A 144,179-nucleotide genomic window follows, 5' to 3' on the forward strand; every position below is an offset into this window, starting at 1 on the left:
GAAAAGTTGTTTTATGCTCCATAAACAGGTTTCAGGAAAGTGATAAACTTAAGGTTCACCAACAGTTTTAGGATCTACCTATTAAGATATTATATTTATTGCAAGTTAAATTTAAAATTAATATATTGTGGGGTGCTTGGGTGGTGATCAAATATGCTAGCTCACCACCGCTGGGATCCAAGGTTTAAATCCCCAGCTGTGCTATCAGCCAGTAGGACGTGTACATACAGGCATGGTTGGCTATGTCTGCAAATGAGGAGAGGCACTGATTCCTGGGAAACTGGACCCACCAAGATCCCGATCAGGATAAAGCGATAAATGAATGAATGAATATTGCACTCGTAGCCCACTACTGCTGAGATCCAGAGCCTGAGGCCACACGATGGATTGGCATCCTGTCCAGGGTGTGTTATTGCGCTGTAGCCAGTGATTATGGAAAAGCTGCACCTACCACATCCTGACCGTTCCTACCACATTCTTACTCCATTATTCTGTCTGTCTGTCTATCTATCTATCTCTGTCTGTCTATCTATCTATCTATCTATCTATCTATCTATCTATCTATCTATCTATCTATCTATCTATCTATCTATCTATCTATCTATCTATATCTGTCCGTCTGTCCATCTATCTATCTATCTATCTATCTATCTATCTATCTATCTATCTATCTATCTATCTATCTATCTATCTATATCTGTCCGTCTGTCCATCTATCTATCTATCTATCTATCTATCTATCTATCTATCTATCTATCTATCTATCTATCTATCTATCTATCTATCTATCTATCTATATCTGTCTGTCTGTCTGTCCTCTATCTATATATCTGTCTGTCTGTCTGTCTGTCTATCTGTAAATATATTACTGATATTATTTATAATATTGTGACACATATGAATATAAATGAGGACGCCATTAAAAATCCTGATTAATAATCCTACAATTCAAAATTTATTAGCTTTATTTTTCCATCTTAAAAGCTTTCGGTAAACTCAGTATGGATGAAAAAACAAAGATCAAACCCAGGACCCACAGTGCTGTGTGGCACCTTCTCTGCCAGCTTATTCAACACTTTGCCCTTTGCACAAATTAAAATCACCATGCAAAACAAAAGAGGAGAACAGTCTTTTGCATAGAATTTAAAGGTGGTGTAGCAAGTAGCTTAAAGTGCATCTGAAGTGCTTATTTAAACCATTAAACACGCCAAAGAAAAAATGTAGCACATTTTGTAAAACGTTTTTTCATTTATTTCAGATACAAAGTTATTCAATGTAAATTTTACCCTTGTAAAAATGTAAGTGCCCCCTGTGTTTCTTTAAAACACTTTACTTTATTACTACTTTATTACTTTAATTTGGTAAAAAGAATGTGTATTTAATAGAATACAGCAAAGCTTGGTTTTAGCTGAACTATAGAATATAAATCTCACCTACCGTAAGATAAATAAATAAATAAATAAAATCCTGATTTAAACTCGTTTCTATTATTCTGCCAGTGTGTCTGATGGACTAAAGTTCATCCACAGTGATGCTGAGGATTAATGTTAAAATAGAAAAGGGTTTTATTATTATTATTAGTAGTAGTAGTAGTAGTAGTAGTAGTAGTAGGATTGTTGTTGTTGATGTTATATTATTATTCCTACTGGCAGTATTATTATTATTATTATTATTATTATTAATATAAATGTTATAGTTTTATGTTATATTAGTGTTATTATTATAATTGTTAATATAAATAGTAGTATTGTTGTTGATATTATTATTATTATTATTATTATTAATAATATATATGTTATTGTTGTTATTTTATAAGTGTTATTAATATTATTATTAGAAGTAGTAGTGTTGTTGATGTTATATTATTATTATTATTATATTATTATTATTTTTAGAAGTAGTAGTATTGTTGATGTTATATTAATATCATTGTTATTATTATTATTAATATATATGTTATTGTTTTATGTTATAAGTGTTATTATCATTATTATTATTATTGTTATTATTATTATTATTATTATTGTTATTATTATTGTTATTATTATTATTATTATTATTATTATTGTTGTTGTTATTAATATTGTTATTATTATAATTGTTGTTAATTATTATTATTATTATTGTTGTTATTATTATTATTATTATTATTGTTATTATTATTATTGTTGTTGTTGTTATTATTATTATTATTGTTGTTGTTATTGTTATTATTATTATTATTATTGGTTATGTTGTTGTGTAGTTATGTAGTTAGCTTTCTTTATCGCTCACGTTGCATTCTACTACTACTTAGTCTGTATCATACATGGTAAATGCTACATATTGTTTACCCTAAATACACCCCGCTATGGGGATGCAGTTGTTAGTGCAGCTGCAGTTGGTCACTTTCACCAGTAGAGAGAGCCAAATAATTACATGGAGTTAGTAAACTTGGTAAAGTTAGTAAATGGAGCCTAAACGACAATTTTCCAGGTGAAAAAATGTATACAAGGACTACAGGTGAGTGGTTTACTATAGAGGAAATGTCGGCCTGATCTTTTACGGCCGTATTTAGCAGTAGTATTGCTGTTGTTGATGTTATATTATTATTATTATTATTATTATTATTATTATTATATTATTATTATTATTATTATTATTATGTTATATTATTATTATTATTATTATTATTAGAAGTAGTTGTTGTTGATGTTATATTGCTAGCAGTAAAGGTACTAGACTAGTAATTGAAAGGTCGCTGGTTCAAAACTCCACCACTGCCAGGTTGTCACTGTTGGGCCCTTGAGCAAGGCCCTTAACCCTCAATTGCTTAGACAATATACTGTCTGTGTCATACATGTTAAATGCGACATCATTTGTTTACAATAAATACACCCCGCTATGGGGATGCAGTTGTTAGTGCAGTTGCAGTTGGTCACTTTCACCAATAGAGGGAGCCAAATAATTACATGGAGTTGGTAACGTTAGTAAATTAATAAATGCAGCAAATGATAAATTCAAGTTCACAGTGCCTATCACAACTTTACGACAAGGGAGTCGAGTCAAACATATGAACTTTTTTAGCAAGACAAAGCAAAGCCACATTCTGCATGTGTTATAACAACATGGCTTTGCAGTAAGAGTAGAGGGGCTAGACTGGCCAGCCAGCAGTTCGAGTCTCCTATTGAAAATCAGTGTTGAAAAGCAGTATAAAAAACGCTCTAGACATCCCTTATGTCTTAGTATTAAACTAAACTTGTTACTGCGAGTATTTGATCATTGCCAGTGTAAGTGCAGTTGCAGTTAGTCACTTTTACCAGTAGAGGGAGTTAAATGGCTGCTTTTAATCTGAACGAGCCTTTCAACGCTGTAACTGGATTATGCTGTTAAATCTATTTGGGGAAAGCTCTTTCCTGTTTAGGCGTGAGTATGTAAATGGATTACAGTGTGAGTGTTATTGCTCTGCTCATTTACTTTATCTTATTTTGGCTGCATTCTGGAGTGACATTATAATTAATTGTTTTTTTTGTCTAGTTATTTTGACTGTAAGTGTTTGTAAAGCATTTAAAATATAATCTTAATTATTCTGTGAAAACTGAAATTCAGTGAAGCGCTGTCACAGTAATAAGGGGGCGGCACGGTAGCTTGGTGGGTAGCACTGTCGCCTCACAGCAAGAAGGTCCTGGGTTCGATCCCCAGGTGGGTCGGTCCGGGTCCTTTCTGTGTGGAGTTTGCATGTTCTCCCCGTGTCTGCGTGGGTTTCCTCTGGGAGCTCCGGTTTCCTTCCACAATCCAAAGACATGCAAGTGAGGTGAATTGGAGACATTAAATTGTCCATGACTGTGTTTGATATAACCTTGTGAACTGATGAATCTTGTGTAATGAGTAACTACCGTTCTGTCATGAATGGAACCAAAGTGTAAAACATGACGTTAAAATCCTAATAAACAAGCAAAGAAACAAACAGCAATAAGGACCTGAGTTCAATTTCCCAGCCAGACGACCAGGGCTCTTTCTGTGTGGAGTTTGCATGTTCTCTCTGTGTCTGCTTGCGTTTCCAACAAGTGCTCTGGTTTTCTACCATAAGTCCAAAAAGAACAAAGACATGAAGTCAGACTAACAAGAGATACTAAAAACGCACGCGTGTTTGTATCTTGTGATGGACTGACCTGCCATTCACCCAATGAATTAGGGACCCTGTGACCCCAGTGAACACTGTGACCATGACCAGGTACAGTTTTTTCCCCCTAAAAATGTGCACCTACAAAACTTTTTATTTTAATGCTCATCCATATTGTTTCTTTTACTAAACTGATCCAAAACAACAGAAAATTGTTTTAATTTTATCTTATATAGAATAGAACGCCTTTATTTGTCATATATACTGTACGTATACAGACAGTGGCTGCATGGCAAAACTGGGATTCAAACTCTCAACCCTTCAGTTGATAGCCCAAAGCTCTACTTACTAGGCTACACCCAAACCTGTAGCTGATATAACCACATGGGTGAGGGATTACTTTGGCAAATTTTTGTCCAAAGACGAAAAGAACCATCCAGACTGTTATCAGCAACAAGTCCAAAAGCCAGGGTCTGTCATGGTATGGGGGTGTGTCAGTACCAGGGTCTGTCATGGTATGGGGGTGTGTCAGTACCAGGGTCTGTCATGGTATGGGGCGTGTCAGTGCCCTTGGTGAAGGTCATTTACACTCTGTGGTACAGCATTAATGCAGAAAAGTACATTGAGATCTTAGAGCAACATGTGCTGCCTTCAAGACGTCGTCTTTTCCAGGGACGTCCAGCATTTTTCAACAAGACGATGCAAATCCACCTGCTGCACACATTACAAAGGCGTGTCTGCGGAAGAAGAGAGTACGGGTACTGGACTGGCCTGCCTGCAGCCCTGACCGGTCCCCAATAGAGAACGTGTGGAGGATTTTGAAAGGAAAAAAGTGACAACGACGAGCCCGTACTGTTACACATCTTAAGACGTGTTTGCAGGAAGAACAAGAAAAAAAAAAAAAGCTGAAACACTAAATCACTTGGTCTCCTCGGTGCCAAAACCTTTTTTAAGTGGTGAAAAGGAACGGCAACATTACAAAGTGGTAAATGCTTTACTGTCCCAACCTTTTTTGGAATGTGTTGCAGGTCTGAAATGCAGGAATGTACTGTATGTTTATTAATAAATGAAATGAAGTTGAGTAGATAAAACATGAAATATCTCAGGTTCATCCTGTCTGACATCAAATAAAAGTCAAAGTAAATGTAAGAAACTCTGTGTTTTTATTATTTGCATTTTCCATACTGTCCCAACTTTTTCTGATTTGGGGTTGTATAATTTTTACTACTTTATGTTATATATTAATATATCATATTATTGTATTTATTTTCATATTTATTTCATTTTAATGGATTTAATGGTCAAAAACTAAATGCAGTAAATGAATTCAGCTTTTTGTCGTGATCGCCTCCCAGCGGTGCAATGCAGAGAGTTAACTGTCCATATTCATTATCTGGAATCGCAGACTCGACTCTTTGCTGAACGTCACCTTGCATTAGAGTACAGGGAGTCGACTCTTTAGTTTTAGTGCTTTGGAGAATCGACTCCAAGGAATCGAGTTCAGGTCTGCGGCATGATATCAGAACTGGGGGGCGGAGGAGTCGAAACTCGGTGAGAAATAAATAACTTTCATCCACGTTCACGGGTAAGAGCTGTTTCGTTCATGTACCGGAGCGGTTCGTTCTGTGACCCTGTCTGAGTTCTAATACAGCTCATTCACTCGGTCACTCGGACGGTACCGGTGCTTCTGTGTCCTTATTGCGCGCCGGCCGGGTTGCGCTCTCTTACGCACTGATGGCCAGTTCGGATGCGGACCTGCTTCTCCATCCGCAACATCCACTGACTGACACCGCGTCGGAACCAGCATTACGCGAGGCTCAGAGATGGATAGAGGTAGGTGTTGTTTCTGAACATCCGAGTCATCCTGATGTGTTTGTTTACAGCCTGCAGCGGGGTGCACGATACGGTCAAATGTTTATATCGCAATACTGCATGCACCACGGTCTTTGGTTTTGCAGTGGTTCTGTGCATCTGTTTTCTGGATCACAAGTATCTTATAAACCTGGCTGGCAGCTCACTCAGGTTCTCAGTCACGTTTAAGTGGCCGCGTTTCTCCACATGGGGCGCACTTAGTGTGACCACAAGTACTTTAGTAGTTAGACAGACATAACATTATGAGCACTGACAGGTGAAGCGAATAACACTGATGATCTCTTTATCACGGCACCTGTTATTGGGGGGGGGGATATATTACACAGCAAGTGAACATTTTATCCTCAAAGTTGATGTTAGAAGCAGGAAAAATGGGCGAGCGTGAGGATTTGAGCGAGTTTGACTTATAAGTACCAAATTGTGATGGCTAGACGACTGGGTCAGAGCATCTCCAAAACTGCAGCTCTTGTGGGGTGTTACCGGTCTGCAGTGGTCAGTATCTATCAAAAGTGGTCCAAGGTAGGAACAGTGGTAAGCCTGCATCAGGGTCATGGGCGGCCAAGGCTCACTGATGCACGTGGGGAGCGAAGGCTGGCCCGTGTGGTCCGATCCAACAGACGAGCTACTGTAGCTCAAACTGCTGAAGAAGTTAATCCTGGTTCTGATAGAGAGGTGTCAGAATACACAGAGCATCACAGTTTGTTGCGTATGGGGCTGCATAGCCGCAGACCAGTCAGGTTGCCCATGCTGACCCCTGTCCACCATCGAAAGTGCCAACAATGGGCACCTCGCAACTTACAGGAGTTATGAGGATGCCCAGCTGGTCGATAGCATTGCCAAGGATTTGAACCCTGGATCCCAGCAGTAGTGGGCTAATCTAATTTGATGTGTAAAATGATCCAAATGATCTGCAGCTCTTTATGTACTGCTAACTGTGCTCATACTTTGATAGTGTGTGTGACAGGTTCTGTTTATTTAATCATGTGACTGTTTGCTAATATCCACCACTGTCTTGTACAGTACTAGCCTGGGGAACAACATAGCATTGTAAGAGCGAATTCATCATGCTCATGCAAAGCAATTATATTTGCTCATGGTGATCCTGGCATGGAGCTGCTAGGGACTGTGCAGTTCTGGTTGGTACAGTTTTGGGAGGAGCTGTACCTCTTGTACCTCTCTGTTTGTTCATCGTCTAAACGTGTATAAACAGAAACCACAGCCATGATCACAGGTCACTTCTGCAGTCATTTCTCTTTTATTAAGTTAATTGTAGTAATTCTCAATAAGAGATTAAACACAGTTCAGTTAGTTAAAGGCTTCAAATTAAACAGCTTTTGATGCCAGATCTCTGTGTGCCCCAGAACTATTCCATGATTAAAAAAGCCCTGCTTGTGTAAAAAAGAAGCTTTTCCTGTGATTAGCATGAACTTCTGATGTGGTTTATACCACGTGACCATCATCCTCTGCCCAAGTGCAAAAAATATACACCGATCAGGCGTAACATTAAAACCACCTTCTGGTTTCTACACTCACTGTCCATTTTATCAGCTCCACTTACCATATAGAAGCACTTTGTAGTTCTACTATTACTGACTGTAGTCCATCTGTTTCTCTGCATGCTTTGTTAGTCCCCTTTCATGCTGTTCTTCAATGGCCAGGACCCCCACAGGACCACCACAGAGCGGGTATTATTTAGGTGGTGGATCATTCTCAGCACTGCAGTGACACTGACATGGTGACACTGATCAGTGTGTATGTACATGGATACAATAATAAACTAAGTGTACAAGTGTGTAGAGTGAACCAGGTCTTTTCTGTGTGGAGTTTGCATGTTCTTCCTGGTTTCCTTCCACAGCCAAAATACATGCAGTCAATGTAATTGGAGTTACAATATTGTCCTGAGTGTGAATGAGTGTTTGTGTGTGTTTGCACTGTGATGAACTGGCGACCTGCCTGGTGTGTTTCCCACCTTTCATCCTGTGAATTGGACCCACCGTGACCCTGAATAGGACAAATCGGTGGTAAAACAGACGATGAATGAAATAAAGTGTTAACTTTGTGGATTTGTACATTTTGTGTAAGGCAGAATGAGGATGTTTTGGGGCCCCTCATGATACGGGCTGTGTGACAGTATCTACGTTATTGTTTCCTCCGAACATGTTGAGGGTATGGAGCTTTTAGTTGGAATCAGTCATCACTTACCCAGAGTCTTTGCTAACATGAAAGAGCTCTGCAGTAGATGATCAGATAAAGAACGACTGCATTTTATTATTTAGGTCCCTGTATGACTAAACGTGTACGGTATTCCACAGAGAGATAATGAGCCGTGTGATTTGTATAGAACAGTATGAAGGTTTTGATATTGTTTTGAGCATCAGTGGTGGATATGAATGGATGTTTGAATGGATGTTTACTCTTGTGGGCATGAGGGTCTGTTTGGACTTGCGTTAAAAACCGGAGCCAACACAGTGTCTGTTCTTGTCTTGGTAACCAGCCATACGTGAATGTGCATGTGTGTGTGTGTGTGTGTGTGTGTGTGTGTGTGTGTGTGTGTGTGTTTCTTTATCTTAATGGCATTACTTTGCATTTTTAGATATTACACCAGACTTACTTCTGGATTCCTGAATTTTTTTGCTGTCGTCTCTCATGAGCAAGGTGATTCCTTCACCAGAACTGCCGCTCACTGGATGTTTTTTTGTTTGTTTGTTTGTTTGTTTAACACACCATTTTTTTTTTTTTTTTTTTTTTTTTTTTTTCTCTATTTTTCCCACTTTTTCCCCCCAATTTTTCTCCCCCTAATCTAGTCGTGTCCAATTCCCCTGATTGCGTCCTCTGTACTGATTCGACCCTTCACCGCTGACTGAGGACGCCTCTCAACTGACATACGCCCCCTCCGGCACGAACAGTCAGTACAGACTGCATTTTTCACCTGCACGAGTCGAGTTCATACATTTGACGGGCACTGTGTGCGGAGGACCACACCCCCATCAGCATTATTCCTCAGCCCTGTGCAGGCGCCATCAGTCAGCCAGCAGGGGCCACAGTCCTTAAAAAAAAAGAGGCGTGCCATGAAAACAAACATGGATTTTGAGGAGTGTCTCAACTGTGATCATCGGCTGCGTCCGAAATCGCTACTTTCATACTGAACAGCTGGCAGTAGCGGATAGTGTGTTAGTGTATAATCTACTGCTTGGGCAGTTATTTTTGTGTAGGCAAACACAGCACACTTGCGTACTGAAAGAGCTTCTGTACCGACCAAGCAGTGTGCACTGCCTGTAATGTAGTACATAGTGTTGAACTATGCGATTTAGGACACAGCCATCGTTTTGTGGTAGTCATGGAACGTAACAGCGCGAAGGCACGTTCGGCTTCATGCGACGCTCGCGAACTTAGTTTTGCAGGAAGTATGCAGAGGCCTTTAGTCAGGTTATTCGAACACACTACTTAGACAGAGATTACATCGGGTTTCGCTTACTAAGCTAACACAGTTAGCATCATGACATTCAAACCAATGGGATGAGGTGGCACAATGCGATAGCATGTCAACTAAGGTCTCCCTCCATGTAGCGGAAACGGTTAAACTGTCCCTGACGAGCGCAAACTTGCAAATAAAAACACTTGTACACGTTTATACCAATTACAAACCACTCATTCACTCACTCACTGTCTTAACCGCTTATCCAATTAGGGGAGGTCGTGGGGAGGTGGGAGGGGTCTGGGACTGGAGCCTATCCCAGCTTTTTCAATGGGCGCAAGGCACACAGTAACACCCTGGACGGGGCGCCAGTCCATCGCAGGGCAGACACACACACACCCATTCACCTATAGGGCAATTCAGTGTCTCCAATTAACCTGACTGCATGTTTTTGGACTGTGGAAGGAAACCGAAGCTAATTACAAATCAATGATCATTTATTTATATTTGAAAATTATGGGATTGCCTTCACCGCTTAAGAAGCATTGGATGCTCCCTCGTTCTTGAGTCAAAATCCCATTGAAATTTTAAGATACAGTAGACCCTTGAGTTACGAACGGTTTACCATACGAACATTTCAGGTTACGAACGATCTTTTTCAACTCAATGTACGAACAAATTTCGGATTACGAACCGAAATTTGCGAAACACGTGACGTCACGAACAAGTTCACTCCAAGCGTCTCTCTCTGTCTATTTATATATACAGTGAGCGAACATTCAGACAGCGGACAGGGTTTTTTCTGTGTTTTCTTTATATTTTGTAAAATTCTATATTAAAATTAATGAATAATTACTCCTGCCTGTAGGTGTCACTGTGTATCAGACAGAGGGGACATTGAGTAAGAGAGAAGAAGAAAGTTATTCTTTCGTGAAATTACACCTACAAAATACAACGCTATTAAAATAAAGAAGGAAATAATAAAGAAATATGAGAGATATTGTTGTTTCTGGTAGATACATTTTATAAGAAAAAAAGGAAATGTATTATGGTGTATGGTACAGCACATGTTAAGACATTAGAGAGGTTAGGTAAGGGGGGGTTTGGGAGGTCTGGCACGGATTAATTCTATTTACAATATTTCTTATGGGAAAAACAGGTTTAACTAACGAACATTTTGACCTAAGAACAGCCCTTCAGAACCAATTAAATTCGTAAGTCAAGGGTCCACTGTATCTTACTAGTGAGCATGTTAAGGCATCTAGGATTTTGAACAGCCTCCTTTTAAACACACTAAATTTTTAAACACACTCTATGTTTTTGTTGCCCAGTTCTAACAGTCCTACAGTTTCCACTGTTTCCACAGTTTTTACCTCCCCCAGTTTGCTTAATCCTACAATTTTCAATAACCAGTTTCTAAAATACTCCAGCTTTCATGTGTCCACAGTTTTCAACATTCCCAGGTTTCGTCTGTTTCCTCTTCCAGTTACCAGTATAACCCAGTTTCATTGTCTGACTTTCACTCCATTGCAGTTTTTTCCTCCCCCAGGTTCCCACGTCCCACTGATATCACATAAGACTCATTTCCCCAGTTTAAAAGTCTTTTATTTTCATATTGACACCTTCAAGATGTAAAAAATTCTCACAGTTTAAATGTGGCTTCTTTCTATACACTGTATGGACAAAAGTATTGGGACACCCTTTTTCATTTTTTAATTCATGTATTTTAGCCACAACAGTTGTATTAACCACAGGTGTAATAAATCAGTTTATTTTTTTTTATTGGCCTTTGGATCTGTAGGAATATCGATCCCGTGCAAGTCTAGATAGGTCCACCAGGGTCTTCTCTGCCGTTACTGTGATTGTGTTGAGCTGGTCTTCCTCTTCGCCTTGTTCCTTCTATTCTTCTGACCATGATGTCCTTTTCCACTGATCGCTCTCTTCGCATGATGTGTCCAAAGTAGGCAAGTCATAGCTTAGTGATCCTTGATTCGAGTGACATGTCTGGCTTGATTTGTTCCAAAATTGATTTGTTTGTTCTTCTGACCGTCGAAGGTATTGATAACATCCTTCTCCAACACCACATTTCGAAGACGTTGATTCTTCTTCTGTCTTGTTTCTAAAAAAATCAGTTAGATAAAGGTAATTATACACTGATCAGCTATAACATTAAACCACCTCCTTGTTTCTACACTTACTGTCCATTTTATCAGCTCCACTTACCATATAGAAGCACTTTGTACAATTACTGACTGTAGTCCATGCTGTTCTTCACGGGTCAGGACCCCCACAGGACCACCACAGTGGTGGTGTGTTAGTGTGTGTTGTGCTGAGTGGATCAGATACAGCAGCACTGCTGGAGTTTTTGAACACCTCACTGTCACTGCTGGACTGAGAATAGTCCACCAAACCAAAAATATCCAGTCAACAGCGCCCCGTGGGCAGCACCCTGTGACCACTGGTGAAGGTCTAGAAGATGACCGACTCAAACAGCAGCAATAGATGAGCGATCGTCTCTGACTTTACAGTGCTGAGAATGATCCACAACCTAAATAATACCTGCTCCGTGGTGGTCCTGTGGGGTTCCTGACCATTGAAAAACAGGGTGACCGCAGGCTAAAAAGGTATGTAGAGAAACAGATGGACTACAGTCAGTAATTGTAGAACTACAAAATGCTCCTATATGGTAAGTGGAGTGTAGAAACAAGGAGGTGGTTTTAATGCTATGGCTGATCAGTGTATGCTGGATAAGTGACAGTAAGAAGCCAACAGTCTCAAAAAAAGAGTTGCAGGATGACTTAAAAACAACAGGCACAACAGTTACACAGAGAAGAATAGTAAATTAAATTCTCAGCAATCTTCTCTGCTCCTACAGCTCTGCTCAGCTAAAAACAGAAACCAGTTTGGACATTTCCAGTAAATCTTGCTCTCAGTGGAAAAGCTTTCAAGTGTCCAGAATTCATTTCTCAGACTGAACAGTCTGGATGTGTCTGTATAAATACTTAAGCCTGAAGAACCGACGGCATATTTATGATATTTTCAAGACATTGGTTAGAAATCCCACAGGGTGTTTCTGTTTAACACTGATATATAACATAACAGAGCACCAGTGGGTGGACTGGTCACGTTTTGCTTATTGCATCAGATTAGAAACGTGTCCAGATGGCTGGTGGATTATGGGAGCAGAAAGTGAACAAGTTAGTAGAGGCTTCCATCCTGAGGTTGTTCCTCTTTGCTCTACCTGCACGTCTTATCTATGTGTACTTTTATCCTGTTAGTGAGCTGATGGAGGGATGAACGTTAGTTTGAAACCGCTATTGATATGCAAATTATCAAAAACCTGCTCCTGAACCTGGTTCATCTCACAGAGGAACCTGCCTGGTGTTTATTCTGGGTATCCAGAATTAAACAGACTGGATCGTCTACTCCAAATTGCCCCTGGGTGTGGGAAGTCCGTTGCGTGTCTGTGTAGGCTTTTCTTCTGGGCTTTACACCAGTTTTCTTTTACTTCCAAAAAATATGCAGTAGATAGATGTGCGAGTGTGTAGTACTCAAATGTTTCCTGTCTTGTGCCCAGTGTTCCTGTGTGGCACCTGACCGACTTCCACCAGCATGTTAGTAAAGTGATTAATAGCTAAAATCCACAGTAAAGCGCTGGACGACCCAACACCCCCTGGTTTCTACAGTCACTGTCCATTTTATCAGCTCCACTTACCATATAGAAGCACTTTGTAGTTCTACAATTACTGACTGTAGTCCATATGTTTCTCTACATACTTTGTTACCCCCTTTCACCCTGTTCTTCAATGGTCAGGACCCCCACAGGACCACCACAGAGCAGATATTATTTAGGTGGTGGATCATTCTCAGCACTGCAGTGACACTGACATGGTGGTGGTGTGTTAGTGTGTGTTGTGCTGGTATGAGTGGATCAGACACAGCAGCGCTGCTGGAGTTTTTAAATACCATGTCCACTCACTGTCCACTCTATTAGACACTCCTACCTAGTTGGTCCACCTTGTAGATGTAAAGTCAGAAACGATCGCTCATCTATTGCTGCTGTTTGAGTCGGTCATCTTCTAGACCTTCATCAGTGGTCACAGGACGCTGCCCACGGGCGCTGTTGGCTGGATATATTTGCTTGGTGGACTATTCTCAGTCCAGCAGTGACAGTGAGGTGTTTAAAAACTCCATCAACGCTGCTGTGTCTGATCCACTCATACCAGCACAACACACACTAACACACCACCACCATGTCAGTGTCACTGCAGTGCTGAGAATGATCCACCACCTAAATAATACCTGCTCTGTGGTGGTCCTGTGGGGGTCCTGACCATTGAAGAACAGAGTTAAAAAAGTATGTAGAGAAACAGATGGACTACAGTCAGTAATTGTAGAACTACAAAGTGCTCCTATATGGTAAGTGGAGCTGATAAAATGGACAGTGAGTGTAGAAACAAAGAGGTGGTTTTAATGTAATGGCTGATCGGTGTATATTAAATATGTTTTTTATTTATGGTATTTAAGGTAAAGTTGTTCAGTGGTTGAGATTGAGGTTCAAGACCTACTACTGCCAAGTTGCAAGCAAGGCCCAACAGTCATAAAAGCATCTTGGGATAAAAGTGTCTGCTAAATGCTGCAAATGTAAATGAGAGAAGATATGAATAATATGAAAATAAGTGAGACATGGTGTCATGGACAGACTACAGGGAGCTGGGCCTTTGTTTTACACATACAGTGGATTCAGAAAATGTCTCACCCATCCAAATAATTGAATTCAGGTGTTCCAATCACTTCCATGGCCATATGGTGTATAAAACCAAGCACCTAGGCATGCAGACTGCTTCTACAAACATTAGTGAAAGAATGGGTCGCTCTCAGGAGCTCAGTGAATTCCAGTGTGGTACCGTGATGCCACCTGTGCAACAAGTCCAGTCATGAAATTTCCTCACTACTAAATATTCCACAGTGAACTGTCAGTGGTAGTATAACAAAGTGGAAGCAATTGGGAATGAAGTGTTAGCCACGTAAAATGACAGAGCGGGGTCAGCGGATGCTGAGGAACATAGTGCGCAGAGGTCAGCAACTTTCTGCAGAGTCGATCGCTACAGACCTCCAAACTTCATGTGGCCTTCAGATTAGCTCAAGAACAGTGTGTAGAGCTTCATGGAATGGGTTTCCATGGTTGAGCAGCTGCCTCCGAGCCTTACATCACCAAGTTCAATGCAAAGCGTCGGATGCAGTGGTGTAAAGCACGCCGCCACTGGACTCTAGAGCAGTGGAGACGTGTTCTCTGAAGTGACGAATCACGCTTCTCCGTCTGGCAATCCGATGGACGGGTCTGGGTTTGGCGGTTGCCAGGAGAACAGTACTCACCTCACAAATGCGCTTCTGGAAGAATGGTCAAAAATTCCCATAAACACACTCCTAAACCTTGTGGAAAGCCTTCCCAGAAGAGTTGAAGCTGTTATAGCTGCAAAGGGTGGGCCGACATCATATTAAACCCTATGGATTATGAATGGGACGTCACTCAAGTTCATGTTCATGCGTGTGAAGGCAGACGAGCGAATACTTTTGGCAATATAGTGCATGTCTAGTTGTTTTAGATTGCGAAAGTTGGACTCCAGTTGAGTTTGGACACATCTTAAGAATAATACAGTAAGACAGGAATCTGCAGACCACAAATTTGAATGGTCTGAATGAATACTTCTGTCCATACAGATTGTTGATGATTTTGAATATATTTTTGAAAAGCTCTCTGAAAAATGTTTTCACTTTATTGTTATGGCTGATTAAGTGTAAATTAATTGGTAAAAATGTCAGTTATATTTACTACCATGTGGTGAAGGTCATCACAGAGGCAATGTAAGTGTTCAGTAAACTTTGAGTAGTGCTTTTCAGAAATGCTATTTTATGGACATAAATTTCTTTAGCCTACGTTGTTGATGATATTATGCCTTGTAGAGGATAAACTATCTAAAATCCCTGCAATCACTGATTAAGAGCTACAGTCCTCGATCATAAAGAACTAGAAATTTTTTGGATGCTTCTTTTTACATATAATGACTGACAAGAAAATTTAAAGTTGCCGAGTCAGTGTCCTGATTTGAACCCATTAGTGATGGTGTGGTGAAACTGGACACGAGTGGTTCATGCCTCAACACCAGCAGTGTGTCTGATTTAAAGCAATTCTACCTAAAAATACTGAGCTGAAATGTATTAATTCAAAAGACAATATCTTTTTGCTGCTCTCGTATTTAGGCGTCGGCACAGCAGATCAGATCTGAGTACCTGCATACATAGACTTGGAACAGTTTTTACTTTGGATTACCTTCCTGACACAACTTGGGACCTGAACTGAGAGTGCACTGACTGTTTTGGCCAACTCCCCCCGTCAAACAGATGCACCTTTGAGACTCAAACCCTGGCTCCACAGATTTACATTTACGTTTACATTTTTAGCATTAGCAGACGGTTTTATTCAAAGCGACTTACATGATGAGCAACTGAGGGTTAAGGGCCTTGCTCAGGGACCCAACAGTGACAACTTGGTGGTGGCAGGGCTTGAACCGGCAACCTTCTGATTACTAGTCCAGTATCTTAACCACTGAGCTATCACTGCCCAATGATCTCAGCAGTAGTAGCATATTCTACCACTGTGCCACTCCACTCGAGCACCAGAGAGTTTTATATGAGAGAAATGTACCAAGAAAGGGAAATGGAAATGACTGAGGATCCATGCCCACAGTCCACACCTACACATGAACAGAACGAGAACGAGCACATCCTCCCACTGTGCACCCTCGCCTCTCCCACTCTGTCCTCATAGGCCGACTCAGTATTTGACTGGTAAATGAGAAGTGTGTGCCAGCTGCTCTGAGGGAGGCTTTATACACGAACAGGAGAGCATACGCTGGAATCACTAGGCCTCCTCGAACCTGCAACATTGAGTTATTTAACCCGTCTAATCTACACAGACGCCTCTGTTCATTCAGGTAGGACCGTCTTCTTAAAAACTGCCACGATAACTAGCGTAGCCTGGTAGGTAACACGTTTACAAGCTGGAAATGAAGTTTAAAGTTTAATCGAAGTTCTAGGTCTATAAATAAGCTTTAATTTCAGTGATATTAGATTTCATTTCATGTGTTGTTACTGCACAGATGACCTAAAAATACAAAGTTATCAGTTATAACATCAGGTTTTATGTTTAAAAGAACAAGACTTGGATGAAGTCGATATAAGGCAGTAAATTTGCACTGAGAGACCTGACAGAACAGCAGTGATGAGGATTTACAGAGCAGGAAGTCCATAAATTCCTAATAATAACCCCAAAGTGATTAATAAATTACAATGCAAATAGAATAAAATACACCATTTAACTTTGTCTGTGTCAACCATAACATTAAAACCACCTCCTGGTTTCTACACTCACTGTCCATTTTATCAGCTCCACTTACCATATAAAAGCACTTTGTAGTTCTACAATTACTGACTGTAGTCCATCTGTTTCTCTGCATGCTTTGTTAGCCCCCACAGGACCACCACAGAGCAGGTATTATTTAGGTGGTGGATCATTCTCAGCACTGCAGTGACACTAACATGGTGGTGGTGTGTTAGTGTGTGTTGTGCTGGTATGAGTGGATCAGACACAGCAGCGCTGCTGGAGTTTTTAGACACCTCACTGTCACTTCTGGACTGAGAATAGTCCACCAACCAAAAATATATCCAGGTGGACCAACTAGGTAGGAGTGTCTAATAGAGTGGACAGTGAGTGGACACGGTGTTTAAAAACTCCAGCAGTGCTGTACACACTAACACACCACCACCATGTCAGTGTCACCGCAGTGCTGAGAATGATCCACCACCTAAATAATAGCTTCTCTGTGGTGGTATAATATTAATAATGCTGATATTAATAGTTTACAGAATACAGGATGTAGAGATTAAAAGCAAAGCAGGCTAAATGCAGCACTATAAAACTACCTATCATGCACTCATGCATTTACAAGTTAGCATGACAGCTACTAGCCAGGAAGGGGCGGGGCTTGCTTCAGAACATGTGATGTCAGCAACCAGTTCTATTTAAACTACTGCTACGACCAATAGGGTTACCAGTGAGCCCCCTGTTTTAAAACCTAAGCTCACAAATGACAGAGATTGGCCGGTGTCGATCTGATCGATAGGTGGGACAAGTGGGGTTCCTATCGTTACTCTGGTTGAGCTAGTCTGGGTTCCTTCTACCTTCCAAAAAACTTTCAGACTGTGTGTTGCCCAAACTGAACTTGCGCCCTTTCCGGGTTGTGTTCCTCCCCCCGGCACAGCGTTTCTGGGTGGTCTGACCCACTGACACAGTGCATCGTTAATACAGGACACAAACCTAAAGGACCATAATCAGATGGAGTTCAATGAGAAGCATTGGATAAATCATGTGTATATGTGTGTGTTTGTGTGTGTGTGTGTGTGTGTGTGTGTGTGTGTGAGAGAGAGAGAGAGAGAGATTTTTTTTTTGATTTTTTAAAAAAGAAACTTTTATTCAATAAAATAAACAATCACATTAAATTCTTTCAGTGAGACATTTCATTAAAATACCCTATAAGCACTTAACTCCATGGGCTGGCGAGGATTAGCTCCCCCTCCTCCACACTACAGAGAATATCATTATGGCACCACTCCATCTCAAAACCTTTAACATTGCCCATAGCTCTGTAGAAGCCAAACTCAAGAGTGATCCTTGACTTCACCAGAGCCAAGAACAACGGTACGACCTGCCAACCAGATTTGTTCTCTATTTTATTTCTTCTGGATTTATAGATTGCTAATTTTGCCTCACCAACTATAAAATTTAGCAGTTGCCATTTGATACGATCTTTCTGACCATAACCAGCACCGTAGATAAAAGCTCCAGGGTTAAAAGCCACCCCACACTTCAGAAATAAAAAGCTCACTGTGTTGAAGAGGGAGTTAAGCCTTGAACATTCTAAAAAACAGTGAAAAACTGTTTCTCTAAGCCCACAAAATGGACATGTGTCGCTGACCTCCGGATTGATAATGGAAACAAACGCATTAACAGCTAAAACCCCATGTAAAATTCTCCACTGGAGATCACCAGACCTCTTTGCAAGAGGTGGTTTGTACAGTACTCTCCATACAGGCCGCCTGTCCATCTCCACCCCCAACTTGTCCCTCCACACCGTGTCAGGCCGACCATTCAACACTACTTTATTAAAAACTTTTACACAACATTTGTAAAAAACCTGGCCTGACACAGTGTGGAAGTCCAAGTCTTGAAGGTTCGAGATCTCCAACAATGGACCTGAAACATTGTCCAACTTAGGTGTAACAGCAGTCTTCGGAAAAGGGTCTCGTTTGTCAGGCACTACGCTCCCATTTCTATAGTTGTGTAGCATTGACAGTTCTTCTACTGAAAGTTTTTCCTTCCAGGCATCAACAATAGTTTTGGTGTGTCGTATGGATCTCTGCCCTAACACAGCCGTCACAGCCTGGATATCCTCCAAGCCCGGTCCTGCATTGTCCACCAGGTCCTGTAATTTTACCATCCTTGAGGCACATAGCCTCTGATTGAGGCCCGGTATACCGTTGCTTGACACATCCAGACGAGCCCCTTTAATCAAGGGCTCTTCCAGCAACCAGTGGAGTGAGTTGTTTTCCAGCCTTTGAGTCCTAAAAAATCCCCATATTTTAAAAAGTCCACGATAAAAAATGGGTAATCCATTTAAGTGTAATTGCTTGTAGTCCATAAAAAATAGTGCATTGTCCAGACCCAGTCGATCAACTGTATGTAAAATTGTGTTAGCCACCTCTCTCCACACTAAGTCTGCAGGACCTGTCAAGAATTTCTGCAGAAATTGTAGACGAAAAGCAGCCATTCTGCTAGCAAGATGCACCAGGCCTTGCCCCCCTTCCTGCCTTGGTAGGAATAGCACACCTTGTGGTACCCAGTGCAAACGATCCCAAAAAAAATCCACCAAAATTGCTTGCAGCCGGGACAGCAGGCCAACAGGAGGGTCCACACAGGATAGTCTATGCCAAAGTGCTGAAGCAACCAAATTATTAGTAACGAGCACTCTCCCTCTAAAAGACATTTGACTATGTATCCACTTCCACCTTGCTAATCGGCCTTTCATTTTTTCTACTACACCATCCCAGTTTGCCTGCTGTGAACCTTCATCCCCAAGGAAAACTCCCAGGTACTTTATCCCCCCTCTTTTCCAAGCCATATCAGCTGGTAGCAAAGGCAGCCCCATTGCCCACTGCCCCACTGCCAGTGCCTCGCTCTTTGCCCAGTTTACCTTTGCTGCTGATAGAGCCCCAAAATCTTGAACAATAGAAACTACACTATCAATGTCTTTCTGCCCCCTCACCATTACCATTACGTCATCAGCATATGCTGATATTCGGTGATGAATGTGTTTCTCATGGTCCAAAACAACACCATCAATTGTGGAGCGAAGCTTGCTCAGCAGTGGTTCAATGGCAATGGAGTAGAGCATACCAGACAATGCACAGCCTTGCCGTATACCCCGAAGAGCCTTGAATGGAGCACTCAATCCACCATTAATTTTTAAAACACTTTCAATGTCATGGTACAATACCTTTATCATGCTAATGAAAGATGGCCGTAAACCTAATGTTTCAAGAGTCAGCCATAGGTATTGATGCTCAACTCTATCGAAGGCCTTCTCCTGGTCAATCGAAATGAGACCAAAGTCAAGCCCCTGAGACCTGGAAATCTCCAGAACATCTCTAACCAAGCAAACATTATCCCTGATGGACCTGCCAGGCACACAGTATGTCTGGTCCTGGTGAATGACCTGCCCCATCACTTCCCTTAGTCTGTTAGCCAGGGTTTTAGAGAAGATCTTGAGATCCGTGCACAGAAGACTTACTGGCCTCCAGTTCTTAATGTCCTGCAGGTTACCCTTTTTAGGAAGCAGGGTGATGACAGCCCTCCTACAGCTCAAAGGCAGGGAACCATCAGCCAGACTCTCATTTAGTACGGCTAGCAAATCAGCACCCAGCTCCGTCCAAAAAGTCTTGAAAAACTCCACTGGAAGGCCATCTATGCCTGGGGCAGTGCCACCCTCCATGCTCTGTAAAGCAGCATAGAGCTCTTGCCTACCAAGCGGCCTTTCCAGTATCTCACTGGAGCGTTCTGAGACCCTCTGCAACCCTGCATAGAAACCATCAGCCAGTTCTCCATTTTCCCTGTAATCACTTCTGTACAGTTCAGCATAGAACCGTACAGCCCGCTTACGGATCTCTGTTGGCTCTGTCAGTTCCTGCCCGTCTTCAGAGCGCAGAGAGTGAATGAAATGGCTTTGACCATTTCTCCTTTCCAGACTAAAGAAAAACTTGGATGGGGCATCCATTTGTGTCAGGCTCTGAAAACGAGAGCGGACCAGAGCCCCCTGTGCCTTGACGTCCAACAGGTCTCTAAGAGCAGAAGTTTTAGATTTAAGAACTCCGACTTGACTTTGGTCTCTATTGGAGTCCATCTGTCGTTGTATGTCTACAATGTCTTTTTCCAAGTCTTTCATAGACTGAGTAATGTACCTTGAAACATTGAAGGTGTATTGTTGGCATAGTTGCTTTATTTGTACTTTTCCATAATCCCACCACTCTCGTAGGTCATGAAAACATTGTTTTTGCAATTTAAAACTATTCCAAAAAACAGTAAAAGCTTTTTTAAAATTCGTATCGCACAGTAGTGAAGTATTAAAATGCCAATAAGCACTCTTGGGTTTAAGATTTGCAATAAAGATGGAGCATAATACCATGCAGTGATCTGAAAAACCCACAGGAGTAATCACACAACTTCTAACAGTATTAAGATGGTGCTTAAAACAATAAAAACGATCCAGCCTGGCCATTGTCACAAAACCCTCTCTTGCATGTGTCCATGTATATTGTCTAGTGTTCCGATTTAGAGCCCTCCAAACATCACACAAGCTGTGAGTCTTCAGGGACTCACGAAGAGCACGCTGGGATGCAGCATGAGGTTCAGAATGATTCCTATCTAGAGTGTCATCCTCCGTGCAGTTAAAATCACCCCCCATAAACAGAAATTCCTCAGAGCTGCACTTCTGCAGCGCTGTACTGACTGTGTTAAGAAAAACAACCCTTTCAACCCCAGTTGTGGGAGCATAAATGTTAACAAAAACAACCTTAAAAAGCTCAAACTGAGCACGCACCACCATACACCTCCCCTCCATCACCTGCTCAACCTCATAAGCAATTGGCAAAAAGTGCTTCGCAAATAAGATCCCTACTCCACCTCTAGTTGAGCTCATATTGCTCAAAAGAACCTCCCCTTCAAACTCTTTTTTCCAATCTACTTCATTAGCCCCGTCACTGTGTGTCTCCTGAATAAGCATAATGTCAATCTTTTTCTGCCTGATGAGCTCATAAAGCAGTGCTCTTTTCTGTATGTCCCGTGCCCCATTCAGATTCAAAGAGCCCACCCTTATCCTACTCATAAAAAATAAAAAGTTTGCACAACACAAGCAGTAACACAATAAGAGGCAGAAAAAAACTATGAGGTTTCAAATCCAGTGTCATTTTGAAGTTCAAGTTTCAGTTTTAACACAATTTTCTTTAGTCTATAAATTTCTTGTGCAGTAAACTGACATTCACCCTCACTTCTCATAAAAGTTTGTACTGAGTCAATAAAATGTTTGCGATCAGGAAAATATTCTTCCACCACGACACCTTTCATGTTCTTAGTTTTATGAAGAAAAAACCTAATTTTTTCAAAAGCATATGCACTCCTCCTACTCCGTTGACTTTTCATATCTAACAGATCACTGTCTGAGTCATCAAGGGTGCCAGAGCCAGAACCGGGGTTCTCTTTGTCCTTCTCGCTCTGTGCCTTCCCTTTTTGCCCACGAGCTCTAGCCCTCATTTTCCTTTTTCCCAATGGTATTCTGAAAACAGGGTCCTCCGCCAATGTATTTGTCTCCATTCCCTCCCCTTCCACAATCAGTTGAGCAGTATCGATAGCATCTAGTCCTGCCCCAGCTTCAGTAATGTTCTTAATCTGAAACCCAGAACACTCCTGCTCCATATGTACATTACTGTTCACAGGACTGTCTTCAGCAACAGACTCAACTGCTCCCCCCTCATCCCCATCCTGAGTCTGTACGTTTGAGGTTACATCACTTTTGCAACTATCAACCCTGGTACCTATCTCACTGCCCCCTACTCCACTAGGCCCAGCCATCGCCTCAGCCCCCTCCACTGTTTCAGGGTCAGTCTCAGGCCCGGGCCCATCAGCAGTGCCGGGCATACCACCACCCTCAGACGCAGGGCCAGAGGCATGTAAGGTGCCTTCATCTGCCTCTGAGGGACAAGAACGCCTTAAGTGCCCCTCTTGTCCACACCCAAAACATTTCATTGTGTCTGAAGTAGCAAAAACCACATACTCAAAAGCATCAATCCTGAACTTAAATGCCACATTCAGCTCATCAATACCGCTTTTTAAAACCATGAAAATTTGGCGTCTAAAACAGATGACATGCTTCAACAGGGGAGATTTGGCACCAAGAGGGATTTTTCTCATTTGAGAAACGATCTGACCATAACGTGCTAACTCTGCAGTCAACACTTCATCTTTAATGAAAGGTGGGACATTGGACAGTGTAACTTTTTTTGCAGGACGTATGAGGGGCACTACAGGTGTAAATGTACCCTGAATAACAACCCCATTCTGAACCATGGTGTTAGCCTTGTCAGTGCTATCCAAAAAGATAACCACAGCCCTGTTCATCCTAGAGGCAGAAATAATACTGTCATACCCAACAACCTCCCCCACAGCCAAGCTGCACTCCTCCACTGTACATTTAACCCCGGGAGCGATTTTAATTCCGTGTTTACGGGAAAGTTGTTCAAACCGAACTTTCTCCGTCGCCGCCATGGCAACCGGCAATAAGCCGGCAGCCGCAACAACCGGCGTTACACACGCTACACGCGCGCAACTCGCGCTCACAACAACTACACCGTTCCCTGTTCGTGACACAATTTCTATTGATTATACCCAGCAAAGATAGAAAAGATAGAAAAAAGAAGAAACTCACTCACCCGGCAAACAGCCAAGCACGCTCGCTCACACACCGCTCACCCGCTTACACACTCACTTCCGCTCACGCGACAGAGAGAGAGAGACAGAGAGAGAGAGAGAGAGAGAGAGAGATTAGCCATGTGTGTCTGGGGGATCGTTCTCATGGTTTTGCATTCAGTTCAGTCAATAGGGGTCTCGACTGTCACCAGATTACTGATCCAGTTCTGATGTCTCAATAAACCCTCACACACACACACACACACACACACACACACTGAGAAAAGATTTTCGAATCAGGTGGGTTATGTGGAAGCTCTTACAGGGAACAATGGTGCTCATTGGCATGAATGGCGCCATTCAGAAAATGGCACACACACACACACACACACACACTGAGTTACACAAATATAGAGTTTCTCCCCAGACAGAATCAGAAAATATTTTCACAGACACAAAACTAAGGTACAGGCAAAATATCACAATGCTTTATTATCCGTGATGCTTGGCATTACCAGTATTGGTAGTATATCACAACGTCCACCTTAAACACCGTAACCTCTACATCAGGGGACTCAACCTGCAGCTCATGAGCTATTTGTGGCCCATGTTATGTGACTTATCATGTAACTGTGCAGTTATTACTATGCACTGATGCATGTGTGTCCCATATAAGCATCTGTTGACCATCGTTCTGTCCCAGCTGATAAATTCAGAGCCAATGATTTGAGAACCAACAACGATGAAGCCCTCTTTTTGGGGTCTTATGTCCTGTCTTTTTGGGGCCTGATGTCCTCCTTTTTGTGGTCATATGTCCTCTTTTTTGGAGTCTGATGTCCTCCTTTTTGGGGTCTGATGTCCTCCTTTTTGGGGTCTGATGCCACTCCTTATTGGGGTGTGATGTTCTCCTTTTGGGGTCTGATGTTCTCCTTTTTAGGATCTGATGTTCTCCTTTTTAGGGTCTGATGTTCTCCTTTCTGGGGTCTGATGTTCTCCTTTTTAGGATCTAATGTTCTCCTTTTTAGGGTCTGATGTTCTCCTTTTGGGGTCTGATGTTCTCCTTTTAGTGGTCTGATGTTCTCCTTTTAGGGGTCTGATGTTCTCCTTTTAGGGGTCTGATGTTCTCCTTTTTAGGGTCTGATGTTCTTTTTTTAGGGTTTGATGTCCTGGGGTCTGATGTCCTCCTTTATGGGGACTGAAGCCCTCTTTTTGGGGTCTGATGTTCTTTTTTCAGGGTCTGATGTCCTCCTGTTTGGGGTCTGATGTTCTCCTTTTTGGGATCCAATGCCTCTCTTTTGGGGTCTGATGTCCTCCTTTTTGGGGTCTGATGTTCTACTTTTTTGAGGTCGGATGTTCCTGCTTTGTGGGGTCTGATTCCCTCCTTTTTGGGGTCTGATCTCCTCCTTAGGGTCTGATGCTCTCCTTTTTAGGGTTTGATGCTCTCCTTTTTGGGGTCTGATCTCCTCCTTCTTAGAGTCTGATGTCTTCCTTTGTGGGGTCTGATGCCCTCCTTTTTGGGGTCTGATGCTCTCCTTTTTGGGGTCTGATCTCCTCCTTCTTAGGGTCTGATGCCCTCCTTTTTGGGGTCTGATCTCCTCCTTCTTAGGGTCTGATGTCCTACTTTTTAAGGGGCTGATGCCCTCCTTCTTAGGGTCTGATGTCCTACTTTTTGGAGTCTGATGCTCTCCTTTTTGGAGTCTGATTTCCATCCAGCAAGTTTATGATCAGGTGTCCAGATACCGTTGGCCACATAGTGCACGTCTCCTTTTTGACCTCATTTAAAATCGGAAAGTCCTCGTAATGACACTCAGATCTTTCGACTGTCAGCGCCACAGTATCCGGTATTTGTGAGAAGGCTTTAGAAGACGCCACTATTGTTTCCTTTGTGATCTCATAACGCTCCTGAATGGGGAGCTCGGGCCGGGTGATTCTGTGGAATGAAATATGAGCATGGATCATTTTCATTCTCTCCACACGCTCACACACAGCCACAGTCCAGAGTTCACGACCCCAGACTAAAGCAGATTAAGACTTGGGGAGGGGGGGCGTGGTGCGGTGAGAGGTGATGTGGGGTGTGTGAGGGGATAAAGTGGGTGTGATTTTTCCACATTTGTCTTAATGTCGCTCGTATGTATGAATACACACAGGATATTCCACCCAGTCACACACCTGCACTTCTAGAAGGTGTCCGGGTCTCTTATTGTGTTATTGTGTTAGATTGTGTTTAATAAACGCTGCTGAAAAGCCGCCGACTGCGCACGGAGTCCATTCAGCCTTTGTGAATATGATGCTGATCCTCATCATTAATCTTGTCGTCCTCACGTCTTTTATTCTTTTCCGTTCCCTCCGTATAAAAGTGCTCTTTCATTCTTCTTGGCTTCTAGGTCGTGCCTCTCCCTTTCCTGCTCTCAAAGCTTTATTCTTAACATGAGGGTGCAATCATAACAGCCTGCAGGCCTCAGTGTGTGTGTGTGTGTGTGTGTGTGTGTGTGTGTGTGTGTGTTCGCTTATAATAACTTTGAAGTCAGATATAAGTGGAAATGAGCTACTAATCCCCAAATACACACAGACAATACCCAGTACCTTTTACTGACCAACACCACACTTATCTTTTGGTCCAGTCCCTTCACTTCTTAGGTCCAGAATGTACCTGCTTGTATTTATTAAACTATGTTATCTGAACTGTGTGTATTGTGTTGTTTGTGTTCTGTGTTGCACCCTGGTCCTGGAGGAACGTTGTTTTGTTTCAGTATGTACTCGTATATACACTGATCAGCCTTGTTTCTACACTCACTGTCCATTTTATCAGCTCCACTTACCATATATAAGCACTTTGTAGTTCTACAATTACTGACTGTAGTCCATCTGTTTCTCTACATAATGGTCAGGACAGAGCAGGTATTATTTAGGTGGCGGATCATTCTCAGCACTGCAGTGACACTGACATGGGTGGTGGTGTGTTAGTGTGTGTTTTGCTGGTATGAGTGGATCAGACACAGCAGCGCTGCTGGAGTTTTTAAATACCGTGTCCACTCACTGTCCACTCTATTAGACACTCGTACCTAGCTGGTCCACCTTGTAGATGTAAAGTCAGAGATGATCGCTCATCTATTGCTGCTGTTTGAGTCGGTCATCTTCTAGACCTTCATCAGTGGTCACAGGACGCTGCCCACAGGGCACTGTTGGCTGGATATACTTTTGGTTAATGGACTATTCTCAGTCCAGCAGTGACAGTGAGGTGTTTAAAAACTCCATCAGCGCTGCTGTGTCTTATCCACTCATACCAGCACAACACACACTAACACACCACCACCATGTCAGTGTCACTGCAGTGCTGAGAATAATCCACCACCTAAATAATACCTGCTCTGTAGTGGTCCTGTGGGGGTCCTGACCATTAAAGAACAGCATGAAAGGGGACTAACAAAGCATGCAGAGAAACAGATGGACTACAGTCAGTAATTGTAGAACTACAAAGTGCTTCTATATGATAAGTGGAGCTGATAAAATGGACAGTGAGTGTAGAAACAAGGAGGTGGTTTTAATGTTATGGCTGATCGGTGTATATTTTATTTTACAGCACTTATTTATATTGAAAAATCATCTAGTACAAACCAGTATTAATAAGACTAGTTTAAAATATTGTAATAAAATGAAATAAAATGCAGCTTTAAAGTAAGTAGGCAGGTGTATGGTGGCGTACTGCTGCCACGCAGAATAAAACATGAACCCTCAGCATGTTTTTATGATGTTGTGTCATAATTTTGAGAAAATCATTACGAGAAAGTAGGTCACAAAAATGACATGTTAATTACAAGAAAGTGTCTCATTTTGAGAAATTATGTAATAATTATGAGGTAAAAGATCCCCTAATTACAAGAAAATAGTTTCTTATTAGGAGATGTCAAGATTGAACGTTTGTGAAATATCAGTGTGATCATAGTTAGTTAGTTAGGCTCCAGGCGGTGAATTTGTGGTGTCACTGAGCAGCATAGATGGTGTTTTCATTAGTATTACATGAGCACACTGGGAACACACAGGGAATAAATGATTTCCCTGAACTATTTTTCAGCTCAGACTGACTTCCACACATCAGTAATCTTTCATTTCTCATTGATAAAGCTAATCATGTGGAGCAGATCTTGGAATGGTGATCTGGTGCTAATTAGCTTCTGTCTGAGCACTGTTTAGATTCAGTATCACCGTCTGGGTCGTACATGTTCTCTCTGTGTTTGTGTGGGTTTCCTCCGGGTGCTCCGGTTTTCTCCCACAAGTCCAACGACATGCATATCAGCACACAGATAACTTAGATCACTTCTTGGAAGATAAAAAAAACCCTGTCTCTTGTACGGTATCACTTTATTAATGGGACAGTCGTTGCCTAGTGGGTAGAGCTTTGGGCTATCAATCGAGAGGTTGAGAGTTCAAATCTCGGCTCTGCCATGCTGCCACTGTTGGGCCCTTTCATTGTACTGTACACCTGTATACACCGATCAACCATAACATTAAAACCGCATCCTTGTTTCTACACTCACTGTCCATTTTTTCAGCTCCACCATATAGAAGCACTTTGTAGTTCTACAATTACTGACTGTAGTCCATCTGTTTCTCTGCATGCTTTGTTATCCCCTTTCATGCTGTTCTTCAATGGTCAGGACCCCCACAGACAGGTATTATTTAGGTGGTGGATGATTCTCAGCACTGCAGTGACACTGACATGGGTGGTGGTGTGTTAGTGTGTGTTGTGCTGGTATGAGTGGATCAGACACAGCAGCCCTGCTGGAGTTTTTAAATACTTTGTCCACTCACTGTCCACTCTATTAGACACTCCTACCTAGCTGGTCCACCTTGTAGATGTAAAATCAGAGACGATCGCTCATCTATTGCTGCTGTTTGAGTCGGTCATCTTCTAGACCTTCATCAGTGGTCACAGGACGCTGCCCATGGGGCACTGTTGGCTGGATATTTTTGGTTGGTGGACTTTTCTCAGTCCAGCAGTGACAGTGAGGTGTTTAAAAACTCCAGCAGCGCTGCTGTGTCTGATCCACTCATACCAGCACAACACACACTAACACACCACCACCATGTCAGTGTCACTGCAGTGCTGAGAATGATCCACCACCTAAATAATACCTGCTCTGTGGTGGTCCTGTGGGGGTCCTGACCATAGAAGAACAGCATGAAAGGGGGATAACAAAGCATGCAGAGAAACAGATGGACTACAGTCAGTAATTGTAGAACTACAAAGTGCTTCTATATGGTAAGTGGAGCTGATAACATGGACAGTGAGTGTAGAAACAAGGAGGTGGTTTTAATGTTATGGTTAATCGGTGTATGTATATATGACAAATACGGGCATTCTATTCTATTATCCTTCTTGTCACTTCTTGCATGTGTTTCCGTGATGTGTGTGAACTTAGCCTACATTGCCCTAGGTGTGTGTGTGAATCCACTGGGGTGTTTCGCGCTGTGAATCGGACCCGCCGCAGCCCTGAATAAATAAATGAATGAATATCCAGGTCATGTCTAAATGCTGCTTGAGCAAATTTGTGAACTATTTTACTGTTTATTCTGTTCACGATCTACACAACCAAACTGACCCGCAGCTTATACAGCTAGTGAAGGATTACGCTAAGCATGAAGCAGGGGTCCAGCCCAGGAGCTAGCTTGAGACGCCTAGCCTAGCAAAAGGAATCCCCCATCAGCAAGCGATCTGGAGTGAAACTAAGAAACTGTCACCTAGACGTCTCGGACATGGCACGACTGAAGAGGTGCAGAAAGATTTGGCAGATCCCCCCTCGGTCCCCCTGTGCCCCCCTCTTTAGAACGATCGCACGTGTGCTGATGTACCGCGTGTAAATCTTTAAATTAAAGGCAGCACTTATAAAGGTATGAGGAATATTACAGCCCTTGGCAGACTTTTAGATGTACTCACTCCTCGCCCGCCTCCGCAGTCCTGCGTGAATGGTGTGACGGCGTGATGAAAGATGGTGCTGCTGGGCAGGCGGCTGTTAGCACACTCACATGGGAAGGGTCTGCGTTTCACATACAGATGTTGGAAAGTATCTGTGCCTCAGATACAGATGTTCAGCCCTGTTTTCATTCCAGATCTGCTTTAAAAAATATGAGACACCTTAGTGTAGAAAGAACCATAACGTGGTCTCGTCTCCTAATTCCTTTATTGCTCATTATGACTTGCTTTAATATGACTCTGTCTGTCTGTCTGTCTGTCTGTCTGTCTGTCTGTCTGTCTGTCTGTCTGTCTGTCTGTCTGTCTGTCTGTCCGTCCGTCCGTCCGTCTATCTATCTGTCTACCCCTCTGTCTGTCTGTCTGTCCGTCTATCTGTCTGTCTGTCTGTCTGTCTGTCTGTCCGTCCGTCCGTCCGTCCATCTCTGTCTGTCTGTCTATCTATATATCTCTCTGTCTATCTGTCTATATCATCTACCTGTCTATCTATCTATCTATCTATCTATCTATCTATCTATCTATCTACCCGTCTGTCTGTCCGTCCATCTGTCTATCTATCTATCTATCTATCTATCTATCTATCTATCTATCTATCTATCTATCTATCTATCTATCTATCTATCTATCTATCTACCCGTCTGTCTGTCCGTCCATATGTCTATCTATCTATCTATCTATCTATCTATCTATCTATCTATCTATCTATCTATCTATCTATCTATCTATCTATCTATCCGTCCATTTGTCTGTCTGACTATTCATCTATCTGTCTGTCCGTCTATCTGTCTGTCTGTCTGTCTGTCTGTCTGTCTATCTATCTATCTATCTATCCGTCCATTTGTCTGTCTGACTATTCATCTACAGTGCCTTGCAAAAGTATTCAGCCCCCTTGAACTTTTCAACCTTTTGCCACATTTCAGGCTTCAAACATAACGATATGAAATTGTAATTTTTTGTGAAGAATCAACAACAAGTGGGACACAATCGTGAAGTAGAACGAAATTTATTGGATATTTATGGGAGACTCTGTCCATAGGACACAATCAGTCATACACTGCACAAATCTGGCCTTTATGGAAGAGTGGCAAGAAGAAAGCTATTTCTCAAAGATATCTATAAAAAGTCACCTGGGAGACACACCAAACATGTGGAAGAAGGTGCTCTGGTCAGATGAAACCAAAATCGAACTTTTTGGCCACAATGCAAAACGTTATGTTTGGCGTAAAAGCAACACAGCTCATCACCCTGAACACACCATCCCCACTGTCAAACATGGTGGTGGCAGCATCATGGTTTGGGCCTGCTTTTCTTCAGCAGGGACAGGGAAGATGGTTAAAATTGATGGGAAGATGGATGGAGCCAAATACAGGACCATTCTGGAAGAAAACCTGTTGCAGTCTGCAAAAGACCTGAGACTGGGACGGAGATTTATCTTCCAACAAGACAATGATCCAAAACATAAAGCAAAATCTACAATGGAATGGTTCACAAATAAACGTATCCAGGTGTTAGAATGGCCAAGTCAAAGTCCAGACCTGAATCCCATCGAGAATCTGTGGAAAGAGCTGAAAACTGCTGTTCACAAATGCTCTCCATCCAACCTCACTGAGCTCGAGCTGTTTTGCAAGGAAGAATGGGCAAAAATGTCTGTCTCTCGATGTGCAAAACTGATAGAGACATACCCCAAGCGACTTGCAGCTGTAATCGCAGCAAAAGGTGGCGCTACAAAGTATTAACGCAAGGGGGCTGAATAATATTGCACGCCCCACTTTTCAGTTTTTTATTTCTAAAAAAAGTTTAAAATATCCAATAAATTTCGTTCCACTTCACGATTGTGTCCCACTTGTTGTTGATTCTTCACAAAAAATTACAATTTCATATCGTTATGTTTGAAGCCTGAAATGTGGCAAAAGGTTGAAAAGTTCAAGGGGGCTGAATACTTTTGCAAGGCACTGTATCTGTCTGTCCGTCTGTCTGTCTGTCTGTCTGTCTGTCTGTCTTTCTATCTATCTATCTATCTATCTATCTATCTATCTATCTATCTATCTATCTATCTATCTATCTATCTATCTATCTATCTATCTGTTTATCTATCTGTCTATCTATCTATCTATCTATCTATCTATCTATCTATCTATCTATCTATCTATCTATCTACCCGTCTGTCTGTCCGTCCATCCGTCCATATGTCTGTCTGTCTATCTATCCGTCTATCTGTCCGTCTATCTATCTATCTATCTATCTATCTATCTATCTATCTATCTATCTATCTATCTAACACTGTGTGGGATTAAGAGGCTGTAAGAAGTGAAACACTAAGCAGAGAGCTCTTACATAAACCCTTGATTTAGAAAGCGGCTTCTTCTCTTCACTGATTGTCTTTCTAAACGTGGCGTCTTATCGTAAAGCTCGTTATCCTGGGTGAGGCGGTTACCACAGATCACTAAGCACTAAACCAGCAGTGAAGGTAACACCAGGCGTGATATTTCAGCCACAGCGTTTCGCTTCAACACGTTATATTTTATTACTTCAGGAGCTCCGTTCGTCTCGGTCCTGCTTTCTCTTTTATTATTTCTCACCACACACGTCGGCGTCTGCGGTTCTCATTAACATCTCTGATGCACGTCTGACGTAAATCTGTGCACAGATTCCTGTATGTGTTAGATTTCGTTTTGGTCATGTTAGATTGATCTCTGTTTGATTTAGACTTGGTTGGCTTGGTCAGAGGGGGTACTATGGGGGTTCCTTTCTATTGATAAATGGGGTAGAGGGGTGTGACAGACTGTCCAAAACTACAGATGGGCTACAGTCACTATTCACTAGTACAATAATTAAACAGGGGTGGCCTAGTGGGTAGAGCTTTGGACTATTGAACAGAGAGTTTGAAAGTTTGCTGTGCAGCCACTGTTGGGCCCCTGAGGAAGGCCCTTAAGCCTGTCTTCTTTGACTTTGTAGTTCTACAATTACTGACTGTAGTCCATCTGCTTCTCTGCATGCTTTGTTACCCCCTTTCATGCTGTTCTTTAATGGTCAGTACCCCCACAGGACCACCACAGAGCAGGTATTATTTAGGTGGTGGATCATTCTCAGCACTGCAGTGACACTGACATGGTGGTGGTGTGTTAGTGTGTGTTGTGCTGGTATGAGTGGATCAGACACAGCAGCGCTGATGGAATTTTTAATCACTTTCACTGCTGGACTGAGAATAGTCCACCAACCAAAAATATCCAGCCAACAGCGCCCCGTGGGCAGCGTCCTGTGACCACTGATGAAGGTCTAGAAGATGACCGACTCAAACAGCAGCAATAGATGAGCGATCGTCTCTGACTTTACATCTACAAGGTGGACCAACTGGGTAGGAGTGTCTAATAGAGTGGACAGTGAGTGGACACGGTATTTAAAAACTCCACTCATGATCCACTCATACCAGCACAACACACACTAACACACCACCACCATGTCAGTGTCACTGCAGTGCTGAGAATGATCCACCACCTAAATAATACCTACTCTGTGGGGGTCCTGTGGTCCTGACCATTATGCAGAGAAACAGATGGACTACAGTCAGTAATTGTAGAACTACAAAGTGCTTTTATATGGTAAGTGGAGCTGATAAAATGGACAGTGAGTGTAGAAACAAGGAGGTGGTTTTAATGTTATGGCTGATCAATGTAAGTGTGATTGTTTAATGTGGACAACTGGCACCCACCAACTCGTACGAGTCGTGACACAGAGCAGCTACGATGCCTCGATGTGCACTGATGAACGTGCACTCTGTGTTCGTGCTTATCTGGAACTCTGGGTAAATACTTTTAAAACAGAAAAATTGAAGCTTAGTTGTGAATTGATGCCATGTTTTGCATACCACAACTTCTGAAGCTTGGAATGTTGAGAGATGCATTAAATGGCCAAAAGTATTTGAACACCCCTAGTAATTATTGAGTAATTATGGATGTTTTAGCCACGCCCACTGCTTTAGGTCGACGTGTGTACAGTCACGTATGTAAAATACGTTAAATGCTTAAAACTTTCTGCTCCAGAGTGTCTGTCCCTCATTGTACAAAGTGAGCCCCCTAATTTTCCTCCCAATTTAGTCTTATCCAGTTACCCATCTGTATTTGTCCTCTACTGCTGCAGACCTTCCACTCCTTTTTTATTATTATATATTTATTTTTTATGCATTTTTACCCAATTGCGTTATGCTTCCTCTCCACTGGAGCTTACCCCTGTCCCAATTGAGGAGAGCGAACAGACACTCCCCCTCCGTGGTACTTCGTGTGCAGTACCCGACTGCCTCTTTTCACCTGCACGAGGTGACTTCATATGCAGATCAGCCTTGTGCACGAAGAGCTACACCCTGATCAACGCATTATTCCTCGACTCTGTGCATACGCCATCAATCAGCCAGCAGAGGTCGTAATTGCATCAGTTATGAGCTCCCTATCTGGCTCCCTCCCTGGATGAACAGCCACCAAACGTTGTTCATGTGGCCGCCCAGCCCAGCCGGATGGCAGAGCTGAGATTCAATATGATGTATTCGAAATCCCAGCTTGGGTGTGCTAGCGTATTTTACCGCTGCGCCACCTGAGCGGCAACCTCTGTGCACTATGTGCCTCAGCATCCGCTGACCCGCTCTGTCATTTTACGTGGTCTGACATTTCATGGCTGAGTTGCTGTTGTTCCCAATCGCTTCGACTTATAATACCATAATAATATGATACCAGTGTTATACTACCACTGACAGTCGACTATGGAATTTTTAGTAGAGAGAACATTTCACGACTGGACTTGTTGCACAGGTGGCTTCACGGTACCACGCTGGAATTCACTGAGCTCCTGAGAGCGACCCGTTCTTTCACTGATGTGTGTAGAAGCAGTCTGCATGTCTAGGTGCTTGGTTTTATACACCTGTGGCCATGGAAGTGATTGGAACACCTGAATTCAATGATTTGGATGGGTGAGTGAATACTTTTGGCAATATAGTGTATTTGTAGAAGGCTTCAGACATGAGCCGCATTCTTGCTCAAGGTGGAAATCCACTTTTACTTTATTATGACTTGCCATCTTAAAAGCAAAGCTATAAAAGTCGAATGTTCTGACCTGTTGGGATTAAAAACTTGTTGTGTTGCTCTAGTCGTCCATATTTTCCATTCCTGCACTTCATCATGATCTGTTATTTTGTTTTGCTGGAAAAAAACAAGCTAGCACATGTACATGTGCACTGTCGTATGTGTGTCTGAACACGCTTCCTGTGTGTCTGTGTCATGCCGGTCATATTTTTACAACCATAGTCCAAAAGTATGTAGACACCTGAATAATCTTCTATTATATACAAAACCATGGGGTGCAGCTATGACTGCTGGGATTCTTGTTGAGTTGTGCAAAAGATCTGAAAACCTAGTGAGCTGCCTTGCTGCCTTCTACCTATCTGATCAGCTGCCTCAGTAGAGAGGATTCTAATAAGACATAAAACTCATAAAGCAGATTATTTAGACACACCACAGTTTTAGCTCACTAAGCTAACACAGTTAGCCTCAGGCCGTTCAAACCCCCAGGCTGAGGAGACACAACCCGCTAACACGCTAGTTAATGTCTCACTTAGTGTACCAGAACTGTTAAATAATCAGCAACACCCCAAATTGCAAATAAACAACACTTGTGCACCTTTATATAAATAAAAAAAATGAATGAGAATTATTTATGAAAAGAACTCCTCCCTCTTCTCTGTTTTCATCCACCTTATTAGAATGCTGGGATTTCCTTTGCGGCTAAAGAAGCACGCGGAGCTCCGTTGATATTCAGTCAGAATTAAGCATCTCAGTAGGCAGCATTTTAAGGCATCTCTGTAGATACTAGACTGTAATTTTTTTGCTTGGTGTTGGTTAAACCATGGCAAACAAACTCCCACAGGCGATAATGATGCTTCCAGTGTGAACACAGGTTGATGAGCGATCAGCGATTCAGGCGACAAGAGGTGAAAATTGCTGCCGGTCTGAATGTATAGGGTTAAGTTTACTAGCTTGTATAATCCAATTGACGCAAGTCTTGAAATGACCACGGTCTGTTGATTAGGCTATAAGCATTGTAGGTGAAAGAGCATGTACGAGCAAGAGTCATACTTAAGGAGCAAGAGTATGTACGAGTGCAATAAGGGTGTTTTCTACACCTCAACGTTGTGCACGGTGACGATAGGCTAATGTTAACTGTTCAACTGTGAAAACTCAATCCATAAAGCTGGTGGTGAAGGTTTCTTGTGTCAGTTTGAAACGTAGTAGTGAGTCCTGTACACAAAGTGCTTCAGCATCCTTTGTTGCTGGGCTGTTGTTGCTCCTAGACATTTACACATATGCAGCTGCGTCCAGTCATGTCAGGCACTCGGGGCAGTGTGAGCTCAGCGGTTAAAGGACAGGACTAGTAATCTGAACATTGCTGGTTCAAGCCCCTAAGTTACTGCAGGGCAGAAATATGTCATAGTGATTTGTTGGCAAGGTGGCATCCATGAACTCTGCCAGGTTTTGTCTATGAGAATGGAACTGCTGTACGATTGATTTAGTTAAATACCGGATGTGTCCACACGTGGAGTTTATAGTTAATATCTTTAAAATGCTACATGTAAATCTTGTTAGTCTGAAGTGTAATAAATCACATCACCGGGGTCAGACTGAGCAGCGGGTGTAACATAACAGAAAAGTCCTGTAATGAATAAGATATGAAGGGAAGAAAATTAAAAGCATGATTTTTTTTTTCATTATATGCGTCCCAGGTTTTGTAAAGAGTGACAATCTGACACTGTCGGTTCTGAACTGCGCCACTTTCTATTGTGGTACAGTAATCCGATGCTTATGCAGCCTGAACAGCCACATCAGAATTCAAGAGACTTTATGCCACTCTATGATTAAATGAGACTATAATTATACACTATTACTATTGAAGTCATGTAACTCTTTGGTTACATTCATGACAGGGCAGGTAGTTACTGGTTACACAAGATTCATCAGTTCACAAGTTTAATATCAAACACAGTCATGAGCATTTTTGTATCTTCAATTAACCTAACTGCACGTCTTTGTACTGTGGGAGGAAACCCACACAGACATGGGGAGAACATTCAAACTCTACACAGAAAGGACTCAGACCGCTCCACCTGGGAATCGAACCCAGGACCTTCTTGCTGTGAGGCGACAGTGCTACCCACCGTGCCGCACCGGCATGCAGGGTAAAGAAAGAAAAAAATACTCTGAGTATTAGTAAGTGCACCTAAAAACAGAAAGTAGAGCAGAAATTCTCCTGCCACCTTTAGCTCTGCTCTTATCAACCTCCACCTGGTCTCAGAATTATTTATACTTTCTATTATCGCTGCTATAAATTGTAAAGTCCTTCAGTATTTATTATTCATATACAGCTAAGTCTATGTCTATGTATCATGGTGTTTAGTGGACAGGAACCGGCATGGGATACATTATGGTGAGCTTCTTGGAGAAGCACTTAGTATTAGGTGATAGAAAGTGTCAGAGGAATCTTTTTTAAGAATTTAAGAATTTTTCTCCCAATCTAGTCATATCCAATTAGCTGATTTAATTTTGCTGCCTCTACGGCTGCAGACCTCCACTCCTGAAGTAACTGACCTCTTCTTTTTCATATGGAGATCCATATAGCGCACGGAGAGTCATTATGGCTCATCAGGCACCATCGATCAGAAGTCGTAATTAAAGCAGTCATGAGGAATCCTCTCTGGCACTCCTACCCTTTGGATGAGCCAGTCCTTGTCCGTAAAGGTGCCTGGCCAGCAGAGCTGATATTTGAATTTGCCTGTTTGAGATGTCAGCTCTGGTGTGCCAGCATGTTTTACCACTGCACCACCTAAACGCCCAGAGATGCAGGGTTCAAGCTCCAAAACAGCAGCACTGTTTTAGCTTTGCATGTTTCTGCATAGTACTGAAGCTGCTGATTATTAGGCATATGGTAGGTTTTTTGGGTAGGATTCTATTTCACAATATTATGCCAGTGGGTGGATTGGCTGCTGTATATTTCACCTAGTCGCATGTGCATAATACCCTATTGTACCCTAATTCATTGTACCCCTAAGTGTTACATTTAGTGTTTTAGAATAGACTATGCTCATGTGACCCAGCATGACCCTGATGAGAATAAAGGTTGAAAAAGTTAAATAATGTTCAGATTTTAATAATTCCACATGAAGCAAAATGTACGAATAATTAATCCACATTCTTAATTTTAATCTTTCACGTCGCTACTTTGCCAAATGCTGGACTGCAGCCATTTCTATTCTATAACATGAAAGAATGACCTCAGTTCAACTGCAGTTTCATTCCAGATGAATGGAAAACCACAGTAACGGTACTGGCTTCAACCACGATAATAAACAACCCCCACCCCTAAATAAACAAGATATTTATTTATTTATGATGATTTTAACGTCATGTTTTACACTTTGGTTACATTCATGACAGAAACTGTAGTTACTTGTTACACAACATCAAAAAATATCAAACACAGTCATGGACAATTTAGTATCTTTAATTCACCTCACTTGCACGTCTTTGGACTGTGGGAGGAAACCGGAGCACCCGAAGAAAACCCACAGACACGGAGAGAACATACAAACTCCATACAGAAAGGACTCGGACCGCTCCACCTGGGAATCGAACCCAGGACCTTCTTGCTCTGAGGCGACAGTGCTACCCACCGAGCCACCTGAATGATGGATAATAATTCTTCATAAGTTTACTACTGTGTGATAAACCTGTAAATTTAATCACACAACAAGCCAGTCCATCACAGGGCAGACACATACACCAATTTGTCTCCAATTCACCTCACTTGTTGGCCATTTTTACATGTTTAAAATAGATCTGTTTTGCAGATTTTAATAAAAAAAAAAATCTATGAAGCCTTAACTATTAACTATTAACTGTTAACTATTAGATCCTTATTAGACTAACAAAACAATAACAAATCTCGCATGTCATGAAAAAACATCCACCGTGTTCCGGTAGCCTGTTCCCTCAGATTTGCTGGACCGAACCCCATCACCTTCCCACCCCTCACATCCCTGAGAAGACAACAAAGACCGGGAAGTGATAAACACAGGACAGAGGTCATTCTCATGGCTTCGAGTCCCTCATTAAACTATCCTTCTGGCAGGCCGCGTGTTGAAGGAAGGAAATGTTCTTTAGGATTGTATGCGGTTACTGAAACAGCGCTGGATGCACACCGGGATCGGGGTCCAGTTCAGCCAACAAATGCGACACATTCCAGGCCGTAAATGAGCGCGCTGGGACGTCCTGCTGTGTTTAGGTGGTGGGAGATGGAGAACACCAGCCAGGAGCTACCGTACAGCTTTGTTTCGAGTTGCTGGAATGTAAAGGTGGACGGTTCAGCCTGCGACCTACTTCACTAATAGCTGCTCACTTTGTTCTGATGTTGACAGTGCTTCATTAAGAGAGGAATTTCAAGATTTCAGATAAGTCTGCATTTTTTGAGCCAGGTTACCTTATTGCAAAGCTCTTCTCTTTGAAAAATAAAGACGTGGGTGTCTGTGTATGGAAATGTCTGGAATCTGAATGGAAAATAACATTTTAAGATCTTAAAAAAACAACTTTTTGCTTACTTCAGTGTCGTCACTTTTGTTAAAATAGTATTTATGTGGCTCTATTATGTGGCTCGCCTCACAGCAAAAAGGTCTTGGGTTTGATTCCCAGGTAAAGCGGTTCTCACCATGTCTGTGTGGGTTTCCTCCGGGAGCGCCGGTTTCCTCCCACAGTCCAAAGACGTGCAGTCAGGTTAATTAGAGATACTAAAAGTCCCCCATAGATATGAGTGTGTGTGTGTGTGTGTGTGTGTCCTGTGATGGACTGGCGAGCTGTCCAGGATGTTTGCTACCTTTCACCCATAGCTCTTTTCCACCAAAAGAACTCTGGTTCTTGAACCGGTTCTGTTCAGGTTTCTTTGAACCTTGGTGTTTTTCACCTGCACGAGTCGAGTTCATACACCGACAGGCACTGTGTATGGAGGGCCACACCCCCATCAGCATTATTCCTCAGCCCTGTGCAGGCGCCATCAGTCAGCCAGCAGGGGCCGCAGTCGCACCAGTTATGAGAACCTACGATTCGACTTTTTACCCTCTAACCCTGAACAACAGCCAATCGTTGTTCGTGCAGCCTCCCAGCCCAGTTGGAAATGCAGAGCTGAGATTCGATACGATGTATTCGGAACCCCAACTCTGGTGCGCTAGCGTACTTTACCGCTGCACCACCTGAGCGACACGCTTTATTTTTCATGTTAAGTGTTTTTCGTTCTGTCCGGGTCACTTTTACCATGTCATGTCACACAGTTCATCTCATTAAAAATATCAGCGAATATCCAAAGACGTGCAAGTGAGGTGAATTGGAGATACAAAATTGTCCATGACTGTGTTTGATATAACCTCGTGAACTGATGAATCTTGTGTAATGAGTAACTACCATTTCTGTCATGAATGTAACCAAAGTGTTAAACATTATGTTAAAATAGATGTTAAAATCCTAATAAATAAATAAATAAATCCCAAAGGGAATGTCAGGTATTACAGCAGCTCAAGGTACGTTAAAGTAAAAAGTATTAAAGTTTTAAAGTATTACTGTATAATACTATGCAAGGCAAGGCAAGGCAAGTTTATTTGTATAGCACCTTTCATACACAGTGGCAATTCAAAGTGCTTTACATAAGAAAAAATTAAAAGCATTAAACCATTCCTGAGATCTAGAACCTCAGAAAGACTTCTTGCAAACATTTAGTTACAATTAAGAACATGAAATTCAAACAAGAGAGATAAAAGTTAAGAACATGAAAAATTAAAAGAAAATATTGTAAAATATGCCCTACAATTTAAGAAATATGAAATTAAAACAAGAGAGATGTAGGTGAATAAATAGAATAAAAATATTTGATATGAAATGTTATAAACTATTATGAAAGTGTCCTGCATAGTAATTATTAACAGATGTTTAAGGCTTAAGAACTTCTTATGTGGAGTTTTTTCTTGTACGTCATCAGTCGATGTTTATTTTGTTTTCTTTTCAACTGACCATGATGTGTCTGACCACACCAAACTCATCATGTGTTTGTCTTTTCTTTTTAGTTGCCGTTGCCCAATGCTTAGCCATGAATTGAACTTTAGGGAGGACTAAATCTACCGGGATCATGTTATTCTAAAACATTTCTGCCATATCAACAAATGATGGAAACACTGACAGGTCCTAACATTACGTTACGTTAACATTACGTTTAACATTTACATTTACGGCATTTAGCAGACGCTTTTATCCAAAGCGACTTACAGTTGTGACAGTATACAGTCTAAGCAATTGAGGGTTAAGGGCCTTGCTCAAGGGCCCAACAGTGGCAACCTGGTAGTGGTGAGGCTTGAACCGGCAACCTTCTGAATACTGGACCAGTACCTTAACCACTAGGCTACACTGCCGACGTTTAAGAGTTGAATATGTTTGTTTATCATTTTTACATCAGTATATTGTGTGGACATTTTGTGCATATCGGAATATCTCACCCCACCCCCCAGGGTATATATTGTGATTACAGCCCTGCCCTAGTGTTGCTCATTATTGTTTTGAATGGCAGCTAACCTGAACACTCACACTTGACTATGGTGAATATGTTCAGCTATTTAGTGTGTTATGTGCATATTATACACACCTCGTTAACGTCAGGTTGCAGCTACACACAATTTACATTTTCTGCGTTTAGGAGACGACTTTATCCAAACTTAATTGAGTACAAAATTGTCCATGACTGTGTTTGATATAAACTTGTGAACTGATGAGTGTTGTGTAATGAGTAACTACCGTTCCTGCCATGAATGTAACCAAAGTGTAAAACATGACGTTAAAATCCTAATAAACAAACAAACAATTGTTTAAAATAAAAAAATTAAAATAAATCGATGTTCTGAAGTTTGTAGCTACAGTTTGGTAAAGATCCTTTCTTGTCCCAGCACGACTGTGTTCCTCTGCTCAACACAAGCTCTATAAAGATGGAGATTTTTGAATGTAATGTCCGACAAGCTCATGGTCAGTGTGTCCACATACTTTTGGCAGTATAGTGCAGTCTATGTTAACTGTTAACCCTGGGACAACTTGTGACGACAGGCTGAACACATGTAGCATTTGTATTATGGGACGTTGAAAAATAGACTAGATTAGATTTGCTGACTAAGTGTGTGTGTGTGTGTGTGTGTGTGTGTGTGTGTGTGTGTGTGTGTAAAATAGAGAAACAGATCTTGTAGCCATAATAATGGGCGCGTATTATTATTCTCTGGAACATTCTGCTGGTGATGGAGACTTCTAGACTAAACAGTGTGTAGTGTATGTAATTTACAGCCGAATCAAATTCATTCAGTATGGCCAAATAAACACACACACACACCGACACACTGTCCCACCCACTGCAATGAACTGCAAACCTGACAGTAAATTAGCTAGCAGTAGCATTAGTGGGCATTGCAAATGCACGTCTTGAGTCCATCACTGTCCACCACTGATGCTGAGCAGGTCACTGGTTTCCTAAGAAGCTCAGCTGAGACTCTTGTAGTTCTTGCCAACATGCAGCAGTGCTTTTCATTCTTTTCGTACGATGACGAACCAGATAGGCACATGGGTGCCACTTCCTGTTGCCGTCCCACAGCTGTACAAACAATCGTAGTGTCTAGCCTCTCATTATTTAACCTGCCGGATAAGCTGTTGACCATTACTGACCATTTTTAATCAGCTGGCACAAAATAAAAGAAGTTCTTAATTGTTTCCTCACTTTCTGATCTCTCTAGGGTTTCCGTTAGAGGAATTTTAATATGGCTTGTGTTTTTTTTATCTTGTAGGTTTTGTGTGGACCGGATGGTCACTGATTTGGACATTTGTTAAAAGTGCAACATTTCCGAAATTGAGGTGTGAGTTCAGATCTCGAGTTACACCCACCACTTACAACGATCAACCATAACATTAAAACCACCATAATGTTATGGCTGATCGGTGCACTTACCAGGTGTATAAAATTAGTTTTATAAACTGAATTAAATGCTTTCAGTTTTGTGGCAGCAGTTTGGAAAAAGTTTGATCCAGTTTCAGGGTGACTGTGATGTGTGTACAAAGCCCAAAGCAACACCCCTAATGCCTGGTTCACACTACACGATTTTTGCCCTGATTTTCGCTTGCCGACTGTTTGCCGCTAGCTGTGGCAGCTCTGAAGCGACTCTGCGTTCACTCTGGAATCGAAACTCGGCTCTCGATCGCTATGTGTGAACTGTTCAACTACTTGATGCGCTCGGTGACTCGAGAAAATTATCCAGCATGTTAAATACCTACACCAGTCGCTGACTTAAAATCGTGTAGTGTGAAAGGCGTTGCGAGCAGGTTGCGAGTGGCAGCGAGTGCTATGTCGAACAACAGCCAATGAGAATGCAGGATACGGGGTGAGGGGAAACCCGGGATAGGAGTGTAAAAACATGGGACAGTGGCGTATATCACAATGCATCAGCACACACACAAGCTTTACAGTATTTGTGATCTTATCGCCAATGCCAAAACATAATACCCATGCTGCATTGCAAAATATATTTATTAACCTCCAACTCACTACAGAACAGACACCCCCTGCTGGTCGTGTTGCCAAATCCTCTCAGATTCCTTTATTTTTCCTCTTTGCTTTTACGCTGCACATCAGCGCACAAACAACTTTGTTCGCTCGCTACTTGTTGACGTGCATTTTTGGACCTGGTATCATTAAACCCCTCGTCACTTCTCGTGTGTTTTTGTGACAAAATGTAGTTTGGGAGACCAGACAGACTCGCCTGCAATTCCTCCCGGTGATAGATGGTGTAGTGTGTGACCCCCTATCGCCGATCAGTCGTGTAGTGTGAAATACACACCGACTTAATAGACTCCCGATTACAAGAGATCCAGTCGTGTAGTGTGAACTGTACAGAGATCTGAACGACTTGGAAAGTCGTGTAGTGTGAACTTGGCATAAAACACCTTTGAGATGAACTGGAATGTCAACTGACCTGTACGAATACACACAGGCACATTCTTAAACTGTGGATAGTTTGCTCAGAGATGTGGAGGCAGTATTGGTCACACTGGGGGGAACAGGGGGTCAACAGCACAGAGGGGGTTTAGTAGGATGATGCCAGTTTGTGTCAAGCTTGTTGGCACAACACACACACACACGCACACACATGTAACATCACTGTGGAAGTATTTGATTTTTCTAGCTCTTTGGCTCTGTGCTTTAATTTTCTCTGTTGTGATGCCAATGTTTAAATACCCTGAGAAGGAAACGGTCCATATCTGAACAGGGTTCCTTATACCTCCCATCTTCAATACACACGCACACACACACACACACAAAGAAAATAAGATGGCTCGTCCTTGCCGTCAGACCAGAATCGTCTGTCTTATAGACATAAATTAACGAGAACTATCTGAGGTCACGTCTGCACCAACATAGATATGATTAAAAGCACAAACAGCACCAAAACGCTTCATGTTTACTGGTGACGCAGAGCGAGGTCAGAGGCATGTGATGCTTTCTGTTTTGTAGATAGAAATTTGCAGATTTTGTAAAAGAATCACAGATTTACACATTTAAAATACGTTCTCTGTAACGTCACGGCTGCTGAATGATTCAATGCTTGGGATCACGGCTTCAAAGAAAAGCAAGCGTGCCAATCAAAGGAGCTGTGATGTATAGAAGAACTTCCACCTGGAGCAGATTAATCCTCACAGGGTGCAGGTGATTGTTCATAAGGAGAGACTGACACATCTGTGCCTCTGTGCCCCCTATACTGTCCAAAAATGGCATTGCAGAAGGACGCGACTTATGCCAAGTTCACACTACATGACTTTCCAAGTCGTCAGGCCGCTGTACAGTTCACACTACATGAATGGATCTCTTGTAATCGGGAGTCTTTTAAGTCGGTGTGTATTTCACACTACACGACTGATTGGTAGTAGGGGGGGTCACACACTACACCATTTATCACCAACTGGAATCGCAGGCAAGCTTCTCTGGTCTCCCAAACTACTTTTCGTCACGAAAACACACGCGAGAAGTGACGAGGGGTTTAATGATACCACGCCCAAAAATGCACGTCAGCAAGTAGCGAGCGATCAAAGTTTGTGTGCTGATGTACAGCGTAAAATCAAGTAGGAAAAAAGTCATTAATCTGAGAGGATTTGGCAACGCAAACAGCATGGATTGTTCTGTAGTGAGTTGGAGGTTAATAAATATTTTTTGCAATGCAGTGTGGGTAATGTTTTGTAGAGAACGATAAGGTCAGAAATACTGTAAAAAGTGAGTGTGTGCCCGTCCAACCTTTTTACACTCTTCCCCTGCGTTTCCCCTCACCCCGTATCTTGCGTGCTCATAGGCTGTTCAACACCGCACTCATTGCCAGTCGGCCGAACTCAGATCCAGATATCTAGCATGCTAGATATTTATCTAGAGCATTCGCTGAGCCAAGTTTCGATCGCCCAGCGAACACCGAGTTGCTCCCGAGTTGGCAAATCTAGCGCTGACCAGTCGGCGAGCGAAAATCAGGGCAAAAATCGTGTAGTGTGAACAAGGCGTAAACGTGAATCAGCTGCCAGATTCTTCCAGCAGGCACCTGTGAATGCCTGTAGCAGCTAAAGACACCAAAAAAACGGTTTACCTGCTGAGTTGGTGAAAAACAGTGCTGAAAACACTATCAAGGGCACTATCAGAAGACATAGGGAGTAAATGTGGCCCAGGTGAGGCCCAGGTAAACATTTAAAGCGTTTCCCCAGGTGTGACAAGTAAATGCTTTGATGTGCAGTTTAGAGAGAATTCGTTTGTCGACCTACCCCTCCACCTGCCAGTACGTGTAGACATAGGCATGCCAAGCCAGTAAGGTACAGACTAACTGCATTTCAAGCTACATAAACTGTACTAACTAGTACATCAAATTAGCTAAGCATTATCATTACTAGCATATTTTTTGCATTCCTCTCACATTCCTCTGATGTGCGAGATATTTCAAGGTCAAGGTTTTTTTTTTTTTTAAAGTAGGTCATTGAGTTCCGTAAACAAGATACTTTTATCTAAAATAACATTTAGAATATTGTGAATGTTGTAGGAGGCCAAACTGTAAAAGAAAAAATACATCATGATATAAAGTCATAGTGCAGCATCCAGTAACCAACTAAATGATTTAGCATCATATTATTATTATATTATAAGAGCTGCCAATAGGTGTACACCGATCAGCCATAACATTAAAACCACCTCCTTGTTTCTACACTCACTGTCCATTTTATCAGCTCCACTTACCATATAGAAGCACTTTGTAGTTCTACAATTACTGACTGTAGTCCATCTGTTTATCTACATACTTTTTAGCCTGCTTTCACCCTGTTCTTCAATAGTCAGCACCACCACAGGACCACCACAGAGCAGGTATTATTTAGGTGGTGGATCATTCTCAGCACTGAGTGACACTGACATGGTGCTGGTGTGTTAGTGTGTGTTGAGTGGATCAGACACAGCAGCGCTGCTGGAGTTTTTAAATATCGTGTCCACTCACTGTCCACTCTATTAGACACCCCTTCCTAGTTGGTCCACCTTGTAGAAGTCAGAGACGATCTCTCATCTATTGCTGCTGTTTGAGTCAGTTATCTTTAAGACCTTCATCAAAGCATGCAGAGAAACAAATGGACTACAGTCAGTAATTGTAGAACTACAAAGTGCTTCTATATGGTAAGTGGAGCTGATAAAATGGACAGTGAGTGTAGAAACATGGAGGTGGTTTTAATGTTATGGCTGATCAGTGTATATTATCAATTATCTACCATTTAACCGTTTAAGCAAGGACCTTAGTTGATTCAGTATGACTGTGCCCCTGTGTCGATAGGTGGGTCTCAAGCCAAAAAAAATAGGTTCCAGAAAAATATAACAATTAAATAAACAGATTTTAACAGCACAGGAACACGAAATGAACTTGTACACGATCGCCACTTGTGAAGGTTTTATGTTACATCTTGTAAACCACAGTGGGACCAGATTGTACAGAGCAGTACAGAAAGAGTGAGATGCTTTTTTTGCGAACACAATGTGGGTCGCTTGAAAAACCCTGGTCTGGAGGTACGTTAGCGGCCAGCACAGAATCTTGAGCTCCAACCTATAAGATACCTTCAAGATGAATTGGAATTTTTGGGTGTAATTAAAGCCTTTTTATTCAGTGTCAGGTTTGACTGAGGGTGTGTTTTACTTGTCAGCTTTGGTTGGATCAAAACAAACCCTGGTGTGATTGCCAGAGCAGGTCTAGAGAGAGGAGGAGCAGAGAGGTATACTCACTCACTCACTTTCTTAACCGATTATCCAATAAGGGACACGGGGGGTGGTTCTGGAGCCTATCCCAGCTTTTCAGTGGGTGCAAGGCACACAGTAACACCCAGTCCATTGCAGAGCAGACACACATACACACCCATTTACAATTCAGTGTCTCCAATTAACCTGACTGCATGTTTTTGGACTGTGGGAGGAAACCCGAGCTCCCGGAGGAAACCCACACAGACACGGAAAGAACATGCAAACTCCACACAGAAAGGACCCAGACCGCCCCGTCTGGGGATTGAACCGTGGACCTTTTTACTGTGAGGCAACAGTGCTACCCACCGTGCCACCCTGTAAAAGTATACGTCATACAAAGTATACCTCATACCTGTGTTATACGTCACTTGTTGTTTTTTGTTTGATTGTACATTTGTGATTGTGAATGATAAGCAAACCAGGACTAAAATGAATTATATTCTAGTTCGGTCCGGATCAAGGGAAATGTACTACAGGCAAAAATTCCCACAGACATAATCCTGTGCAAGGCTTTCCAGAATTGTGTAGGCTATTATAGCCACAAGAGGAGGGAAGCAAGTCTATACTAATGATCATGATTTAAAGTATGATGTCCAACCAGCTTTTGGTCAGGTGTCCACATACTTTGGGCTTTAGTGTATGTGTTTAGTAACATAAGATGCCTTTGGGATGCAGCGTTGGAAAAGTGCTTTTCAGTAAAATATTACATGTATATTTAGCTTTAAACAGAGCGGTAACGTGAGGAAGTCACAGGTTTGTGTGTTTGTGTTGTTTTAGGCAGTCACTGGCAGGAGTATCGGGGAGAGAGATTTACGAGGCGGTCTGGATAACGGCATCCTGTTGTGCGAGTGAGTTTTCTGCTGTTCACACACTCATATCAACCACATCATCATAAATTATACAACAGCTGGATCCACCCACACCGTCTTTTTCTGTTAGAAATATATTAATGGTGCCGTCATATCAGAAATCTAATAACAGCTGGTTTTACCATATCTGTAGCTTCTGTAAACAGTTAAAAACAGTAAAAAATGAAGTAACGAACTTCACAATAAACTGTGACGCTGTGTGTACGTACTTTGTTCAGACAGTAAAGCAGAATGTTGTGTAAGATTGATGATTGTGGCTCTTAACAAGTGATTGCAGGGATTTTAAATCATTTACCTTCTACAGGGCAAATATCATAAAAAAATGTAAGCTGATTACGAAATCTACACCGATCAGCAATAACATTAAAACCACCTCCTAGTTTCTACACTCACTGTCCATTTTATCAGCTCCACTTACCATATGGAAGCACTTTGTAGTTCTACAATTACCGACTGTAGTCCATCTGTTTCTCTACATACTTTTTTAACCTGCTTTCACCCTGTCCTTCAATGGTCAGGACCCCCACATGACCACCACAGAGCAGGTATTATTTAGGGGGTGGATGATTTTCAGCACTGCAGTGACACTGACATGGTGGTGGTGTGTTAGTGTGTGTTGTGCTGGTATGAGTGGATCAGACACAGCAGCGCTGCTGGAGTTTTTAAATACCGTGTCCACTCACTGTCCACTCTATTAGACACTCCTACCTAGTTGCTCCACCTTGTAGATGTAAAGTCAGAGACGATCGCTCATCTATTGCTGCTGTTTGAGTCGGTCATCTTCTAGACCTTCATCAGTGGACACAGGACGCTGCCCACAGGCCGCTGTTGGCTGGATATTTTTGGTTGGACGTCCAACAAGCTCACAGTCAGGTGTCCAGATACTTTTGGCCATATATTATAGGGAATCGGTAACAACAAACGGTGTCAGTGTATACATTAAGAACATGTAGGTGTCATTTAACCAGATGCTGTACAGATGAGTGATTCTTACATGCACTGCTGCAGTTCAGTGCTGTGAATAATGTTTCCATGTGTGTGTGTGTGTGAGTGTGAGTGAGTGTGAGTGTGTGTGTGTGTGTGTGTGTGTGTTTTAGAGATTAGATCAGATAACCTGATTGTTTAATAGCGAAGGGAAGCACAATTATGTACTCGTTTCCTTCACAACATTAACACATGAGCACAAACATGTTTACAGTTCTAACAAGTTTATTTTTGTATTTATTGCTCCTCATTGACCGCTTTATCCTGACCAGGCTCGTGGTGGTCTGTAAAACACTAGGTATACAGGGATCGTCTGTTCTGTAGTGAGTTGTAGGTTAATAAATATATTTTGCAAAGCAGCGTGGGTATTATGATTTGGCGTGGATGATAAGATCACAAATACTGTAAAGCTTGTGTGCGTGCTGATGTATTCTGATAGAAACTATATTACGCCCCTGTCCCACGTTTTTACACAAAGTAAGTGTCCCATATGTACTGTCACAAGTTTTTTCTGATTTGGGATTGTATATTAGTGTCTGAACTTACAAATGCAAATGCTCTTAACCAAATGGGCACAAATACCCACAGATGCACTTTAAAATCTTTTTCAAAAACTATTTCAAGGAGTGGAAACTGAACTGTGTGTGTGTGTGTGTGTGTGTGTGTGTGTTGGGGTTCTATATCATAGCTAGTTTGACATCCCATAACAGACTATAGGCTAATACACAGGTGTTCACATACTTTTGACTGTATAGTGTACATGTGTACATGAGGTTTTGACTCCCGTATCTGTATTCCTGGGTTTGTGGAACGAACATGAACATGTCAGTGATGATGTGGACCTTCTGTAGATGCTTGATTTGTAGCGTTTCTGTCTCTCAGGTTGCTGAGTAAGATTAAACCAGGTCTGGAGAAGAAGATCAACAGGCTGCAGACTCCTCTCGCTGGACAGGTGAGCGTTCACCTCTCAGTCATCTCTGTCTCTGTTGGTGTTACTTCTGTAAAATACCCCGTGGGTTTTGGCCTAAAAAAGAATTGTGTTTGGTGCTTGGGTGGCTCTGAGACTTACTGTTATTGGCTGTTTCTGAGGGTTGGGATGGACGAAGCCCTGCGATGGCCCAGGCCCTTCCATGCTGCCCTTCTAAATACATGCAATTGGATCATTGATGTCAAGCTTTGATCCCGTGTTCCTCTGACTGTTCTCCTTCTAAACATTCAATGATTCTTAGGTTTTTGGGACTAAGGTACCTGCAGTTTAAGCACTTGATAATTACCCTTACTGGAACTCTGTTGGTTGTCTTTACTCGACACAACAGAACTTGTACTGCTGCTTCTGTAATCTTGATTCAGTCACGTCAAAGTCAAGCGCCTTCAATGTGGTGTTTTCATTATTTTGTCCAACCCCCTGTATGTATGCAGAAACACTGTGTGAATAAAGAAAATAAAAAAAATAAAAACTGTGAGGGACTATGCACCCAAGATTTTCACTCACCTTTCACACCTGTGTTAATGTGACGTGACAATAAAAGTGATTTGATTTAATTTGATGTTTACCAAGATGTTTACCAATTTCATGGTGGCACTATCAGAGTTTTGGATCCTTTTATGCATAATTAATCCACTTGTTTTTATAGTCTGTCTTACAGGCATGTCCTAAACCGGAGTAATTTTTATTACTTCTCGTAAAATCTCTCAGATGAAAGAAAAGAAGCAGTGAGGATTAAAATCTGGCTCCAGTTTTTGTCTCAGTTTCTACTGTTTATAAAAGCTGTCAAGTTTTTATAGGCAGATTTTAATGTTTACATTCTCATTCCATTTATTACTGAAGGTTACAGCAGTTGTAGCTTAGCGGTTAGGGTTCTGGACTAGTAATCAGAAAGTTGTCGGTTCAAACCTGATCGTTACCAGGTTGTCACTGTTAATCCTCAGTTGCTCAGACAGTATACTGTCACAATTGTTCACAAATCCAAGTCGCTTTGGATAAAAGCATCTGCCAAGTGTTGCAAATGTAAATGTTTCTTGTTTATTTCATACACAGCGGTACTTTGAAAGTCAACATCAGTTGGTTCTGGGAGTGGCGATGAGTGTCAAGGTATTTTTTCCCATAAGGATATTTGGAAAACATGTTAATGCGTTCCAGGGTCCTGTGGAACTGCATATATTTTAGACTAATGTAAAATAATGGGGTTGTTTTTGACACTAATAAGCTGAAAATAACACAAATATAATATAAAAGCTGATTCTTATAATTTCTCAGAACCTCGAGCTATAACACAAGTTTTAAAGTGAAACAGTGAGAAAAATCTAGATAAACACAGATACATGTGGAGCTTTCAGAGTGAATCTGATGGTTATTCCACACAATGCAGTCTCATCTCATATTCACACTTTGATTACGTTGTACCGCACTCAAGCCGAGCGCTGAACTAAGCGACTGTTCATTGTTAATTTGAAATAAATAAAGTTTTAAAAAACAAACTGAACACGTTGAGTTTAAGGGAAACGTTGAGTTTAAGGGTACAAATTTCTTGACGAAGGGTGTTGAGTTTCAAAGATTTTGAGTTTAGGGAACGTTGAGTTACAAGGTACCGCTGTACTTGTAATAAGTGTGTTTCCGATGATCTTTTAAATTCCTTTCAAACTTTAAGGAGTGTGTCCACTGTGAGGAGTGTGTCCACTATGAGGAGTGCAGACTTTGAAGGGAGTTACATTGATCGCGGCTTATTGGGACGCAGCCCGGCTCTGGTCCTTCATCCCTGACGAATCCACTTTGTTTCTATTCAGAGTGTTTTTCTTTCATCAGCACCAGTTCCTTCACAGCGAACGCTACTATCAATGGTGCACATTCGAGGGGGCGGTTTTACCCAGAATCCTCTGCTTTCTCTGGTCTAGTTTTGCTTTGAGTGAATGAACACAAGTGAGAGTTAAAAGCACCGAAGGGGGTGGGGGGAGAGGGTGCACGGGCTTTTCATGTAACCTCATTTGTAGTGAAAGGAGGCCGACAAAGTGCAAGCGAGAGGTCAGCGGTGGGTGAGGGACAGAAAAACAGTCCAGAAATGATGAAAGGGTGAAGAGATGGTCGAAGGGAGGGAAAGCAAAGACCAAGGACGCACTAACAGTGTTTTGAAGGAAGTTTGGTTTGGCCGGGAGGAATTTTATCCTCCCCTCTGGTGCACCGTATCTTAAGTCTTATCTTCTGTACTTTCTCAATGATGCCCTAAATTCACATTTCGGTCCCTTGACCACAATCATTTTGCATCATGACACATTCACACGTCTGAGATCTGCCTCACTTTTATGTTTACAGAAATTAAATTTAGTGTTTATTTTATTTATTTATTTTAAGTGCTGCCAACAGCCCCCTCGCAGCCTGATCCAGACCGCCTAAATGATCAGTTTATAAACATGAGAAGAAATTAAGCACCTCTGGGGATGTTTTTTCCTCCCAAATATGCTAAACTCATAACAGTAGAAGAAAAGCAATTAGCTTTGTGGGAAATGCATTAACAGGAAGGGCGCGGTTATCTTATTCTTTGTTATAAACTCTACCTACTTTATTTTCCTGTTTTGGCTAATGAGAATCTTGGCCCCTGATAAAACATCTGTTGTTTTTCTGAGTGCTCGGGTGGCGCAGCGGAACATCTCAAGCTTGCGAGGTCTGCTAATGCCTGGTCAGGCGTCTACATGAAGGATGGAGGCCATAGAAATTTCTCATAACTGCTGTAATTACGACCTCTGCTGGCTGGTCGATGGCGTCTGCACAGAGACGGAGGATAATAGAGATCTGTGCCGGACTCTCCGTGTGCGATACGGATCCCCATATGAACCCACTTCATACAGGTGAAAAGAAAAAAGAACAGGTCAGATACTGCACTGTAGCTAGTGTGTTGTCTGCTGCAGTAGAGGTGGAAATACCATCAGGTAATTGGATTTTACTAAAATGGGAGGAAATCGGGGGGAAATGCATAAAAAGTTAAAGTGATTATCTGATTACACACAAATCAGTCATAGTTCATTCACTGCTCTCAGGGGAAAAAAGTGGTTATTAAAAATAATTTCCAACGGCTGGTTGTTTATATTTGTCACCCAGATTCTGATGGTTTCACGCTATATCACGGTATGTTCTTATTTTGTATGACTGTATGAGGACTATAAGCTTTGCTTGGCCCCACAAAATGACACAATGGGTGTGTTCAAAAAGCGAGTGAGCTCTCTACATAGACGCATTTTACGTCATCCTGCGCTCGCTCCCGAGAATGAGGCTGTTCGAAATCCTAGATGTCTTAATATCCTCCCTAGTTAGGTATCTTAAAATTTCAACGTTATTGACTCAAGAACGAGTGAGCATCGGAAGCGTCCTTAGTGATCAAGGCAATCCCAGCATTCATTGCGGCAGCTCTTCTCTAACAGAGTAATAAAAAAAATATATGGCTGACGGTGCGGGGAAACGAGTTATTTTCAAACGTAAATAAATTATTATTGATTTTTAACTTGTATAAACTTGCACAAGGGTTTTTATTTGCAAGTTCAGGCTTGTCAGCTAATTTAACCGTTTTCGGTACATGAATGGAGATGTTATTTGACATGCTAGCGCGCTGTGCCACCTCATCCCATTAGTTTGAATGGCCAGATGCTAACTGCTAAGCTAGCTTAGTAAGCGAAACCCGATGGAATCGCTGTCTAAGTAGCGCGTTCGAGTAACCTGCCTTATAAGTCATTGACTTAATAGAATCCTCTCTACTGAGGCAGCTGCCCATGTAGGCAGTAAGACAGCGAGGCAGCTCACTAGGTTTTCTAACACACCCTATAAATGATGAAATCAGTAACATGAAACAGGTGCAATATATACAATTTTTATTGTTTATTTAATATTAAGTAATTAAGTAATATTAAGTATTGTACAATCACCCTTAGCTCTCCCTTTACTAAATAAAACCACATTTAAAAAGTGGACATATTTAAAGAAAAGAAGCAGTGATGATTAAAATCTGGCTCCAGGTTTTGTCTCAGTTTCTACTGTTTATAAAAGCTGTCAAGTTTCTATAGGCAGATTTTTATGTTTACATTCTCTTTCCATTTATTACTGGAGTTTACCGCAGTTGTAGCTTAGCGGTTAGGGTTCTGGACTAGTAATCAGAAAGTTGCCGGTTCAAACCCGAACACTACCAGGTTGCCACTGTTGGACCCCATAGATACTTTATTTCCTGTTTTGGCTAATGAGAATCTTGGCCCCTGATAAAACAAGCGTTGTTTTTCTGAGTGCTCAGGTGGCGCAGTGGAACATCTCAAGCTTGTGAGTTTGAACATCAGCGCTGCTAAAGTCATGGAAAATGATCAGCTTTTCTGAAGGATGGAGGCCATAGAAATTCCTCATAACTGATGTAATTACAAGACGAATTTAAATCTCTCCGCTTCCAGTTTGCTCATTACGTTGGTTTAGTGACTGACCTGAAGTATTTTCACCCAGTAAGACAAATCTGGAATCCAGAGTTTTAATTATCGCTCTGAAAGCTTCTTTCTCATCTGTTTATAGAGGAATCATGTCCTTGCATGTGTGGATCGTTACTGCGTTCATAATGTCATGGTTTGTAACAGCCGTGGCTCGACAGACTCGTGCAGTATATCGTGTTTTAGTCTGTTCTAAACTGCCGACATGCCTCATTTCTTTGGCAGGTTCTTCCGGTGCATATTTGGTCTTCCTCTCTTCATCCTCCATCTGTTTTTGTTTATTTATTCACCATAATCGAGGAAACCGCTCTCATCTGTTAACACTGTCATGCTAACACTAACCGGCTAACTACTTAAACTGCATGGTGCTCCATAGTGCTTTTAGCGGTGAACAATATTATATGATCTGCTTTTGAAGCTTCCAGCTGTTAAAATGAACTACTGTATGTTATGGTATGGCGGTATTTGAAAAATCCATACTGTACAAGGAATCAAAGACGGTATACCGAATGTACTGCCATACCACCCAGCCCTACATACAACCCATCACCACAACACTGGGGTTAAGCCAGATTCTGCATCCCTGAGGAGAGCCGTGACTAACACATGCCCCCTCCGACACGTGTGCAGTAGACAACTGCCATCGATCAGCCAGCAGCAGTTATAAGGAATCACCTTTGGCATTCCACCCACTGATGAGCCGATCGTTGTCCGTATAGGTGCTCAGCCTGCTAGTAGCATAGCTGAGATTTAAACTAAAGAATTTCTACATGGTCACCTTCCAATACATTTTTCCAGCGGCGTACCAACTTTTTAATGCCATCAGCAAAAAATGTTTTGATTGAGCTCGTAGCCAGTGATGTAGCGCTGCTTTCACATCATCTCTCAGTCTCTCAGACACGACCGATTACTCCTCCTCCCACCCTCACCGCTTATAACCAAAATATCAGTGCTGAAACTTTGTGAAGTTTTTTTCAGGTTTCTCTGTGTGTGTGTGTGTGTGTGTGTGTGTGTGTGTGTGTGTGTGTGTGTGTGAATATCTCTATTTAGCAGTTTGAGCTGCTGCTCTCTGGCACTGATACAGGGTGTCACCCTGTGCTGATTTTGGGGGTGTGCAGGGTGGAGTACGTTCTCCTGGGAAACTGTAACTCAGCTCTCACAAATTGACGGGAGGAAGGCCTGGGTCCGGTCCAGGGAGGCGTCTCTCTCTCCCTCACTTTCTCTCTCTTTAACTCTCATTCTCTCTCTCTCTGTCTGTCTGTCTGTCTGTCTGTCTGTCTGTCTGTCTGTCTGTCTGTCTGTCTCTCTCTTTCTTTCATTTTCTCTCTCTCATTGTCTCTCTCATTTTCTCTCTGTCTGGCTTTCACTGGCTTAACAAAAAAACAAGCTTCTGTCATTCCAAAGCAGCAATGTGACAACAATCACAGGGGAGAGGAAACCGTGTCACCCCTCCATGCCTGAGAGGGTAGGACGGACGTTGAGAAGGACTTTGGGCCTTTTATAGAGGTGGAAACCAGATCAGGAAAAGAAAAATAGTGAAGGAAAGTGAATCTCAGGTTGCAAAGTAAAACAAAGACACCTGGTCAGAAAGAGAGAGAGCGAGTTCAAGTGTAAGACAGAGAGAGAGCAAGAGGGGGGCGGGCGAGGCCCATTTACTGCACCTGAGCGGCAGGTTGAGTAACACTGTGTACCATTCCCTAAAATGAGAAAGGGAAAGTACGGCACACAGCAGGAGGAGGTACGTCAGCAGACTAGGAGGAGAGAAAGAATGAGAGAAACTGACCAACACTAGGAGACGTTATCCTGCCGTGCAGACCGTGAACTCTGGTCCGAACCCAGACTGGGAATTAAACTGATCCACGCGTTCTGTGTGTCTAGGACAACTTGACGCTTTTCCTGAAGGGCTGCGAGGAACTGGGTTTAAAAGGATCTCAGCTGTTTGACCCTGGAGACCTGCAGGACCCACGTACCAACAAGTAAGAGCTCATTTAAATAATAAAGTGTGTGTAATTTGTCTGAATATTTTAGATTTTAAGCCTCTGTTTACGCTTATATACACCGATCAGCCATATCATTAAAACCACCTCCTTGTTTCTACACTCACTGTCCATTTTATCAGCTCCACTTACCATATAGAAGCACTTTGTAGTTCTACAACTACTGACTGTCGTCTGTCAGTCCACAGCAGCACTGCTGGACTGAGAATAGTCCACCAACCAAAAATATCCAGCCAACAGCGCCCCGTGGGCAGCGTCCTGTGACCACTAATGAAGGTCTAGAAGATGACCAACTCAAACAGCAGCAATAGATGAGCGATCGTCTCTGACTTTACATCTACAAGGTGGACCAACTAGGTAGGAGTGTCTAATAGAGTGGACAGTGAGTGGACACGGTATTTAAAAACTCCAGCAGCACTGCTGTGTCTGATCCACTCATACCAGCACAACACACACTAACACACCACCACCATGTCAGTGTCACTGCAGTGCTGAGAATGATCCACCACCTAAATAATACCTGCTCTGTGGTGGTCCTGTGGGGGTCCTGACCATTGGAGAACAGGGTGAAAGTAGGCTAAAAAAGTATGTAGATAAACAGATGGACTACAGTCAGTAATTGTGGAACTATAAAGTGCTTCTATATGGTAAGTGGAGCTGATAAAATGGGCAGTGAGTGTAGAAACAAGGAGGTGGTTGTAATGTTATGCCTGGTTAATGTATATTCTATATTGTTTATAAGTACCAGTTTAAAACACCTGTACATGTAAACTGGGTATCTGCACCGGAATTATACTAAATATTAAAAACAATAGCAGTTTTTGAGCACCAGGTTATTTAAGCACAACTACAGCCAGGTTGGACTGTTGGACCCTTGAGTAAGGCGCCTAATCCTCAGTTGCTTGGATGTGTTTAGTCACATTGTGTGTGTGTGTGTGTGTGTGTGTGTGTGCAGTAGGTTAATTGCCAATCAAAAAGGAAATGTACAGTGTATAAAGCTATAGCACATATACAATGTACACTGGTGAGCCAAGGAGTCTTGTGGTATCTGGTACCAGGATATTACCAGCAGGTCTGTATGTTGCAACTTTTGACCAGTCAACCCTGTTCCATTACTATGATGTCCAGCTCTGGTGACTGTGTGCCCATTGTAAATGCTTTCGATGGTGGACTGGAGGTAGCATGGGGACTCTAACTGGCCTGCAACTATCCATCCCCATACAATGTAGGGTTTGGTGCACTCATGTGTTGTGACACATTGACCTCATCACTAATATTATCCTCTGTTGGTCCATACCAACAACCTATCGGCCGTGTGGCTTGTCCCTCCTCTGGCCACTGTTGGTGGGCACTCACACTGGCTGGCCATTACTTAGGTGTTTGTTCTGATCAGATCTGTCATGTTCCATACCTGAACTATGAGGAGCTACCACCAGTGCAACATTTAATACATCCCTGACCATGCCATGCACATTTTTTTCATTTATTCATTTTCTTAACCGCTTATCCAATCAGGGATGGGTATCCAATCGTCGGTGTGTGTGTGTGTGTGTGTGTGTGTGTGTTTTGGGGGGAGGGGGGTGTTGGGCTTGGGGTTGCTGGAGCCTATCCCAGCCTTTCAATGTGCCTTGAAAGCCATTCACCCATAGGGCAATTCAGTGTCTCCAATTAACCTGACTGCATGTTTTTGGACTGTGGGAGGAAACCGGAGCTCCCGAAGGAAACCCACACAGACACGGGGAGAACATGCAAACTCTGCACAGAAAGGACCCGGACCGCCCCCCCCATTAATATTATTATGTAATAATAATAATATCAACTACAAAAATAATAATACTAATAATAAAATAAAAAATAAATCAGAAATCAAACATAAATACATAATAATAATAATAATAATAATAATTAAATAATTAAATAATTAAATAAAAAAATTATAATATAATTATTATCATCATCATCATCAACAACAACAACAACAACAACAACAATAATAATATACAATTAATGGAATAATAATAATATCAACAACAACAATAATAATACTAATAATAAAATAAAAAATAAATCAGAAATCAAACATAAATACATAATAATAATAATAATAATAATAATAATTAAATAATTAAATAATTAAATAAAAAAATATAATATAATTATTATCATCATCATCATCATCAACAACAACAACAACAACAACAACAACAATAATAATATACAATTAATGGAATAATAATAATATCAACAACAACAATAATAATACTAATAATAAAATACAAAATAAATCAGAAATCAAACATAAATCTATAAATAATAATAATAATTAATAATAATAATAATAATTAAATAAAAATTTTTTTTATATAATTATCATCATCATCATCATCATCATCAACAACAACAACAACAACAACAACAATAAAAATAATATAAAATAAATGGAATAATAACAAAAATATCAACAACCACAATAATAATACTAATAATAAAATAAAAAAAGAAATCAGAAATCAAACAAATACCTTAATAATAATAATAATAATAATAATAATTACCATCATCATCATCAACAACAACAACAACAATAACAACAACAACAATAATAATAATAATAATCATCATCATCATCATTTTTTAATATAATTTATTATAATGCACAGATGATCTCTTGGAGAAAGCTGTAAATAGATCTAACTGAAAGATTTGAGGATTTTGAAGATTATAGTTTGCTTACATTACCAGGCAGAACGATTGTGCAGCTGGTAGAGTGGGTACCACACAGTAACGTGGTCCATGAGGTTGTGGGTTTGACCCTCACTGTATGATGTTTTGCATGTTTTCCACACTTTTATCCCACCTTTCAAAAACATGCAGATTGTGACTTGGCTGCTGTAGATATGAGTGAGTAAGGGAGCGTGCGAGTGTGTTTTCCTGATGTCCAGGTTTGTTCTGATCCTGTGAGTGTTGCAGCTGCAGACAGACCTGAACTTTTCTTCTGCATCCTCCGTGTGAACTGACCTTTATTTCCTGTACTTACTTCACTCCTCTGCCACCTGTATCCGCGTGTGTGTACCCGAGTAAGTGTGTTCTGTAAGAGGTGTGACTTGTTGTCATGGTGACAGCGCGTTTTACGGTGTGATTGATGGCAGGTCAGTTGGAGTGGTGGCTCATGGGTACTTGGGTAGGTGATGTGATGGGACCGGACTGGTTTGTTCAGTCTGAAAGGGCAGGAGGGAGAGATTAAATTACAGAGTCTATTTGTGTGTTTACAAAAAAAAGCTTTTGATTATTTGATACCTAGCAGGGTTATTATCATGATCCAGAAACTAAAATTGAGGCCGCTCCGGTGGCGCAGCGGTAAAAACACACGCTGGAACCAGAGCTTGGATCTCGAATACATCGTATCGAGTCTCAGCTCTGCCTGCCGGCTGGGCTGAGAAACCACATGAACGACGATTGGCCTGTTGTTCATATAGGGGTGGGTTAAGCCGGATGGGGTCTCTCTCATAACTAATGTAATTATGACCTCTGCTGGCTGGTTGATGGCACCTGCACAGAGGCGTGGAAGGAGTGTCTCTCCGTACACAAGGCTGATTTGCATATATGTACTCGTCTAGTGGGGGTGTAAAAATCCATACGGCTGCTGCCCACATGTCGGAGGGGGCGTGGGTTAGCTTCGTTCTCCTCTATTAGAGCCGGGGCCGGCATTAGTGGAGAGGAAGTGTGACGTAATCGGGCAATTGGATGTGCTAAAAGTTGGGAGAGAAAGGGGAGAAAATGCATAAACAAAATATATATAAAAACAGACAAACAAACAAACTAAAACTGAGAGTGAAACACTAAAATAAAAAAATAAAAAATTGTAATTTAACAAACAGGATAAAACAAAAATTGATTTGCTTAAATATTTAAAAATATCCCTAATAAATGTTCAGGGGATTCAGGTCAGAAATGGATCAGCCAGGAGCCAGGAAAGCACATGCACTTATTTTACTTCTTTAGAAATCGGATTCATTATTAGTATATACACACACACACACACACACACACACACACACACACACACACTGTTTTTTGTCAAACTCAGCTTGGATTATGAAAGTTGTACCTGTGCTGGCCTGCACTCGCCTGTCGTCCTGTCATCCGTCTTTCTCCTCTCTCTCCTTCTCTCGGACACACGTGGTGTGAGCTATAAAGTGAGCGCAGACCGAAAGTATGTGGCCGGGCAGCGTGATGATGGAAATGTACAAGTGTGTATGACAGCTGATGGTGATAAAGCTTTTAGTGTGATCGGATCAGGTGATCTAATACACACAGGAATCTGTTTTATCAAATACACCGATCAGGCATAACATTATGACCACTTTTCTAATATTGTGTTGGTCCCCCTTTTGCAGCCCCATACACAACAAACTGTGATGCACTGTGTATTCTGACACCTTTCTATCAGAACCAGCATTAACTTCTTCAGCAATTTGAGCTACAGTAGCTCGTCTGTTGGATCGGACCACACGGGCCAGCCTTCACTCCCCACGTGCATCAATGAGCCTTGGCCGCCCATGACCCTGTCATTGGTTTACCACTGTTTCTTCCTTGGACCACTTTTGATAGATATTGACCACTGCAGAGAGCACTGAAAAGATAATCAGTGTTATTCACTTCACCTGTCAGTGGTCATAATGTTATGCCACTATGTATCAAAACGTTGCTGGTTCAAACCCTACCACTGCCAGGTTGCCACTGTTGGGCCCTTAAGCAAGGCTTTTAACCTTCACATTTTCAGCATTTAGCTGATGCTTTTATCTGAAGCGACTTACAGTAATGTGACAGTATACAGTGTAAGCAATTGAGGATTAAGGGCCTTGCTCAAGGGCCCAAAAGCAACCTGGCAGTGGTGAGGTTTGAACCGGCAACCTTCTGATTACTGGACCAGCACCTTAACCACTAGGCTACCTTAACACTCTACTAGGCTGCCCTTAACACTCAAATGCGTAGATTATATACTGTCACATTTTAGTAAGTCACTTTGGATAAAAGCGTCCACCAAATGCTGAAAATGTAAATGTATACTGTATTGCTGATGTGTCACTGGCTGTGAGGTTTGATGACACACTGGTGCAGTTTCTGCCGTACACCAGCGTCCCAGAAACCTGGGTTTGATCTTCACCCTGGGAAACCGTTTGTGAGTGCATTTTCCACTGTGTTTGCATAATTGAATGCATAAAGACGTTCAGTTAAATTAATTGGAGATACAAAAATTGCCCTGAATGTGAGTGTGTGTGTTTTTGCCCTGTGATGGACTAGCGACCAGCCAATGGTCGTGTCTTTCGCCCAATCGATCGAACCTGCAGCGGCCCTTAATAGGATAAACCAGTGGTAATACAAACACTGAATGAATTATAATCAGTTGTGTTTCTGTTGGTTTTTTTTTTTTTTCCAAAATAAACAATAATGTCTGACTAATGGCACATATAATATTTTGTCTTTAATTAAGGAAAATGTCATTTCATTTGATCATTTAATGTGTGTGTATGTGTGTGTGTGTGTGTGTGTGTGTGTTGCAGAGGCTCAGACTGCAACAAAAGGCTAAAACATGTAAGTACAATCTGACATTGTTTATTTTTTATCACACAGTCGGCTCCACACTCCAAAACCACTGGCTCCTTTATAACATAAGTTTACTGAAAGTCTTTGTGGTTAATTAGGTACAATTCACACTGAAAATACAATAGATTATATTACTTTTCAACAGGCTACATGTTTCCCAATTAATGCCAACCATGTGTTTAGTGAATTTGGTAGCCACTTTATTTATATTAATGCATGATGAGATTAAATAATCCAAAGCCATTTGTAAATTTGTGAATTCCTTCAGATCTTCCAGGCTCTTATATTCAGTCTTGTACATTCTTCTCTTTAGCTGGGAATGAAAGCTGAGACAGTTTTGGCTACCTGGCAGAATTAGACAATATAAACAAGATTTAAAATCTTTTGTTACATTCTGGATTCCATAAAGCAACTGTAAGGTTTCCAGATCTTGAGACTAAAAAATAGCCCGTCATCCTGCCTGAAAAAAACATCACAAATCACCAACACCAAAAGAGACGATCAGATCTTTTCTTTACAACAGTTTTATTAGATTTTCTGTTGCAGAAGTTCTATTTTTTGTATTATTTGAAATGTAATTCCATTGTAATTCCATTCAATGCTCATGTAGCATCTCGCAAACCTCAAACACCTTGTGGTTGGATGAAGAAAAGAGCGTTAAAGCCCAAATCTGAAAAAGTTGGGACAGTATGGAGAACGCAAATAATATAAAACACAGAGTTTCTTACATTTACTTTGACTTTTATTTGATGTCAGACAGGATGAACCTGAGATTAATTTCCTTTATTAATAAACATCCATTCCTGCATTTCAGGCCTGCAACACATTCCAAAAAAAGTTGGGACGGGGGCAATTTAGGGCTAGTAATGAGGTGAAGAAACTAAATAATGATGTGATTTGAAACAGGTGATTGTAATCATGGTTTGGTACAAAAGCAGCATCCAGGAAAGGCTTTGATGAGTAAAGATGATCAGAGGATCCAGTTTGTCCACAAATGTGTGAGAAAATGTTTAAAAACAATGAACCTCAAAGAAAGATTGGAAGGGATTTGCATATTTCTCCCTCTACAGTGCAGAATATCATTAAACCATTCAAGGAATCAGGATGTATTTCAGTGCGTAAAGGAAGGACGCAAGCTTAAGCTGAACGGCCATGATCTTCGATCCCTCAGACAGCGCCACATCAAGAACCGCCACTTAACAATAGATTTAGAATTAACTGATATAACCACATGGGTGAGGGATTACTTTAGCAAACCTTGTCCCAACTTTTTTGGAATGTGTTGCAGGCCTGAAATGCAGGAATGGATGTTTATTAATAAATGAAATGAAGTTGAGCAGATAAAACATGAAATATCTCAGGTGCATCCTGTCTGACATCAAATAAAAGTCAAAGTGAATGTAACGGGGTTGTAAATTGCAGATTTAGACGTTTATTGTGCTGGTATTGTGGGTTATAATGCGCAGACAAACATACGTGATGAATTTAATGATGTACACATTTCTAAAATGTCATTTAATGTTGTGGCGTAGCCTCTTAATTCCACTGTAGAGGTGATTTACTGCAGCTGCTTCAGCTCTAATAAGAGTCTGAGTCCAAATTCCTCACATATTTTTCCAGCCTCATAAGAGATAAATTCTGGTCCAGGACGACTGTGGACGAGTTCTTAGCTGAAGCTGTGACCCGAAAACGGTCTGATATTTACAGTTACTGTTATAAAGTGAATGCTGAACCACACATAGTGACCACAGTGACCACAGTGACCACAGCCATGAACTTACCTGAATCAGGCTGCCAAAAACAGACACAATTCAACCCTAATCTGATGGTATATCAGACTATATATATCAGAATGTATATCAGACTTTATATCAGACTGTATTTCAGACTGTATATCAGACTATATATGTGTATATATAACAGAATGTATATCAGATTATATATCAGACTGTATATCAGACTGTATGTCAGAGTGTATATCAGAGTGTATATCAGACTGTATATCAGACTGTATATCAGATTGTATATCAGACTATATATCAGACTGTATACCAGATTGCATAGCAGACTGTATATAGGACTGTATATAAGATTGTTTATCAGACTGTATACCAGACTGTATACCAGACTGTAGATCAGACTGTTTATCAGACTGTATATCAGACTGTAATGACTGGATGGACGGATCCTCGTTTACACTGCTGGTTTTTTCTTTCCTCCAGGTTCTGATCACAATCTACTGGTTGGGCCGGGCAGCCAATAACTGTGCCACGTATAACGGGCCGACTCTGGACCTGCGAGAGTTTGAAGGGCTGCTCTCACAGATGCGAAAGGTAAAAACTCTTCTGCTTTATCGTTCTCTGTTAAACAACTACTGTCTACAAACTGTTGTACTCATTACAATCATTCTGCATCTGATTATTATTATTATTATTATTATTATTATTATTATAATATTTGGTGAATCCGTTTCCTTCAAACTGTTTACTTGTATTGACATCAGTGGATTTATTTATTTATTGGGATTTTTAACGTTTTACAAATTCACCTTACTTGCACGTCTTTGTACTGTGGGAGGAAACCGGAGCTCCCGGAGGAAACCCATGCAGACATGGGGAGAACATGCTAACTCCACACAGAAAGGACCCGGACCGCCCCACCTGGGGATCGAACCCAGGGCCTTCTTGATGTGAGGTGACAAGGCTACCCACTGAGCCCTATGTATTTATTTATAATTATTCAGTCCGTGTTTGTGAGTCTGTGGATGAGCAGTTTTAAACTCTGAGCCTCAATTCATTTATTTTTCCTGAGCCGAATACAATGCCTGCAAATGAGGGTCAAGGGTGTTGCTCAGGAGCCCAACAGTGGCGAGGATGTGAACTAAGAACCTTCTAGGCCACTCAGGTGGCGCAGCGGTAAAAACACATGCTGGAACCAGAGCTGGGATCTCGAATACATCGTATCGAATCTCAGCTCTGCCTGCCGTCTAAGGCTGAGCGGCCACATGGACAACGATTGGCCTGTTGTTCAGATATGGGCGGGATTAAGCCAGATGGGGTCTCTCTCTCCCATGACTTGTGCAATTACGACCTCTGCTGGCTGATTGATGGCACCTGCACAGAGATGAGAAAAGAGTGCTCTCAGGTTGTGTCTCTCCGTACACAACGCTGAGCTGCACTGCACTCGTCAAAGTGTAGGTGATAAAATGCATACGGCTGCTGCCCACGCGTCGTAGGGGGCGTGAATTAGCTTCGTTCTCCTCAATCAGAGCAGGGATCGGCATTGGTGGAGAGGAAGCATGGCGCAATCGGGCAATTGGACACGCTAAAAGGGAGAAAAAGGGGAGAAAATGCATAAACATATACTGAAGATAGATAGATAGATAGATAGATAGATAGATAGATAGATAGATAGATAGATAGATAGATAGATAGATAGATAGATAGATAGATAGATAGATAGATAGATAGATAGATAGATAGATAGATAGATAGAACTAAGAACCTTCTGATCTTTAAATGCTTTAAATACTTTAAATGCTAAGCTACCATGAATGATACTTATTTAGTATCATTCACTAGTACAGCGTGATTAGTGTCTTTTCCAATCGTTTAAAAAATATTGGTACGTCTCTAATACTTATCCAGTACATCTGTATTATTGATCAATGTGAGATTCTTTCCTAACTCTTATTGATATGGCGCTGACTTCTGGTAATTAAAATTAATGAGGAACAACGTCACTCCTGATCTGGAAAACAGACCCACGTTTATAGTGTCATCATCAGTTGGTACTTTATAAGTCCTGAGGATGGATGTTTATGGGGCTCTGGGATACTTTTTCCATGAGAATAAACTGATGTGACGTGTGATTTTATAGTGATGGGTCACAGATCTCCCATAAGACTTCATCTGCAGAGATGAGCTCACATTCATTCAGAGGCCGGACCGATCACTCGGTCAAGCTTCTGATGGAATACGTATATACACTGATCAGCCATAACATTAAACTCACCTCCTGGTTTCTACACTCACTGTCCATTTTATCAGCTCCACTTACCATATAGAAGCACTTTGTAGTTCTACAATTACTGACTGTAGTCCATCTGCTTTCACCCTGTGGTGGTGTGTTAGTGTGTGTTGTGCTGGTATGAGTGGATCAGACACAGCAGCGCTGCTGGAGTTTTTAAACACCTCACTGTCACTGCTGGACTGAGAATAGTCCACCAACCAAAAATATCCAGCCAACAGCACCCCATGGGCAGCCCCTGTGGTGGTCCTGTGGGGGTCCTGACCATTGAAGAACAGGGTGAAAGCAGGTTAAAAAAGTATGTAGAGAAACAGATGGACTACAGTCAGTAATTGTAGAACTACAAAGTGCTTCTATATGGTAAGTGGAGCTGATAAAATGGACAGTGATTGTAGAAACAAGGAGGTGGCTGATCGATGTATAAGAGTTACAACAAATAAATAAAAGGTAAATAACAAATTTGGTGTAAAAATAGGATTCTGCCTTATATTGTGGTGTTTTCATCTCTGTCTCATAGAGTTTTATCACTTCCATACAAAAACAATCCTCAATTATCCCCCAAATTCATGAAATAATAAATAACACTGCCCAGAAGATGTCAGATAAAATCCATTTTTTTAAAGTTAACCTTTGAAGGAATGTTTAAAATGTATCTGGGATCAGGAGACTTGATATTTTATAGGTTCTTGGATGGTCCTGATGCTTTTCTGTACACACACTAAGCTGCAGAAGCCACAGAGATGAAATCACTGAGCTACGATTTATTTCCCCGTCGTGTCGTATCTCTGTCATTGTTTCTGCGAAGTGATTCTCCATCTGTACAGAGATCACAAACAGACCCTCCATTTTCCCCGTCCATTCCCGGTTCGGTTCAGTACGGCAGTGTGCAGTTCTGCTGTGGTGTTAATAAAAGGCTGCTTGTTTTGGTGATACAGCAGCAGTCTGTATGAAAGCAGCTGATTCATCACTCCTGGGCTCGCTGATTTCTCTCGGCCTGCTGCGTCAGACCAAAACACCAGCACACACGATTCTCTTTCTGTTCGCTCCGTATGTTATTCTCACTGTCTGATGGGTAGTTTCTCGGGCTGAGCTCCCTTTCGCTAGTGTGTGTTGGTGCAGAGCAGCACTTACATCAGACAGTAACATTTATTGAACATCTATTACCAGTATTGTATAGAAACACTCCTTTATTATTGATTATTTCAGTCTTTGCTAACAGATATATAAAATTTAGCAAATCTCTATCTTATTCCAGTATGTTCTAGTACTTTGCCCTTCTTTACTAAGCACCCTCCAAAAACATGCTTTTGTGCATTTGGTTTATAGAGGAACTCCAATTCCCAGCTGACCACAACTCTACTGATCGATTTTGGGATGAATTGGAACTTTAGTTGCAGACAAAGCTCTTTTGTTCAACATTGAATATATGTTTGTGTTTTACAATAGGTAGAACTACTGTGGTGTGTGTGTGTGTGTGAGTATTACTGCAGGTAGAGGACTGTGTGTGTATATGTATCTATATGTGTGTGTGTGTGTGTGTGTATTACAGGAGGGGGAAGACGGGACTATATATATATATATATATATATTGTGTGTATTACAGGTGGCGGTCCTTACGTCAGTGTCGTGTGTATAAGTGTGTGTATTCGTGTGTGTGTGTGTGTATGTTGCAGGATGTGAGGGACTGGGACAGTTAGTACATCAGTATCACATGTGTATATACAAATGTGTGTGTGTGTGTGTATGTGTATTACAGGACGTGAAGGACTGGGACTGTTTGTACATCAGTGTCATGTGCGAATGTGTGTGTATGTCAGTGTTGTGTGTGTGTGTGTGTATGTGTGTGTGTATTACAGGAGGTAGAGGTCTGGGGCGGTCAGTATGTCAGTGTTGTCTGAATAAGTGTGTGTATTTGTGTGTGTGTGTGTGTTTGGGAAAGTCTGTTCATTAAAGCGTGTGTGTATGACAGGAGGTGGAGGACTTGAACAATCTGTACATCAGTATCACAAGTGTGTAAGTTTGTGTATATACCTGTATACGTGTGTGTGGGGGGGTGTATTACAATAGGGGGAAGACAGAGACAGTCAGTACATCAGTATCACAGGTGTATAAGTGTGTGTGTATATACAGTGTATCACAAAAGTGAGTACACCCCTCACATTTCTGCAGATATTTAAGTATATCTTTTCATGGGACAACACTGACAAAATGACACTTTGACACAATGAAAAGTAGTCTGTGTGCAGCTTATATAACAGTGTAAATTTATTCTTCCCTCAAAATAACTAAATTTACAGCCATTAATGTCTAAACCACCGGCAACAAAAGTGAGTACACCCCTTAGTGAAAGTTCCTGAAGTGTCAATATTTTGTGTGGCCACCATTATTTCCCAGAACTGCCTTAACTCTCCTGGGCATGGAGTTTACCAGAGCTTCACAGGTTGCCACTGGAATGCTTTTCCACTCCTCCATGACGACATCACGGAGCTGGCGGATATTCTAGACTTTGCGCTCCTCCACCTTCCGCTTGAGGATGCCCCAAAGATGTTCTATTGGGTTTAGGTCTGGAGACATGCTTGGCCAGTCCATCACCTTCACCCTCAGCCTCTTCAATAAAGCAGTGGTCGTCTTAGAGGTGTGTTTGGGGTCATTATCATGCTGGAACACTGCCCTGCGACCCAGTTTCCGGAGGGAGGGGATCATGCTCTGCTTCAGTATTTCACAGTACATATTGGAGTTCATGTGTCCCTCAATGAAATGTAACTCCCCAACACCTGCTGCACTCATGCAGCCCCAGACCATGGCATTCCCACCACCATGCTTGACTGTAGGCATGACACACTTATCTTTGTACTCCTCACCTGATTGCCGCCACACATGCTTGAGACCATCTGAACCAAACAAATTAATCTTGGTCTCATCAGACCATAGGACATGGTTCCAGTAATCCATGTCCTTTGTTGACATGTCTTCAGCAAACTGTTTGCGGGCTTTCTTGTGTAGAGACTTCAGAAGAGGCTTCCTTCTGGGGTGACAGCCATGCAGACCAATTTGATGTAGTGTGCGGCGTATGGTCTGAGCACTGACAGGCTGACCCCCCACCTTTTCAATCTCTGCAGCAATGCTGACAGCACTCCTGCGCCTATCTTTCAAAGACAGCAGTTGGATGTGACGCTGAGCACGTGCACTCAGCTTCTTTGGACGACCAACGCGAGGTCTGTTCTGAGTGGACCCTGCTCTTTTAAAACGCTGGATGATCTTGGCCACTGTGCTGCAGCTCAGTTTCAGGGTGCTGGCAATCTTCTTGTAGCCTTGGCCATCTTCATGTAGCACGACAATTCGTCTTTTAAGATCCTCAGAGAGTTCTTTGCCATGACGTGCCATGTTGGAACTTTCAGTGACCAGTATGAGAGAGTGTGAGAGCTGTACTACTAAATTGAACACACCTGCTCCCTATGCACACCTGAGACCTAGTAACACTAACGAGTCACATGACATTTTGGAGGGAAAATGACAAGCAGTGCTCAATTTGGACATTTAGGGGTGTAGTCTCTTAGGGGTGTACTCACTTTTGTTGCCGGTGGTTTAGACATTAATGGGTGTATATTGAGTTATTTTGAGGGAAGAATAAATTTACACTGTTATATAAGCTGCACACAGACTACTTTTCATTGTGTCAAAGTGTCATTTTGTCAGTGTTGTCCCATGAAAAGATATACTTAAATATCTGCAGAAATGTGAGGGGTGTACTCACTTTTGTGATACACTGTATATATATATATATATGTGTGTGTGTGTGTGTGTTACTGGAGGGGGAGGTCGGGGACTGTCTGTACATCAGTACATCATGTGTGTAAGTGTATATATATATATATATATATATATATATATATATATATATATATATACGTATATATATATGTGTGTGTGTGTGTGTGTGTGTGTGTATTACAGGAGGGGAAGAACTTGGACAGTTTGTACATCAGTATTACAAGAGTATAAGTGTGTGTATATACAGTATGTGTGTATGTGTGTGTGTGTGTGTATGTGTGTTAGAGAAGGGGGAGGACGGGGATAGTCTATACATCAGTATTACAGGTGTATAAGTGTGTGTATATACGTGTGTGTGTGTGTATGACAGGAGGGGGAGGACAGTCTGTACATCAGTATCACACGTGGATAAGTGTGTATATATATATATATATGTGTGTGTGTGTGTGTGTGTGTGTGTGTTTTACAGGAGGGGGAGGACAGGGACAGTCTGTACATCAGTATCACACGTGGATAAGTGTGTATATATATGTATATATATGTGTGTGTGTGTGTTACTGGAGGGGGAGGACGGGGACAGTCTGTACATCAGTATCACAGGTGTATAAGTGTGTGTATATATGTGTATGTGTATGTGTATGACAGGAGGGGGAGGACGGGGACAGTCTGTACATCAGTATTACAGGTGTATAAGTGTGTGTATACGTGTGTGTGTGTATAACAGGAGGGGGAGGACTTGGAGAGTCCGAAGCGCAGTATCAGGGACAGCGGTTACATCGACAGCTGGGAGTCGGAACGCAGCGAGTCTCTGTCTCCGCCGAGGCATACGAGGGACGACTCGTTTGACAGCCTGGACTCCGTTGGCTCCCGCTCACGCCACACGCCCTCTCCGGACGGCCTTTTTGCCCGCTGCTCCAGCGATGGTGAGCTGCCACCACACACACACTCACACACAGTATGGGGTCAAAAGTTTTCTCTGTTGGACAAACAATTGCTTGTAAGTACAAAGTACATGGAACAGTGGTCTCTGCCAAGGTTGGTAAGAAAACCTAAACTGTCACTTTAGGCTAGAGTCTGAGTCAAGTCACGAGTCTTTAGACTAGAGCGTCGTAACATCGTAACTAATGTTAACACATGCTGACACTAGCGACTCTTGTTGGACTCGAGTCCCCAACTTTACCCGGTGGTGCTCTGATAAACGCTTGCCTATCTGTTCTGCTTCTCTCAGCCGCAGGTTCTGGTTTGGTTATATCACAGTATCACATGTGTGAGCCTCCACCTGGTGCCTCCGTTATTAAAAACTGATGTTCCGTGCTGTAATTTATTGTTTTATCGTTCTAGAATTTGATCCTTATTTTTTAGGTTTTGGCAGATCCAGTTATTAACACGACTTATAGAAATGACATCACACAGTAAAGCCAGACACGGACGGAGAGGAGATCTGTTATTCACATCTGGTCAGTTTGAGTCCGGGTTCAATTCCAAATGTTTCCGTTGATGTGAGATCAGATATTATGATTTTTTTATTCTCTTATTCTAATAAAACTTCAAATCAGAGAGAGACAGAGGAAGAAACTGGAACAGATAAAGGAAACTTTCAGTCAGGGTTCAGAACAGATTCCACTGCATTCCACTACTTTTCTGTAGTTATAATACAATACAACTGAATGCAAGAAGGTCCTGGGTTTGATCCCTAGGCGGGGCGGTCCGGGCCCTTTCTGTGTGGAGTTTGCATGTTCTCCCCGTGTCTGCGTGGGTTTCCTCCGGGAGCTCTGGTTTCCTCCTACAGTTCAAAAACATGCAGTCAGGTTAATTGGAGACACTGAATTGCTCTATAAGTGAATGGGTGTGTGTATATGTGTGTGTGTGTGTGTACCCTGCGATGGACTGGCGTCCCGTCCAGGGTGTTACTGTGTGCCTTGCGCCCATTGAAAAGCTGGGATAGGCTCCAGGTTTTTGTAAACACACACACACACACACACACACACACACACACACTACTCTTAAGTAAACAGCATGTAGAATATGAATCTATGACGCCCCGGGGCTCAGTGAAATGTAATTGCTGAGTCAAAGCAGTTAAAGCCAATGATGTACAACTCACAACACACACACACACACACACACACATCCATGTTGCTCTGCCAAGTGCTCATTCATTCATAGGAAGCCACAGCAGCCACTTCCCTCACCGGCTTATTTCATGTACCTATCTGTCTGTCTGTCTGTCTGTCTGTCTGTCTGTCTGTCTGTCTGTATATCTATCTAAACAAAGTGAAACTTTACAATTTGCCAAAAGTAATGGGTCAAAATTGAACCACAATGCTGCAAACAGGGTTTCCTACTATTGACCATATTCCTACTAGAGTGAAGGCCGTTGTGATTGCACAGTTTGGGGTGGGTGGGTAAACTCCGTACTAATACCCATGGTTTTGGAATGAGTTGAGGTGTCCATATACTTTTGGCTGTATAATGTGTTGTGTATTTTCTGAGTATCATAGATTAAATAATCATGGCTGTGAATAAAATTGCTGTAATTTGAAAGTTTTGAAGCTTGCAGTTCTTCTGGTGTGATTTCTGTTCCATGCGGACAGTGTACGCTCGCCGCTGCGCCGCTTCACATGTGCCGACTTCGTGAAGACTTAATGAAAGCCAGGCAGACTCATAAACAGCTAAAATTAAAATCAGGACGTAATTAGGCTCCCAGCAGGATTTTACGAGGCCAAATTGGGCTGAAATTGAGGTGGAAGAAGCCGCTGATTACAGTGAAAGCTCAGGTGGAATGTTTCAATAAATGAGTGTTTACTCAAAACAGAATTGGTACTGACTGACCCCACGCTCCCCAATCTGCTGCCCATTCGAGTTTATCCAGCCTGTAATTACACAACCAGAGTGTAAACAACTAAACAGACCCAGATATCTTCACCCGCCACACAGTTACTGCAGAGGATACAAAGTTTGTGAACCCTTCGGAATGACCTGGATTTTTGTGTTAATTATTCCTAAAATATGATTATCATCATAATAAACAAATACAATCAACTAATAACACAAACTGTTTCATGGTGCACGGTGGCTCGCTGGGTAGCACTGTCGCCTCACAGCAAGAAGGTCCTGGGTTCGATCCCCAGGCGGGGCGGTCCGGGTCCTTTATGTGTGGAGTTTGCATGTTCCTCCCACAGTCCAAAAACATGCAGTCAGGTTAATTGGAGACACTGAGTTGCCCTGTAGGTGAATGAGTGTGTGTATGTGTACAGTATGTGTGTCTGCCCTGCGATGGACTGACACCTTGTCCAGTGTGTTACTGTGTGCCTTGCGCCCTTTGAAAAGCTGGGATAGGCTCCAGCACCCGCCCCCCATGACCCTAATTGGATAAGCGGTTAAGAAAGTGAGTGAGTGAGTGAGTGAGTGTTTCATGGTGATTCAGATAATTCAGATTTTTTACAGTCTGGGCTGGACAGGTATGTAACATTCTGGGCTCATTTTTTCTCCAAAAGCCGGGTGCAAACTTTTATTTATGACATTAAACTTATTTATGACAGCGTGGGCTTTAGAAAATGTGCTCTTCTTGAACTAAATCTCTGTGTGTAATGCCAAGTTCACACTATACGGCGTTCCAAGTCGTCAGATGGCTGTACAGTTCACACTACACGACTGATCGGCGATAGGGGGTCACACACTACACCATCTACCACCATGAGGAATTGCAGGCGGGTCTGTCTGGTCTCCCAAACTACGTTTTGTCATGGAAACACACACTAGAACTGATGAGGGGTTTAATGATACCAGGTCCAAAAATGCACGTCACCAAGTAGCGAGTGATCTGAGTTGTTTGTGTGCTGATGTGCAGCGTAAAAGCAAAGAGGAAAAATAAATGAATTTGATTGGATTGAGCTACGTGACCAGCAGGGAGCGTCTGTTCTGTTCTGTAGTGAGTTGGAGGTTAATAAATATTTTTTGCAATGCAGTGTGGGTATTATGGTTTGTCGCGAACGATAAGGTCACAAATACTGTAAAGCTTGTGTGTGTGCTGATGTATTCTGATAGAAACTATATTAAACCCCTGTCCCACATTTTTACACTCCTCCCCTGCGTTTCCCCTCACCCCGTATCCTGCGTTGTCTCCGAGCTGCCACATCTAGCGGTGATCAGGGCAAAAATCGTGTTGTGTGGACTAGACATAAACCATGCTGTGATCAAAGGAAAATGAAGATTTACATGTAGAATTGTGATGGTGGCGTAGTCTTTACCCAAAGTGGATTAGAATTGAGAATGTTTTCATTGCAAGCATTTAAGAATTAAGTGCCTTGCTCAAGGGCCCAACAGGGCCCAAGTGGGAAGCCGTGGGGCTTGAATCAACAACCTTCCAGTTACTGTACCTTGTGGGTCTGGGTGGGTTTCCTCCAAGTGCTCCGATTTCCTCCCACAGTCCAAAGACATGCAGTCTGGTTAAGTGGTATATAAAAGCACACACACTCACAATGGTTGTGGCAAAGCACCTGAACCTCATACTTAGGAGGCATGTCCACATACTTTTGGCCACATCATAGAAGAACTATACTAATTCTAGACCACCAAATAAAATTGTCATCAATTAGGGCTAATTAAGGTTAAATAAAGTCGGGATGAGTTATTTAAGCGCTGGGCTGGATGGTTACCTGGAGCTGCAGATCCTACCAGAGAAAAGCTCAGGAGGTTCTGGACCACATGTGCGTAGCATCTTGCTAAAGAATGTTGTTTAAGGATAGTTGATCTTCAGAAATGAATCACTGTTGACCCAGGTGCTTCTTCTTCTCAATATTTCTTTTAAACATGAGCCAGGATTTAACTGATGCCAGTCTGAACAGGGTGAGATGACGTTTACACACATTTGTGAGGCATGTCTTACTGAGCTGTTCTTCGGGGGGGGGGCAGCACGGTGGCTTAGTAGGTAGCACTGTCGCCTTACAGCAAGAAGGTCCTGGGTTCGATCCCCAGGCGGGTCGGTCCGGGTCCTTTCTGTGTGGAGTTTGTATGTTCTCCCCGTGTCTGCATGGGTTTCTTCCAGGAGCTCCGGTTTCCTCCCACAGTCCAAAAACATGCAGTCAGGTTAATTGAAGACACTGAATTGCCCTATATGTGAATGGGTGTTACTGTGTGCCTTGCGCCCATTGAAAAGCTGAGTGAGTGTTCTTCAGGGCAGCACGGTGGCGCAGTGGGTGGCACTGTTGCATGGGCAGACAGGGTCCTTTCTTTATGTGGAGTTTGCATGTTCTCCCTGTGTCCCATGTGGGTTTTCTTCCAAAAGTCCAAAGACGCTCCAATTGGAGCTATTAAAAATTTTTATTTGTGTATGTGTGTGTTTGCGCTGTGATGGACTGGCGACCTGTCCGGGATGTTTCAAGCCTTTCATTCTCTCAATGATCCAGACCCACTGCAACCCTGACCAGGATAAGGCAGTGGTAAAACAGACAAGGAATAAATGAATGAACTGTTTTAGTGACTGAATAACTGAAACACACCTCCTTGTCCAAAAAACATGAAAATATGACAAAACTATACATACACCAACTTACCCATTACTGCACCCATTAAAAGTACATGGAACAGTGTTCTTCTGTCAAGGTTGGCAGGGAAACCCAAACTGTCACCATATACTTTTAGAAAATCTGTATAGGAATCATCACACACTGGTCTGCTGTGAATTAGAACCTGTTGGACCATGTGGCACCATCTACAGTCTAGTCAGCTGTCCATTACCGTAGGCCGAGAGACGGTCTTGCAAAAAAACAAAGATGCCCCCCTGTTCCAAAATCGAATCCTTGACGCTCGAGGGTGATTTCAGAGTTGAGGAACAAGTAGGCCTGGGGTCAGCCTCTAAGTCTACGGTGATTGATAGGGAGTATTTGGCATGTTCTCATTTTCACAAAACCCTCAAGCCTCACATCTAAATACAATACCCTGTTATGCCCTGTACGTTTGTGTTTGTCAGGTCGGGGCAGCGACTCGGAGTGTGAAGTCCCCCTGAGAAGGGTCCCGGATATACGCCGCGATGACATGCTGGCTCGCCGGACGTCATGCAGCGAGCCGCGCACCGCCGTACCCTTCAACCAGTACCTGCCCAACAAGAGCAACCAGACGTCGTACATGCCCGTCCCACTGCGTAAACAGCGCGGCGAGCGAGACGAGAACTGCAAGAGCTGGAGCAATGCCACCTCACCTGTGGGAGGAGAGAGACATTTCAGGTAACCGCTGGGTCACATGGTACAGAAACGGTTTTACATATCTTGGATTTTGGTCGTTGTGGTTTGCACACTTCAATCACTGACTGATCAGCGATATAGGGGGTCACACACTACACCATCTTTCACCAGGAGGAGTCGCTGACGAGTCTGTTTGGTCTCTTAAATTACGTTTTGTCACGAAAACAACCGTGAGAGTGACGAGGGTTTGTCAGTGAGACGATTGATTATTTCAGATAAAATATCCAAGTTGTTTGTTCGTGGTAAATAGATACTTTTGCCATGAAAGCGTAGCTATGATGATGATGATAGTTTTACATGGACAATAAGGTCACAAATACTGTAAAGCTTGCGTGTGTGCTGACATTTATAATAGAAACAAATTTTTCCGGTAGAAAAACATTTTTCCTTATAGACCCTGTTGACGTCTATAAGCTCCTCCTCCGGGTTTCCTTTCACTGCCTATCTTGAGTATTCATTGGCTGTGTAACGCTATATGGGCTATGACGGGACAAGAGGGGCGGACACACACGCAGAGATGTTGAATCAAAAGAGTTTATTGATAACAAAACACAAAACAGGTAACAAGACAAGACAAACCTAAAATACTAATCTAAACATAAATGAGCAAAGCTAATACTAATCTAAACACACAAGAACAAAGCAAAAGCTAAACTAAATGCCAAACATGAAACAGGAACCTAAACCCTAAGCTAAGCTAATAACATGGGACAAGACAGAATCACTAAACAAACAAACAAAGCTTAACAAGAACTAAACTTAAGACAAACAGGAACAGAACTAAACAAGGCATGAGTAAGACTGACAAACTGACTAATGCCAAGTTCACACCACGACTTTCCAAGTCGTCAGGTCGCTGTACAGTTCACACTACACGACTGGATCTCTTGTAATCGGGAGTCTTTCAAGTCTGTGTGTATTTCACACTACACGACTGATCGGCGACAGGGGGTCACACACTACACCATCTATCACCAACTGATGTCCAGCGTAAAAGCAAAGAGGAAAAATAAACGAATCTGAGTGGATTCGGTTACTCGAACAGCAGGGATTGTTCTATAGTGAGTTTGAGCTTAATAAATATTTTTGCAATGCAGCGTGGGTATTATGTTTTGTAGAGAACGATAAGGTCAGAAATACTGTAAAACTTGTGTGTATGCCGATGTATTCTGATATAAACAATTTTATGCCCCAGTCCCACCTTGTTACACTCCTCCCCTGCGTTTCTCCTCTTGCGTTCTCATTGGCTGTTCGATACAGCACTCATTGCCAGTCGGGCAACTCAGATCCAGATATCTGACATGCTAGAAATCTCGCTTCGGTCGCTGAGCGCTCGGCGAGTGCTCGGCAAGCCGCTCGGATCGAGTTGTTGAACAGTTTACACATAGTGATTGAGAGCCGAGTTTTGATAGCCGAGCGAACGCCGAGTTTCTCCCGAGCCGGCAAATCTACCGCCGACCAGTCGGCGAGCGAAAATCAGGGCAAAAATCTTGTAGTGTTAACTAGGCATAAAGCAAACAAACAAAGGCTAAACAGAGCTAAACTTACTGACAGAAAGACAGACCAAAATCTCTGGCTAAGGTAAATTAATGGCAAACCAAACCGACAGGACCAAGTCAAATCAAGATAGTCTCCAACCACTGTTTCCCAGCTGCCTTCTTTCACAGCTGGAGACCTTTCACAGCTGGAGACATGTGCTCCTGGAGAGGTGGGCGTGGCAGGTGCACCTGAGTTCCAGGGTCCAGGAGCTCATAGAGGCTGGAATCGTGACAGGCTCAAGTTTGCTCGGATTTTCTCGCTGACGGTCCTGATATTTAGCATGCTGGATATTTCTCAGGACTCTCTGAATTGTTCAGTTGTTAAACAGTTCACACAAAGCAATTGAGCGAAGGCCGATCGTGGCTCAAATCGTGGCTAAAATCATGTAGTGTGAACTTGCGTTATAGAGCCAGTTTGAGAGATGAGCTTTAGGATGGCAGAACTGAAAAATAAAGGTAGTATTTCATCATTTTGGACTTTTATTAGACATTTCGACATTTTATTGGATGTCTAGTGTTTTTATTGGCAGGCTGGTCAGTGCAGGTGTGTTGTACACCAAAAGATTTTCTGGGACCGCCTTGGCACAGGTTATGATATTATTCTTACACTTTAGACAAGGATACGGATGTCAAAAGATAATCTTTTTGCTTATGGGAAATTCAATGAATCCATGATGTATATTTTTTATTTGTTTTTTTTTAAAGAGGTGCACTGGTGGTTTTGAGCTACATCACTTGGTCTGAATCAGAATCATTTGTAGTCATCGTCCATTGACCTCTGCACCTTTGAGGTGGACGAATCAAATATTTATCCGTCCTCAAAGACCCAACGTGGGCTAAAGGTTCTTCAAAATAGACTGATATGACATCACGAGAGATCTCACTCAGTCACTCACACTTTCTTAAACCCCTCATCCACTTAGGGTTGTGAGGGGGGATGCTGGAGCCTATTCTAGGTTTTCAATGGGCACAAGGCACACAGTAACACCCTGGACTGGGCGCCAGTCCATCGCAGGGCAGACATACACACCCATTCAGCTATAGGGCAATTCAGTGTCTCCAATTAACCTGACTGCATGTTTTTGGACTGTGGGAGGAAACTGGAGCTCCAGGAGGAAACCCACACAGACATGCTAATAGCCTATTGACTTTCCCATCACATGTGATTCCCTCTAGGCTCACCGAGGCATCCTAGTTGTAGTGAGAACCACTGTTGTACACCTACATGCTTGAGATCTGATGGCTCTGTAATTCAGTGGGTGGCATTTTACAGCAATTCTGACTGATCAGCTCATAATGGAACATTTACACCGATGAGGCATAACATTATCACCACCTTCGTAATTCTGTGTTGGTCCCCCTTTTGCTGCCAAAACAGCCCTGACCCGTTGAGACATGGACTCCACTAGACCCCTGAAAGTGTGCTGTGGTATCATTAACTTCTTCAGCAGTTTGAGCTACAGTAGGCCAGCCTTCGCTCTGACCCAGTCGTCTAGCCAGCACAATCTGGCCTTTGTCAAACTCGCTCAAATCCTCACGCTCACCCATTTTTCCTGCTTCTAACATCAACTTTGAGGATAAAATGTTCACTTGCTGCCTAATATATCCCCCCCACTAACAGGTGCCGTGATGAAGAGATAATCAGTGTTATTCACTTCACCTGTCAGTGCTCATAATGTTATGCCTGGTTGGCGTGGTGTATGTCCCAATAAACATGATCAAAGCATCAACACTTCATTGGTGGCAACTCTGTGGTGTTTTTCCTTTAATTCGTCACTCATCTCTGAGTGTAACGTGTGGCTGATGACGTTTTCACCGCAAACAGATACAGACGTTGCAGGGAAGCTGGATTTGATTATTTTATGACCTGTTTCATTTCTGTCACTGCTTTGCTCTGCCAGAACATTTAGACTAAAAAATCGCTCAGTGAAGCTTTTACCTCGCCAAAACATCTAGGTGAAAAGTTCTGCGATGGTCTGTCTATTATCGTGACGAGAAACAGGCTCCATAACCACCGCCAAAGCATATGTTGAGACACAGCGCCCCAGACAGCACGCCCCCACGTCCCCAAACAGCCAGCTTTCCCTCACGTCTGGATGATTGGAGAATAATTTGGGAATACGTTTGGCACTACTGTTCAGGAAAACGCTCAGCAACATGGCGGAGATTAAAAACAAAGGAGAAACGTGTGGGCGAGTTTCATTACTGATTTAATACAGAAGTGATCTGAGCAGAGCGACCGATGGTGCGGCTGATGGAGAACACATGTGTACAGTAACTGACTGAAGCCTGGAATCGGAAGGGTCCAGTTTCTTCCCGAGTACGCAACTGAGTGTGTGTATGCAGACAGATCGACCAAATGAGAACTCGAAACCAGCGGCGTGCTTATATTTCTACACTTGGTTCTTTTTTTGGAACAAGCTTGTAGATGCATTTTGTGTTCGCCCAGTAGACGTTTGCACTATTAGGATTTCTTTGACTCTTCTTTTTTCTCTTTCTATGAAGGAATTTATGAATAAAAATATTACAAATAGGCTTTTTAGCTGGAACATGTGGGTGATACTGTGAATTTGACTTCACCAGAGGATAAGTGGTGGACACGCACCTCTTTTTTACCCCGTTGCTATTACCAAACTTAACAAACAGTGCCCTCTTAACACCCCATCTGAGCACAACAATGTAACATAAGGGAAATAATAGCTTTTGTTAGCAAGATTATAGTTAAACATTTAGTACAAGTGCAAAAAGTGAAATACTGCTGTTATTTTGTACCACATGTGCAATACCATCACCTTATACACTGATCAGCCATAACATTAAAATCACCTCCTTGTTTCTACACTCACTGTCCATTTTATCAGCTCCACTTACCATATAGAAGCACTTTGTAGTTCTACAATTACTGACTGTAGTCCATCTGTTTCTCTACATACTTTGTTTGCCCCCTTTCATGCTGTTCTTCAATGATCAGGACCCCCACAGGACCACCACAGAGCAGGTATTATTTAGGTGGTGGATCATTCTCAGCACTACAGTGACACTGACATGGTGGTGGTGTGTTAGTGTGTGTTGTGCTGGTATGAGTGAATCAGACACAGCAGCGCTGCTGGAGTTTTTAAACACCGTGTCTACTCACTGTCCACTCTATTAGACACTCCTACCTAGTTGGTCCACCTTGTAGATGTAAAGTCAGAGACGATCGCTCATCTATTGCTGCTGTTTGAGTCGGTCATCTTCTAGACCTTCATCAGTGGTCACTGGATATTTTTGGTTGGTGGACTATTCTCAGTCCAGCAGTGACAGTGAGGTATATAAAAACTCCAGCAGCGCTGCTGTGTCCGATCCACTTATACCAGCACAACACACACTAACACACCACCACCATGTCAGTGTCACTGCAGTGCTGAGAATGATCCACCACCTAAATAATACCTGCTCTGTGGGGGTCCTGTGGGGGTCCTGACCATTGAAGAACAGAGTAAAAGGAGGTTAAAAAGTATGTAGAGAAACAGATGGACTACAGTCAGTAATTGTAGAACTACAAAGTGCTTTTATATGGTAAGTGGAGCTGATAAAATGGACAAGGAGGTGGTTTTAATGTTATGGCTGATCGGTGTATGACCATGAGCTTGTTGTTTAAAAAACAAACGGTATTAAAATAATCTGACCTATGTGTGATCTTTTCAGCTAGAAAAACAGCCGCACTTCTGAAAAGGCTTCTCACTTTGTCTGTGGGAATTTGTGCCCATTCAATTTGTATTTGTATGGCTGGGTGCTGATTTTTGTCAAGAAAGCCTCTGTTGATGTTTCAGTTCTTTTAAAAGCTGTTCACTGGAGCCGAGGTCAGGACTCGAGGTCCAAACACATGCATTAGGTGGATTGGCTCCTTTAAACTACTCGTAGTTGTAGTTGAACAGGTGTAAGATCCCACCATGCTCTGGTCATTATAAAGTGGTTAGTGAGGATAAATAAAGGTGGCACCGCTAGCTATTATTACACAATAAATCTGAAAAATCAAACATTTTATGCATTAATGTGGGCAGAGATTAATTTCATGGTTCTGTACATTTCTCTCTCTCACACCCACACACACACACATTACATTCTCATGTGGTTTTTCTCTCTCTGTCCTAATAAATACAGTCCAACTCTCACCATAGACACAAAATCAAAAACACTTTCACCAGGAGGAAGACGGAAACGGGCAGGCTTCCTGTGTTTCACCCTCGGCATAGCTGCGCTGGGCTGAGCTGGGTTTGTCCTCTCAGAGACAATGTTAGGAAGATATAACGTGACCCTGCAGTCCTGTGATCAGAACAAACACACACTGAGTGATGTAACGCTGGAAGTGAAGGAGTGATGTTACATAACCATGGACTTAAGATCACTGCTAATGTGAGCAATGTGAGCTTTGGAGGACACTGGGTTCCCAGCAGCTTAAGTGGGCCCAGCTAACTTAAACCAGTTTACTTTTACTAATGATTTGCATATTTTGGGTCACATTCAGAATTGAGTTTGGTTTACATAGTGACAATATGTATGTTTTTATTTTATTTATGCATTTAGTCTTCCGCTGCTGGAGACCCCAGTCACATCCGAGGAGGGTATATTTGCCTGACACACGCTCTATCCACTGATAGGCGCAGTCCACTGACCCCATCTTATTCGCCCATACTTTGGTGGATTTGCTCTTGTGACTCGCACGCTGATCTCCGCGTTCCTCCACTTCTGTACAGCTGCCTCGGGCTTCTAACCAGGGTCCTTAAACAGTGTAGAAGACCCAGCTCTGTTTTTAGTCTGGTCTTTTCCCACCCAGCACACTGTAGTGGCCAATTTTTCCCCCCTTAACAGGTACTGTGGTAGTTCAGTGGTTAATGTACTGAACTAGTAATTACAAGGTTGCAGGTTCAAGCAGGTTCAAGCCACACATCTGCCAGGTTGCCACTGTTGGGCTCTTGAGCAAGGCCCTGAACCCTTAATTGCTTGGATTCTATATGGTCACAGTTGTAAGTTGCTGTGGATAAAAGCGTCTTCCAATTGCTGAAAATGTAAATGTAAATTTTTGTCTGTTGCAGGCACTGCCAATTGTGCCTGCTAGGGGGCGCCCGTCCAACCGGTAGCAGAGCTTAGATTCAAACTCGGGGAGTTCGGAGTGCCAGCACTGGTGCACTAGTGTAATATCATGTAATATTATGCTGTGCCACCAGGGTGCCCACATAGTGACAAATTTATACCAAAGTTAAAAATATCAGTATCCACGATTTTCCTGAACTTTGACCTTTCCCATGATTCGTAGCCAAAGCCGGTTTTTGACTTCCGGTTACAGTGTTTACGTTCTGAACAGAACCACAGAAGTAGTGGTCATTCGTAACTGTTTTTTTTTTTTTAACAAACATGGCCAAAAACGCTCGGTGGTTGAATAGTAAGTGTAGAGCAACTGTCTATTTATGCATTGTGTTAGACGAGTGCACTTTGAAGTGTGTACCCTTATTCCCTCCTCTCAGTATGTTGCTGGAACGCACCCTGCTCCCTCGCATGTTCTGCGTTTCTGCAATCTGATGCTCCGAACAATAAAGCAGTTTTGTTTTAGTTAAAACTGAGTCCTTTATTAATTCCTAGCACTCGACAGTAAGGACATTTTAAGAAGCTGTGGTGACCGTGTTCTGACAGTGTCCCACGCTTACAGAGTGGGTACATGACATGAGGTTAGCTATATTGATATAGTGAACCATTTCGTCTTTTCAGAAGCTGTAGACGGTGAGGAGCTACGGAACTATCAAAGCACATAGAGGCATACAACTACCTATATAGCAACAAAATAGTCGAGACGGTGGGTTGCTCGTGCATTGCAGGGTTAGGGAAGTTGTGGAAGGTAGGGATGAGCCTAGGAACATTCTAATTGCTGTGAAACATTTGAAATAATAAACAATGCATAACGACTAATTTGTTGATTGTTTTTACTTCTACAACAGTGTATACATGTATCATGAGTGGATGTAAAGCAGGAAAGTGGAGCTGAAGGGACAGAATAAAATACGTTGCGTTGTTTAATTTACTAAAACAATGAACTGGGAACAGCAAACAGGGTAACGCTCTCTAAAATTTTGGACCATACAAAGTGAAACTGCATTATACGATATTATATATAATATTATTAATATTAATGAATAATAATTATTATATAATTAATATTATTATTATATTATTATGGAATGTAACACATAAGGCGCAGGGCACGGACAGTGTTTACAAATCCGCTGGTGTTTAAAGCATGTACTGTCCAATAACAGCTTTAATTTCTCTGAGTTGTTGTGGCACTCGAGAGCGGCACACGTCGAGCCCGAGCTCATATTTAAACCATGCAGTTCTTACCAAAATAGTTTAATAATGTTGTAGTTAGTACTACAGCAAATCTAACGCGACCGGAAACGAAAAACTGGCAAACGGAAATAGGGAGGTGTCATGGCAGCCCCCATTGGGTTGCCTGGAAAATCGTGGATAGATTCCCGTAATAAAGACCCAGTTGTTGATGTGGCACGGATGTGTTAGGATGGCAGGGAAACACCCCTCCCCCCCAACCCCTCATCCCTGGCACCTTTAGCTCCCCCCAGTGTTCGGTTCATGGCTACAGCCTTAAAACACGGTAACCCACCAGAGCTGACAGTCTCAGTTCTGCTAACAGCCAGCACGGCGCCTACATGTACAATAATTGGCCTGTCCGAGGCTATACTATATGGCCAAAAGTATTTGGACGCCTGACCTGAGCTTGTTGGACGTCCACATTTTAAAAACAAATGATATTAAAAGAGAGTGACCTCTGTGTGACCATTTTCAGCTAGAACAGCAGCCACTCTCATGAGAGGGCTTCTCACTTTGAAGACTTTAAAGTATGTCTGTGGGAATTTGTGCCCATTCAATCAACAGATCACAGCATTTGAATGGCTGGGTGCTGATGTTGGGCAACGTTGAGTGGCGCTGAGGTCAGGGCTCTGTGCTGGACACTGGAGTTACTCTAAACCGAGCTTCTCTTTATGTCTTTATAGATCTTGCTTTGTGCACAGGGGAACAGTCGCGCTGGAACAGGAAAGGGCCTTCCCTAAACTGTTGCTGCAAGGTTGGAAGCATGTAATTATATAAACACTATATTGTCCATATAGTGTATGTGACTATCTGAAGTGTCAGACTAAAGACCCAGCAAGGGGAAACGATCAAAAATGATCATACAATACATATAATCTAGTCTTCAATGCTGAAGGACCAAAGACCGAGCCTTTGTTGTAGCTGTGGCTTTTATGTTCAAATAAGATCAAAAATAGATCCAGCAATCCTCTGACCCCATTCATGCAGTGCTGTTGGAGAAACGAGCACAGTATCTGTGTCAGATCCGCATGCATCGAGTGTCCGTCTGGTCATTTTTTTCATGAGATTCCAGGCTTTTTTTTGCCCTCACCATGGTAATATTCCACTCTGACATCCGATGTCTGTGTGTGTGTGTTTGCGGATCTGCTGCCATGGGGAGGCTGGTGTTGGTCTGTGCCCGTCATGCTAGGCATGTGGCACTTGTGATTTCGGGTGGGATAGAACCAGTGCCAGTTGATGGCAACAGAGGAACGTTTGTGTGCCGAGTGAAGAAGAAGCGGCTCTTTTATGGAGACGTGAAAAGCCATTCTGTCGAACATCATCTAGATGAGGATGTAATTATTTAGGGGAATTTACTAATCCTTGGTTTACATTTGGCAGGGTGAAGGGGTGTAATGGATGTCAAACAAGCTCATGGTCAGGTGTCCCAATACTTTTGTTCATATAGTGTATTGTGGTTATAAACTTGTGAAGTATAAATGCGTCGATGCTCATTATTACATTATGTCATTCCATGGTGGTGACAGGTTACAGATGGCGTCTTATCCACTTGTGATTTAACACACCCAGTAATACGCAACACGTCTTTTTCTTCACGCTGTACTGAGCATGGTGTGTGTGTGTGTGTGTGTGTGTGTGTGTTCATTCTCCTCTGATACGTTTCACTTGGCTTGCAGACTCTTGTTGCTGACTGTCGTTCATGCTGACTATCCGATCGTTTTCTCAGCAGTAGCCCGGTCCACTCTGGCATCGAGGAGCTCCCCCCTACATCCTCGACCACCAATTCTATAACGACAAGCATCATAGTGACCGGTCCTCTCAGTCCACCGTCCGAAGCCAGCCCGGGTCCTTGTCCTCTACTAATTAGGGACCAAGAGGTCCCGTCAACACCAACAACTGACGCGACCAGTCCCGGCAGCCCAGGTCGCGATCACTTTCTTCCTGTGCCTGGACCAGCCAAGCATACCAGCCACACAGAGAAGGTGGAGCCTGAAGAGAAAACGTTACAGCGACCCTCATGCTTGGAGAAAGATCTCTCACCAACGTGAGCCCCGTCTCTGAGCCTGCTGGAGCATTTTATTTTATGATCATTATTATATTTTTTATTATCATCTATGATCATGCACTCCATCAGGGACGATGCATGTAGTCCTGCCACTTTTGGTAAAATACAAGTGCTGCATCCTCTACTTGCATATAAGAGATAGAGATCTACACTGATCAGCCATAACATTAAAACCACCTCCTTGTTTCTACACTCACTGTCCATTTTATCAGCTCCACTTACCATATAGGAGCACTTTGTAGTTCTACAATTACTGACTGTAGTCCATATGTTTCTCTGCATGCTTTGTTAGCCACCTTTCACCCTGTTCTTCAATGGTCAGGACCCCCACAGGACCACCACAGAGCAGGTATTATTTAGGTGGTGGATCATTCTCAGCACTGCAGTGACACTGACAATTGCCTGGTGTGTTAGTGTGTGTTGTGCTGGTATGAGTGGATCAGACACAGCAGCGTTGCTGGAGTTTTTAAATACCCTAGAACCATGAGTGGTTGGATTGGGTTCAGAGGTGGCACTAATGAAAACGGTCCCAAGCCTGGATTTTAAATACCAAATTTGGTATGCAGACTAGATCTGCTGTGGCGACACCTAAATATGGGAGCAGCTGTGTGTATGTTTAACCTCTTGGTGCGGCCTTATCACAGATTCAACACCAGCTTCACATTCGAAGGAGAGACGTGACATTTTACTGCGATTGAGTTTGTTTAGGTTTCCCTCTTGTGTCTGGAAGTGGTTGTTACAGCAAGTACTACTACTACTACTAATAATAATAATAATAGAAGACAGAAGAGTGTCTCTTTTTTCCTTTTTATTCCTTTATCCTGTTTGGGGTCCCAGCAGGCCTGGTCTCACTGCAAAATACTTGGCACAAGGTGGCATTTGGCCATCCATCCCCAACCCAGACATAGCCAATCCTGTCTGTGTAGACGCCCAACTGTCTAATTATAATAATAATAATATTATGCTGTTATTTCATTGGCTTTTACATTAGTAAATTAGTAAAATTTCTACGCTCACTGTCCATTTTATCAGCTCCACTTACCATTGTAGTTCTACAATTACTGACTGTAGTCCATCTGTTTCTCTGCATGCTTTGTTAGCCCCCTTTCATGCTGTTCTTCAATGGTCAGGACCCCCACAGGACCACCACAGAGCAGGTATTATTTAGGTGGTGGATCATTCTCAGCACTGCAGTGACACTGACATGGTGGTGGTGTGTTAGTGTGTGTTGTGCTGGTATGGGTGGATCAGACACAGCAGCGCTGATGGAGTGTTTAAACACCTCACTGTCACTGCTGGACTGAGAATCGTCCACCAACCAAAAATATCCAGCCAACAGCGCCCCGTGGGCAGCGTCCTGTGACCACTGATGAAGGTCTAGAAGATGACCGACTCAAACAGCAGCAATAGATGAGCGATCGTCTCTGACTTTACATCTACAAGGTGGACCAACTAGGTAGGAGTGTCTAATAGAGTGGACAGTGAGTGGACACCGTGTTTAAAAACTCCAGCAGCGCTGCTGTGTCTGATCCACTCATACCAGCACAACACACACTAACACACCACCACCATGTCAGTGTCACTGCAGTGCTGAGAATGATCCACCACCTAAATAATACCTGCTCTGTGGTGGTCCTGTGGGGGTCCTGACCATTGAAGAACAGGGTGAAAGGGGGCTAACAAAGCATGTAGAGAAACAGATGGACTACAGTCAGTAATTGTAGAACTACAAAGTGCTTCTATATGGTAAGTGGAGCTGATAAAATGGACAGTGAGTGTAGAAACAAGGAGGTGGTTTTAATGTTATGGCTGATCGGTGTATATATTTATGAATGTTATAAATGTGAGTTTACTGGTTGTATAAATGGACTGAGCTGTGAGACCCTTTTATTTTACTTTAATAAGCATTTAATTTACTTTAATTTACTATGTTAAAATGCATTTTTACCATCAGATTTTGTATAATTTATATAAATACAGTGGTACCTTGTGACTCAATGTCGCTAAACTCAACATCTTTGAAACTCAACACCCTTCGTCGAGAAATTTGTACCCTTAAACTCAACATGTTTAGTTTCTTTACTTAATTTCAAATTAACAATGAACAGTCGCTTTGTTCAGCACTCGACTTGAGCGGTGCAGTAAAACGTCAGATCCAGTCTGAAAGCTCCACATGTATCTGTGTTTTTCTGGATTTTCCTCCCTGTTTCACTTTTAAACTTGTGTTACAGCTCGAGCTTCTGAGAAATGGTAAGAATCAGAATCAGCTTTTTCGAGTCTGAAACAGTTATTGTTAAAAAGCAGCTTAAAAGCTAACGTGCCGCTTCTCATGTGAATGCGCTGGTACTGAATGGAATACGGTATTCCCAGATTAAGCATCTCTACAATTAAGAAGCATAAGGAAACAATAAATAAGTAAAGCTAAAGTGCAGATTTTATTGTATTTTTATTGATTTTAACTGTTTTTAATTGTATTTCAGTGTTTTTATCTTATATTTGTGTTATTTTTAGTGTATAAGTGTCAAAAACAACCTCATTATTTTACATCAGTCTAAAATATCTGCAGTTCCACAGGACCATGGAACACATCAACAGGTTTTCCAAACCTCCTTATGGGAAAAAATACCTTGAAACTCAACACCTTTTAAACTCAACGCCACTTCCAGAACCAACTGATGTTGAGTTTTAAGGTACCGCTGTATAGCTTTGAAGACTCTGTAATGATGCATGTCTTTTATTTGCAGATCTCTGGTATATTGATGCTGGTATACTGTACTTACTGTATGTTGGTATTCTGACCAGTTATTGTATTTAATAATAAATCTTTGTGATTATTTTTGCTTTATGTCTCACCCGTTGTAGATTTTGCCGGAGAGATAGTGTATTTGATGACCCAGAGTAAGTCCATTCATTATGCCCTGTTTGCTTGTATAATGCTTTGCGCCTGCATGCGCTCAGGTTGGCATCGCAAAAGCTGCACAGAAGCATGGTGCAATTAACCACGGGGTAAACACGCTAACTGGCACTCACATGTTTATACTGGTGTCTTATTCACACACACACACACACACACACACACACATCCTGTATGGCCACACTTGGGCTGAAGGCAGGAGTTACACCCTGGACAGAGCACCAGTTCATTTCAGGGCATAACACACTGACACTTTTACTTATTCACACCCAGGGTCAATCTAAAGTAGCCAATTCACCTTCTGCATGTTTTGTATGAGGTAGGAGGAAACCAGATTACCAGAGAAACGGTAGCAAGAATCAAACCCAAGTTGGCGTGCAGTAGTTAGCTGCTTCAAAAACCCTACAGAATAAAAAGCGACCAAGCCACCAACATCAAAAACAGTAAAACTAAACCACATTTATGATCAGTGTGGAATTTATTTGGCTTATTTAACTTCCTCAGTATGTTGTCCTCATTCACGCCGACTCATATCTGACTCACACTGTGAAGTCTCGTCCCACTCCAACCCTCACAGAATCCACACACAAATAAAATCCCACACAAATAAAATCCCACACAGAATAATTCCATACATCAGACATCTACTGGTAATGTTCTGTAATCGTGCAGTGCATTCCTAGTCCAGCACGATGCAAAAGGAGTCTGAATACCCATTTAGGTTCCCAATCTTTAATTCACCTCACAGCAAGATGGTCCTGGTTTGATTCCCAGATGGAGCAGTCCAAGTCCTTTCTGTGTGCAGTTTGCATGTTCTCCCTGTGTCGGTTTCCTCCCACAGTCCGAAGACATGCAATCAGGTTAACTGGAGATACAAAATTGCCCTAGGTATGTGTGTGTGTGTATTTGATCTGTGATGGACTGGCAACTTGTCCAGGGTGTTTCCTACCTTTCGCCCAGTGAATTGTACCCACTGCGACTGAATGAATGAATGGCTTTTATTGGGGAAATAACTTTTAGCACAAAGAATGTGCTTTTGCTAAGCTTTTACTGCATTTTTTTTTATAAATGCCAGTCAAGACTGGTAAAACGGTACCAGGTCCATAAAAACAAACATCGAACTCTGCGACATGAGCTTGAGCACAGAAACATCTTCCTCTGCACTCATACTAACATTCTCACTGCTTTAAACTTTATCTGACTATACTGACGAATGCTTTCTCTCCAAACTAGTGTGTGATATTTAAACAGTAAGTAATTTCTTTGTAATAATAACATAAATGTGTTTCTTTGTGGTATTTGGACTCCTGAGTGTTTGTCCTGCATTAAGCATCTGTAATAAAGCTGCACGATCTGAACAGTGAACTCAGCAAAATGTATACATGCTACGCTGTTTCATGTACATTCTTATGCAATAGTTTGGACACCCCAGTAAATTCCACATTTCCTTGAACTAATATGACATTTTATTCCATATCCGCATGCACAGTGTCAATTGATTTTCATGAAAAATAATTATAATACACCAGTCAGGCATAACAATATGACCACCTCCCTAATATTGTGTTGGTCCCCCTTTGGCTGCCAAAACAGCCCTGACTCGTCGAGACTTCACTAGACCCCTGAAGGTGTGCTGTGGTATCTGGCACCAAGATGTCAGCAGCAGATCCTTTAATTCCTGTAAGTTATGAGGTGCCCATTGTTGGCGCTTTTGGCGGTGGGCAGGGGTCAGCATAGGCCCCATACACAACAAACTGTGATGCTCTGTGTATTCTGACACCTTTCTATAAGAACCAGCATTAACTTCTTCAGCAGTTTGAGCTATAGTAGCTCGTCTGCTGAATCGGACCACACGATCCAGCCTTCACTCCCCACGTGCATCAATGAACCTCGGCCGCCCATGACCCTGTCGCCGGTTTGGACCACTTTTGATAGATACTGACCACTGCAGACCGGGAACACCCCACAAGGGCTGCATCTAATCCTCAAATCCTGTTTGGGTGTGTAAACTTTTGCATGACTACTTCCTTAATAAATCAGTTATCCCCCCCTTCCTCGCCCCCTCGCCCCTCTCTTTGTTCTAGGAGTGTGAGCATGATTGATGTGAGAAATGAAGAAAACGGGATGCTGTCACCACACAGTCAGATACGTCATGAGCTGATCCATGGCCAGTACCACCGGCTGAAGGATGAGGATAATCAGTGGCAGGACGTGAGTGGATGTGATGTTAACCCTACAGATGCTCATTCATTCATTCATTTATTCATTCATTGTCTGTTTAGTTACCCCCTGCCCATGTGGTTATATCAGCTATTGTTGAGTGGAGGTTCTTGATGTGGCGCCGTCTGAGGGATGGAAGATCACCGGCGTTCAGATTAAGCTTTGCGCCCTCGGCCTTTACGCACTAAAATTCCTCCTGATTCCTTGAATGGTTTAATGATATTCTGCACTATAGAGGGAGAAATATGCAAATCACTTCCAATCTTTCCTTGAGGTTCATTGTTTTTAAACATTTTTATCATTTTCTCACACATTTGTGGACAAACTGGAGAAACTCTGATCATCTTTACTCATCAAAGCCTTTCCTGGATGCTGCTTTTGTACTGAACCATGATTACAATCACCTGTTTGGAATCACATCAGTATTTACTTTTTTTACGTCATTACTAGCCCTAAATTGCCCCCGTCCCAACTTTTTTTGGAATGTGTTGCAGGCCTGAAATGCAGAAATGGATGTTTATTAACAAATGAAATGAAGTTGAGCAGATAAAACATGAAATATCTCAGGTTCATCCTGTCTGACATCAAATAAAAGTCCACCCACGCTGACACAGGACTTGAACCCAGGCCCTTCTCGCTGTGAGACGACAGCACTACCTACACAACATGCTAGTGCAGTATGATACTCATGCATGTGTCCGTACGTGTGTTCAGGACTTGGCCAAGTGGAAGAGTCGCAGGAGGAGCGTATCCCAGGACCTGATAAAGAAAGAGGAGGAGAGGAAGACGATGGAGAGACTGATGAGTGTGGATGAAGAATCACAACGGCGCAAGAGTATCAAGACCTACAGAGAGATAGTGGAGGAGAAGTACGCTCGGTTTTGTTCTTTATTTAAATCAGATTAAATGGGACAGGTAGATTTTAGATGTAGATCTGTTCTCGTGTCCGTCTCTCTGTCCTTTAGGGAGCTTCGTGAGAAGGAACTTTACGCGGCCTACCAAAAGGCTCGAACCCCGGAGGAGGCGGCTGCCGTGCTGCAGCATTACTCCCAGCGCTTCACCATCAGCGAGGCCATAATGGAGCAGCTCAAACTGCCGCCGCTCCTGGAGCGCAGCGTCTCGGCTGATCCCACGCGTCACTCTGACCACGTCTCTTCTTCTTCGACGTCATCACCCAACCCGCTCCGGTACCTCCGGCAGCAGTCACTACCCGCACCCAAGTTCACCGCCACCGTGGAGGCCAGAGTGCCGGGCTACGATATGGAACAGGGGATTATGGGAAACGGTGGGGGAGGTTCAGGAGGAGCGCGCTCAGGCAGAAGCGTGTCTTTACTCGGACCCAAACCCTTAAGGCACGACAGAGGAACCAAGGTACAGACATTCTGAGTGTATATATTTAACAGACTTGCTTTGTGGATGCTTCAGGCTTTACATACTAGCTGAGCTTTTTAATTTTTTTATGCTTCCTAATATATTATTATACGATATTGAGGAAGAAAAATGTTTGTTTACACTAGAAGTATTACTTAGAACATGTAGATATGCTTAGGGCATGATTGCCAGTAGTCATATTCCAGTTCTCCAAAAATAAACAGTGCGGAAACTTTTTGAAGAACCCTTGTATAAACCAGGATTAAAATATAAACCAGGATTAAAATATAAACCAGGACTAAAGTATAAACCAGGATTAAAATATAAACCAGGATTAAAGTATAAAACAGGATTAAAGTATAAACCAGGAAAAAAATATAAACCAGGATTAAAGTATAAACCAGGACTGAAGTATAAACCAGGAATAAAATATAAACCAGGACTAAAGTATTAAACCAGGACTAAAATATAAACCAGGACTAAAGTATCAAACCAGGACTAAAATATAAACCAGGACCAAACTATTAAACCAGGACTAAAATATAAACCAGGACAAAAGTATTAAACCAGGACTAAAATATAAACCAGGATTGAAGTATAAACCAGGATTAAAGTATAAACCAGGACTAAATTATAAACCAGGACTAAAGTATTAAACCAGGAATAAAGGATAAACCTGGACTAATGTATAAACCAGGACTAAAATATAAACCAGCACTAAATTATAACCAGGACTAAAATATGAACCAGGATTAAAATATAAACCAGGACTAAATTATAACCAGGACTAAAGTATAAACCAGGACTTAAAGTATAAACCAGGACTAAAATATAAACCAGGAATAAAGGATAAAACAAGGCTAAAACATAAACCAGGACTAAAATATAAATCAGGACTAAAAGTACAACATAACTAAAGTATAAACCAGGACTAAAGTATTAAACCATGATTAAAGTATAAACCAGGACTAAAACATAAACCAGAACTAAAAGTATAACAGAACTAAAATATAAACACAACCTAAATCTATTGTTGTTTATTACAATACTGTGTTTACAGAGTGGACTGGGTTTCAATTTAGACCGGTTTAGCTGCAGTGGTTTACATACCAACCACTCCCACCCACCCAGCAGCTTCATTGCAGCTGATCAGTAGTTTGAAGTCTAAAAGTAAATGATTAAACAGGTACAAAAACCTGCCAGTTTGGATAAATTGTAAAGAAAGCGTTTTAAACGCAGCCTGATCGAGCTATAGTGCCCTCTGGTGGATGGCATGGACAGTGTACAGAGTGGGAGTGTGTTGAATAGGTGTCAGTGTTCTGGGTTCTGTGTATGTGAGTGGTCACTTTTATCAGCTCTGCTGAAATCCCCCATTCAGCACTGATGATGTGGGGAGTTACAGCCCACACACATTCAGCTGTAATTTATTCTAACGTTTCTTTCTTCAGTCGGTACATTTGAACTCGTTTGTTGTTTAGCAGGATGCGATGGTTCGAGTGAACGGTGGAACAGAGAAGAACCACGACACCGGAGAAAAGCCAAACGGTGGGATGGACAGTCACAGAGAGGAACAGGAGGATAAAACCAGTGAGGGAGATTCTTCTCCTCTGCTCTTCTACCCGTCACCTGACCAGAACACAGAATCAGACAGCACAGACATGAAGACTTCAGATGCTCCGTCTACATCCATACAAGAACCATCAGAACCTGCGACTCGCAATCTGAACCTGGAGCAGTTGAAGAGGGCGGAGACCAAGACAGGACCAGGACCTGAGAGGTCGAGGGAAGACGACACACAAAAAGGAGGACCGCCGACTCGACCCACCTACATGCCAACGGTTTGCACATTTATTTATTTTTTCTTCATTGCTCTTTAACTGTTTTAGAGCTATACTGTAACCTTGTATTGTACAGATTAGGGAAGGCCCTTTCCCTTTCCAGTATGACTGACCCTGTGCAGAATAGAAAAGCATCCTGCTTTTACATCCTGAGCTCAGCTCCACTGAACAGCTTTGGAATGAACCGGAACATCAACTAAGGCTTTGTTGTCATACAAATGCACAAATTCCCACAGACATACTTTAAATTCTTCTGGGAATTTTTAAGTCTTCTTAGAAGACTGGCAGCTGAAAGGATCACATAAAGGTCACTCTCTTAAAGAGGAGCATCCAGGAAAGGGCCTTCCTTAAACTGTTGCTGCAAAGTCTGAGTGTCATTGTTCTGGCAGCGATGATGCTATGATCCTCATTAGGAGTGATGAGGATGGGCAGGTTAAGGTTATGTTTTGGAGAGTCAGGGAGAAGAGATTGAGATGGTTTGAGCATGTGCAGAGGAGGGATGAGAGTTATATAGGGAGACGTGTTATGAATGTTAGGGAGGACATGTACACCCATCAGTCATAACATTATGACCACCTTCCTGACTGACTAGTCTGGGGTTATGCTGCCCCATACGCAACAAACTGTGATGCTCTGTGTATTCTGACACCTTTCTATCAGAACCAGCGTTAACTTCTTCAGGAATTTGAGCTACAGTAGCTCGTCTGTTGGATCGGACCACACGTGCATCAATGAGCCTTGGCCGCCCATGACCCAGCCACCAGTTTACCACTGTTCCTTCCTTGGACCACGTTTGATAGATACTGACCACTGCAGACCAGGAACACCCCACAAGAGCTGCAGTTTTGGAGATGCTCTTACCCAGTCGTCTAGCCATCACAACTTGGTCCTCGTCAAACTCACCATTTTTCCTGCTTCTAACATCAACTTTGAGGATAAAATGTTCACTTGCTGCCTAATATATCCCCCCCACTAACAGGTGCCGTGATGAAGAGATAATCAGTGTTATTCACTTCACCGGTCAGTGCTCATAATGTTACGCCTGATCGGTGTAGGTGGTTGGGATGACAGAATCATCTCCATCTTGCAATGTCCTGAACATCATCATTTCTCTGGCGACCCCTAGTGGAAGCAGCCGAAAGCTGAAGGAGATCATTAAGTGCATAGTGAAATTATGAAACTCCAGATTTACTTTATCCACTTTTATTCTTCTATTTTTTTATTAGTTTAGTTAAAATGTGTTTATTAAGTATAAATCTAATGAAGTTGTGTATAACAACCATTCAGTGTTTATCGTGTTACTAAATAACAGTGGATTTGGGTTAGGTGTAAACGATATAACCATAACGTGCAGCACTAGCTGTGAAGAGCTTAAATCCTAATCATATACTAAGGGTCCGCTAACTTTTAATATCATTTCATAACTTTATTGGCTGCTTCTATATTTAGGGGTCGCTACAACGGATTATTCTGGTGTGCATACCTGATTTTTATAGCATCTAATATGTTTCAACTTTTAAACTTGTGCATAAGTAATATATACACTGATCAGCCATAACATTAAAACCACCTCCTTGTTTCTACACTCACTGTCCATTTTATCAGCTCCACTTACCATATAGAAGCACTTTGTAGTTCTACAATTACTGACTGTAGTCCATCTGTTTCTCTACATACTTTTTTAACCTGGTTTCACCCTGTTCTTCAATGGTCAGGACCCCCACAGGACCACTACAGAGCAGGTATTATTTAGGTGGTGGATCATTCTCAGCACTGCAGTGGCACTGACATGGTGGTGGTGTGTTAGTGTGTGTTGTGCTGGTATGAGTGGATCAGACACAGCAGCACTGCTGGAGTTTTTAAATACCGTGTCCACTCACTGTCCACTCTATTAGACACTCCTACCTAGTCGGTCCACCTTGTAGATGTAAAGTCAGAGACGATCACTCATCTATTGCTGCTGTTTGAGTCGGTCATCTTCTAGACCTTCATCAGTGGTCACAGGACGCTGCCCACGGGGCGCTGTTGGCTGGATATTTTTGGTTGGTGGACTGTTCTCAGTCCAGCAGTGACAGTGAGGGGTTTAAAAACTCCAGCAGCATTGCTGTGCCTGATCCACTCATACCAGCACAACACACACTAACACACCACCACCATGTCAGTGTCACTGCAGTGCTGAGAATGATCCACCACTTAAACAATACCTGCTCTGTAGTGGTCCTGTGGGGGTCCTGACCATTAAAGAACAGCATGAAAGGGGACTAACAAAGCATGTAGAGAAACAGATGGACTACAGTCAGTAATTGTAGAGCTACAAAGTGCTTCTATATGGTAAGTGGAGCTGATAAAATGGACAGTGAGTGTAGAAACATGGAGGTGGTTTTAATGTTATGGCTGATCTGTGTATAAAACCTCTAAGACAGTAAATAATATGTACAACTGGTTACATCCATCACTGCGATGAACTGGTGCTCTGTACAGGGTGTTTCTGTGTGCCCTGCTCCCATTGGGGGAGCCTGGGAAAGGCTCCAGCACCCCCTGTGACCCTGATTAGGATAAGCGGCTTAGAAAGTGAGTGAGTGATTAAGCGGTTACTATAAATGTCTAAAGTTCATTTTTGTTGACTGATTTATCCTGGTCACACTAAGCACAAGGCAAAATACCATGGACAAGGTGTCAGTCAAACTTAAAATAACCCTAAACTGAAGTATTTTATAACAGTGTAAATTCTATACATATGTGAAACATTAAATGCTAAATTAAATCAGGTTTTATATATGGTACTTTATTTTATTTTTTTATTTAATGTGCTTGATGTTGTAGGTCACCAAACCAGCACTGGAACCCACAGAGAGACCTGAAAACCAACGGGTCCCATTCAGTCCAGAAAAATCTGATCCCAGTTCAGGACCGGGATCCTCTGTAACAGGTCAGTCACTGTTAATAAGTGAGATTTTCTATCATGGTATTCTTGCCTGGTGTTTGTTTGGAGGTCGAACAGTGCCTTACCTGTTAATGTTTTTGGCTTTGGGTTGGTATCTAGAGCTGGCACACTGTGTCCAGCTAACGACCATATCCAGTAACCCTAAGTTACGCTGGGAATTCTTCAATTCATCAGGTAAACTGATTTTCCCCGCTTATAATTCCCACTGGCTAAACGCACATACATCACTGACTCCTTAACTCCCAAATCACTGTGGTGTGGTTTGCACTTACTCTGAAGTTCATGTGTGGGTTGCTGTGAGTGCTTCACAATTTGATGTTTTTTCTACCATTTCTAACACAGTTACGTCTTTACTGCACTAAACTACATGTTGTAAATAAGCAGCCTCGATGGCTTCATAACTGTGACTTTCATCAGGAGTAAGTAATAAATAAAAAAGGTGGCGCAGTGAGATATTCTGCTAGCACACCAGCGCAGAGATTCTGAACACCTCGGTTTGAAACTCAGCGTTGCCACCAGTCGGTTGGGCGCCATCTAGCGGGCATAATTGGCAGTGCCTGCAGCAGACACGATTCTGCTAGGGCGGGATGACCGAACTGTGTGGGCGGGGTCTTCAAACGCTGTATAAGGACCCTGATTGGCAGATAGAGAGGCGCCTGTGCAGAATTCATGGGTGAAAAAGGGTTCTGCTAAGGGCTGCATGTGGGTCGGAGTAGGCGTGAGCAGCAACATACCCTCCTCGACTGCAAAATATTGGGGAAGACAAATTGACTACGCTAAAATGGGTATACGCTATATTTTTTAAATAATCATTATTTTTTTATGAATTATTGAATTACTATAATTCTATTTTTATTTTTAAGTAATCGGTTTTTCCCTTTAATTACCAATGTGGCCAAGCATTAACAAAAGCATTTCACAGCCAGTTGTACTGTGTATGACTATGAATGTAACAATAAACTTTGATGTGACTTGATTTAATTACCACATAAATAAATAAATACATTTCTGCTTGGACTTTATTTGGCCATTCAAGGTGCCAGAACATGAACCAGTGTTTAAAATCGTGTGTGGCACGGTGGCTCAGTGGGTAGCACTGTCGCCTCATGCCTCACAGCAATGTCCTGGGTTCGATCCCCAGGTGGGGTGGTACAGGTTCTTTCTGTGTGGAGTTTGCATGTTCTCCCCGTGTCTGCGTGTGTGTGTGTGTATGTATGTGTGTCTGCCCTGCGATGGACTGGCGCCCCGTCCAGGGTGTTACTGTGTGCCTTGCGCCCATTGAAAAGCTGGGATAAGCTCCAGCCCCCCCCCCCGCCCCCCCCCCCATAGCAATTTTAGGTTTATTCAAATGTGCCGTGCATTGTGCTTTGGTGTATATTCTAATAACGTTTCCTTTTTTTACAGAACCTGTTGAGAAACAACACAGAAATGTAAGTGTAAGCATTACGACCTTCTTCACTCTTTTCTCTTTATAGAGGACCTGTGGTGCTGTTTCTCATCTGGTATAAAAATCCAAAGAAATTACTATACTGTACCTGGTGTTCATAATTAGAGAATTAAGCCTTTATTAAGATTTATTTACTGATGTATAAATGTACTTGGTAATTCATTATTATTTATACAATCAAATGTAAACCAGATGGGAAGAAGCAAAATCTCTTTACATCATCTCTCTGTAGTTTTCAACCAACTGTGTCTGCCCCCTCGTCCCTCGTTTCTTCCTGTTTTGTTCCGTGTGTGTGTGTGTGTGGATGTAAAACGGTACGGTCAGGTCGCTCCTGTGGTTTTAAATTTGGTGAAGCGGGGTGAGCACTTTTCTTGGGATCCTGAGGAAGAGCGCAAACGCCAGGCGAGGTGGCAGCAGGAGCAGGAACGTGCGCTTCAGGTACAAAGGCCTTAGCCTGACCTGTGCTGCTGCAGCTCTGGAAACAAACCCTATGCAAAGAGCAAAAGCAGCGTCTGTAATGCATGGTTTGACTCCTGATGCATACTAATTCAATTTTATCACTATGTTTGTTTACATGCATCCCAAAAATTCGGTAATAAAGAGACTGTTAGATCAATCGGTGGCATGTCAAGCACAGTAAACTGACTAATGCCAATGCTACAGATGCTTATTTTTTATTAAATGAGGTAAAATATTCTATATCTGACTACTTAACAATCTGACATCCTCGATGGGCACTAATCAAAAGGGTATCCTAGTCTTACAGATTAGTCTAACCATCCCACCACCGCAGGGGTTGGCAGAGCACAAAGGGTAAAAACTGAGCAAATACGGAACACGTTTCTACAGGACTTTAGATAAGATAAGAATTTATTGATCCCCTCAGGGAAATTAACTTGTTACAGCAGTACAAGAGAAGAATGGGAATCAACAGAGAATAAAGACAACTAGGAAGAACCTTAACAATTTAAAACATAAATACAGACCTAATAGCTGCCAGTTACATGACAAATTGCACACAACCATCATGAAGTTCATTAATGCAAGTGTAACATCGTTACCCCTTTTATTGATGAGAAAATGAGATGTGCAGTGGTATATTTGATAGCGACACCCAGTGTTCAAACTAGGAATGACCTGTGGGCCAACTTTAATTTCTAAAATACACTATATTGCCAAAAGTATTCACTTACCCATCCAAATAATTGAATTCAGATGTTCCGATCACTTCCATGGCCACAGGTGTATAAAAGCACCTCGGAATGCAGACTGCTTCTACAAACATTAGTGAAAGAATGGGTTCGCTCTCAGGAGCTCAGTGAATTCCAGTGAAAGGAATTCTTAATGCTTCAGCATACCAAGAGATTTTGGACAATTTCATGCTCCCAACTTTGTGGGAACAGTTTGGGGATGGCCCCTTCCTGTTCCAACATGACTGCGCACCAGTGCACAAAGCAAGGTCCATAAAGACGTGGATGAGCCAGTTTGGTGTGGAAGAACTGGACTGGCCTGCACAGAGTCCTGACCTCAACTCGATAGAACACCTTTGGGATGAATTAGAGCGGAGACTGCGAGCCAGGCCTTCTCGTCCTACATCAGTGTCTGACCTCACAAATGCGCTTCTGGAAGAATGGTCAAACATTCCCATAAACACACTCCTAAACCTTGTGGAAAGCCTTCCCAGAAGAGTTGAAGCTGTTATAGCTGCAAAGGGTGGGTCAACATCATATTAAACCCTATGGATTAAGAATGGGAGTCACTCAATTTCATATGCGTGTGAAGGCAGACGAGCGAATACTTTTGGCAATATAGTGTACCTCACAGTTCGTTTCAGAAAGGGTAACGGGCCACAAATGGCCCGCGGGCCGTAGTTTGGACACCCCGGTAAACAATAGGTAAACAATATACATGTATAATATATGTAATATGTAATATATGACATATTTTGTGTACATATATGTCATTGCATCTTGTATGGCACTTATATTGGTGGTGGGGTGACAGAAACTGTGTAATGGAGGGTTATTGTTATAGAGTGATGGATGGTCATTACAGCTAAAAGCAAAGCTAAAACTTTTGATGGAAGGGTGCCACCAGGAGTCGAGCCTGTGGCTTAATTTGACTCAACACGAGAAACCTCACCCGGCCCAGACACAGAAAGGATTGACAGATTGATAGCTCTTTCTCGGTTCTGTGGATGGTTGTCTTTAAACAGTGCAAAATGAATGAATGAATGCAAAGTCAATTTTTCAATAATAGACTTTTATTTAGTTTTCTTGAAGGTGTTTGGATGCACTGTTGTACTTTTTCACATTTTCCTCATGGGCAACACACTGTTAAGCTCTAATTAACCATTATTTACTGTCATATCATGTAAAACATTTCTTTTATTGCTGTAGAACAGTCTGCACTTTATATTTCTTGAAAAAAAACTGCGTTGTTCTTGCTTTGATTATATGGCTGCACTTAACTGACTGTTATCTGATTTTACTGCTGCATCCCAAAGTGTATCTTGTGCCCTATGCAGTGTGTAACTAATAGATTCAAGGTGCACTAATTAGACATATTATTTAGTTAATTGGGACTGAATTATCTGGATTGATGCATGTAAACATAGTCAGTGCACACGTGTTTTTGTGTTTTACTCTTAACATAACCTAATGTTAAATATCTGAGCTAAATATTAGATGTTTTGCTTTACAAGAATAAAACAAATGCATGTTTTAAGCATGGTGAAATGTAAAGAATAATTAACATCCAAGTCAAAGTTTTAGCCCTGAATGAACTTACAGGATTTATTAGGGATGTATCGATACACTCCACCCACGATGCGATATGATTCACGATACTGGGTTTAAAAAAAAATAAAAAAATACTGTATTTGTGCTTATCTTTTATTTATCTAAATAATGAATATTCTTTTATTTCTGAGGTACGTACAAACTGTCCTCACATAAATAAATTTGGCTGGAAAATTCCAAACCTGGCAACCCTGTAGTGATGTCAACCAGGCGAGGTGAATAGCGCCAGCGCCCTCTGCCGTTCAAAGTGAATATCGATTCATCTTAAATGAATAACTGATTCGAATCGTGGCATGTGTGCATAGATTTTTAACTGTCTTGTGGTGCATCGTTACATCCCTAGGATTTACTACAGCTTTATTAATCCCTGAGCTTGAACAAATCTAACGATCAGCATGTTTCAGGCTTGAGAACCTATGACAGGTATACAAAGATACAAGCTTTACCCTGCATGGTGTGTGTGTGTGCACGTATATGTGTGTGTGTGTGTGTGTGTGTATGCGTGTGTGATCTGAATATAACATTTAAATTCACAGATTGCACTGCACACCCCTTTAGTCCATGTTCTTGAAGAACGTACTACATAAATAGATGTATGCTGGCACCCAAACATTAGTTCCATATGTTTTTATTGAAAATTTTATACTAATTGGGGTGTTAATTTATCTAAATGAATAGGTATTGATATGGATCTGGGCCCCTTTTCTCCTGTAACAGTCTTTGAAGTTTAAGAAGGTTTACCATCTGATTTTTGAACAGTTTCTTGGTCATGGTCAGGCACTGATTGTGTTGGATGGGGTTGTGGTCAGAGCTTTGTGAAGCTCTAAACCACTCGTAAGCCTTTTATTAGCCTTTTATTAGCCTTATTTTTAAGAAAAAGGCATTCTAGGGCCTTGAGTGGCAAAGCGGTTCAATGCTAGCCCACAATCACCACAGAGTTCCAGGTTTAAGTCCTATCAGTGCCATTCAGGGAGCCTGATGTGTTCTTCTAGGTGTGTAGGACTCCACCGTGGCTACACACGTTAAAGAAGGATGTTGTGGGTGGTTTCCTTAAGGATGTTAAATAAATTTGTGAAAGTATTTCAATGATATTACTGCAGTGTAGCAGCGTATTGCATTTCTACCCAACAAATGATGCATCAATGGGCCGACGTACCTACATCTGTGCATTTAAATATCACTGCTCCACTAATCCTGGCTGTTTTCTGGGCTGCATCTTTTCCTGACTGTTTAATTACAGTAAAACAGTAATAATTATATTCGTATAGCAGTGATATGGGGATGTCATGATCGAAATATCAGACCCTCTTATGATGTTCTTTGGCTGTGTGAGCAGGAGAAGTACAACCGTGAGCAGGAGAAGCTGAAGCAGGAATGGGAAAAGGCTCAGAAAGAGGTGGAAGCAGAAGAGAGGAGATACCATGAAGAGGTAAAAAAAATAGCAAAATAGTGTGTTTTAGTTTGTCACCTTTTGACACCTGTCTGTTGACAGCTATACTTACTATAGTGCAAAAATAAACCTCTTAGCTAGTGATCTAAATTGTTATTCTAACAGAATAGCTTGAGTAAATGACTATTCAGTGCATTTTTAAATGAATATTTATGGTTTCTATTGTTTTCTATTAGTTAGGATGTAGAGATGATACATGTCCTGCTTTATCATTCTCTTAGGCATTAAAACTAAGTTTATTTTATATAAATTAATGTATTGATTTTAAATTAGTTTATATGCATTATTAATCACTTCTGTTGGTGCTAAACAATATCAAAATACGTTATTTTTAACCTGACACAAATTGATCTTCACATGTAGGTTTGCTAACCCAGGGGTTCCAGGGGTTCATGTGGCCAATCATAGCCAATCTGTAGATGTATATAGATGCTCGACTGGCTGATAGCACCACTGGGGATTTGATCTCTGGATTCCAGCTGTAGTGGGCTTTATCACTTCACCACCCGAGTGTCCATGGCAGGGCAGACACATATACACATACACCTATAGGGCAATTCAGTGTCTCCAATTTTTGGACTGTGGGAGGAAACAGGAGCTCCCGGAGGAAACCCACGCAGACACGGGGAGAACATGCAAACTTCGTACAGAAAGGACCCGGACCGCCCTGCCTGGGGATCGAACCCAGGACCTTCTTGCTGTGAGGCGACAGTGCTACCCACTGAGCCACCGTCCCGCCCCGCCCCAAGTGTCCATCCTGAGACACATTATTCCCGCTTCAATCATTATTTTGCTAATTAAATCTTTTCTTATTTTATATGTTAACTTGTCTGATTTTTTTGCCCTTTGAAGGAGCGCAAGATTTTGGAGGAGACAGTAGCTCCACTGACGCCCCACTCGCCCATTCCCACCTCTCCATTCCCAGTAACTCTTCATAGTAAACGCTCGCAGCATAGCATCGTTCGCTCACTGGCTGACTGGGAACGCAAGCAGGAGGAGCTGGAAAAGCAGATGGTGAGGGAAGATTAAGAAAAGGATATAAGTGGATGTATGAATTGCTATAAATATTATTTCATTATGGACAGTGTGGACAGAGTATAGTGAGTAGAACTTTAAGCTATCAATTGAAAGGTTTTGGGTTTGAATCCTGGCTCTGGCATAAAGCCACTGTTGGGCCCTTGAGCAAGGCTCGTAACCCCCTTGGCCCCAGGTGCACAATTCAAAGGCTGACCCTGCAATCTGACCCCATATTTCAAGCAAGCTGGGATACACGGAAAAATTATTTTATTGACCTGTACTTGTGTATGGATGGATAAATAAATGGCTAAATTGGTGAGTGGATGAATAAATAAATGGATGGATGTACTCATCCATTGATGGATGGATGCGGTGGATTGATGTCTGGATGCGGTGGATTGATGTCTGGATGAATAAATGGATGGATGGATAAATAAATAAATAAATAAATAAATAAATAAATGGATGGATGAGTGGATTGATGGATGGATGCGGTGGATTGATGTCTGGATGCGGTGGATTGATGTCTGGATGAATAAATGGATGGATGGATAAATAAATAAATAAATAAATAAATGGATGGATGAGTGGATTGATGGATGGATGCGGTGGATTGATGGTTGGATAAATGGATGGATGGATGAGTAGATTGATGGTTTGAAAAATAAATGGATGGATGGATGAGTAGATTGATGGATGGATGCGGTGGATTGATGGTTGGATAAATAAGTGGATGGATGGATGGATGGATGAGTAGATTGATGGATGGATATGTAGTGGATTGATGGTTGGATGAATAAATGGATGGATGGATATGTAGTGGATTGATGATTGGATGAATAAATGGATGGATGGATTGATGGGTGAGTGAATTGATGGATAGTTCTAACACTTTATATATATTTTTTTTTCTTTAGAAGAAGACCTTGGAGAAAAAGAAACAAAGTGCAAATGTGAGGAGCGAGACCTCAGAAAGGTTCGTCCAGTTAAAACACCATGACCTGAACCCTCATCACCTCACATATTATCACATTACTCTGTTACTGCTCTGTTAATCACCTATTTTGTGTTACTGCAGCCCTCAGCAGCAGAACTGTGTGAACAACAGGCAGACAGAAGGAACAGGGGAACAGAACCAGGGTCCGAACCAACTACAGACCAATCAGGGTACGTGCAGGAACCGTTGGAACCCTTTTTTACTCGACTGGCTTCAACTTGAAAGAGAAAAACAAGTGAATTAAATTCTTGTTGTATTACTACAACGACATCAAACTACACAGAATACCTGAATTCAACAGGATGGACATTTTAACTGGATAATTGGTGGAAATTTTGCCCTAACACTGTTATGTAGGCAGAGGATTTGGAATACGGGTCATGGGCGGCCTAGGCTCACTGATGTAGGTGGGGAGTGAAGGCTGGCCCGTGTGGTCCGATCCGACAGACAAGCTACTGTAGCTCAAATTGCTGAAGAAGTTCATGCTGGTTCTGATAGAAAGGTGTCAGAATACACAGTGCATCGCAGTCTGTTGCGTATGGGGCTGCACAGCCACAGACCAGTCGGAAAGGTGGTCATAATGTTATGCCTAATCGGTGTACATGTCCTCCCTAACATCCATAACATTTCTCCCTATATAACTCTCATCCCTCCTCTGCTCATGCTCAAACCCTCTCAATCTCTTCTTCCTGACTCTCCAAAACATCGTACCTGTGCCGTCCCTCTAATAATCTGTAAGGATATTAAGCAAAACCTTTTTTGGGTCCCTATATATATAGTACAGTATATACAGTACATTGTAAATGAGTTATGATTGTATTATGTTTAGATGTGTCACTAAGCAGTAAGCAGCACCAACAGCAGAAGCAGAATTCATCTCCAGATTCCCAGCAAAAGAGCACATCACAGGATTCCATCAAAAATAACCAACCAGCGCCCGGTGGACGTAAAAGGTGGGTTTGGGTGAGGCTGATTGATGAAATACTGTGTTTTCAACCTGTATCTGTATCTACAGCATCTGTAGTGAAGTAATGACTATGATTTTTACGACATTTCACAAGACTGATCAACTGCAAACTGAAAATATGTTAATTCCCATCTATAATATTCATGATTAAAAAGTCAGTTAAAAACATAAACCATTACACTTTTTTAATAAATGAGAGGATGTCATGTAATAAAATGAGAGGATGTCCCTGTTGTCGTAAAGTTTTAAGACTTTCCAATACATGAGCAGTAAAGTGCTTATTCATTTATATTGCTTTTTTTTGGAGAGAGATCCGATAAACACATAAATGCAATGTTGTTTTTTTGCATTTTATATTTATACATTTCCCCTCCATTTTCTCCCAGTCTAGTCATATAACTCATTGTTACTGGCCTCTACTGCTGCAGACCAGAGAGTCACGCACTGTTCCCCATAATCCCCTGTCTCATCGTGCAGGCGCTGTCAATCAGCCAGCAGAAGCCAAAATTGCAGCAGTTATAAAGAAACCCTGCCCAGGTGGCACAGCGGGATATTCCGCTAGCACACGGTTCGAAACTCGGCGTTGCCATCGGTTGGCTGGGCTCCATCTAGCGGGCACAACTAATTGGCCGTGTCTGCAAGGGCGGGATGCCCGGACTATGTGGGTGGGGTATTCAAACGCTGTGCAAGGACCCTGATTAGCAGATAGAAAGGCGCCTGTGCAGAATGCATGGGTGAAAAAGGGTTCTGCTAAGGACTACGCACGGGTCGGTGGAGGCATGAGCAGCAATATACCCTCGAATGCATTCAGGGTAATTCACTAATTAAAATCTACACTAAGATGCAGTAGACAGTGTACAGTTGAAAAGCCACACATTTCTTTATCTGTGCATGTTTTTAATGAAAAAGTACACCACCACCTCATGTTTTTCACCTCATGTTTTCCACCTCATCAGTGAGGTTTGAATCCATCCTCATGGCTTAAGCTGAGTGTGTGAATGAGTGTTGGTACGGATGAAGGCATTGCATGTGACGTTTGCTCCTCAGGTCTGGTTCTGTAGAAAACGCTGGTTCAAAGTCACCTCAGCCCACCTCATATACAGATACACAACAACCTCCTCCATCACCAAACAGGTACAGGATTACCGTCTCGCCGTCTGTATCTCTTTCTCTCTTAATGATTTCTGGTTCACGGACTAGAACACGCTGGAGCTGTGAATTGAGGAGGCATTAAAGTCAGACATCTCTTAGGACGTCACATTTCTCCAAATCTGCTTTGCAGAATCTAAGAACTAGGAGCTTCTGCAGTAAAAAAACATATTCCTCGTGCATCCTATCATGTTACACGATGCGTCATACACAATGTGTATATGTTCTCCGGCTCAACACTTATATTTAGAGCAAATCTGCAAATAAGTCAACCCAAGATCTTTAGATCTTTTGTTTTGATTAGAAAATAGCTGGGCAGAGACAAGCCCAACGTCTCGGTCTCGTGGATAAAGCCAGGTAGTGAAGCAATGTGCCAGCGGTGAACCAGCCAACAAAGCTAGTATATAAAGGTCTCTCACGACTGCAGGGAATTAACACTCAATGAGGCACAGAGACAGCTCATTAAAGGAACCAGGAATATCAATCATCTGTGCCTCCATGCCCCCTGCCGGCCCATAATGGCAGGTAGGCATGGCACTGTAATCCAGGGGTTTTCAACCTTTTTAGGCACGCGCCCCCCCCCCTCACACCACGCCGCTCTCCCCTTGGTGGAACAGCACTCGGTCATGTGTACCAAGCGCTGCTTCCGCCACGCCCCCCTCCCCTGAATAAGGCACGGCTCGAGCACGGATGCCAAGCACGGCTTTTGCCATGCGCCCCTCCCCTTAGTGGACCACAGCTCAATCGCAGATGCCTGCCGCGTCCTCCTCCAGTCTCGTGTGCCACCGGTTCATAATAATAATCTCGTAGTGCCACGCCCCCCCCCCCCCCCCCCCCCCTCCCCGGACAGCCGCTCGCGCCCCCTCGGGCAAGCCCCACAGGTTGAAGACCCCTGCTGTAATCCATGCCCCCTGCCTATCTATACCGATCTGCCATAACATTAAAACCACCTCCTTGTTTCTACGCTTACTGTCCATTTTATCAGCTCCACTTACCACATAAAAGCACTTTGTAGTTCTACAATTACTGACTGTAGTCCATCTATTTTTAACCTGCTTTTACCCTGTTCTTCAATGGTCAGGACCCCCACAGGACCACTACTAAGCAGGTATTATTTAGGTGGTGGATCATTCTCAGCACTGCAGTGACACTGACATGGTGGTGGTGTGTTAGTGTGTGTTGTGCTGGTATGAGTGGATAAGACACAGCAGCGCTGCTGTAGTTTTTAAATACATTGTCCACTCACTGTCCACTCTATTAGACACTCCTACCTAGTTGGTCCACCTTGTAGATGTAAAGTCAGAGACGATCGCTCATCTATTGCTGCTGTTTGAGTCGGTCATCTTCTAGACCTTCCTCAGTGGTCACAGGTCGCTGCCCATGGGGCACTGTTGGCTGGATATTTTTGGTTGGTGGACTATTCTCAGTCCAGCAGTGACAGTGCTCATACCAGCACAACACACACTAACACACCACCACCATGTCAGTGTCACTGCAGTGCTGAGAATGATCCACCACCTAAATAATACCTGCTCTGTGGGGGTCCAGTGGGGGTCCTGACCATTGAAGAACAGGGTGAAAAGGGGCTAACAAAGCATGTAGAGAAACAGATGGACTACAGTCAGTAATTGTAGAACTACAAAGTGCTTCTATATGGTAAGTGGAGCTGATAAAATGGACAGTGAGTGTAGAAATAAGGAGGTGGTTTTAATGTTATGGCTGATCGGTGTATATGGTTCAATCCTCTACAATGTGTAATTGTTATTTTGTTTTCCTGCAGCCTGTGGTAGAGAAAATAAGCACGATAATAATTAGATTTACCCAAACTAGTATGGCTAAAAGGTTACAGGATTCTTTTTGAGTGAGTTCTATCTTTTTGACGTAACGTTTAACTTTAGAACGCATGTCTAAAGCTGCTATTGCAAACACTTTATGACGATATCGAAAATGCTGATTATTTTGATCTATTTAAAAGGGGAGAGTTGATGTTTCAGTACTTTCGCAAGCTTCTACCATTCATCATCAAATATATGAGTAACATGAAAGTCATAAAAGTGTTGCAGTCACTGCGGATGACCTCTAATGAACCTGATATTTTGCTTGTGTGTGGTTTATAGATCCGTCAGTGGGAAGAAGCAGTGCTCCAGTTGTGGCCTTCCGCTCGGCAAAGGGGCGGCCATGATAATCGAGACTCTTAGCCTTTACTTTCACATTCAGTGCTTTAAGGTGAGTAAACTGCTGTGCTGTATGTGTAACATGTACATGTATGTATCATTTTAATGCTGTCAGTAATCGCACTTTATGTTTGTTGGCAGTGTGGGATCTGTAAGGCACAGTTAGGGGACACCAGCGCTGGAACGGACGTGAGGATCCGGAACGGTCTGCTCAACTGTAATCAGTGCTACATCCGCTCACGCTGTGAGTTTATAACCGCAATTCATTTACATATTTGGCATTTATCAGACACTTTTATTCAGTCCAAGCAATTAAGGGTTAAGGGCCTTGGTCAAGGGCCCAACAGTGGCAACCTGGCAGGGGTGGGGTTTGAACCAGCCACCTTCTGCTTACTAGTCCAGTACCCTAACCACTAGGCTACAACTGCCCTAACATAAATGCACAAATTCTTACAGTAAATTACAGTATGTATCACGTATATACAGTATATGGTCAAAAGTATGTGGACACATGACTGGTACCTTATTGGATATCACCATAATAATGTCCAATAATGGACATACACTTGAAATTGCCCTTCACTCCCCTTTGCAGCATTTAGTATCTTGACTTCTCTATGAAGGCTTACCACAACATTTTGGAGTGTGTCTGTGGGAATTTTTGTTTAAATAGCATTTATGAGGTTTGGTCTGAAGCATTTACTTACTCACTCACTTACTACATTAACCGCTTATCCAATTATGGAGCCTATTGCAGCTTTTCAATGGGCACAAGGCACACAGTAACACCCTGGACGGGGTGCCAGTCCATTGCAGGCCAGACACACATACACACACCCTTTCACCTATAGTAATTCAGTGTCTGTGGGAGGAAACCGGAGCTCCAGGAGGACACACCCTCACACACGGGGAGAACATGCAAACCACACAGAAAGGACACGGACCGCCTTGTCTGGGGATCGAACCCAGGACCTTCTTGCTGTGAGGTGACAGTGCTACCCACCGAGCCACCGTGCCGCCCTGGTTTGAAGCATTTCGTTTATTTTTAATAATTAATTTTACACACCTGTTAGCAATGGGTGTCCACATACTTTTGGCTATATAGTGAGTACATATATAATACTCAATAGCTGGGATACATGAGAAAGAATTTCATTGTAATGTACACGTGTACATGTATATATGACAAATAAAGGTGTTTCATTCCGTTCTCTTTTTCAGCTGCTGGCCAACCCACCAACCTGTGAACAGACGTTGTGATTTTGGAGCACCTCAAACATCTCTGTCTCAGAAACTCACCACCTTTTTCCATAATTACCAGTGCTTGCAGTGGCCACCTACATCTTAATCAATCGATTATTTCATTAAAAGCCAAATATGAAGATCCAGATTCTTTACATTGTGTCAAAAGGCTATTTCATTTACCCAGTTTATGAATAAATAATGTAAATAAAATACAGTAAACACTTAACACTGGATCTATACAAAATAGACAATGAATCTGATGACACTTAAGTCTTAAAAACCAGCATAGATACACCAGGGGTGTGTTCGAAAACCTAGTGAGCTGCCTTGCTGTCTTACTGTCCACACAGGCAGAGAGGATTAGTAAGTACGTAGAGAGGATTCTAATAAGTCATCGACTTATAAGTCAGGTTATTCGAACGCGCTACTTAGACAGAGTTTACATCGGGTTTTACTTACTAAGCTAACACAGTTAGCACCATGCCATTCAAACCAATGGGATGAGGTGGCACAACGCGCTAGCATGTCAACTCGCATCTCTCTCCGTGTACCGAAAAAGGTTCAACTGTCCCTGATGAGCCCAAACTTGCAAATAAATGCACTTGTACACATTTATACCAATTAAAAGCCAAATTATAATTTATTTACATTTGAAAATAAGTCGGTTATATAAGTCCTTAAGTGTTATCTTTTTCTGTGAGAAAAGTCGTGCCGCACTGAATGCTGGGATTGCCTTCACCGCTAAGGAAGCATCGGATGCTCCCTCGTTCTCAGCTCAAAATACTGTTGAAATTTTAAGATACCTTACTAGGGAGTATATTAAGGCATCCAGGATTTCGAACAGCCTCCTTCTCGAGAGCACGCGTAGGATGACGTAAAATGCGTCTACGTAGAGAGCGCACTAGGTTTTCGAACACACTCCAGGTCTACTGGTGGAACAATGAGATGCTCCTTGTTTTAAATCTGAGATTGCCAAATTTATTCATTATATAAGATAAGATTATAAGTCTTTTATTATACCACGGGGGGAGTTTGCATTGTTACAGCAGCAAGACTGGTAAAGGTATAGAAATATAAAGATATATATGTTTTTATAAGTCTAGTAACTCTATAATAACAGTGACTTCAGATCCAAGCTGCCAAACGCTGGTTTTCAATTATGGAGCATAGAACTAAGTACATTAAACGCTATACTGTATTTTTCTACTTCACATTAGAGCTGGTTTATCTGTAAAATGCTTCATATTCTGTCCTGATCTTTATAATAGCAAACCAATAATCATGACTTGTTCTGGTCACTAAACATCCATTCCCCCGTCCTCATGTAACAAATCATATATTTTTATTTTTATTTTGTTGACCGATGGAGCGAGTTGAGCGTGTGCTGCTGCTGCTTTTTTGTAACCGGATGCAGTCCCGTTGTCCACTCGTGTCTTAAAATCAGAGGTGTGAGGACGTTTTGCGGTCGGTTGTTAATAGTGGGGATGTTACTGCAATGAAAAACGTGCCTTAGAGTAAAAGGATCGTTTGCACGAAAAGCGGCATAAGCGATCAAATCCAAAGACTTGGACTTTCTGGTTTACAGTAGAGCTTAGTAGTGAAAATCTGAGAGTAAAAATGCCCGTTATTTTTCACATACCTGCTCACAGTTAGCTAAATGACTGTTAGGGCTGCAACTAAACTATTTAGCGCTGCAACTAAACTATTTAGCCACCGATTCATGTATCTGTTATATTTAAAAACGAATAAATTGGGTTTTTAAAAACTTTTTTTACATTTTATATTGTCACTTCAAGCAAATCCAGTGTCTAATATGTATGTTCTAAATAAATAATTAAAACAGTGACTTGTTACATACATAAGACATAAAATCAGTTAGGGTAGAATTGGACTATTCCATAAATAGCTTAAAGTGCTTTAATTTTACTCTGTAAATATTGGATTATATTTTTATTTGACTGGTATAAGTTCATCAAGTATTAAGAGGAAGAAAATCTTACATAGCCTCTGTGTTCCTGTGAACACTTAATGTACCCTCGCCCTCATCTTTGCCGTGCCACAATTTAATCCTGGAGATCCACTAACAGTTCATTGGACCTCAAAGGGTTGCGTAAATTTAGGCAATTTTCTTTTCCAAACCGGGTGGACTCCAGTTTTGCTGTCAGGGATAAATCAATCAACCAGGATGCACCCGACCACACTTTTGAGTATCACAGCACATAGTTGAAGTTTTTACTTCATCATGATGGGTAATTAAAAAGTAGATTCATGGGTTAAAAATGCAATGATATTAATTCACAAAATCAAATCCACAACGCAGTTTGTTTGTTTATTAGGATTTTAACGTCATGTTTTACACTTTGGTTACATTCATGACAGAAATGGTAGTTGATATAAGTTTATATCAAACACACTCATGGACAACTTAGTGTCTCCAATTCACCTCACTTGCACATCTTTGGACTGTGGGAGGAAACCGGAGCTCCCAGAGAAAACCCACGCAGACACGGGGAGAACATGCAAACTCCACACAGAAAGGGCCCGGACCACCCCACCTGGGGATCGAACCTAGGATCGAAGCGGTTCCCACTTCACCATGCAGTAAAATGTGCAAATAGTCAAGCAGTCTGAATACTTTGAGTCCACTGTAAATCATCTAAATCATCATTTTGTGAATTTCCCCACTGTGGGACTAATAAAGGATTATCTTCTCTTAAGATAAATATTAAATAAAACAAAGACTAATTTGCTGTTGCTGTTATTTAGTTGTTGCAGCCCTGATGATTATAAATGTTTCAAAGAAGAATTTAATAAAAAATAATAATAATAACATTTAATTATCTTTGAAGGTGTCTGTAAAATACTATATAACCTTTACTGCCCAGGCAAAAACCATCTAATCACATATCCGTGACTCCACATTCAGTAGCGAACTACTGACAATACGACTGAATGCTTTTCAAACAATTGAGGGTTTCGCTCAGGAACCCAACATTGGCAGATTTGGGACTTGAACTGGGGCAACCTTTTAATTACTAGTCCGCTGAGCTACCACTGCCCTGGTTACAGGATTCACCAAACTAAATCAATTTCATACAAAACACAAATTCATTTAAAGTATTTACACAAACATTTATTCATTTTCTTATCCGCTTATCCAATTTGAGTGGGGAGGGGGGTGCTGGATTCTATCCCAGCTTTTCAATGGGCGCAAGGCACACAGTAACACCCTTGACGGGACGCCAGTCTATCGCAGGGCAGACATACACACACACATACACACACATTCACTTATAGGGCAATTCAGTGTCTCCAATTAATCTGGCTGCATGTTTTTGGACTGTGGGAGGAAACCGGAGCCCCTGGAGGAAACCCACTCAGACACGGTGAGAACATGCAAACTCCGCACAGAAAGGACCCAGAACGCCCCGCCTGGGGATCGAACCCAGGACCTTCTTTTACACAAACACTATTAACAAAACATAAAACACAACGAAAGGTCCTTTACTGTAGAAATGATGGGTTAGATACTGCTTTACTGTCCTAAAATAAAAAGTACACAGTCATGTGTTCCTAACATTCTGAATTAAAAAGGTATCATGTGATGATTTATTTCTTAGGAGGCTTGATTTAATGCTTCAGACTTTTATTAAAGGATTTCCTGAAATGTCTACAGATAAAATAAACAGAAACTTGGGCAACTACTGTTGAGCTCTAGTGTTAAATCTTTCAAGTTCAAATACTAAACAATACTGTTATAGTTCTTTTCCACCACCCAGTACACTAGTATGGTACATTTTCTAATCTGTTTGCCTACTTTCAGTACTTGTTTCTGCTGCCAAGTGACCTGTAATGTACCCAAGTGTGCAGTCTAAATTTGGTTAGCCTTCCAAGCATACCAATAATGAATGTATGAATGTGCTGCCAAATAGTGCCAACGATTGGTTGATGCAGTAATAAAGAAATAAATAATTAATTGGAAATATAAAGGCAGTCACCTTCAGGGACTGTGTCATGGCTTTGAACGAGTACTGAAGCGCTCCATAGTGTTCTGTGCATTAGAAAAGCAACCTTAGCTTTAAGCAGACCAAATCCAGAGGTGCTGTAGATGAAGCAGATGACAGATCGGAGTGAAAAGTGGGTCTGAAAGGGAACAGATTTAGTCTAGGTGAGGAATTCCATACATTTAACTGTCAGGGGGCTTAACATGTTTACTGGCACCCCTGTCTACATTTGTATGTGATAAAATGTGGGCGATGTTTAGAAAGGTTAGAGAAAATCACCACAGCATGACTAGCAATACTAGTTCTTATTAGTTCATAATCTACCACTATAGCTACGCTTGATACTAACTGTTACAGATCACGAGCTGTTGTTCATCTATGAACAAGACCGTATTAGTATACTGAATAAAAAGCTTTTATTTAAGGCATTATTATTTCATCAATTCATATATTTTCAGTGTTCTTCACTTCAGCTCTGATCACATAGCTATACTACGTTTTATAAGAATCGGTGTGTTACGGTCTGGGATGAATGAACTACCTTGGACATGATCAAATATGAGGTATATTTATTGTGATAATCAAATGTACACTATCCCGATATAAATGACTTTAATGTTGCAGTGCAATGGCTTTACAGTATACTCTTATGTTTCTAAATAAAACCAGTAATATATATTCTGCTTGTTGGTGTCTTTGTCGAACAGAAGAGATTTTGTACAAAGAGACTTTCTTTTGGGGACTTTCCAAAATATGCCAGTAGGTGGACTGGCTAAAATTGTAAATGTGTTATTGTAAATGTGGCTTTAAGTTGTGAGTGGGTGTATGCCTGGGTGTAATGCCTTGAGGTGATTAGCACCCAGTTGAGAGTGCATTCCTGCCCTGATTTCTGATTGGCTCTTTGAGTCACATAAAACAGGCAGACTGCTTTGAGCAGCCCAGTAGAGCTGACAGGTCCGGTCAGGGTGAACAGAAGAGGCGATTACATATTAGGGCAATTTTAAACACTTCTTCAAGTATAAACTCACTTCCACATGGTAATGTTTGCTTAACGTGGTGATTTGTTGCTTAATATTACTTACTTTAAAATTTTAGTTAGTAGCAGCTAATCTGTCAGACTTTACTTGATACCTTTCTGTATGTTTTTTGTGTGAATTTTGCATTTAATAAACATACATAGTAGGAAAACCTGTAATGCATTGTTTTCTGATTTGGCTGAGGGCTCCTCCATGTCAAGTCAGACACCACCAGTTTATTTATTTACCTCATATTGAATTTTGAAAGTTCTGGCTTTAAAAATATGACTAGCCACATGCCCACCCATTATGTTTTACTGCCCCCCCAAGCAAAGCAGTCCAGAACCGAGGATGCCGGGTAGGCTTAATCAACATAAATAGGGTTTTTGAAGATCTTAGTCACATAACTTCAAATGATACCAAATATTAACCGTCAAGTACTGCATGATATACTGTATTACAGGCAATATTACAAACAGTAGATAAACTGGTAGCTCAAAATCCTCCCTAGTTGTGGATGGGTGAGTAAACGTCAGTTTGCCAATCCTGTAATGTGCTGGAGCCCCCGGGGTGCTTTCATAATTTGCACCTGGGAACCTGGGTTTGAGCCTAGCCTCGGACCACTTACTGTAAGGAGTTGTGCATGTTCTTCTTGTGTCTGCATAGGCTTGAGCTTCTCATTTCTTTTTACCTCTTAAAAACATTCAGAAAGGGCCGCTCAGGTGGCGCAGCAGTAGAAACACACACTAGCACACCAGAGCTGGGATTGTAATGATTACATTGTTTCGAATCTCAGCTTTGCCATCCAGCTGGACTGTTGTTCATATAGGGGTGGGGTATTAAGCCGGATAGGGACTTGCGACTGGTGCAACTACGACCTCTGCTGGCTGATTGATAGCGCCTGCACAGAGGTGGGGAGAGAGTGCGGATCAGGGTGTGTCTCTCCATACGCAAGGCTGATTGGCATATATGCACTGTCCTAGAAAGATAAGATAATTCTTTATTAGTCCCACAATGGGGAAATTTACATAGTTACACAAGAAATGATAACACATTGGGAGAGAGTAGGAGAGCCCCTAACAGCACACAAGCACATGTAAACATAAGAACATAACATAGTCACACAACGAGCCACGGGTTAGGGATGTGGGGATAGGAAAAAGTAACCAACTACGACAAGCAGCCAACCAGCGATTCGCAGCCATATGTCGGCGCGCGCTGCCGCTCGTCCTGCCGTATATGTGGGATTAAGCTAAGAGTGGAGACGTTGGTTGGGATTGGGAAAGAGTCTGTCAGTCTTCTTCCATTCCTGCAGCAAGAAAAAGTCTGTACAAAGTTCGCGATAACATGGCTGTTTACAGCTCTTACTGCCCAGAATGAAAAAAAAACAGTCAGTGAAGGGGGGGTAGATAGTGTGGGTGAAAAGAGGCATACGGCTGCTGCCCACGTGTCGGAGGGGGCGTGGGTTAGCTTTGTTCTCATCAAATCAGAGCGCGGGTCTGCATTAGTGGAGAGGAATAAAAAAATTCCGAAAGTTGCTCTAATTCGCCTCAGGGTGAAAGTAAATGAACGTGTCTGTGACTTTGTACAGGTTGTGTATCTATCCCATGCCCAGTGTTTGCGAGTGTCGCTGGACCCATCTTGACCTTGACAAGGATGAAGAGGATGTGGGACAGTGGTAGCCTAGTTGGGGACAGTGGTAGACTAGTTGGTAGAGCTTTGGGCTATCAACCGGAAGATTGGCGGTTCAAATCCAGGCTCTGCTATGCAGCTACTGTTGGGTCCTTTAGCAAGGCCCTAACCCTGTCTGCTCTAGGGGCGCTGTACGATGGCTGACCTGCGCTCTGACCCCAGGTTCCAAACAAGCTGAGATATACGAAGAAAGAATTTCATTGTACTGTACACGTGTATATGTATATATGACAAATAAAGTACATACAGTATATCTTCTAAGAGGTTAGTGGAATACTAAGCAATGAAGAAATGACACGTCACTCTGGTGTAATACTCATTTTGACCACTTGGGTGCATCCTTACACAAGGTTTTCTGTTCTTTATTTGACCACACCCATGTTCCTGTGATGGTGTGATAGTGTGCTGTGCAGAATGCATTCTTGGTTGTTTTGTTTTTGTAGATATTAGTGAAAGGAAGCTGGACTCAGGTTTGGATCTTGTATTTGATAACGGAGCAGCTATAATTATTTAGACCCGTTTACAAGGCCTGTTTACTGTGGTGTTTTAATCTTTATTGTATAACATCATCACTAACCATCGTTAATTTATCTATGTTATTTAAATTTGCTTTATCGGGTACAATAGAGGTGCACTTAATGTGTAAAATATTCTTTTCTGTTGCTTATGTGCTTATTATATATATATATATATATAACCATAACATTAAAACCACCTCCTTGTTTCTACACTCACTGTCCATTTTATCAGCTCCACTTACCATATAGAAGCACTTTGTAGTTCTACAATTACTGACTGTAGTCCATCTGTTTCTCTACATGCTTTGTTAGCCCCCTTTCACCCTGTTCTTCAATGGTCAGGACCCCCACAGGACCACCACAGAGCAGGTATTATTTAGGTGGTGGATCATTCTCAGCACTGCAGTGACACTGACATGGTGGTGGTGTGTTAGTGTGTGCTGTGCTGGTATGAGTGGATAAGACACAGCAGCGCTGCTGGAGTTTTTAAACACCTCACTGTCACTGCTGGACTGAGAATAGTCCACCAACCAAAAACATCCAGCCAACAGCGCCCTGTGGTGAAGGTCTAGAAGATGACCAACTCTAACAGCAGCAATAGATGAGCGATCGTCTCTGACTTTACATTTACAAGGTTGACCAACTAGGTAGGAGTGTCTAATAGAGTGGACAGTGAGTGGACATGGTGTTTAAAAACTCCAGCAGCAATGCTGTGTCTGATCTACTCATGCCAGCTCAACACACACTAACACACCACCACCACCATGTCAGTGTCACTGCAGTGCTGAGAATGATCCACCACCCAAATAATACCTGCTCTGTGGTGGTCCTGTGGGGGTCCTGACCACTGAAGAACAGGGTGAAATCCGGCAAAAAAAAAGTATGTAGAGAAACAGATGGACTACAGTCAGTAATTGTAGAACTACAAAGTGCTTCTATATGGTATCTTTAATTACAGAAGCCCATACCAGTATCCTTCCTCCACCTTGCTGGTACCTGATTAAAGTGGTTCCCTGTGTCTATAAATGATCATCAGTTCATCTGTCCATAGAAATCTGTCCACAGGTATCTTTTGGCTCAACCTTGAGGCTTCAACTCGTGAATCTTATTGATAGGTGGCCTTGTTTCAGCCTTCTTCACCTTGGCCATGTCTATTACCCCTTGACATGTCTAGATTCATAGGCTGCAATTCTTGGGATATGTTGGCACTGGGTGATAATGGTTACCTGTAGCTTTATTTTCAAGTCTTTTTAAGTCTTTTAACACCCTCCATTTTTACACAAATACAGAGTACATGTCATTGCAGCCTTTATATTTTAATGATTTCTGCAGCTATTCTTTTATTTGTATCTCAATATCAAAAACATAAAGTACCTTAATAACTGGAACTGTGATAATATATACAAACCAAAACAAGAACTAGAAGTTCATTTGGAAGTTCAATATTGTATTACTTTTTACACCTCCATATTAATAATTCTGACTATTGCCTTATATAAGTATGGCTAGTTACTTGGTACTCATTGCAGTCTCTTAACAAGGCTGGGAAAAAAAACCCACTCATCATTTTATGATCAGATGTTCTCCATTAATTACAAAACCATTATTATGCCTTTATTATAAAGCTGTTGTACTGTACTATAGGTAACATTGTCCACATCTTTAAATCACCAGGGGCTAAGAGGCTGCCTGCAAGTGATCCAAGTAATCAGAAACAAACTTCATTCGAGTTTAAAGATGCTGATTTCTGGAGCCAGGACCTCCATGTACTCCAGGTTTTCTTTTCCATCACAAAAACATGCTGGACTGGCGATGCTAAACATCACCTTAAGCAAGTGAATTTTTCTCATGGACAGTGGTGTTATAACAGACCCTGACCAGAATTATGTGGTTAGCAAAATTAAATAAATAAATCAAATGAATGAACCATTCATTAAAATACACAGGTTTTGTGTAAAGTAGGTGAATTTTGGCACAGCCGACTTTGTAAGATGTCTAGTAATTCGTCTGCTTGGATTTGCAGTCATTCTAGTTTCCTTTCACATCCCAAATATATGCTAGTAGATGTATTGGCTGCCCCTAGGCATGGTTAAGAGTGTAATGACCTGTCAAATGAGCACCCTATTCATCGTGTACTTTGGCGATGCCAGTGTTTTTGGAATAGGCTCAAGACCCACCACAGCCTTAACAAGAGTCAAAACACTTCAGCTTTACTAAATCAAAAATAATTGTACTGGTCACGTTGCCATCGATATGTCTGATTTAGAAGCCTGTTCTTAAAAATGTGGTAACTGGCACAGTGGTGAAACTGGTCGAGTGGTTGCCGCATAACTAAATGTTCTGAGAACCCGAGTTTGATCTTCGCCAACGGGGGGAATGTTTATTGAGTTTTGCATGTTCTCAACGTGTCTTTTTGGGTGTCTTTTCTCCCAAGCATTGTGGCTTTATCCCATCTCCCGAAACATATAAGGTTGATTGTTTACTCTAGCTTTTCTCCTTATTTAAGCAAGTTAGTAAACATAAGTACTTACGATGGAAGGCCTTGTCCTACCTTGTTGTGCTCAGGTGGCACCGGACTAATCGAGACCCTGATCAGGATTAAGTGGTACGTAAAAACAAAATAAATAAATAAATAAATAAGTTAACAAATTAATTAACATAAATTTTAGAAGACGAACAATGTTATGCTCACTAGAGTTACATATTTTATAGAAATACTCCACTATGTGCGCATTTGCGTCTTTACGCACATGGTTGCAGTTTATTCACTGGATTTACTAGGTTTACATGAATTCACTTGCGATTCAAGTCCTCCAAATAAAACTCTTCTTAAAATAAAAGAAGAGTTAAAGTTTGTTTATTGAATCCATATATAGATTCTCAGATTCTCTTCCTGTATCTTCTATGATGATCTTTATAATGTCAGGAAGCAGAGCCATAATCACGGCTGAACCTGATCGATACACATCCATTTCCTTTTTTGCAGATGAAGAAAACGTCCTCATGTTGCAAGTTATGGTTTCTTGTTTTAGACGGATAATGTGCATGAATGTAGCTGAAGATTTTGTAATATTAGAAGCCCTGCAATACAAATGATGAACAGGATGAAGAAACATGAGCTTTAAACGTGTAAGTGAGTTTTTAGGTTGATAACCAATTAGCAGCATGTATTTGCTATAAAGAGCTGAGACAAAAAGAAATTCATAATTACGTTTTTAAAACTGCATGTGAAGAAAGATAAAGACTGAATTCAGTATAAAATGTCTGCTGCAGTCTGGGCAGTGCTGTGAGGATTTCTAGAAGCAGCCATTTTACTGGACTAGATGCAGCTTGTGGTGAAACCATTGTTCTATCCATGATCCAGTATTCCAAAATAATATGCCCTCATACTTAATGCTAATAACATTAAAGAGTAATTGATAAACAATAAATAAGTCACATTTGCAAATAATTCAACCTTCAAGCCATGTGTACAGACTGTCAAGTAGATCTCCGTCAATACCACTGAACTGGAGAACTGAAAGATGTTCTTTCTGAAGAATTATGCAACATTTAAACATGTCCAGATTAGATCATTTAAAGTGTCAGGGGTGCGTTTCCCAAAACGTTTGGCCTAGTATTATCAGTGCTGCTTCCTCTTCCACAGTAAGGCATGTTGCAGATTACTGACCTTCACCTGTCTTAGTCTTAGCCCTCTCTTTCCTAAATTGTGCCCCCGTTTGTGCTGTAGACTTGCCATGCTTCTGGATTGATGCATGAAAAGTTAATTGTGCGCCAATGTATAGGCTTGATATGCAACAGATAGCGATTGCAAATGTAATGTTTTATACCACTAATTTAAAGATCTATTGGTTATTGTTTTTTTTTTTTTATGTAGCACCCCAGTTCCATAAGGATTTTATTTATTTATTTTGCTCATATGTGAATTGTATTACAATTCACTTCCACTATTACAACTTGGACCTGAACTGATACTTACTGGAGGTATTGTTTTTTTGTCATGTAACTATATCAGCACATAACATAATTCATTTAAAATAATTAATATCGTTTACAAAATGGCTCACGAATACAATAATTTGAAGTTGTGACAGGTACAGCATTGCTTTAAAATCCCTTTAAATTAGTTCTGGTGCCACCAGTTTGCAAAGTGGCTTGAGGTCTTAGTATAAATACACCTGCTCAGTAACATCATGTGCATTGTTTAGATAATAATGTCAACATTGTCAAGGCAGCTGTAACCTAGCAGTTAAGGTACTGAACTAGTAATCAGAAGGTCGCTGGTTCAAGCCCCACCACTGCCTGGTTGCTGCTGTTGGACCCTTGTGCAAGGCCCTTAACCCTCAATTGCTCAGACTGTATAATGTCACAGTACTGTAAGTTACTTTGGATAAAATGCGTCTGCTGAAAATGTAAATGTAAACATATTCACAAATGTAGTTACTTTTTTTGTAATTATAAGCAAATCCCAATTTTTATATTTAGTTTATGTTTTGAACAATAATCTATTACAAGATTCTAACTCCAATCTGCATTAAAAATCTTATCTGACTTACTTAGAACGTTTTGATGAATGACCTTAAAGCAAACATGTTTTAATATATTAATTAATATTATATATCATATTATATTTATTAATATATATGTAATAATATAATGAATTATTTTCCATTATTAATGTTTCTTCTTTTCTTGTTATAAATAAATATAAAGGATCAACAATTAAAGTACTAAAGTAAGGAAACAAACATCGTCCTGTTATAGGCGTAAATGTCATTTCCATCAAAACCTTTCCTGGTATTTCTACTTTTAAGAATTGTTTAACTGTAGCGACAAATATATGCTATGCTTACTCCAAAACAATAAATAAATAAAAAATAATTTTGTGTTTTTCTAAATAAACAATAAAAAAAAATGTCAAAACATTTCACCAGAGATGGTGTTTACATTATCAATTGCTAATAATCAGAAGATTATTTTTTATATTAGATTTGTGATCATTTGCAAATGATTACAGTTGTGTCTTTTTAAACTAAGTAAATCACTGACACAGCCAAACATAACCGGTGCTCTTGAAGCATCAACTGATGTTTATGTATTATAATACTTAAATACTGAACACAATTAAATGACAGATATCTAGGAGAAACAGCTGATGTAAACAATAATGCTAAATAATGATAAAAATTCGCTTTGTGCTTTTGGGAGAAGAATATTTTGTGACCAAAAAAAACCCTGAACATATTTGAACAAATACATTCTAGCGTCCATAATAAAATAATCCAGTATCTCTAACTATGACTATTAATTAGAGGACTATGTGATGATCATCAACCTTTAAAAAGCTAACGTTATAGCATTATATGGCTGTCCATATTTTAAAATAATAACTATGTATAACATTACATATTTTGTAATTTTGCTATTTTCACCTAGAAAATACTCCACTACAGCAACGCTGCATACAGCCTATAACCAATACAGAATACTAGCTTTTACTTCACAGTATAAACCAGACTGTTTACTCTATTGTACCCGAGAAGCTTTTTTAAAAATCATATAGTGTTTACATTTATATAGTTAATATTTCATGTCCTTTTATTTATATTTTATGGTAAGAGTTTTGTGCTTAGGTAGATTAGAACCAGCATGATCTAGGTTGAATGAATTACCTTGAAAATTGACTAAATGTATTTCTATTGTGCTATTCAAAGATAAAATAAATGACTGTATACACACAAAATAAAGCAAATAAAAATTTGGAAATGTAAGTACAGTACCTAAATATTGATTTAGTGAATTAAGGTAAACCTGAATTTAGTTAGAAAATTCTTTTTATGCAAAAATTACTATTGTACATTAGAAACGTGTAACTCTGAACAGGTCTCTTGTGTTTGAGACATTCGCCTGATATGAAGAGCCAATGATCCCTGGGAGCTTGTGTTGCTTTCCAAGGTGCTGAAACCAACCAGCAAACTTCCTTCTATTCCTTCTATTTGGTGTCTTGTGACCGTACTTTTATATTTGAATTATTCAAGTTATTGAAAACTATTTAATAATGTAAAACTACCACTATGCTGCACACAGGGCACCATTAAATGTGGCCACAAAACAAGTACATCCAAGCAAGCCGTCGCCTAGTGGTTAAGGTACTGGACTAGTAATCAGAAGGTTGCTGGTTGCTGGTTCAAGCCCCACCACTGCTAGGTTGCTTCTGTTGGACCCTTGAGCAAGGCCCTTAATCCTCAATTGCTCAGACTGTATAGTGTAACAGTAATGTAAGTCGTTTTGGATAAAGGCGTCTGCTAAATGCCGAAAGAGTAAAAGTAAACACTAATGCACTAATGCACACACATAAGCCCACAAAAAATAACCCTTTCATTATATGGATTTGTGCTCATGGCTGTATACTAAATACTCAACCAATAAACGTGTCGAATTAAAATTCAACTGAGCCCCTTTCAGTCTGAATTCATTCAGTGTTACACTGCCGACAATTGCTTCTGTGCTTAATTACCTTCGATGCAGTGAAATGTGTGATTTGCTTATATTTGATAGCCTGCATGTGAAGTGACCTCTAAAATTGTGTTAAATGAGTTAAATATTGTTAACATGAAATTCTAACCTAGGAAAAAGGACCTAGGTTAATAAAAAGTCGTGCAAGATGTGCAACAAGCTAAAAACAAAAGAAAAGAAGCAGGACCAGTGTGATTTTCATCATTATTATTGTTTTTATCATTACCAACCATGTCAATGGTACACCTGAAAAACTATGTGCACATGTAGAAATATTTCCTTCTTAAATATAAGCATCCATTACCTACATATAAATAATTTTCGAATCCTGGACAAAACGAGTTACATTATGTTCACAAAATAGATGAAATCATTATTTAAAAAAATAAACAGAAAAGACAACATGCAAAAAAAAAAGAAAAGAAATAAATACAATGTGCTGCATCCATTTCTTTTTTTCTCTGAAATGAATTTGCCAGTGGTAGCTTGGTAAAACATTTAAAAGACTGAACTACGAGGGGCGATATGGTGTCTATGCTTGTCTAGGACGATATTATACGTATTAACACTATACAATTTGAGCCACAAAAAACACAGCCGTAGAAAGACACACAAAACGTTTAAGTATTCCTGTCAACAGTGAAATATGTACGTTTGTGCCATTTCATGTATAATTTACCGTAGATCCATAGATATTTAGATGATTTTTTTCCAGAACCCCTGGCTCCAAGGCTTTTGTAACTTTATATGTAGAAATATATAACAGAGGCAGTAATCTGTGTGTACAGACATGTCATAACTTACGGTACATGAAGGTTTAAAAGTCGATGTAAACAAACAGGAGTCGTGTTCGGACGAGTCCGTGGTGAAACACTCTGCAGTCTATCAGTCATTTATATCTATCAGAAATCGTATACCGACCACCACAACTATGTAACTAGAAGAGAAAAATGAGGTCAAAATGAACATGATGATTATAGCTTGGACTAAGGTAAAGTCTGAACGAGATCATCATCATCATCATCATCATCATCCAGCTCGCTGTGTAAACGAATGGCTATTGAAAGAAGTCAGATGATGGAGACCAGCGCTGGGTCCCCACATTTTATTATTTTTCAGCAGAGAGCAGAGAAAATGGGTCTCCCTTATTATTTTGGCATTCCTCCATTGAAGAGTCAGTGATCAGTCCGTTTGATTTTTCTCATCATCATCATCATCAGTCTTTCTCTTTCTGCTTTGACATCTCGGCCTCTTGGTTTAGAACATGCTGGTCTTTACTAAAGTGGCTTTGGCTCCGTTCTGTCTCTGTAAAGATGACAGCACGCTGGCGAACGGTCCTCCCAGAGAGTCCGGAATTGAAGTGATGGTGCCCGGGGCGGATGGCCAGCCCTGACTGGGTGCTGTGCCTCCCATGCTACCCACCGTCGTCTTGACCTGCTCGACTGGTCCGATCCCGCTCGCGCTGACCTGTAAGCCGCCAGTCGGACTCGGACCACCGCAGGTCGATATAGGGTTCGGGTTGGGCCCGGGGCCTCCTGTGCTGTCAGGGTCGGTGGCTTTTGACTCTTTGCTGTCCTCCTCTCGAGCGTCTGATTTCTTTCCAGTGCCGTTTTTGGCTGCTGCGGCTGCGGCTGCGGCTGCGCGCTCCTGCTTGCGGAACTTTGCGCGTCTGTTCTGGAACCAAACCTGTACAAAAGCAGACGTGTCAGTATACTCATCAAATCACAACCTATTTTTTATAACATGCAAAAATTGTGTGTTGTATAGATGTGACAAAGACATATACGTATTCAAACTGTTTTGTTTGCTTGGAATTAAGTGGTTACATTTAATTATGCATAAAATAATGCATACAACTACATTTTGATCTTTACAACTATAAAGGTATTATTAAATATTTATGCACCTGCACTGTGTCTAATACATCAAACGAAATCTTTAAGCTTAAGATCTATTTCATACCAAATTTATCGCCTATCAAGCATTATTAATTCACTATATGTACCTGCATACTGGCTATATTATTATTATTATTATTATTATTATTTTATTTATTTATTTATTCCTCATGGAAAACCAGAAAATAAGCAGCTTTTGTTTTTACTATTATTTATAAAAACACAATGTGCTTTTGTCTGAATAGAAATACATAATTTTGCATTACTATGTGGCTTTAGTTTGGCCATATTTATATTAATTTACACAGTTACCACTATTCAAATGATTAAAAACATAAAAGCTATTCATGTAAATAACGAAAAAAGGGGCTAATGTTTTATAGTTTCTTACATATATAATGTTTTTGCTTGTATAGATAGATTTTTAGAAGTAGTGATAAATGTATTCTATATAAATATCTGTTGTCTTATCATATTATTTACATAAGCGCTAAATAAATATGCCCAGAACCGAAATTGTAGTTACAAGTGTACTTATAATTAGCTAAAGATGAGATGACTAGAGTGCAGGTGATGCAATGATGTATATTGTAAACACATAAAGCTATAAAGGTATTAGTATAAATGCGCAAAAACAGACAGTGGATGGGTTTGGTATACTATTGTTAATTAAATATATACTGTATTTTGTTTGTAAGGACATTAAGACACATTGCATAACAGTGCATATTTTGGCTAACCACTGGTTATATACGTTTAAACGTAATTTAACTTGTAACTAAGTAAAATATGTACTTCTTGTTTTAAAATGTTTACAATATGTTGAAGATGTGAAGAGAGGTGTAAAGTTCTGTGCTTAAATTACTAACATGAAACGTTTTCTATTGCTTTAAGATTGTGCATAGGCTAAAGTATCACATGTTTATAAAATTAAGTTAATCTAATAAGCATCATTGCATCATCATGCACCCATGCGCTCCATTATAATAAAATAAATCTATAAGATGATCTATATTAAAATGTTCAATTTATTTAAATATCCTTATAAGTATGAAAGTATATTTAATGTACTGATGCATTTAGTACAAAACTGTGCAGAATGTAATTTAGGTGTAGTAGGCAGGTGTAGTTCAGTATGCACCTGTACTCTGGCCTCGGTGAGATCGATTTTTAACGCGAGCTCCTCCCGGGTGTAAATGTCTGGATAGTGCGTCTCCGCAAAAACGCGCTCCAGCTCCTTGAGTTGCGCGCTGGTGAAGGTGGTGCGGATCCGCCTCTGCTTCCTCTTCTCGTTCAAGCCTCCGTGATCGGTGAAGAGCTTGTAGGGAACTGTCAAAAATACAAAGGTACACATTCAGTATGCAGTGCGCCATAGGATGCACCTGTCAAAATAGTTCAAAACTCTTGCTGGATGTTTTAGATCAAAAGTGCATTTCAGGAAAAAAAAGAAACTTCAGTAAAAATCAAAGATGCTTGCATGAAAGTTTGAGAGAGGGACGATCTGATAATAAAGTTTATTTTATGAAATCCTAACTCGGTTGTAATCTTGTTATCTGCAAAACGCAGTTAATTGAATGTTATTGGATGCAGGATTGGAAAGTTGTCATAAATGTTGCTATAACTTCAATCCAGTTCCAATAATGAGCTTAAGTCCTCGATTATTTCATTATTTTTGAAGGTTTATGTCTCGTCGCAAAGTAAATAAATTATGCCTATCATTTTGGCAGCTTAAGATAATTCCGTTGGCGGTTAGGGTGTGACTGGGATAGTGTAACCCCGTAACCGAATTACCGCTTGCCTGCAATCGCTTCTAACGTGATAAATTCTTTCATTTGTGTAAGCAGATTTCGTTTGGTAAATACTAAACACATTTCCATTTTCAAATGCAATCAAGCCGTCCTGGGCTATATACCAGGCTGGGATCCACTCAGGCTCGGTTATGAGTCCTAAAACACAGACTTACCTGCGGCGTACGGACTGCTCTGGTGGTCCCGTAGCGTGCCCAGGCTGCATGATCCCGGGGTCAGAGATGGGCATCCCGAGGTGGCACCAAAAGTGGTCCTGATCGGGTTGTATTGGAAGCCACTGGCCTGACTGCACGAGCTGAAGTCCGCGTAGGCTGACGCCAGGCTCGATGTGTCCATCCCGGCCATACAGGACTCGTAGGCAGAGGAATTGAGGTATGAATACTCCATTTTATACATTGGAAAAGGCTCTGTGTAGAAGGAAAGCTGCAGTTCCAAAAAGAAAGTAAAAAAAATGGTATATGCACACACACACACACGTCAGTTCGATGGCGAGGAGTGCATGGAACAAAAAACAACCAAAAACACAAGCGGTGCTGGGGAGCTTGATGTTTTTATGACTAGTTTGAAGGAGAATCTTGCGGTCGGTGGTAGATGTGCACTGCTCGGCGCCTGCTCCAAAACTGCCCTCCTTTATAGGAGCTGAGCCTTGTTTTATGAAAAGCCTCCCAAGGAGCCGCCTAGCCCCAGGTCTCTAGAGCATATAGTCCTCATAATAAACTTGGCTCTTTCCGCTTGGACAATAGCACCGCGTTTGGGTCTTATTGCTAGCGCTTTTTTACATGACAATAACTCATCAGTCTATTGGGCTGGCACTGGGGGGATCGGGCTGTCCAACCTCCCTATCATTGATCCCCTGCATCTCTAATTAGAATTTAATACCCCACCATTACGCGCCAGCCACCCCCCCCTTCCCCACCACCACATACACACCCCTCCACAGTGCACAGCCCTCTCCGTTCAAACCGCCATCTTGCCCTTTAATTCAATCACACCACTTGGAAATAATGAAAGTTGGGTGACGATTCTCCCTGATCCAATTTTCCCCGAGCTTTTAAGCCTTTTAACCGACCGTACACCTTGAGCTGAATTTTCGATAGCGTGTCCCCTGTCTCTTTCTCTCTCTCCTACCGCTTCTCCTTATCTCCATCTTTGCTGTTTTACTGGATTCTTTTTGGACAAATTGTGCATTTTTAGAGTCTGTAGTTGCCAGGATAAATATCTCATGCGTATTTTAGTAGACGCTGTGGTAAACGCAATGGATAAATGCGCAAATTATACATCCAATTATACAATACAATTATACAATTATACATTATTATTATTATTATTATTATTATTATTATTATTATTATTATTATTATAAGATATTATTAAATAGATAAGCTTACATTTTTTTCCAGCGTCTAAAACAATTTAATATCAGATTCGGCTAACTCGGTGTCCTTCACTTGCTTGGTGCGGTGGGTTTTACGCAGCCAAGTAATTTGAGAATCATGTTCTAATTGGTTTTATTGCAGTAAGGCTATTATTTTCGTTAAAGGGCAAATAACATTTCGGTAATGAGAGTAACAAACTCGTAAAATAATCATCGAGCCTCTTATCTTCATATTATTGCCCAAATGCTTAATTTTGTTACGGTAACAAGTTGCTCGCTTGTTTTTGCGCGCTTTACTTGCGTTCGCCTAATAAAATTATTGATTCGCAACTGAAGTAGCCTATACACAGCTTTACAATTATTTTAGCAAGTGCTAAAGGGGGTGTCATCCATACTGACATATCAAATTAAACCAATTTAATACTACTAATAAAAAAATAAATTAATTAGCCTTTATTTTAAGTGTATAAAAATTTACGTGACTAGTTATGATTATAATTATAATTAACATAGATATTTTTAAAACAGGATTTTATGCTTATATGACGAGAAAAGTCTTTTGGCCACTTGTTTTGCAAATGTATTTCATAAAATGTTTCAGACGTGTAAAATACACATTTGCAAATAATAAATAAATAATAAATAAATAATGCAACTACACATCAGTAACCCTTATCCACGTTGCTTTTTCAAAGAGAAATAAATTCCTGGTCACAGCCTCGACATTTTTATTGGGTGGTTCAAACATGAGCTCGAATCTTACAGAATGTCTCCTTACTTTTGCTTCTGTGCTGTTAAAATGTACATAAAAATGTACATAAATTGTCGTTATGTTATGCATCCAGAACGCTGCACAGAATGCGCAATAAGCGCGTTGATTATTGAAAGCAATGGGGTTACTCAAATAAAGACATCAAGCTTTTCAAGGCTGGTTTTTCACCACTGCTCCTTTTTTTCCTTTTATTTGCTTTCGGCTTCTATTGTAGGAAAGATAAACGACGATTAAAGTTCATTCTTTCTTGGTGCGACGGCGTATTCCACATGTAAATTGTCTTTTTCTTCTTTTCTACACGCGAGTCTGTGGCTCAGAGTTGTACCAAATGCTTAATTCGATTACAGAAACCAAGAAACCAAAGACCAACTGGCTCACCGTCTTCTCTCCACGCGTCTGGCAGGGAAAAGCAGCCGTCCAGAGGAATTAATCTAATAACACACAAAGGGGCCGAGAAGTCTTTTTCTGATTTTTTTGCCGAAGCAAATGGAATTATAGCTTTTGACCATCCGTTTCTCCTATTCAAATGGCCCTTTCTTGTCGGGCTCTATAGTCCACCAGCTATTGAAACGCCCATCTATTATATTTTCAACATCTTCTTTTATACTATTAACTGCTTCCACGATCTGTTGGAATTTAATGCCAGCCGTCGTACACTGAATATTTACTGTTGACTGTGACACCTGTCCGCTATCATGCTCGCACACGGGAACACTAGATGATTTAGGGATGTTTTCTTTCCTCCCCATGCAGTGTGTAAATCAACACATTAAGTGTTTAACAGATCAAAGACATGCGGTGCTCTAAATCAGCATTCGTGTGGCCCATAAATCGCAAAAAAACTGAGCATTATTGCAGGGATAATGATTTAGTAACCTAATCGGCGTATAATTTGAAAGTTCATTTGTAATTTAACGACTCATAAATAAAACGAGTCCGTGCGGCTTCACTTAAATAAATCAAGCAAAGTGCACCTTAAATTTCCATCCGCCAGAGTGGTAGACAATAGGGGGGCGGACATTACTGTCAGGAGTCGCAGAGAGTCCGTGTGGTCGCTCCGCGCTGGCGGAATGCGGCTCTCACAAAAAAAAAAAAAAAAAAGGAACAAAAATTCCATTGTGTGGGGATGGATGGAACTCATCAGAAAGCCAAAAGGGGCGGAAAAAAACATAAAGAAGGCGGAGGGGAGGGACCGATGTGTCAGGTTAAACACAACGTCTCACTTTCTGCTACTTTATGCCACTGCGGAAATAAATACTGGGCGTGTGTGTATTTCAATAATTGGACACGGGATGAATAAACATTAGTAGTTAATTAAACATTACTAGAATTCTGTGTTTTTGAATTTACTCAGCTGTGGACATCAGTACCAATATAGGCTATATTACTGTAACCCAATTTTGCCTTTTAGTTTGTTTACGTTTGTCAATTATTGTGTTGTGTTGATGTAACGTAACAATGGTGCAATAAGATATACTAAAGAACTCCCCCATACACATGAAAACATCCTTATTTAATCTTCATCTGTTTTTAAATGATAATACTACATTATAATATGAAACATTACTAGAATTCTGTATTTTTTAATTTACTCAGCTGTGGACATCAGTACCAATAGACTATATTATTTTAACACAATTTTGCCTTTTAGTTTGTTTACGTTTGTCAATTATTGTGTTGTGCTGATGTAACGTAACACACATTAAAACATCCTTATTTAATCTTCATCTGTTTGTAAATGATAATACTAATAATTGCCATGGTGATGGTGGACGCTGGCGCATTTGGCTGCCGCTACCGTTACCGTATTTTACCGTATTTTACCGTATTTTATTGTATTTTTATCGTTTTTCGTTTTCATCTTTTTACACACCTTGTGGATCTATTTCTTTTATGTTACTTTTGATACTTTTATTTGTGCTTTTGATACTTTTTGTTCTTTCTACTGTACATCGCGTCTGCGGCCGGTGGTGAACGGTGGATGAGTTTTCCTGGGATCGGCACGATGTTGAACTATTCCGTTGACCAGCTGAGGAAGTTCAACAACTGCACTACTCCATCGTGTATTTCAGTCATCAAACAGCTTGGACTCCTTCGCCGGCCTCGTTATATTCACAGGGGCTCCCGGAGAAAGCTTGTTTATCTTCGAAACGGTAACGCTATTCCATCCTTCTGGTCAGCCGTGCGCACTGTCGCTCCGCAAACACGTCATCAGAGCGCTGCTGCCTTGCACACCAGTAGCGGTGTAGTCTCCATGACAACGCTGTCCACGGAGTGGGATAGGAAACGCGGAGTGGACTTAGCAAATCTCCGTTCTCTTCCTCGTTCCTCACAGCCAACTACACAACAATACCACTTGAAAATGGCATTGCTTAATGTTCGTTCACTCAACACAAAAAGTACTGTACTCAGTGAATTTATATCTGACAGTGAACTAGACTTTTTCTGTCTCACTGAAACTTGGCATAAACCCTTGGATTATTTTATGTTAAATCAGACCACGCCAATGGGATACTCGTATATTGATGAACCTCGTATGGAAGGGCGAGGTGGTGGTGTTGCTGCAGTCTATAGGGATGATATTAAAATAACCACTTTGTCTTTTCCTGCTGCTCTTTCTTTTGAACACCTGGCTTTCAAGTTGTCAGGGCCTACTCCTCTGGTCACTGCTGTAGTTTATCGTCCGCCAAAGCCAAACGCTTCCTTTCTCTCTGATTTTTCAGATTTTTTAACCCAGCTTAGTGCCCTCTCATCCTCTGTACTGCTTATGGGTGATTTTAACATCCATATTGATGACAACAACTGTAAATTTGCCAGGGAATTTTTGGAATTGTTACAGTGTTTTAATTTCACACAACATATACATTTTCCAACTCATAAAAAAGGTCATACTCTTGACCTTGTCTGCTCTACTGGTGTCCTAGTTCATCAGCCGTCCAGCCATGACCTTACTGTCTCTGATCATTTGACAATCATCATGGACATTGAGGTCACTAGGCCCATCACTAGAGCTAAACGTAAAATATCCTTCAGGAATCTTCAATATATCTCTCCCTCTGCTTTCTCAGATTCTCTTGTTAAAAAGATGTCTGTCTGTCCTGTACTGTCTAGTAATTCATCTGACCTTGTCGATTACTATAATGACATACTCGCCTCATGTCTTGATGAGCTGGCTCCTTTGAGAACCAAATTTGTTTCATTTAGTCATTCCGCACCATGGTACACAATTGAGCTTCACCAAATGAAATCCCGTAAACGCCAGCTTGAAAGACTTTATAAGAAAACCGGTCTAACAGTACATTATCAGATTTATTCTGATTATCTTCAACATTACAAAGACGCTCTTACGGCAGCCCGATCCACTTACTATTCCGAACTCATACATGCTGGATCAACAAATCCTAAGACTCTCTTTTCCACAATAAATAAACTTCTCAAACCAATTGACAATACTACCAATTCCTTTACAGTTGACAAGTGTAACTCTTACCTCTCATTTTTTCAAACAAAAGTTGAGAATATCCACAATTTTCTGACAGTTTCCCCTGTCATCTCTGTTTCTCCGCCTATCTCATCTCAATTTATTACCCAGCCTCTGTCTCAGTTCTCACCTGTGTCTCTTTTGGACCTATCTGAGATCTTAACAGGGATGCGAAGCTCCACTTGTGTTTTGGATCCTGCTCCATCAAAACTTGTTAAGGGTTGTTTTCCAGTTATCTCATCACTTATCACAGAGATAATCAATTCCTCTCTTAGTTCTGGCTCAGTCCCTCAATCACTCAAATTGGCTGCTGTTACTCCCATACTTAAAAAACCTGGACTTGACTCTAACATTATGAGTAACTTTCGGCCCATTTCCAATCTTCCATTTCTGTCGAAAATACTGGAACGTGTTGTTGCCTCACAGCTCAAAGATCACCTAAATTCCAATAATCTATTTGAATCATTTCAGTCTGGTTTCCGCCCCCAGCACAGCACTGAGTCAGCCCTCCTCAAAGTCACAAATGACCTTCTTCTTTCCTCAGACTCTGGACAAATTAATATTCTCGTCCTCCTTGATCTTACTGCAGCTTTTGACACCATTAATCACTCCATTCTTCTGTCCCGCCTTGAATCCTCTGTCAACATCACTGGTACTGCCCTTTTGTGGTTAAGGTCATATCTCATAAACAGACAACAGTTTGTTAATATCAACAATTGTAGTTCTGCCATTGCTCCACTGTCCCAAGGCGTTCCCCAAGGCTCAGTGTTAGGTCCCCTTTTGTTTATTCTTTATATGCTCCCCCTTGGTGACATCATACGTCGGCATGGTTTACATTTCCACTGCTATGCTGATGATATTCAGCTTTACATCTCCTCCAAATCCATTAATACTGAACTTCACTCCACTCTGACAAATTGCATCACTGAAATGAAATTGTGGATGAAAGCTAATTTCCTCAAATTAAACTGTGAAAAATCAGATATGATCATCGTAGGTCCTACAACCCTGGCAAAAACCACAAAAAATTTTCAAATTACCATTGATAATGACACTTTGTCTCCGTCTTCTAACATCCGAAATCTTGGTGTAATTTTTGATGGCAACCTCTCTTTTGACCGCCATGTAAATCACATCACCAAAACTGCTTTCTTTCATCTAAAAAACATAGCACGTCTACGTCCATCACTCTCCTTTTCTGCCGCCGAAACCTTGATTCATGCTTTTATTACATCCAGAATTGATTATTGCAATAGCATCCTTTATGGTACATCTAACAAAATCCTAAAAAAACTTCAGTATATCCAGAATTCAGCTGCTCGCCTCCTTACTCATACTCGCTCCCGTGATCATATTACACCTGTTCTACAAAAACTTCATTGGCTTCCCGTTGCTCAACGCATTCAATTCAAAATTCTTCTATTCACTCACAAAGCTCTCCATAATCAGGCCCCATCCTACCTCACCGACCTGCTCCATCAGCACATTCCCTCCCGTAGCCTTCGCTCTTCTGAGGCTAACCTACTGTCCATACCCTCTAGGACCAAGCACCGGACCTGGGGTGACAGGGCCTTTTCCATAGCTGCTCCATCTTTATGGAATGCTCTCCCCAATCACCTACGAGATTGTCCTGACCTGTCCAAATTCAAGTCACTTCTCAAAACTCATCTATTCAGAGTGGCATTTAACTTGTAACAACACAAAATAAATGCTTTTATTTTTGCTATTCTTTTTAATAGTTTTTATACTTAGATCACGACAGAAATGTGAAGTCCTAGATCCTAAAACTTGTAAAGTTTTCAGTTTCCTGATTGCATGTAAATCTGTCCTGTTTCTGTCTAATTTTAAGAAATTGTTCTATATTTGTTGTTCTCTCTCATAATTTAGCTAATTTTTAATGAACTGTCTTATGCTGCTCTCTTTGTTTTTATCTTAATTATTCTTGATGTTGATGTACTATTTTGATTTTGTACTATGATTTGTATGGTGTATGTACGTATTTGTTTTGATTATTTGTCTTATGTAAAGCGTCTTTGAGTATCTTGAAAAGCGCTATATAAATAAAATGTATTATTATTATTATTACTATAGTATAATATCAAGTGAGTATTAGAAACATTACTAGAATTCTGTATCTTTGTGATTTTCAAGGCCTATTGAATTAAGTCCCACCAGCTCACCTCATTGTCTACAACTGGGGTGAGAACTATATTGAGAATTTACTTCTATTGAATTTACTTGAGTAAGCTGTGGACATCAGTACCAATAGGCTATAATCTTTTAACACAATTTTGCTTCTTTCTTTTAGTTTGTTTACGTTTGTCAGTTATTGTGTTGTGTTGATGTAACGTAACAATTGTGCAATGAGATATAATAAAGAACACCCCCATAGACTTTAAAGCATCCTTATTTAATCTTCATCTGTTTGTAAATGATAATACTACAGTATAATATCAAGTGATTATTAGAAACATTACTAGAATTCTGTATTTTTGCGATTTTCAAATAGGCCTAGGATTAAATCCCACCAGCTCACCTCATTGTCTACAACTGGGGTGAGAATTATATTGAGAATTTACTTTTATTGAATTTACTTGAGTCAGCTGTGGACATCAGTACCAATAAACTATAATCTTTTAACACAATTTTGCTTCTTTCTTTTAGTTTGTTTATGTTTGTCAATTATTGTGTTGATGTAACGTAAGAATTTTGCAATGAGATATAATAAAGAACTCCCCCACACACATTAAAGCATCCTTATTTAATCTTTATCTGTTTTTAAATGATAATACTACAGTATAATATTAGGTAAGTATTAGAAACATTACTAGAATTCTGTATTTTTGCGATTTTCAAGTCCCACCAGCTCACCTCATTGTCTACAGCTGGGAAGATAATTATACTGAGAACTGTTCTATTGGATTTACTTGAGTCAGCTGTGGACATCAGTACCAATAGGCTATAATCTTTTAACACAATTTTGCTTCTTTCTTTTAGATTGTTTACGTTTGTCAATTATTGTGTTGTGTTGCTGTAACGTAACAATTGTGCATAAAGATATAATAAAGAACACCCCCACACACATGAAAACATCCTTATTTAATCTTCATCTGTTTTTAAATGATAATACTACAGTATAATATCAAGTGAGTATATGAAACATTACTAGAATTATTTATTTTTGAATTTACTCGGCTGTGGACATCAGTATCAATAGGCTGTATTATTTTAACACCACTTTGCCTTTTAGTTTGTTTACGTTTGTCAATTATTGTGTTGTGTTGATGTAATGTAACACACATTAAAACATCCTTATTTAATCTTCATCTGTTTTTAAATGATAATACTACAGTATAATATCAAGTGATTAGAAACATTATTAGAATTCTGTATTTTTGTGATTTTCAAGCCCCACCAGCTCACCTCATTGTCTACAACTGTGTAGAGAATTATATTGAGAATTTACTTCTATTGAATTTACTTGAGTCAGCTGTGGACATCAGTACCAATAGGCTATAATCTTTTAACACAATTTTGCCTTTTAGTTTGTTTACGTTTGTCAGTTATTGTGTTGTGTTGATGTAACGTAATAACGTGGAATTGACGTCCACAATCGAAGCAAGTCAATTAATTTTACATTTTAGTGTACAATAAACTGTAAACTAAAACAATATAGCATGCAGAGTCCAACACAAACACAACATACAACAAATATGATATTTACAACAGACTGAACCTTTCAGAAACTGAACAAACATTAAAACCAGACCAGCGAGATGAACGATTGCTAAAGCGTGTCCTTTAGGCGGAGGTTTGCTCCTCAGTGACCTTTCAATAATCAATCATCCAATAAGACTTGTCAATTCTGTCAATCAATCAGCGCATCCCTGACAGTACACTTTTAACTTACTTGCTATTACCTATAAAGACACGTTTTGTAAAACATCAGCCAAGAAATAACAACATACACAATTACCTTTATTCATTAATAACCTGACACACACAGTAGCATCAGCCGTTGCACATTTAGGTCTTCGAATTTTATTTACCACATTATTTTCCACCATTATTATTTTATTTAATTTGGGGCCGTGAAACATGATACAAGCAAAATTACAATGGAATCATGACATCCTGACACTGATCCCAACCAAAAAGACCCATAGACATAGAATAAACCAGTAACTACATTATTATGATCATCATAATCAGGGTGCATTACAGATGCGTTATAACAATGGTCAGGATCATTGAGTTTTAACATACATCTTCAAATTTATCTCTTATTTTTTTATTGTACCATTTTTATAGACATTTTAAGACTTTAATTAGACATGGTGTTGGTTAGAAACTATTTTGAAATGAGATATCATAAAGAACACCCCCCCCCCCCCCCCCACACACACACACACACACATTAAAGCATTCATTTATTTATTAGGATTTGAACGTCATGTTTTACACTTTGGTTACATTCATGACAGAAACAATAGTTACTCATTACACATAATTCATGAGTTCACAAGTTTTTAATGTTAAACACAGTCATGGACATTTTTTTTATTTCCAGTTCACCTCACTTGCACATCTGTGGGAGGAAACCGGAGCGCCAGAAGGAAACCCACGCAGACACGGGGAGAACATGCAAACTCCACACAGAAACCTGGAGGATCGAACCCAGGAATCGAATTTCTAGCTTAAAATAATCTTCATCTGTTTTTAAATGATAATACTACAGTATAATATCAAGTGAGTATAAGAAACATCAGATGCAAACCTTTCACATATAGAAATGAGCACCAATAACTGAATTGTTTGGATTTATGGAGCAGCTTGTTTGTTTGCAAACACTCCCGTAAATATTTAGGCTATCTAAAGGGTCCAGATAAAATAGGGAGACAGTATATCTCACACATGGTATTGCATGAAACAGCGTGTTACAAATGCTACAAAATACAAATATTTATTTACTTTTTGCCAATTTATTATCATCATTTAAAACGACAAAATAAAACATACAAGGGCTAGAAATTAATAGCTTTACAATAATATATCAGGTGTGCATATGCGACGTGTGTCTTTCTAGAATTAATGTTGTAAGAAATATTATGATATGATTCTGATTTTTGACCCATTTACGAGTCCAGAAACTTAAACCTTGCTTAAAATGAGCAATGAGGAAACCCAGTTTAGAGATGCTGAATCCACAGATCCATAGCTCTTTCCTGTGGGATGCAACTCATCGGAGACCCCAGCATGTGGGCAGAAACCCTTGCCAAGTGACCACGAGGTCTGGCCTTTACAGAAGTACATTAGCATAAAAATCTGATTGTGCAGGCGGGCGGCATTAGCAAACATATTACCCTCTCTAACGCGACTGCATGGTCCTGCCGAGAGACTGTGCTCGGAATCAATTACTAAATTACTCCAACCTCTAAGTCGACATTAACGGGAGAAGAAATGCCGTATCGACCGAAACGAAATAAGATTTCGGAAAGATGCGATCATTTAATCTCTTGCCAGTGTTCAAGAATCTGATTCATAAAATTGTCTAAAATGAGATGGAATTAAATTCTTATCGGTGTCCGCCTGTCATCGTTTCATCTCGTCCTGTGTAACGCTGGTTTAACGATGAACCTTATTAGATCCTGCCAAGATCCCGCTGCACACACGCACATAGGCACATCTTCACCCTCACATCGCCATAATAAAGCAATTTTACTGCAACCCAGCAACAACTAGTGGATTAACAATATGAACCCTGCAGAGGAAATACAGTAACATTTACTGGTTGATAGTCTGACCTGGTTTCTGCTACAAAATGGTTTGTGTAATCTGGAGATCATTGGATGTCGTTGAATTGGATGTCGGATTCCACACGATTTTGCAAACAGTATTTTGAGGTGACCTGTTGGTTCCTATAGACAGAATTTAACATATTATAATAGCTACTTACAGCCGTCTGAAACTGGTACTATGTCATGGTACTGGGCCAGTGATAGCTCAGTGGTTAAGGTACTGGACTAGTAAACAGAAGGTTGCCGGTTCAAGCCCCGCCACCACCAAGTTGCCACTGTTGGGTCCCTGAGCAAGGCCCTTAACCCTCAATTGCTCATCGTGTTCTGCTCATTGTGTAAGTCGCTTTGGATAAAAGCGTCTGCTGAAAATGTAAATGTTTTACACTTTGGTTACATTAATGACAGGAAACGGTAGTTACTCATTACACAAAATTCATCAGTTTACAAGGTTATATCAAACACAGTCTGGGGCAATTTAGTATCTCCAATTCACCTCACCTGCACGTCTTAGGACTGTGGGAGGAAACCGGAGCACCCGGAGGAAACCCACGTTTAGTGTACTTAAATGGCCCCACCAGTCACCAGATCTGAATCCAACAGAGCAGGTAAATGAGGTAGAATGAGAGATTTGCAAAATGAATGTGAAATAATACGCGAATATCAGAAAATATTGTTTTATACCTTGTGGAATTTAAGCAAAAAAAACCTTTTAAACATAAGTAATTTAATAAATGTTAAATTTATAATTAAATTAAATTTAGTTTTAAAACGTGTGTTTCTTGTACTATGTTCCATATAACTAATTGTCATTTAAAGTAATAATAAAAACAGAGAGCCTTTGTAGCCTGTGGTTAAGGTACTGGACTAGTAATCAGAAGGTCACTGGTTCAAGCCCCACCACTGCTTGATTGCCACTGTTGGGCCCTTGAGTATGCATTTTTACATTTTACATTTTTAAGCATTTAGCAGACGGTTTTATCCAAAGCGACTTACAGTACTGTGACAGCATACAATCTAAGCAATTGAGGGTTAAGGGCCTTGCTCAAGGGCCCAACAGTGAACACAGTATGCAAGGCCGTTAACTCTCAATTGCTTACTGTATACTGTAGACTGTAGACTGTCACAGTACTGTAATTCACTTTGGATAAAAGCCCCTGCTAAATGACAAAAATGTAAATGTAAAACAAACGTTAATAATGATTCCTAATATAATAAAATAATAGAGAATTAAAGCATTTATTAACTGTTTATTGTATTTTCAGGCCTATACCTGAGTTAACACGTCCCTATCAAATCGAAGTGTTTATTTTACACTGGTGGAGAACAGTACGCCCTCGGACACACTGCACCCAAGGAAGAAATGGGAACGGGGGGGGGGGGCAAGTTTTATTGTGCATACTGGCACATTATTCTCTGCATATAGCGATTGACAATTATTAAGCTCTATCTCATAAATCAGCCGGCGGGGCTGTTATTATTGGTGAATGGAAGCTCGGGTCACTGTCATTAACCACTGCTCCATCTCTCTCTCTCTCTCTCTCTCTCTCTCTCTCAGGTCTGGTCTGGTATAGGGTTTGGTCTTTTCGGCCCCCCGAAGGCATTTGGGTTTGTGTAGGACCTGCTAGCCAATATCAGCCTGCATGTGCTCGGGGGGTTAAATGCTTAATCACACATGCATTAGCAGGACAGACAGCGAGCCATTGTGTGTGTGTGTGTGTGTGTGTGTGTGTGTGTGGAAAAGGAGGTTTTACTGGAATTAAGCGATTAATGAGCAGCTTCGCGACAGGCGACGCCGCTGCGCATCCACAATGATGGAGCGCTTTTTAATGGGTTAAAGAAAAATCCTCCTCGGCCACTCGGGGCGCCGCAGTTGTTGGCCTTCAAGTTGACTCGCAATTACAGTAAGCCTCATGCCATTTATTGTTGCCTATCAGAATTATGAATTAGGCCCATAGCGAGCCGTTTACAGGCGATTTTCCAAGGGTTGGTGTTACCAGTCATGCTGTAATGCATTTACGCACCCGCAAATACAGCATGGCATTATCTGAAATTTCGTAGCGTCTCGTTCCAACCACACGCCCACTGTTCAGCCAGCTCATGTTGCATAATTGTTGATTTGATTGGCTTAATTTAGTTTTTTTTTAAACTGCTGTGAACAGGGCTTAATGAATCTGATTCACATCCTACTTTTTATTTTCTTATCAATTATTATCCTCTATATTGTGTTTACCGTATCTGATTTCTGTCTCAAGTAGATAGACAGACATGGACTGACTGTCGTCTCACCCTGTGCCGAACCAGAGATGAACACTGAGTTTCTCCACCAGACCACAAAGACCAGCATTCTTCTGAGAGACCATAAATCACGTGCAACTCGTGTCATATTTTGCGGAGCTCTTTGCTTCTCGCTATGGCCAAAATGTTGCTGATGAATGAAAACGGATATCAAGGGTCACCGAAACAGCCTGCATGACCGCTTGAACCCAAAGTCTGGTCGCCTGGAAAACGTTTAGAAATATTTTGTCTTTGGGATCCATTAAATTAAGTTTGAAATGAGTAGCATGAGTTTTTTATGGGCTCTAAGCAGGATTTTGGACCACCTCAGTGAAGTGCCCCAGTATTTCACCAGTTATTCAAATACACACAATGTGAATAGGAGTAAACTTGAACACATTTTATTGGAGGACCATAGACGTTATAATACCACAAACTTTAGTAACGAACTAAAAATAAGCAAATAAACAAATAAAAATAATAATAACAACAACAATAGTAATAATAATAATAATAATAATAATAATAATAATAATAATAATAATAATAATAATAATAATAATAATAATAATAATATGCAGTACAGTGGCGCACTGAGTAGCACTTTTGCCTCACATTCCCCAGCTGGGTGGCAATGCATGGTCCTTTCTGAGTTCTCAGTTCTTATATAATAATAATAATAATAATAATAATAATAATAATAATAATAATAATAATAATATGGTGGTACTATGGCGCACTGAGTAGCACATTCACATCACATGTTTGATTCCCCAGCTGGGTGCCAATGCATGGTGCTTTCTGAGTTTGCATGTTCTTGGTTTATGTATAATAATAATAATAATAAAAAAAAAATTAATAATAATTAATAATAATAATAAAATTAATAATAAAAAATAATAATAATAATAACAACAACAACAACAACAACAACAACAACAACAATAATAATAATAATAATAATAATAATATGGTGGTACAGTGGTGCACTGAGTAGCACTTTTGCCTAACAGGTTTGAGGGCAGTTGTAGCCTTGCGGTACTGGACTAGTAAGCAGAAGGTCGCTGGTTCAAAGCCCACCACTGTCAGGTTGCAAATGTTGGGCCCTTGTGCAAGGCCCTTAAGCCTCAAGTGCTTAGACTGTAAGTCGCTTTGGATAAAAGCGTCTGCTAAATGCCGAAAATGTAAATGTAAATGATTCCCCAGCTGGGTGGCAATGCAGGGTCCTTTCTGAATTTGCATGTTCTCGGCTCCTATAATAATAATAATAATAAAAATAATAATAATAATATGGTGGTACTATGGCGCACTGAGTAGCACATTCGCATCACATGTTTGATTCCCCATCTGGGTGGCAATGCATGGTGCTTTCTGAGTTTGCATGTTCTTGGTTCATGTATAATAATATTAATAATAATAATAATAATAATAATAATAATAATAATAATAATAATAACAACAACAACAGGGTCTTTTTCGGTATTCATAGAGAAATGTTTTAATGATGTGGGAACACCATCAGTGTTCCATGAATTAAAGAGCTTACTTATTATTAAAGTCAGTCAAACCATTTAATAATACACCTAGATATGCTAATAATTAATAATCACAAACCATTAATAATGGAATTATGTTATCCGTTGTGAATCTGTAATATGGCTGATATGACGCCACAAACATTGACACCATGTTACAGTAAAACACTAAAAACAATAAAAAATTAAACATACAATATAATTTGAGCTAGAACATTTGATTAACATTAACATTTAATGTGAGGAATAAATAAACAATAAGCTATTATGTTATTTTAACAGTTCTCTGAATTTAAGTGATACCACAAGTTCTGATGATATTAAAAGTTTTAGTTCATATATTTAAGTAATAAAATATCACTTTAAACTTTGTACAATAAGAAAATGCTTGGATATGATTTGCACCAGTTGCTTTTAAAGAACGCTCCAATAATAACCAGCCTGATTGTGACGACACTGTTAAAACGCCCAGATCCAACTTAGAAGATTATCTATATATCTGCTGATCAATAGCTCTAATCAAGTTAATGCTGAACTGAATGGCTCCTTTAAACAATTTGCTGGAAGCAACATGGTGACACCTGACAGCTCACCAGTTCAATGGTCCTGCCATTCCCAGCATCCTTGGCAGAGATGAACTCATATTATGTACTTAGCGGGAGCTCTTAGAGTTAATGCAATGCTTTGCACATGATATTATATCAATAAGCCAGATATTAGGGGGGAAAGCTGTTAGGGCAACAGTTTGGTAATAGAATGAAGAATAAATTTGACAAAGGGGGTTTGGTAAAGCAGTCTTCATGCAAGATGCATCCATGAAGAAGATATGTGAAGTCATACTGCAGTGATGCTTCACATGATGCACTCTCTAGCATCCTCTGTATTGACATTTTTTGACAAAACACATTGATAAATAGGAATTCATTTGATTCAATAGACATCTGCTTTGGGATTCAATTGTGTCACATCAACCCCAGATCAGTTCATTTTACTAAAATGGAAAACTGCATTGAGGTACATGTGGCTCTCCCAGGGTCCATAATGGATCAGTGCTTTTTAATCTATTCTACAAGCTATTTTTATTTCCTGACATTTCCTGACACGTTCACTAGATCCTCGTGTGAAATAAACTAACACCGGAACAAAGCAAACAAGGATATTTTATTGGACAAAGAGCAATAAATCCCTTTATAGCCTAAACTTATTAATATAATAAATCA

At 41.2% G+C, this 144,179-nt stretch overlaps 2 protein-coding genes across 5 annotated transcripts; one reads left to right on the top strand and one right to left on the bottom strand.

The window, feature by feature from the left end:
- Positions 1 to 5,689: 5,689 nt before the first annotated feature.
- limch1b (LIM and calponin homology domains 1b) lies at positions 5,690 to 114,954 on the top strand. Of its 4 annotated transcripts, none has more exons than XM_063000869.1 (25): positions 5,691 to 5,935; positions 47,606 to 47,676; positions 49,564 to 49,633; positions 56,008 to 56,105; positions 61,691 to 61,721; positions 63,956 to 64,066; positions 70,258 to 70,456; positions 75,505 to 75,757; positions 88,601 to 88,636; positions 90,737 to 90,863; positions 91,587 to 91,741; positions 91,838 to 92,243; positions 93,722 to 94,081; positions 96,905 to 97,010; positions 98,430 to 98,455; positions 98,797 to 98,910; positions 102,610 to 102,702; positions 103,576 to 103,737; positions 104,658 to 104,716; positions 104,819 to 104,907; positions 105,567 to 105,690; positions 106,752 to 106,838; positions 108,971 to 109,079; positions 109,169 to 109,271; positions 110,249 to 114,954. In XM_063000869.1, the coding sequence occupies exons 1-25, from the start codon at positions 5,837 to 5,839 to the stop codon at positions 110,272 to 110,274; spliced, it is 3,114 nt and encodes a 1,037-aa protein (XP_062856939.1). In that variant the 5' UTR covers positions 5,691 to 5,836; the 3' UTR covers positions 110,275 to 114,954. The 4 variants fall into 4 exon arrangements, with proteins under 4 accessions (XP_062856941.1, XP_062856939.1, XP_062856940.1 ...); XM_063000870.1 differs by having other exon boundaries at positions 93,725 to 94,081; XM_063000871.1 differs by lacking the exon at positions 106,752 to 106,838 and having other exon boundaries at positions 5,690 to 5,935.
- A 10,048-nt stretch (positions 114,955 to 125,002) lies between these two features.
- phox2bb (paired like homeobox 2Bb) lies at positions 125,003 to 128,120 on the bottom strand. Its single transcript, XM_063000166.1, has 3 exons — positions 127,880 to 128,120; positions 127,058 to 127,245; positions 125,003 to 125,704 (listed from the first exon to the last, which is right to left on the bottom strand). The coding sequence occupies exons 1-3, from the start codon at positions 128,118 to 128,120 to the stop codon at positions 125,276 to 125,278; spliced, it is 858 nt and encodes a 285-aa protein (XP_062856236.1). The 3' UTR covers positions 125,003 to 125,275.
- Positions 128,121 to 144,179: the final 16,059 nt, after the last annotated feature.

The sequence above is a fragment of the Trichomycterus rosablanca genome, chromosome 8 (genome assembly GCF_030014385.1).
Source record: "Trichomycterus rosablanca isolate fTriRos1 chromosome 8, fTriRos1.hap1, whole genome shotgun sequence".
In the NCBI taxonomy this organism is placed as follows: domain Eukaryota; kingdom Metazoa; phylum Chordata; class Actinopteri; order Siluriformes; family Trichomycteridae; genus Trichomycterus; species Trichomycterus rosablanca.

Excerpts from the sequence above, each read along its gene's own strand:
- limch1b (XM_063000869.1), top strand. The coding sequence starts at position 5,837 with ATGGCCAGTTCGGATGCGGACCTGCTTCTCCATCCGCAACATCCACTG. Across the intron at positions 70,457-75,504 it reads TGCCCGCTGCTCCAGCGATG|GTCGGGGCAGCGACTCGGAG; the intron begins GTGAGCTGCCAC and ends TGTGTTTGTCAG. Across the intron at positions 98,456-98,796 it reads TTGAGAAACAACACAGAAAT|GTCGCTCCTGTGGTTTTAAA; the intron begins GTAAGTGTAAGC and ends CGGTACGGTCAG.
- phox2bb (XM_063000166.1), bottom strand. The coding sequence starts at position 128,120 with ATGTATAAAATGGAGTATTCATACCTCAATTCCTCTGCCTACGAGTCC. Across the intron at positions 127,246-127,879 it reads GAGCAGTCCGTACGCCGCAG|TTCCCTACAAGCTCTTCACC; the intron begins GTAAGTCTGTGT and ends TATTTTTGACAG. Across the intron at positions 125,705-127,057 it reads TCACCGAGGCCAGAGTACAG|GTTTGGTTCCAGAACAGACG; the intron begins GTGCATACTGAA and ends GCTTTTGTACAG.